Source organism: Podarcis cretensis (assembly GCF_951804945.1).
Source record: "Podarcis cretensis genome assembly, chromosome: 4".
In the NCBI taxonomy this organism is placed as follows: Eukaryota; Metazoa; Chordata; class Lepidosauria; order Squamata; family Lacertidae; genus Podarcis; species Podarcis cretensis.
In genome coordinates this window covers 80,957,691-81,070,004 of record NC_137173.1, presented here as the reverse complement: position 1 = coordinate 81,070,004, position 112,314 = coordinate 80,957,691, and the positions used below count along the sequence as shown (strand labels likewise).

The 112,314-nt window shown below is 41.5% G+C and overlaps 1 protein-coding gene across 3 annotated transcripts; it reads left to right on the top strand.

The window, feature by feature from the left end:
- The first annotated feature begins 609 nt into the window (after nt 1-609).
- On the top strand, nt 610-110,101 carry ATP11A (ATPase phospholipid transporting 11A). Of its 3 annotated transcripts, XM_079972506.1 has the most exons (30): nt 611-1,268; nt 52,124-52,246; nt 54,510-54,599; nt 55,833-55,913; nt 56,585-56,692; nt 58,430-58,558; nt 59,318-59,421; nt 61,209-61,259; nt 62,687-62,751; nt 63,584-63,665; nt 65,507-65,657; nt 66,814-67,011; nt 68,125-68,298; nt 69,912-70,075; nt 75,556-75,627; nt 75,936-76,009; nt 77,255-77,358; nt 77,900-78,081; nt 81,827-82,078; nt 83,089-83,263; nt 84,222-84,324; nt 84,956-85,101; nt 86,844-86,903; nt 88,745-88,872; nt 90,605-90,740; nt 95,429-95,494; nt 97,827-97,930; nt 98,882-99,047; nt 104,196-104,300; nt 105,649-105,787. In XM_079972506.1, the coding sequence occupies exons 1-29, from the start codon at nt 1,230-1,232 to the stop codon at nt 104,283-104,285; spliced, it is 3,417 nt and encodes a 1,138-aa protein (XP_079828632.1). In that variant the 5' UTR covers nt 611-1,229; the 3' UTR covers nt 104,286-104,300; nt 105,649-105,787. The 3 variants fall into 3 exon arrangements, with proteins under 3 accessions (XP_079828633.1, XP_079828632.1, XP_079828631.1); XM_079972507.1 differs by lacking the exons at nt 104,196-104,300; nt 105,649-105,787 and adding an exon at nt 102,438-102,526 and having other exon boundaries at nt 610-1,268; XM_079972505.1 differs by lacking the exon at nt 104,196-104,300 and having other exon boundaries at nt 613-1,268; nt 105,649-110,101.
- The last annotated feature ends 2,213 nt before the right edge of the window (nt 110,102-112,314 follow it).

Here is a 112,314-nt window from a genome sequence, read left to right as displayed (position 1 = left end):
CTAGCTACTGCTACCTTTGTGGGGGCGAGGGGAGTGATCTCAGGAAACAAACGGAAACGGCCTGTTGACAGCAGTTCCCCTTCTTTTTAGCCACGCTTCCCTGGCCATTTTCTCAGATCTGCAACACATGAAGCCTTTCTCGTCTTCTGTGCATAATTCCCCCTACCATCAGCGCATATACGTTCCTGGAGTGGCAGTTTGGACGGAAGTTGTTGCGGGGATTGTTTCTCGGCCCCCACTAAACGCCCCCACTGGCCAAGCCAACAAAACAAAAAGCAGCTCTCACAGCTTCCTTGTAGAAGACACAGGGCACAAAAAGGCTTTTGATGCTCTCCATTTATTGCAACACACACACACACACACACACCGGCGGATGTGGAACAGCTCATCCTTTCCTTCTCGCCTCTCCACCTTTTTTTAATTTTTGCTTGGCCGGGTGACTTCTGTAGGGAGCGAAGCCCAGGCTCAAGCTTCAGGTAATGCGCTCAACGTTGAGCGCGCCCGTGTGCAAAATACATATATGACAAAGAGAGAGGGGAGGGAGGCGTAAAGGGGTGTGTGTTGTTGTATTGGACAAGTTCGGAGCGCGCATGCTCGCCCGCACCGTATGACGTGAGCTGACTGGCTAAGCAAGGGAAAGATCAAAGCGCGAGTGAGAAGAACCCGAGGCTCTCGGGGAGCTCGCCACACGGAGAGCCATTGCGCGGGCAGCAGCAGCCGGGCTTAGGGGCCAAGTTTCCTGAAGCACTGAAGCGCGGGGGGGACCTGGCCTTGCCGCCCGGCTACCTGCGCAAGTCTCCGAGCAAAGTTGCCTTTTGTTCCCCCCCATAATCCTCCTCCTCCTCCTGCTGCTCCTCCTCCTCCTCCACCGCCGCCTTTTCGGAGCGAGCTGCCGGGGACGGCTGGCTGGCTGGCTGGCTAGCTGAGCGCACATGGGCAGAGGCAAGCGAGGCGCCCCAGCCTGGCGCACGCATGACTGAGCGGAAGAATCGCCCGCCAAGAATCCCCGGCAGGTCAAGGCAGGGCAGGGATGTGGCCGCGGCTGCCATGAGACAGAAACTCCGGCGTGGTGGTGGATGTAGGAAGTAGCAGAGCGGCGGCGACCGAGAGGCAGAGAGAGAAGCTCCCCCTGGCTGGAGTCTCCCGCCTGTAGCAGAAGGAGCAGGCGGCGGCGGCGGCGGCGCAGGAGGAGGCTGAGAGCCGCCTGAGCAGCTGCCCGTCGCCTCGCCATGGATTGCAGCCGCCTCAGGACTCTTATTAATAGATACGTGAGTATCCGGGCAGGGGTCGGCGCTGCCTGCCGTTGCCAAGGCGTCCTGCCGAGCGCGCCAAAGCAAAAAAGAAAAAAGGGGGAAATCTTGCCTGGCTTTTGCTCAGAGTGTGGAAGCGCTCCCTTGCGCGCAGGCATGGCGCGCTGGCAGCCGAGCCGAGCGAAGATGTCGCTTTCTTTAATTTCAGGGCATCGCAAAGCCCAGCGCGTCCCTCCTCGCTTCATCTTTCTGTCTGTGAAATGTTGATCCCCGGAGACAAATGATCCGCCGCTCCCCTTAGATTTTCCTAGAGATAAAAAGGAAGGGTTGAAGCCCTCGATGATGCGTCTCCTCCATCCCATTCATAGATGTTGTGCCTGACCTACGGTTGATAGTCCTATTACACTTGAGTGCAGTTTGCTTCTAAATAGGCGAATTTAGGAAATCGGCCTCCCACCTGCTTTTAAACACATTTACCTGGAAGGCTCAGTGGCGCTGGCTTACCTGCAGCCTGATGCTGGGCATGGCTTAAACCTAAATAAATGGGTTTGGGATCACTGTTTTGCAGCCTGGTTCTATGTGCAATTTTTTGGCAGTAAATCCCACTCCTTGCACTCCTTGCTTACTACCAAGTTACATGTAATAGGATTACTTTGTGCAGTGCTTTTTTCTGGGGGGACGCAGGGGTACACATACCCCTAAACATTTTGTGAATCTTAAGTTTGGCCTCATTGAGGGGAAGTATTTCAAAATGAGTAGGAAAATGAGAGTACCCCTAAACATTTTTTTTAGGGGAAAAGCACTGCTTTTGTGTAAACAAGCATAGGCACAACCATCATCTCTTTTTCAACTTTCTAATTTACTTTTTAAAAATTATGCTTTATACAACCTTATGATCTGAAAATAGAGATGCTGTATGTACTTTTGCAACCCAAGAAAATCTCTAATAAAAGCAATTTAAAAATATATATATTTCACTGCTGGCAGCACAGCTTCCTTCTCTTGGCAACTGGAGGCTGAAAACTATTTGGAACTGATCAAATAACATTAGATTACCCTTCTACTTGGCCGGGCAGAGTGTGGCCATGAACATTTCAGTCCAGCATATGATTTGCTTGCTGTAATTCATACTTGGAGAAAGCTAATAGGCCAGCAACACTCAAAATTAATTGACATGTGTTGCCAGTGCTTTCTTAAGCCTCTTTAAATCGAATTAAGAAAATGGTTCTCAACAGTTGCCTCTGAAGGTCAGCAACAGATGACAATTGGTTGGATAGCTGCACTAAACCATTGCACTAATCCTAAATAATACTTGCATCATATACTCCAGTGGAGTTTACTTTCAGAAAATTGTGTGAAGAATGAATGCCTACAGTAACTGAAGTTACTTCCAATTACCATATTTTTTCCGTTGTAAGACTAGGTTTCCCCCCTAAAAATTAATGTCAAAAATTAGGGGGCGTCTTATACACAGATAGTGCCGAGGGTGGATTTTCTTAAATCTGAGTTCCCAAAAATAGGGGGCGTCATACATGGGGGTATCTAATAGTCAGGAAAATATGGTAAATATGTTTGGTTTGAGGTGTGTATGGATGTAGTGGAAAATTATAAGCATTGTAGAACTGGGGTGCCAGTTTGTATTTGATCCTGTACTTCATTAGGAGTCCTGTGGAGAGAAAGGGAGAGAACCTCTTGCTACAGTTAAGGTTTTGAAAAACCACAATGTAAACAGATTGACAGATATGCACATTTTATGATGCTCCTGTATGTAATAAGGCTCTGGAGCTTGTCTGTTTACAAGCTCCCCTTCTTTCTGAAGTTTTCCAGTAAGTGATCCGTCATGAGTCTGATAGTCTCATGATTTGCGCTGAGGTCAGAACAAAAAGCCCTTGAGGCAAATTATACATTATTGTCTCCAGCAGGCAGCCATTGCTTAGTTGTCTGTGTTTTCCTGAGCATGCTGATACAATGCATGCTTTCTTATCTAAGAAAGTGGAGGGAAACCCTTCTAAAATAGTGTGTGTTGGTTGGTTTTAGTCCGCAATCCAATGCATGCTTACCTGGGGTATGAGCCCCATTGAGTGCAGTGGGTCTTCTGAGCACACATTTGCAGGACTGCTTTGTTAGTTACTTTGGAAATGCTGAAGAATGATAATGTGGTAGGTCAAGATGAGCATCGAATAGCTAATTGTATATTATTTAGGATTTTGTAAGGGCTGTGGTCGTATCAGTTGTTTCTTGAGTTGCTAGCCTATAGAGCAGGCAAAGTTGTGTGCATACTCCATTCTAAATAAATAAAGACACAGAAATTTTGTGCCAAGAAAGTCTTAAGTGTATAAACTACGGAAATGATGCCAATAAATATACTTGGAGAGGACCCATTAACATTAATAAAACTTGGTTAGTCATGCCTATTAACTTCAGTGGATCTATTCTGAGTAGGGCTAGCATTTGCTACAACCCATAATTTGTTAGTGTTTTGGGTAAATTTTATTCTAGTTTTACCACTTCCGTGACTGGTAAAAGGATTTCCCAACCATTGTAAATCTTATTCAGGCATTCTTTTGGCTTCTGGGTTGTCAGCACAGTGGTGAACTTCGGGCTCTCAAATTTCAGTGGTGTCCTATGCAAGACTAACATTTGGTGGCCTCTGCTTCTCGTGCTTCATTCCACAATCCACAGCGTTGTTCTGGTGCCCCCTGCAGTGCGGTACCCAGGGTGGCTGAAACGGTCTCGCTACCCTAAAATTGCCTCTGTTAAGCAGGTGCTGCCCATACACTGCCCAGTGTATCTTGACAACATAAGGGCCAGATATGAGATTATTGGGAAGCTGAGTTGTTCACCCATTACAGCATCTCTGCAGGCTGATCACTCCTGTAGATTTGCTGTAGCTCTGAATATGCGTTAATGCTCGCCAATTTGCCCTCTTCTTACAAAACAACCACTTCCACAATCCTCTGTCGTCACAGATAAGGATAATAACATGCTGCCATACCTATCTCCCACCCACAATCAGGCAAGTAGAAACGTTTTCTTGGTGGGCTAGCATCCACACACACACACACACACACACACATATCCTGCACACTTGAGTGCGAGGTGGAAATAAAAGAGACTTGCTGAACTCAACAAAGGGTATAATCTTAAAAGACATCATACACACGTTTTTAATAATAAACAGTGTAAGGTAGGGCTATGGTTTTCCCAGTAGTGATGTATGGAAGTGAGAGCTGGACCACAAAGAAGGCTGATCGCCGGAGAATTGATCCTTTTGAATTAGGGTGCTGGAGGAGACTCTTGAGAGTCCCATGGACTGCAAGAAGATCAAACCTATCCATTCTGAAGGAAATCAGCCCTGGGTGCTCACTGGAAGGACAGATCCTGAAGCTGAGGCTCCAGTACTTTGGCCACCTCATGAGAAGAGAAGACTCCCTGGAAAAGACCATGATGTTGGGAAAGATGGAGGGCACAAGGATAAGGGGACAACAGAGGACGAGATGGTTGGACAGTGTTCTTGAAGCTACTAACATGAGTTTGACCAAACTGCGGGAGGCAGTGGAAGACAGGAGAGCCTGGCATGCTCTGGTCCATGGGGTCACGAAGAGTCGGACATGACTAAATGACTAAACAACAACAACAACACACACACACATATGCATATGCATATACATATACACACACCAGGATCAATTCCCAGGCACTAGTGGGACACTCAGGCTTTCTTTGTTTCTGTGAAGATGCACAGTGCCATAGCCTTATCGTAAAGAAAAGCCTCTGATCCTCCATCTTAATGCGCGCACACACACAAACACTTTTCACCAGTAATCAAACACACTTCATTCAGTATACCAGGTATGTGTAAAACCTTTGCCCCCTCCCCCCGAATTTGCTGAGCTACAACTCCCACAATCCCTAGCCATAGGCCATGTTTGCTGGGGCTGATGGGAATTGTAGTTTATCAACATTCGGCAGGCCCAAGGCTCCTCAGCCCTGCTATGCAATGAGCTTCCAGGTGCTGTGGCCAAGCTTAACAATGCTGCAGGTTTTGTGGTGCAAGCTATGTACGTGAGTTCTTTTAATTTCCAAAGGATTTGCACCCTGTTCAGCCCCATCCTGTATTTGAGTGAATTGAAACGGGCTTAAAATCATATAAGCTGCCTAGAAGAGCAACCAAATAGAAACAAAAGCATTTAAAAAGGCTTGTGAAGAAATTTACAAGCTGGCGTTTAGACCTTTTAGATAGCTTTCCAAGTAAAAACTAGGATGAGGTAAATGGCATATTTATTGAGCCGATACACTGATGGGCCTGTGTAAATAATGTATGTGTATGTGTTGGCTTACCAAGTTACGTAGGAAAAAGTAGACAGATACAACCCTCCAAATATCTTACAATCCAATAGAGACAACTGGGAAGAGAACACAGGCAGGAAATAGAGAACTTTGTGGCTAGGTTGCTTGTGGGCAGAAGACTCCTGCCAGCATATATAACACCATGTTTGTGGGATTTGAACTGGCTACTGATCTGGGCCAAGTTCAAAGTTTTGGTGCTGTTAACGTTCTTATTTAATATAAGGCAGTCCTCCTCGGTTTGTAATCCCAGACAAAGGTAGTTTATTGATGAACACAGCTGCGTAGGACAATGAAAGTACAGTGGTACCTCGGGTTACATACGCTTCAGGTTACAGACTCCACTAACCCAGAAATAGTACTTCAGGTTAAGAACTTTGCTTCAGGATGAGAACAGAAATCGTGCTCCGGCGGTGCGGTGGCAGCAGGAGGCCCCATTAGCTAAAGTGGTGCTTCAGGTTAAGAACAGTTTCAGGTTAAGAACGAACCTCCGGAATGAATTAAGTACTTAACCCGAGGTACTGCTATAGCTGCAAGTACAAGCTAAAGGGTGGAGTCTTCACTACAGCCTATAATAACTGGAGACAGTGTTTAATTTTGTCATTAGTCATTACTACAGATACTAACTTATAAGGCCCTGTACAGCTCAGGCTTGAAAGATTGCCTTATCTCTTCTGCAGGAGTGTTACACCTTCAAGCCCTTAAAATATCAGAGGCCTGGTAACTCAGAGCAGGGCTTTCTTTCAGTGTGGCTGCCCATGTTTTGCGGATCAGTATCCCTGTGGAGATAATTCAGGCACCCCACTCTTTACATTTTCCAGAAACCACTGAAGACATTTTTTTTTTCACAAGCTTTTCCAATTGGATTAAAATGTATCCTCTGTTTTTAAACCCATCTTTAGTTTGTTTTTGTATTGTTTGTAAAACTATTTTTGGCTGTTTTTATGGAATGTATGTAAATTTCACTGAGATGGATATAAAAGGAAATTCATAAATAAGTAAATTATTTTAAAAACATGGGCTAATGCAGTGCACCACATTTAGCATTGTAATCTTACACTTATAGAATGCAGCAGTTTTATAACCTTGGTTGTAAAGCGTCAGTTCACTTGCTCCCTGTGCTTTAAGACTGAACAGGTATCTGCAAACACCAGTTTCACATTTAGTTTTTGAATCCCTGTGTTTGCTACTACGCCATTAGGGCGAACGTAATAGGATGATCTAAATTTACAACTGCTGGCTCCTATTTGTGTGTGCTTTGGAGAAACCAGAAATGCAAGGCTGAAGGCTTGGGACACTTCTGTAGATTCACAGGGACAGCGCTGTACCTGCTAGAAGCTATACATGTGATATGCAGTACATGCAACTACCTTGCTCTTGTGGCCTGTCCAAAGATGAACTTGAGATAGAATTGCCGTTGTAGTTACCATAATTGGTGTACATAGTGCCATAAAGCACAGGCAAAAAAGACATGTTTCTATTCCCTGCAAGGAGTGGGCAATATAAAGTTTGTTAGCTGGGGAAAGTAAATATCACAGAAACTTCTAAGACTTTGATGTGGGTAGGTTGTAGGGTGGGTGGCCAGAGGGCTGCAGGCACCTTTAGTTGTTGTGTGGAAGAGGGAATCTAACAGGTATTCCAGCAGGTATCTTCACACAACAATAGCAGGAGCCCTGCCTTCTTCTGCATCTCTGGCCATGTTTGCAGGATGAAAGGAGATGCTGTCAATAAAAATGGACATCCAGATCTCCATTAACATGAAATTGGGTGGGAGGTATAACAGGGAAGGTTTTTAGGAGACCTTGTGTCTTTAAAGATTAAAATCCAGTGCAGAATTTCTTAACTAGCTGTTCGTTTGTAAATAACCTCCTTGCTTTTCATTGTCTGCAGTTGGCTTGGAAAAAATGTGAATATGTTATACAGAATAAAGGAGGGACATGGGGAAGAGCTAATGGGGACTGTGGTGGGGGAAAGTTGTTGGCTAGGCTTATAAAACAAAAGGAGAAAAAACCCTTAAATTGAATATTAATTACATTGTTTGTTTCAGCCATTGGCCACAATAATACAGTGATTAACATAAGGACAATAGGCATAAGATAACATAGAAATAATTTTACAAGCATATAACCAGTCAGCTGAAGCATAAAACTGCTTAATTAAAACAGAATAACAGCTGAACAGATGAACTTCAGGAATGACGATTGCCGAGTCAGAAAACCAAACAAGCAACAAGAATAACAGTTGAGTATACAACTGAGATAGCAACGTTTTCTGGAATTGTCAGAAGGTGCAGTAGCGCTGATGTGAAACGCAGTTGGGTGCTCACCCCCCTCCTGTAACCAATTTATTGGAATTCTGATGTTTCTCATCAGAAGCTCCTTTCCTTCATCTGTTGCACTCACTGGAGCTCTCGTGATTGAAGCAACGCATGAGCAATATGAGATAAGAACAGTTGGTTATAGTCAATGCTAAAGTGAACATTCTGTCAGTGCAAGGATTTCTGCTTGTGCAGTGATATGTTCCCCTCCCCCTCTGATCCCCCCATGAACCCCCAAATCTGTTCCGGGGGTTGCACCCAATGCTCTGGAGCAGGTCTGTGGACAGCACATATATTCTTGATGAAAGATGCAATGGCAGGTTCAATGAGTGAAGAGTAAATTGAAATCCCTGCTTACAGGAGTTGCCGTTGTGTGTTGCATACATAAGCTTGCATGAATATAACACTCAGGTGAGCAGCTACTTGCACACAGTGGAACTACATCAGAACATGTGAATTTAGTCTCTGGTTTTTGGAGGATTATAAATAATAGAAGATCTTTATATTATGCATTATTCAGGTCATGGAGGTAAAGTATAAAATTACACAAGGAGGTCATGGGTCTTTGAAGTGTCCTTAAGATTTTGGTCTGAAACTGCTAGGGCATACTGAATTTAAAACATTTTTGTTTCCTTGTACTTAACTACGCTTGAAGTAATAAAAACAAACATTTGTTGTAGTTTCCTTGAAAATGTCTGTATTACGACACTGGAGGTGATAATGTTGTATTTAGCTACATTATTCACTTTTAACATTTTAAATTGAATTACAATAGGGTTATGGTTTTTTTTTTTAAAAAAAATAGCATATATTTATTATGTAATTTCCAATGGTTCTGCACAGTTACAATGCTCTTTGGAGCTCTTTATTATATGCTAAAGCCAGTTTTGTTTTGTATGTAATTTATCCCACAGTGAAACAGTCCAGGTGCAATTGCTGATTGCTTCTCAAATGCACAAAAGCAGCAGCACAGTTTTTTTTAAATGTGCAGCAGGAAGTATTCTGTCATTCTTAGACTTATTTGTAATTGTATTTAGCTGCAATTTTTTAATGACTAGCAGTCATTGCAGAACAATTTGATTTTGTATTGTCAGAATGACTTTGGCCTAGAAAAAAAAAATACTGTATGCCTATACCATTTAAGCTACTAAAAGTAACATAGACTTTCAGAATTCAAATTCACAGCTTCCCTTTCCACCCTGATGAGCTGCTCTAGTGTCAAAGAAGAGCTGACAAGATACATTTGTGAAACACATATGCAGAAATGGCCTGACTTAATCTCATTGGGCAATTTCTGTTTGTGGCAAGTTCCGTCCTGTAAAAAGAAGCAGTGGTTCTCAAGAATTGCATCCCTCTAAACATCAGGACTGGACGCAGGTGGCGCTGTGGGTTAAAGCCTCAGCGCCTAGGGCTTGCCGATCGAAAGGTCGGCGGTTCGAATCCCTGCGGCAGGGTGCGCTCCCGCTGCTCGGTCCCAGCGCCTGCCAACCTAGCAGTTCGAAAGCACCTCCGGGTGCAAGTAGATAAATAGGGACCGCTTACCAGCGGGAAGGTAAACGGCGTTTCCGTGTGCGGCTCTGGCTCGCCAGAGCAGCGATGTCACGCTGGCCACGTGACCTGGAAGTGTCTCCGGACAGCGCTGGCCCCTGGCCTCTTAAGTGAGATGGGCGCACAACCCCAGAGTCTGTCAAGACTGGCCCGTACGGGCAGGGGTACCTTTACCTTTACCTTTAAACATCAGGACTAAACATCTGACTAAACATCAGGAAAAACCTTCTCACAGTAAGAGCTGTTCAACAGTGGAACGGACTCCTTCGGGAGGTGGTGGACTCTCCTTCCTTGGCGGTTTTTAAGCAAAGGTTGGATGGCCCTCTGTCATGGATGCTTTAGCTGAGATTCCTCATTGCAGGGGGTTGGACTAGATGACCCTTGGTTCCCCTTCCAACTCTTGCAAATACTTATCTGAGTACATTGCCTTCTGCTTCAATAGACTACTTCCATGAAAGTCATGTGAGAATGGCAGGCAGATCTGTCTCAGTTTCAAACCCAAAGTGTTATAAAAATGTAGAAAACAGTACTGTTGATTTAAAGGGGACTGATCAAAACAGTTCTACTATACAAGATCTATATGGGATTGGGAAATATATGTCTTCAGTTACTTAAATACCAGATACAGGGCTTTTTTTGTTTTTGTTTTGGAGAATATGTTGTCTTCACTGCAACCTTTTGCTTTAATATATATGGAAATATTTATTCAGTGGGGATTGCAGCCTAAATTGACTTCCTTTTAATCATTTATAAAGTGCTTCACTGCTAATGTATTCTTGCTAAGCTGCACTTGATTTCAAAAGCAAAATATGCAAATACCGATATTTGTGGGGAAAATGACCTTTACTCAGAGCATAACTACTAATTTTATTTTATTTTTATTTTGTTGTTTTCATTATGCAGTTGGAAAATGGGCTTATGCAGCAATATATGGATGAGATTTTTGTTGTTGTTGGCCGTCAGCTTTTTGTGTTGGAGCAGCAGTGAAGTACACACTTTTTATTTCTGATAAGTAGATTCCACTTTAATTCAGTCAACAATAACCTGTTAGTATTGAGAACTGAGCACGAGAACTCCTACAGTCAATTTTGTTTGGTTTTCCAAATCTTAAGTGAAAACTTTTATCACGAACCTTTCCTTTTGTTCTGTTCTTTCATGGATAAGTTTGAGAGTCTTTAAGACTGGAAAGATACTTCAAAGTACTCCTTTAGTACTTAAATAAACAGTACTTGAACATTGCATGGGTGAGAACAAAAAAAATCTCTCCAGTTCACAATCAGGTCCATGGGTGCTACAGGTCAGTTTGAAAGATGGGTCTGAGTTGCTAGTTGCCTTGGGCATTTAATGACTTCTGCTCAGAAGGACCAAATCTCTACCTCCAAGCTGACATTTGGAAAATGTGCAAAATTGGATGGTCAATATTAGAATGCTCCTAGTATTGTTACTAATTCATATTGCCAGGAGGAATTTCTGATTAAATTTCATCAATAACTTTCCTTTTGTAGAAAGGGCTACTACTGTAACACTGAATATCTGCTTTGCATACAGTTTTAACAATGAAAAGTTCATTTATGGTAGGTCAGCTGCTTTTTGCTAATGTGCTGGGATTCCATCACACAGGGGGTAGTTAGTGATGAGTTAATATCCACATTTTGTTCCGGTTTTAAAATATAACTTGATATTTTCTGCCATAGATGTCAAAGACTGTATCCGTCTATAGTATAGTCTGTGACCAAACATTGTATGCGGAATATGGAGCAGTCTAAATATGAAGTTGTTTGCTGTTTCAGGCAGTCTGAAAGATATGTCCCTTGGAGCATGTGATGATTCCAGCATTAAGTGGTCACTAAACTCCTTTGCAGCCAGTGGCAATTGCCTGTTCTGCCTGAATAGGACAGCTGGCTCTTCTCTGTTTAGAATGACTTGGCAGTTGTAGACCTTTGACAAGTTCATGGCTTCTGAAGTGTTCTATGTCTTTTGGAGATATGTTCTGCTGACATACTGATGCTTTGTATTATTATGGGGCCAGGCATTCTGATCTCATGTGAGATCTGTTCCTTTTAAGAATTCATCAGTAACATGTGTTTAAAAATTGGTCTCTTGCTTTCCAATCTTAAACGCTAGCCTGCAAATGGTCCTTTTTTATTGTCAGTAGCATTTACTTCGAAATAAGCTTATTTGGGTGTGCGTCTGTTTGTTTTAAATGCACCCATATCCTACTTTGACCTAAAACTTCCCAGTGTCTGTTTGCTGGAATACTTTAAAATTTCAAGAAGGTAAAAAAAAAATTATAATAAGTGCATACTTATCTTCCCAGTACAGTAGAAGTGATTTGAAAACACAGCTATGAATGGGAAAGATGATAGGGATTGCTACAATAATGATTACAAAAGGAAATGTACATAAGCCTGAAATACTCGGTTTTTAAAATCTAGAATTAATTATGATTCCCTTTTGGGGTAGTTAAAGCCAATTATGAGCCAATTAAGTTTTTTCACATATTGCTTTAGGGAAAGTGCAGTTAACACCCCATCTGCTTGTCTCAAAAATAATACTTTTGCTTTCAAGGGTTTTGTTTGTTAACACTTAACTAGAAGAAAAAGAAAAACCATGACTAACTTACAATTGGTTAAGCAACAACTCCACAATTTGGGGTAATTCTTCTTGCCCAAGTGGATATTTATGCCCTGAGCTACCCCAGACTGTTCAGGAGGGTTTGTAGCTTCCAGAGAAGTTGTTACTGGTGGTGCAGAGGCTATAGCAGATATAGCACTGTGGCTGTAGTGCCATACAGTCCTATTGCTATTGGTTCCAAGATGCTGCTCTGCTGCATTTTGTCTTAAATATACTATAATGTTCAAACCTTTTTTTTAAAAAAAAGAGACATTCATTAGATCTAATTTTTAAGTTGCAAAACTGTTAACACAAAGCTTTTTTAAAAAAATAATTATGCGAACATGTTTACTCATAAGCACTAGATGATGTTATTCAGATGATGGGAGTTAGGAGTAAGTCTCTTTGTATTCAATAGGGCTTACTCTCAGGTAAGTTTGTACAGGTTTATAACCTAAGAACAAAAATTGGGGGGGGGGGCGTATTTCTGGAGCTGGAACATTATAGTGTTGCATTTGAGGTAAAAATATGTCCATGTCATTATTTTTCCTGCACCAGTAAGTTATACTTTGAAAGAAAGAAAGAAGATTTTGCTTTTATTCTAGTTATGCTATAGGTTTTATTTCTCTCTCTCTCTTGCAAGCATACACTCAAGAGATGCTGTGGACTAGCACATCAAATTAAAACAATTCAGAAATGCAAGAACTGCTAAAATGTCCTTAACTAGAATGAATATGATGAAAGTTTGAGGGAATTTTTGTGATAGTTATGGGGGGGTGGATGCTTCCTGCGTGTGTGTTTTACGAAAGAGCAGAACCATGTTGCAATCAACAGGAATGACTGAGAAAATAATGGCATTATATCTTATCATATTGACTTTAGCTCAAATATTATTGGTACTCTGAGCTGAGAGGTTAGCATATCTCCTCTGTCTTGGCTCAGCTGGTACCTGATTGGCTGAGCTGAGCCCTGCATATTTTAAGCCAGTATAATGAAAAAAGGGGAGTTCTGTCCAGTAGCTTTGCCAGGTCAGGAGCATGCCAGCTTCTGCGAGTTCAGGACCCAAACCTGAGATCTAAGAGCAGCCCTTGATGATGTCATAGGGAAGCACCTGTTGTTACGGCATTGGAGATGGAGGTTAATTGGGAGAGGGGAAGGGAGAAGGGCAGACAATGCTATAATTTGCAGCCAGCTCCTGCTGGGCTGAAGCTTGCATGCTCCATGTACAGTGTCCTTAATAATTTCAAGCATTATGATTAAAGGCACTCCCACCCATGTGGAGATTCAAGCTCTTTACCTGCCACACAAGAGCGCCAGACAAACCTGGAAACCCAGTGACCAGAGAGGGGGGACTTAGGTGGAATCCTAAACCCATGCAGCTTCATCACTTGACTAGGCAACCTGGTGTAAAATTTGTTGTTTAGTAGTGTCCAACTCTTCGTGACCCCATGGACCAGAGCACGCCAGGCACTCCTGTCTTCCACTGTCTCCCACAGTTTAGTCAAACTCATGCTGGTAGCTTCGAGAACACTGTCCAACCATCTCTTCCTCTGTTGTCCCCTTCTCCTTGTGCCCCCAATCTTTCCCAACATCAGGGTCTTTTCCAGAGAGTCTTCTCTTCTCATGAGGTGGCCAAAGTATTGGAGTCTCAGCTTCAGGATCTGTCCTTCCAGTGAGCACTCAGGGCTGATTTCCTTCAGAATAGATAAGTCTGATCTTCTTGCAGTCCATGGGACTCTCAAGAGTCTCCTCCAGCACCACAATTCAAAAGCATCAATTCTTCGGTGATCGGCTTTCTTTATGGTCCAGCTCTCACTTCCATGGATCACTACTGGGAAAACCATAGCTTTAACTATACGGACCTTTGTTGGCAAGGTGATGTCTCTGCTTTTTAAGATGCTGTCTAGGTTTGGGTGTAAAATAAGCCAGCAAAAAGAGTCAAAGACTATTTTAAAGGCTTGTTTTCCCATTGCCACGCTTAGGACATCTCAGCCAGCAGTAGGGCTGTAGCTGAGTAGAGTTTGTATCTGGTTTAACTTTAATTTGCACCAGCTACTTGTGTATAGGATTGCTCCCTAAGTCTTGTTGATTTCAGAGGCACCGACACCTGATTGCTGGTATATCAGCCTTGTACCTTTTACTCAATATTACTTTGTTGAAGTATTGCCTCTAATGATAAAGAAACAGGAAACTGTAATGTTTCTATTGTTATAATTGTCAAGTGAAAACTCAGCTGAAGTTCAGCCTGAAGGGAGAATAACACAACAATACAGTTATCTCTCCTGCTTTAATTGCCATGGCAACAAATTCAGCATAGATTAGATAAAAACAAAGGCTTTTTTCTCTTTAGACCGGCACAGACACCAGTTTCTTATCTTAATCTCGATTATCCAAGCTTTGATTTAGTGGTATAGCCTTCAAAGATTGTTAAAGAGCTTACCTTACAAGTGTGTTTGTGTGTTTATTTTAAGCTGCATACACATTTATTATCTGTATTTCTTTTCTTAGTTCTATCACAAAACATGAATGAATTTGCCTTGTCCTTAGTTTCACAAGATTGTATGCAGTGTTCTCTCTGTTAGGACTAGCTCTGCTGGCCATAGTATATTGCCTTGAAGCAGCGGATGTTGATCTAAGAAGACTGTACTGCCAGCATTGAGGTGTACGCATTAGCTTCTTCAAAGGGTATAAGTAATGCAGTTGCCTTTCCTCACTTGCAATTATCTAAATCTTATCCAAAGTCTATTGCCGGTTAACTTTGGATTTTTCACATTCTCGATAGCTGAGTAATTAAATCGCAAAGCAGTGGCGATTCTGTTGCCTGATGTCATTGAGTAATCTTCCTGCTTTGCTCAAAAGAGGATTTAATCTAACCTATTTTAACTAGAGGATTAAGGACAATTAGGTTCTTCCACTGCATTGTTGCTAAGATATGATGTTTTGAAATCCTCTGAAATGCACTTCTGCTAAAGCTCTAGAGATCTCTTAGTCAAATTAATTAGCAACATTTTCTTTAAAAAAAATTTTTTTTTAGAAGTTGCATAGTGACAAGATATATCCTAAATAGATAGAAAAGTCTTCTCTTCATGCTTTTTAAATATTATATTTGAATATAAACGCAGGAAAATAATTATGCATCATAAATGCATAATTTTATTGTTTCTGTGTAGAAAGCCAGTCTCATCGTAATAATCTCAAGCACTGTGTTAAATACCAGCTTCAAATGCAAGACTTGTGATCTTTTAAGGATAGCTTCCAGAATGTGGGAGGTGGCACAGATTTGTGGTAATAGCTATTTATTGCTTATGCCTCCTTAATGCTTTGTTCCTCTGTACACACTTGGCAAATGATGAAGTAGACAGTCCACAAAGGCTCAAGGCAGAACAAATCTATTAATTGTTAAGGTGCTGATAGATTGTTGTTTTTCTTGCAGCAGACAAAATCAAAGCTCAGCAATTGGTGTAACTGTTTTTTGGAATTCCTCTTTGTTACATCCTTGTTACCACTTAAGCAAAAAGTCAACTTATTTGCTGGCTAATGGTGGAAAAAGTGAAGATATAACTTAAAGCCTAGGCCCAAGTTCTGTTCCCTCAAATCCAAGGTGACCAATTCAGTTTTTGAAAAAAGCTCAGGTGCATTTTGGAAGTAGCTGTCTATAGGCTAAGCAACCATGTTTACTGAAAGTGGTGAAAGATTTGAGGGAACAGAACTTGGGCCTAGGCTTTAAGTTATATCTTCACTTTTTCCACCATTAGCCAGCAAATAAGTTGACTTTTTGCTTAAGTGGTAACAAGGGTGTAACAGAGGTATTACTCCTGTCTGCTCAAATCCCTAAATGCTGTTTGCTAGCACTCCAGATCATTAAACTGGTTTCTATTACTCCCCAAAACACAGGTGTTGTTTGTCTAATAATTGAAACAGCCAAATAGCTTCCCAAGCAGAACCAGCCAGAAAGCAGACTTTTTTGTGCAACCTAATGGCAGCACTAGCTAGTGTTTTCTTTCTGCTTGCCTCCCCCGCCCCCAATAATGGACTTAAGTACTTACACTGCAAGTATATCTGACCAGAATGGCACATGTGCTTTGGGAAACCGATGGCACATTATTTACAAATGAGATTAAATATACCAATCATTCATAGAAGAAATATTGCATATTGGGTGTGTTTTGAGTTTCCAGTCTTCTTCAAGTTCAGCGTTGTTGTAAATAAAAATATGCCCTTTTCCCTTATGGGGTATCCAAGAGCCCATATAGAGTCCTTACATAGGTTCCCTATTAGTAGGAGAAAATAACAGAGGCCAACCAGAGAATATTGAGAAGCAAAGCAGCTAGTAAGCTTGATCTTTATTGATCTGTTGCAACAGGGTGCTCCCCTCACATGCAGGAGAGGAAGAGGACCCCCAAAATTGTTGTGCAAGGGCTTATAAAGACTTTTGAAATTCCCATCCTGTAGATCAAGACCACCCCCAGAAACATTATGCATTCATCACAGAAGGGGTGTAACCTAAGACCACCCCTCAGATAAGGCAATCTAAAACAGAACATTTGCATGTTGTATTCTCCTGTCGCTTTGTTTATTTCCTGTCTGGCAGGTTACTTGATTGGATTTCTTGGGGAGCCTGGGCCAGAGCCTGGCCATTCTTTTGTAGTGGTAAAATACTTATTTCCTGGGCCAGGTCACAGGCTCACACCTTATTCATATCTTAATCCTGTCCTTAAGACAGGATTTGTGAGGAAAGAGACAATGGGGAGACTTTTCCAGTTTGACCTTGCAGAGAAAACATTTGGTCAGTTTAGGAATCAAATTGGTTCCAGGTTGGCCTTCCTGTGTTGATCTATGTATGTGCGGTTATAAACATTGCCATATATCCTATCACAGCGTCCTTTAGAGCCTTAAGGTGTGTGTGAGGGGGAGCTTCTCTTTAGCAATCTCAAATTTTTGGCGTTGCTTTTTTTTTGTTCTCCACTTTCTCATACTTCAGACAGCTCCCATGTCCTTTTGTTTTCTTTCCTTCTCCTCAACCTCGGTTGTCCCCTTTTAATGGCCTGTTTTTGTTTTTGCATCAGAGCCATTGAATGTCTCTGGTGCAAATCTTGCTCTCCTGTTTTGTTCATTATAAATTCATGCTTTCCTCCTACTCATCTGCCCTATTTTCTGCCAAGCAAGCTTTCGTATCTCATCTTACCCTTCTCGTATTCAATATCCATTTGCTACTTTTTTAAAAAACAAAACAAAACCCAACCCATCTTTCTTCAGTCCTCCTTCAATTTATTCAGATAGTATTGTCCCATATTTTGTTGATAAAATTTCTCCCTGTTCATTACTTCCTGCATTTTGATCTGTTTCTTCCTTCCTACCAAATCCTCTTACTTTTTATGTTCTTCCTCTCCCCTCGTTTTCTGCCTCTGACAGTTCTTCCCTTCTTTCTTCAGCTAAATCTACCATTTGGTCTCTTCATGTCATTTCCTCTTGCTTCTTAACAAATACGGTCCTGCTTTTTTCTTCCTCACTTGATCTTTGACATTGTGCACTCCTTTCTTACTTTAAACCTCCTCTCAGTCACTCCGGGTCCTGTGCCATCTGAAGGAAAGGAATTCCTGACTCACAGAGAGTGTACCCCTCTCCTCAGTCCACCCTTCCCCCTTAAACTACTTGCTGCCACCAGACAGGTAAAGGTAAAGGGACCCCTGACCATTAGGTCCAGTCGTGGCCGACTCTGGGGTTGCGAAGCTCATCTCGCTGTATAGGCCGAGGGAGCCGGCGTACAGCTTCCGGGTCATGTGGCCAGCATGACTAAGCCACTTCTGGCGAACCAGAGCTGCGCACGGAAACGCCGTTTATCTTCTCGCCGGAGCGGTACCTATTTATCTACTTGCACTTTGACGTGCTTTCAAACTGCTAGGTTGGCAGGAGCAGGGACCAAGCAACGGGAGCTCACCCTGTCGCGGGGATTCAAACCGCCGACCTTCTGATCGGCAAATCCTAGGCTCTGTGGTTTAACCCACAGCGCCAACCCACCTCCCTGCCACCAGACAAGGGGTTAATTATTTCCACAAAGCTTCCCCCTTGCTAGTCAGCCTACCAAGTTTCCCTGGGGGTCTCCCTGAAGCCTCTTAAAGAAGTGTGTTATTGTAGCTTCTGAAGTGTGAGGGTGTTATGCAGGTTTAAGAAACAAACAAAGAGTTTAATAAGATTGGGGGGGTGGAATAAAAAGAAATATATGCAGAGTATACAGAAATCCAATCTATCCCCACTGGAATAAAATAGAAAACTGAAGTAGGTTAAAACACCAGCCACTTTCACTGGACTAAACAGTCCCGAAACTCACCAGGATCTTACTCTTGAGAAGTAGCCCTTTGTTTGCCCATCTCCCAGACTTTCAGAGCTTTTCCTTATCACCCTCTATGCTTGGTACCCATTGATGTAGATTCTGTCTCTAAGTAGACTGAAACCTTTGAAACAGGAGACATGGGCCTTTCCTACATCTGCAATGGAATTTCACTGCCTCTGTCCTGGCTCCCACTCTCAGACACAGTACTTGGACTGTTCGGTGGAGAATTCCTGAAGGCTTATTCCAAAGAAGTCAGCTCACAGTTTAAGCATAGGCAGATACAGGTTACACAGTCAATAGTTTAGAAGCAGAGTTCTAATATACGGTCCAGGCTATGTCTGCTCAGCTGACTTACTATCCGACCAGGGTCACATGCTTCTTCAGCTGCTGAGACAACTTTGCTATCAGTAGGTGGGGTGATACCTGACTCACACGATACTGCCTTCTCTGCTGGGGCATCCAAAATAGCTGGCTGTGAAAGTCTCCTGGAGGGTTTCTCGAACCATCCCCACCTCACATTCATCCTCACCCTCTGACAGATCCTGCCAAGTCAGTTCCTCCTTGCTTGTTGCCATGGGGTGAGTCAGGGCAGTCTTGATAGTAGGGTATTTGCTAGGTTTCCAAGTTAACTCTGTAATCCCAAGTGGACAAACAAGAAAGATATGTAACATACAGTACAAGTAAAATATGCATTCCCACATACCATATGCAACAGTCTATACAAGTAGCCTGGGACAACCATAACCAATGCCTTCGCACTGCTATTGTTTTCCGATTTATTTTTTTAAAAGCTTCTTTGGATCCCTACCTCCTTTCCAAACCATCACACTTCTTTCTTTCACTTCATCTGTGTGAACAGTTTGTCTATCAATATGTCAGTTGTCTTGTTTTTTAATTCTTCTTTTGACCTCCTTCAGTCTCATTTTTTTAAGCTCCCCATGCTACTGAGACTGCTTTGTGTAAATGGTGTAATGGGTTTTTTTTTTACAGGCCAAGTCACAAGGGCTAAATTCATTCTTCATTTCCCTTGATCTTTCTTCAGTTTAGGATGCAGCTGGTCATTCTGGTTCTTGATTCTAATTCTTTGGGATTTTGTGGCATTTGCTGGTTGGTTTCACTCCTAACAAAGAGTTCTCTTAAAGTTTGTGTCAATGACTCTTTTTCTTCTTGGGACAAACCCACAGAATACTTTTAAAGTAAGCATCCACCCTCCTCCAAATCCAGGGAATTGTAAAGGGTGCTGGGAATTGTCGCTCTGTGAAGGGGAAACTATGGTTCCCAGAATGCTTTGGGGGAAAGTCATGTGTTTTAAATGTATGGTGCAGATCTGCTCAGAGTGGAAAAAAATAATGTCATTGTCAGAAAAACCCTGAAAGAACTCTTTGTAAGAGTGAAACCGAGGAATGTCACCAAATCCCAAATAGCGAGAATTGGGGCAGGCTGTCTTCTTCTCTTCCTCCCATGATGAGAAGGGCTACACCTGTTTTAGACAGAGGAGGGTTTTGTGACCATCTCCTGAGGAGCAATAACAGGCATAGGCAAACTCTGTCCTCCAGATGTTTTGGGACTACAACTCCCATCATCCCTGACCACTGGTCCTGTTAGCCAGGGATGATGGGAGTTGTAGTCCCAAAACATCTGGAGGGCTGAGTTTGTCTATGCCTGAGCAAAAAAACTTGGGAAAAGCTTGGAGGGGGCTGGAGCCAGCCATTTGTAACATTAGAGTGTACAGATTCCTATTTAATCCACTTCTTGCACTTTTCAGAAAGAGGCAAAGTGAAAATGTTTTGTTTTTTAAAAAGGTCCCCCCCAAGCTAAAATTAGCAATTTGGATTAGTATCCTATTATATTCCTAATTCTGTTGTTGTTGTTTTTAAATTGTTGCTGGAAGAGCCATTACTTTCAACGGAGGTAGGCTGTGAAAGCTATCGCATGTCAAACTGTCATTCAGTCTTAATGTGAAATGAGCCCCCATCCTCTAGAAAAATGCACTTTATTGGACATACAATACATAAATGGGAACAGAACTGCAAATCTAGAGATCTAAGATGTTTAATTTAATTATTCTCATAGTTTTAGCATTTTCAGTAGTAATATTATTATATTGCAGTTAGCAGTTTCAGGTCAGATTTAGGTCAACAGTTTGCTTTTCAGTAGAGCAGATAATGTAGACTGTTATGAGCTCATTTGGGTATAACCAGGTGACAGAATAGTGAAATAAAATGGCCTCCTTGCATATTAGAATGTTTTTCCTTTTTTTTTTTGTAACATTGCTACAAATTGCACAGATGTGTCAATCATTAAAAGGAAACCTGAACCAAATATTTTACGAATTTTCAGTTTTAGGGCTTGTTAAACCAAAAAATAGGGACGGAGGTGGCGCTGTGGGTTAAAGCCTTAGTGCCTAGGACTTGCCGATCGAAAGGTCGGCGGTTCGAATCCCTGCGGCGGGGTGTGCTCCCGCTGCTCGGTCCCAGCGCCTGCCAACCTAGCAGTTCGAAAGCACCTCCGGGTGCAAGTAGATAAATAGGGACCGCTTACCAGCGGGAAGGTAAACGGCGTTTCCGTGTGCGGCTCTGGCTCTGGCTCTGGCCAGAGCAGCGATGTCACGCTGGCCACGTGACCCGGAAGTGTCTCCGGACAGCGCTGGCCCCTGGCCTCTTAAGTGAGATGGGCGCACATCCCCAGAGTCTGTCAAGACTGGCCCGTACGGGCAGGGGTACCTTTACCTTTACCTTTAAACCAAAAATAATACTAAAATTTTGAGGTTCTTGTCCTGATTTGACCAAAGAACTCTGGATTGTTTTCATTGTTGCTGTTCTACTTGTGCGACAGAATTTCTCTTGAACCACAGAATTTCAGCCTCCTCTGCTTTCCCCTGCAGCTCCCCTCCATGCACCCTCAAAATCTTCTCCAGAGGGTTGGGGAATCCTCCAGAGCAGATTTTTTTTGAGGCATGTGAGGAGAAAGGTGGAGGGGCATTAGATGAGCAAAACGTCCAAGCACTCTTTAGATACAACGCTCTCTCAAAACTGGCTATGTCCTTAAACCTGCTCTCAGAGTTGAGTGCATATCAGTTGCATCTTTTTTAAACCTGAGTAGCTGGAGTGTGAGATTGTCCATTTTTAAAAGAAAAGGACAACTGATAGCTGGGGACATTTAAGGGAGACACACACACACACACACACACACACAGAGAGAGAGAGAGAGAGAGAGAGAAGGAACTAAACATGCAGAAATTCTATGTACTGAATAATGTTCCAAAACTTACATAGAGTTCCTGTAAAGCAGGAAGCAAGCGACGGATATGGGTTCTGGCCGTTTCCTCCAAACTTTTATTAAAAAGACAATGCTACATTATTTTTAGCTGCCAAAGTGGCCCATGGGAGGAGGGGATTGAACCCCTGGATTTGGCTGTTGTTTATACTGATGAGCACTAAAATAATATAGCAACAGAACACATACCATTCCTGCTCTCCCCTCCCTGCAATTTAACACATGGAGTGAAGAATGAAGTGCACACAATGGATAAAGTCTAGTGCAGCTTCAGATGAGCCTGGAAGAATACAAGATAAAAATTTAAGCTTTGCAGCACAAACTTCTAGCACATCTGCCATACACAACGTCTGGTGAAGAATCATCAGCCTGAATTGCAAACAAATCCACAGGTCTGTACATACCTGTGTGTCACACTGACATTTAAAGATAGAGACAAAGAACCTGTTCTTACCCAGTTTACAAAAATCTTCCCTATCTGGTCACCTAGCGTCAGTTCTCAGCAGATGCAAATAGGTGAGAATACAATTTGCATGGTTGGAATAAATGAGTGCAGCATCTAATTCCATTGCAATGAGACACGGATGTGTTGCAACTGAAGAGCGTGCATGGATATAAGCCAGATCTGTGGAGTGTATCCTTCACCTAGCGTCAGTTCTCAGCAGATGCAAATAGGTGAGAATACAATTTGCATGGTTGGAATAAATGAGTGCAGCATCTAATTCCATTGCAATGAGACACGGATGTGTTGCAACTGAAGAGCGTGCATGGATATAAGCCAGATCTGTGGAGTGTATCCTTCATTAAGTGCTTTTGGTCAAGTCTTTATGGCCCTCAAGTACCAAGCGCAAGAATAGATTGAACTTGAGAAAATAGATCAGCTCTTTAGGTGCTCAGCAGTTCCTCTTTCACATGCATTATATCATGTTTTATTGAGAGAGGGGGATTTCTACCAGTAGTGCATCAGGACTGTATTACCATCCATACTTTCAAAAAAGCGCTTTAGGTTCTTCCAACGGTTTCCTGGATAGTCACCAGGGACTTTGAAAAAAGATTTCTTTACTTTAATATTGATGCCAAATGCAAGAGGATCTAGCTGTGTAGCATCCAAATTACTCTCATATTGCATAGGAGTCTCTGACTGGCGTAGCTTAGGGAGTGGTGTGTGCTCTCCCCCCCCCCCCATTTGAGCTATGCCAGCTTGAGCAATGGACCCTGACCGATAAAACGATTTGTGTAAAATGCACAGAAAGAGGCCAAAATGTGAAGATCTCATAGAAGAACTTGAGGCCTGGTTTACATACGTTATTTCACAGTGAATCAGAATTAGTTTTCAGAACGTAGAAGGCACAGCTGGTAATCAATGTATGGCCATCAAGACCAGCTTATGAAGTGTGGTGACTTACCATGGTGCCCATACATTACCCTATCAGGTGTGGTAATGAAAACTTGTGCCCCAACGTCTCGATCAAGTACTGTACAGAAGTGTAACAAAATGTTGCTTGCTACTTGATTGACAGGCTTCCTTAAGTTGTTATATACATTCCATGGAAGAAGGTGGGGTTTTTTTGGATGCATTTCATTTGAATTGCACTTTTTTCTAGTACAGTGGTGCCTCGCAAGACGAAATTAATCCGTTCCGTGAGGCTCTTCGTATAGCCCATTGACAGTTTAGCAGATTAGCGCTATTAGCGGCATTTAGCGATCAGCTGTTAAGCGGCTTATCAGCGGATCAGCTGATAAGCGGCTTAGCGGCTTAGGAAAAGGGGGGAAAAAGGGGAAAAAACCCGCAGGAACTCGCAAGACATTTTCGTCTTGCGAAGCAAGCCCATAGGGAAATTCGTTTTGCGAAGCGCCTCCAAAACGGAAAACCCTTTCGTCTAGCGGGTTTTCCGTCTTGCGAGGCGTTCGTCTTGCGGGGCACCACTGTACCTTGATGTGGAACAATTACTACTGCCACTTCGGTGGAAGTGTAACTTCAATGGAAAACAAATCGGAAGTTGTCAAAAGTGTGAACAAGTGTGGGAGTATTATACCTGATCCCAGTCATTTCCTTCTAACATCAAATAACAGTAACAAAAATGCAACTTTTTTTTTATATGGGTGTACCCACCTTTAAAAAAAACAACAAAAAAACAGGTCTAAATCAACTTAGGGCTTTAGGGCCCTCGTATCTACGGGACCGCCTCTCCAGGTATGCCCTGCAAAGGACTTTGAATAACCATAGTTTAGAAGTCCCAGGCCCTAAGGAAGTCAGACTATCTTCCACCAGGGCCAGGGCCTTTTCAGTGATGGCTCCGACTTGGTGGAATGCTCTGTCCCATGAGACTAGGGCCCTTCAGGATTTAATCTCCTTCCGTCAGGCCTGTAAGACAGAGCTATTCCGCCTGGCCTTTAATTTGAATTCAGCCTGATCTTTTATTTCCCTTCCCTTCTCTTCCCTCCCCCTCCCCTTTTATGAAGATCACCCACTCTGAGACCCCACAGCTAATTCTCCCCTGACCTCCTTGCTGGCCCAAGTAGGACCAATTCAGCCAGCTAGCCCTGGGGATTATCTAATTGATTTTTTATTTTTTATTTTTATTGTTATTCATGTTTTTATACTGTATTTTATGCTTTTATAATTAAGTGTTTTAAAGTGTTTTAAATTTGTTGTTAGCCGCCCTGAGCCCGGTTTTTGAACCAGAAAGGGTGGGGTATAAATAATTTATTATTATTATTATTAACTTTCCCCCCAAAGGAACTTTTGTGAAAACACTTGCAATTAACAGAAAACAAACTAGTTCTTCCACTTCGCAGGTGTCGTAGTATTGTCTCAAATGATATGCATATGAAAGTTGGAAAAAGGCTTAACTAGTGATGATAACTTTCCTCTGACCATATTGGTTATAAGGTACTGAAGTCTGAACAGTGATTAAACTGTAGCATGAATAACCCATGATCAAGTCTTAAGTGCTCAGCAAAAGTTCCTGCTTCCCAATTCCTGTCACACATTCATGGCCTGTAAATTGCTAGTTGGGTTTGATCAGGGTTGGACAGTGTTTAGAGAAGGGGAGAAATATTGCCCATATGGATTTATTATGGTGGCAAGTTCTAGGACACGAGTGGGCAACTCACGGCCTACGATGTGGATTACAGAAGAAGAACAGGTAGCTAAAGACAACAACACCATGAACAAAATAGTCATTAAAATTAAAGTAGTATATCTAAACAGCAGGCAGCAGCAGCAGTCCCCCACAAAAGCTTGGGTTTTCAGCTGGCGTTAAAAAGTAGACCGTAACGGTTCCGGTTGTAACTTGTGTTGAAGCACAACCAGGATTCTACAGCCAAGAATGCCTAATGCCTGCACTGAGAAGGGTTTGTCCCAGACCACTGTAAAATGAGCTTGCCTTATTGCTGGGACCATCAGTTGGGTGTCTCGCACTGATTTCCATACACGAGCACGCTAATTCCTTTCAAGGATTCTGATTAATCTGAGCCACAATTATTCCCCATTTGCTTCTGTGGAAGGGGCTTATGCAAACTTCTGCACAGAACAAATGCCCATCAGTTGAAGTGAATGGGAAACCATGCCTGTGTAGGAGGTTTGGGTGTGCACCATAGCACAAACAGGGCTTTGCATTCTGGCAAATGGTCTAAAACAAGTTAAAGTTTTGCAGTAAAAGTGAAACATAACTGTGGCTGGCTTCTTTTCTGCAAGCTGGAATGTCCAGTGTTTGCGTGGCGTTGGCAGACAATAATTGATTCGCTAACAGTTTACTATCTAAATGTATTTTATTTTATTTTATTTCTAAAGTGTAACATTTGTACACTGTGTATTTTTTGCAAGGAAGTCAGAACAACAATATGGTAAATATTTAATAATTGTGGTAAAGACTCCTTGCTCTCAGCAGGCAAAGGTCCAGATCTAGAGAAGAGGAAATAGACTTTCTAAATTATTTATAAAATGCTGCATGTAACAAGATTTCTGACTTTATGACTTTCCTTTATGTAGAAACATAGTAAATCTATGTGCTCATTTGTGAGGGATGCTGTTGATGACACCACCTGAAGATGAATTAACAACGGTTGCAGAACAGCCCAATTTCAGGGTTTTGTATTGTTTTGTTTTGTTTACTCAAATGGGGAAAAAAGAGAGCTAGGGATTGGATTGGCTGATTCTGCATTGTAACGTGGTCCATTAAAAGTCCCTACCTAACAAAAGTCCTAGCTGTGCCCATGCACTTCCCAGTTTTTCCCCGACCTTCTTTTACAAGGAAGCTCTCTCCATGTTTTGTTTGAATGTGGTACCTTCCTCTTTTCTTTTCGGTGTCCAATTTTCTTTTCAGTGTACACTTTGCCTGAAGTGTTTGCTATGTAATGTAATGGGGCAGATCATAATCTAATAGCACACATCACGTGGCCTCAGTGTTATGTCAATATAGAATCCTTTACACTATGTCTAGCATGGTGTCTATGTATGTCTTCTTTTCCAGTGGATTTGTAACTCTAACCTGACAAAATAATTCCCTACACGTTTTCCAGGATAACCTTCACTACCGAATTTTTGTTAGGTTCCTCACTACTAATTAAAGGACTAGGTCTGGGAAGCAGTAAAGATAAGGTTATTATAGAGCAGTGTATCCATCTCTGGTGCAGATAAATGATAATCTTTCTGACAACCCTCTTTAATCTTCTTCTTCACCATCCATTGTGTCAAAGCAGAAAAGCAAGCAAGACAAAATGGTGGTAATAGTCTTTAGGCAGGCTGTATCTAAACCCATCAGTCACCTTCTCTAAATTCATTGCAAACAGAGATGACATGGTTTCAAATGTTATAGCTGGAAGACAGGCTGCTGAGAGTGACCGGCTGCTCTTAGATATCTTGTATTTCACGTTCTTTAAGAACACATGTAATCTGTGTTATCAGAGCAGATACCGTGGATCTGAAGCACTAAAATGCCTCAGTCTCCCACCGCATTGTAAGGCCAGTCCTACACATATTGTTATTGATATTATATATATACTGCCTTGCATTTCAAGAAGAAATGCTGAACAAACACCAACAGCAAAATAACAAAAAATAAAATCAATTATACCTGTAATTAAAATGCATTGTATTACAGCTACATTAAAGCACCCATAATTAAAATAAAAGAAACAGGCCCATAAAAATGGCATAACAGTTAAAATAACAATCAGAGCAGGAGATTTGTGCCAGGAGATCAGGGGCATGCTTGCCTAAATAGACGCATCTTCAGTTGCACCCTCCTCTGTCGTCATCTCTCCATCCTTACCTTAGAATTACCATTGTAATCTGCAGCCCACCCAGGGATCATAAATGAAGAGGGAGGAGCAAAGAGAATTCAGAATATTTGTGATTTACCTTGCCTCCAAGGGGTTAAGGTTAGATGAGATAGGTATAGGCACGTCCAACAGGTAGATCGTGATCTCCCAGTAGATCACCGGACTTCTGTGGTAGATCACTGGCTCCCCCCAGCAACTTTGACTCCCCTGAAAAAACGGGCCTTCCTCCTCCCCAAAAAAACTCAATAACTTTGACCTGAACCCCCAAAAAGGGGGATCACTGCCAGTTTTTAACTAGATCGCAGTCCTTTGGGAGTTGGCCACCCCAGGGCTATTCAATGGCCTCAGCTGAGAGACCATCTTTTTTTGACTTTCCCTCAACGGTTACCAAGGGACAGCCATTCCACCTTGCTATCTGAAGTGTTTCCATCCGCAACTGTGACTTTGAGAACTCCCCTTCTTCTTCTGTCTCGTTACTTTTAGGTTGTAAACCCAAGAGCAGGAACTTAATAAACTTCAATACACTGTTCTTGCAACAATCCTGTGGTGTAGGTTAGGCTGAGAAAATAATCACACCATTGCACTTGCACTTCATGGTTAAGCAGGGACTTAAACCCTGTTCTCTGTGGTCTAAGTCCAGCACGTCTCTTGTCTGCTAGATTTCAGAAGGGCTCAAGAAGGTAACTTGTAACGATGCCTGAAGTGAAAATCAATCCAGTGGAGCTGACAAATATGCCTGAGCATTAAGTCAGGCCAGAATTCTTCACAGGAGAGTGAATAATATTAATGTTTTCTTTTGACTGCTGCTCTATTATATCATGACAAACAGTCTGCAACCTTAGGTTTTATGGTGAGTTTTTATTGCTCTCCCCCCCCCCCATATGGTTCATTTTTATGTACTGTGCTTTGAAATGCTAATGATTAAGTGGAATATAAATGTCTTAAAAGAATAAATGAAACCTTTTAGTGTTTTATCTTAAAGTTAAGACACCATGGCGTGAAAAGAGGAATCTAAAAAATCCTTTCATCTCTCAGTAGATCTTACAATCCATTGACATTCTGTTTAATTTTCTATTTATTTTTAATTGTCCTTTAACATTCATACATATGTACATTCTTGCAGCTGTGCCATGTGGTAGATTGCACATATTGAATCCTCCCTAAATTTAAAACAAAACAAAACTGCTGCTGAGAAGATAGCATTTTGGGGAAAATATGGTATACAGTGGTACCTCGGGTTAAATACTTAATTCGTTCCGGAGGTCCGTACTTAACCTGAAACTGTTCTTAACCTGAAGCACCACTTTAGCTAATGGGGGCCTCCTGTTGCTGCCGCGCCGCCGGAGCACATTTTCTGTTCTCATCCTGAAGCAAAGTTCTTAACCTGAAGCAATATTTCTGGGTTAGCGGAGTCTGTAACCTGAAGCGTATGTAACCCGAGGTACCACTGTATATAAAAAGAATCTTCCTTTGTTTTTTAACTCAAGGCTGTTCAAACATCCATCCTACCCTCCCGGTTCTGAAGTGATACAGTCCTATTTTTAAAACATGTAGATCAGCTTGAACATACTACCATTTCAAGAAAGATTATTAAAGGATATGAGGCACTAGAATCATGCCCACTTGAAGGTCACATAGCATTATCATAAATGATGCTATCTCATCTGAGTCTCTCTTTACAGAAATTATAGCCTTCATTTCCTGAGCTTTGCTATAATCCCTGTGGCCTCTAGTGACAATAGGCATTTGATTGCATTAAATGGTATAATAGAAAAAACGTTGACTTGCATTGTTTCCTGTGGGTAGCATTGTTTGCTTTTCCCCATTACAACATTTCCTGAAATTACTGGACCTTCATGCTGCAGAGCATTCTGGATTTGGAACTGAAGTGCTACTCACTTAAATCTGCCATCTTAAATTAAATATATGAGCATCCAAATCTAGCTAAGGGATAGGTACATGCATAAATTGCTGGAGCAAGAGCTGAGGATCTAAACTGAATGTGTGTTTACTGTGGCTGCTTTGTGCATTCCATTCCGTGAGATGTACCTTCAAACGTACATTTCAAATGTGCATCCACATCCTGGTGCAACTATTTATTTAGAAAATTTATAAACCACTTGATCAAAAAATTATCCAAGCAGTGAACAGCTATGATTATGTATGAAACTTGGCTGAAATCCACGAGCCAATTAAAATCACGTATCCTTGCTAAAGCAAAGACGAAATTGATAAAACTTTTAAAACAAATGTAAGTAACTAAATTGTGTCCAGATAGTGGTAATGGGTGGGGTGGGGTGGGGTAGCAGCGCTCACCTGGCCTCCTGACAGCTTGTCCATTGCTGCTTATAGGGAGGGGTAGGGAGATAAGTAAGGTGTAAACACATAGTCAGAGCCAACCCAGTGCTCTTGCTGCTGTGTTTGCACCACAACAACCTCTCTGCTGCCGCACTTTCCCAAACAGAAAAGCTTTCGGCATGTGTCTGCAACAATATAGTGTGTGTGCCTTCCCAACTAGTCACACCTTTTAAAAGTGCAGCTGAATTTAGATTGAGATAAAGATGTGTTCACTCTATAACTGTGTAAAGGTAAAGGGACCCCTGACCATTAGGTCCAGTCGTGACCGACTCTGGGGCTGCGGCACTCATCTCGCTTTATTGGCCGAGGGAGCTGGCGTACAGCTTCCGGGTCATGTGGCCAGCATGACTAAGCTGCTTCTGGCGAACCAGAGCAGCACATGGAAACGCCGTTTACCTTCCCGTCGGAGCGGTACCTATTTATCTATTTGCACTTTGATGTGCTTTCGAACTGCTAGGTAGGCAGGAGCAGGGACCGAGCAACGGGAGCTCACCCCGTCGCGGGGATTCGAACCGCCGACCTTCTGAGCGGCAGGTCCTAGGCTCTGTGGTTTAACCCACAGCGCCACCCTCTATAACTGTGTACGTATATTAAATTTACTTCATTCAGGCTGTCTTTGCCCCCTAAACCCTTCTTGATTCCTAGAATATACTCCAAAGCAGTGAAGCTGCTTTTGTAAAATAGTTCTCAGTACGTGAACCAGTGCTAGAGACGACTGTTTTCCAAGGTGATTTGTGCACTAGTTGCAAGTTGCACCCCATTCATTCTATGTTAGAGCTATGCTGGGATCAGGTCAAGCAGGTAGCTCAGAATCCCCTTCCCACGGTGGCGAACCAGATGCCTTTGTGAAGTCCACGAGAAGGTCATGAGCAACATGGCACTCCCTAGCTCATGTTCCGCAGCATCTGATATTCAGAGGCATCTGCTTGTGTTAATCTTGATAACAGGATGGCATAGCCCCAGCGCTGAGCATGTCAGAGGCCTTTTTTCATCACTCTAATCAGCTTGCCTTTCACGTTGGAAGACTTGTCTTTAGCTGAGCCGCGATCATTTGGTGGTGCAGCGACCTGCTATAAATTTAAGGTATCAGATAAAAGGCTTATTGAATATTCTGCCTTGTGTGCAATCAGCTAGCCAGAGGTAACCTGAAATTTACCTGCATGCCAGACATATTTTCTCGCCTATTCTAGATTATGGACAACTGACTCATATGTGCTGCTTAATGCCTTTAACCTTTAAAACCTCCTTTAAAATGCGCTTTTAGCCTGCTTATAACCTCTGGGTGGTATCCAGCATTACTCATACGCAAAGTCAGGCTGCACAGAGCTTGTCTGAGCCCAGGGCGGGAGGCCCTGATCAGCTGGGAGGTCCAGGGTCTTATTGGCATGACAGTGTTAGTTCGGCAGGCCCCTGGCAGGGCTGCCTAGCCAGCTTAACTTTCCAAAACCCTGGGCAAGTGTACCTGGATGTCCCCTGTCTCTGCACGGGCCTGCTCAAAGTATACCCATTGAAATAACTGGTCAGTGTTGGTGCTGACCTTCAAAGCTCTAAACGGCCTCAGCCCAGTATACCTAAAGAAGTGTCTCCACCCCCAACGTTTTGCCCAGACACTGAGATTCAGCTCCAAGGGCCTTTTGGTGGCTCCCTAGCTGCGAGAAGTAAGGTTACAGGGAACCAGGCAGAGGGCCTTCTTGGTAGTGGCGTCCGCCCTGTGGAACGCCCTTCCACCAGATGTCAAGGAAATAAACAACTATCTGACTTTTAGAAGACATCTGAAGGCAGCCCTGTTTAGGGAAGTTTTTAATGGTTTATTTTGTTTTTAAATATTATTATTATTATTATTATTATTATTATTAAAGTGTACTAATTTCAGTGGATCTTCAGCTATCGTCGTCTAATTTTTTGCAGACAGAAGCACTGTGTTTAAACTTAATTTATTTTCACTACAAATCAAGACCTATCCGTTCCTATGAAAGTAAACTCTAGTTGGGTGGAGTGTCAGTATTAATTACCGGTATGTACCTCTCGGTATACCGGTAAGTACCGGTATGATAGCCAGTGTGGTGTAGTGGTTAAGAGCGGTAGTCTCGTAATCTGGGGAACCGGGTTTGCGTCTCCGCTCCTCCACATGCAGCTGCTTGGGCTAGTCACACTTCTCTGAAGTCTCTTAGCCCCACTCACCTCACAGAGTGTTTGTTGTGGGGGAGGAAGGGAAAGGAGAATGTTAGCCGCTTTGAGACTCCTTCAGGTCGTGATAAAGCGGGATATCAAATCCAGACTCTTCTTCTTCTTCTTCTTCTTCTTCTCCTCAGCTCTAGATATGAAGTAGACTACAAATCATTTTAAAGCCTCTTTTACACATGTATGATTCTAAAATAAAAACAAGCACACACAACTTCAGTTTGGAAAGGTTTACAAATTCACTCATGTACTAAAAAGCAAGGCGACTGAAAGGTAGAGTTCTTACTGTAACATCTGTGCCACGTAAACAGTAAACACATTCTGTGGTCTTACATGAATAGTAGATTTAGTAGTAATTGCCAGGTGTCATTTAGTTTGGTAAAGTAAAACACACAGTTGAGGCTATTTCTAGTCTTGGTAAGTTTGGAGCTAGCTCATCATATGCCTAATAGAAATTGAAAAACTAATAGTGTCTGATATAATTCCCGAAACCTGATGCTAGGAGCCATTAACCAATGAGAGTAATTTGTGATATATAGACTTGTGTTCACAGTAAATGTACCTATTTCACTAAGTAGAGTATCTCTTTGATAATTGTGTTGCATTTTAAGCCTTGGCAGAAAAAATGAACTTTTTTGAATGGGTTAATATGACTTGTGTAGGAGTTTCCGGTACTCTGTATTAAAAAACGAAAGGAAGCTTTGAGTGTCTGATTACTACAAAGTGGCTGAGGTTAACATTTAGAGTGCAAAGTTCCATGTATTTCTTTTCTCACTAGACCTATTGGCTGATCTTGTGTGCTAGAGTTCACATTTAATAATTGTGCTTTGACCCTTTTGCCTTCACGACCTAGACGTCTTCTTTATTGGGCATTCATCATGATTTGTGTTCATGATGTTAATTGGGATGGTTTCAGGGCCATTTGCATCTGCAGAAGATTTGGGGTGGTCATATAGCTTGCTTTGCAATAGGTTCATCTCCCATAGCCTTCTACTAAAATCCTTCAACCGTTCATGCCACAAATGTTCTGGGTGTGCGCGCGTGCGTGCATTAAGCTGCTTTTGTTGTGCTGTACCACAAAAGTTCCCCTCCAGAAGGTAATAACAAGGAGTGCAACTGCGCCAACTAGCCAAACCCTAGACACTTCACATGCTGGCTTGCCCCATCCCTGGGGTTCACAAATTCAGTGCAAATGTCTGCAGGCAGGAAGTCTTTGTATGTACTGCTATGTGTGCGAGGTTTCGTCCCTGCAGATTATTGTGCTGCATGCATGGGTACCAGTGTCTGGGCCAAGCTGGTGAAGAAGAAGAAGAGTTTGGATTTGATATCCTGCTTTATCACTATCCGAAGGAGTCTCAAAGCGGCTAACATTTTCCTTTCCCTTCCTCCCCCACAACAAACATTCTGTGAGGTGAGTGGGGCTGAGAGACTTCAGAGAAGTGTGACTAGCCCAAGGTCACCCAGCAGCTGCATGTGGAGGAGCGGAGACGCGAACCCGGTTCACCAGATTACGAGTCTACAGCTCTTAACCACTACACCACACTGGCTCTCATCTTTGGAATTAGGGCTTGCTTCCTGCAGTATTTACATATTGATTGAATGTGTGATTATTAGTTTTGGGTAGGACTTTATAGATGTAAAAAATAATGCTTTCTGGGTTACAAGTAAAGGCCAGTATTTTTCAAAATACTTTGATAAAGCATGTCTAACGGTAGACACACAAGGTGTGATCTTGGTGTTGTAAATGCAGCTGAAATTCATACAGATATAAAATAAATATGTCTTTCTCAGAGACTTGTTGTTGACATCCGTCTGTCTTGGGAGACAGTGGAAGAGTGTGCCTTCAGGGGTAGAGTCGACTATTGGAGAGTTAGTTTCTTCTGTGGCTGTAGAGGCTGATACTGGAGAGACATGTTTTATTGCAGGTGGGCAGATTTTGCTACTACAGGTGCGCCATGGTCTTCTCTCTGTGCTCCTCCCAGCAGTCATTCCTCCTCTGGCTACTGGAAAATATGATACAAGGAGCCAAGTAAAACACTTGAAATCTGCAGAATAGTAAACTGCTGCATTGGTGAGCAGTTTGATGGCATTTTTAACACTGCTTTTGGAGACTTACCAGTGTTTAATTCTTCTGACATTCTCTTTAATGCTGAACCTTTGGAGCAAATAATAATTTCCCTGTCTTCAACATAACTGAATGTGCTTGCTTGACCTCAAGGAAATGTTCCTTTTTTTCATGAAGGCCTTGTTAGCTTGTGAGCATTGGGCACTTGCAGAAATAGTTTATGACAGGATTAAGATTGCAGAGGGCAAGAACAGGTTTGCCTGTAGGGAATATCACTTATTAGGGTTGAAACAGATGTAGCACAGACCACAGGTTTAAAAAATGTCCATGCAGGCATACAGACACACACTGTAACATTTAAGTGCACTTATTGCATGTGACGGCCTGTTTGCATGTAGTCTTGCACACAAGTGTTTATGCTTGCCTACATGTCAGGGTTGAGTTCTCAGCAGTGGTCTGAGGTGATCCGGCAATGAGGAGCCGTGTCAGAAGGTCAGAGTCAAGGAAAGAAGCCAGAAATCAGGACCAAAGGACACACCACTTGTTCCTTGTGCCTCTCACTTGCACCAGGGGAGAAGCGAAGTGAAAGCAGTCGGGTAGTACATGTCAGCCAGAAAACTTGGCTTGTCATTAAATATGAACATGGCCTTTATCCCTTGTGAGGCTACAGATAATAGATAGTTCCAGCCTTGGGAACATCATTGAAATGCTTTATTCTGGACTTGTCTCTGGTATCTCATATCACCAGTGAAGGTTGCACTCTGGGCTTGCATGACTGGCTAGTTTGCTACAAGGCAGGTGTACTACAGAGAGGGAAAACATATTTTTTCAGAAGTGTGGCCAAACAACAAATGGGACTTTACAATGAGCCTGATTAGATGAATGATCCAATCCAATAGCCACCATCATTCACCTCCCCCATCTCCTTCAACTGCTTTGGCTATGGCAGGTGAGCATTAAACACAGACATAATTTCCAAAGACGGCATCTACTGTCATTTTGGCTTGTGGAGATGTTTAAGCAACAGCCTGATTCAGTCTCCAATATTCATACTTACTGACTTAAGAATACAGAAACTTTGTTCCGTTCAGTTGTTAAATGCTTATCTGCGCAACAGCCGAAGCATTGTTAACTTTGTCTGTTACTGTGCGGCTGTAGGAACACAAGGTTCAGCTTCCCTTCCCCATGCTTTGGGCTATTTATAGCAAATGTAATATCATAATCCTGTTACTAAGCATTGTGCTTGTTTGCTAAGCACTGAAAAAATCCCATGATGGATCAACTCTATGTTTTGAGGGGACAATCATGAGCTATATACTGTAATAATGGTGACTTAGGATCTTTCTGCTTGTTATTTAATTGAGGAGTTTTATTGCCATACAGGGAAGCATAGGAGATCACTGCCTTCTTCTCTTTCCTATGTTTTTATTCAAATCCCTATTTTCAGATAGATTTCATCTAGTTCATAAACTTGTGTCGGGTGCAGTACCAATTGCTGAAAACCTTAGGGACCCTTCCTGAGACATTTGCTGATTCTGCGCCATCAGTCTATTGTCCCTTATAGTCCGAGAAGGTTAGGAATATAGGTAGCTGCCTTACTTTGGGTCAGGCCATTGCTCCATCTAGCTCAGTATCATCTACATTGACTAGAAGCTGCTCTTCAAGGTTTCTTCAGGTGTTCTCCATCATTACCTAGAGAGGTCATAGGCTGAACATGGCACCTTTTTGAAGTAATGCAGAATATGGACTTTTAGAGTTTCCAAGTACCTGAGGAGACCCTCTAATGTGTGTGGGAAAGAGAAATGTTGTAGCTTGAGCTTCCATCTGTTTTCTGTTTGCACACCAGTTGCTGCTTCTCCTTTTATTCCCTCAAAAAAGGCGGGGGGGGGGGAGTTTCTTTCGAGGGAGGATGGAGAATCTGCTGCCCTCCAGATGTTATTGGTAGACAACTCCCACCACCCCTGATGCTTGCCCCTGCTGGCTGGGGCTGATGGGAGTCCAATACCACCTGGCAGACCACAGGCTCCCCACGCTCACAGAGACTTACGGAGTGACTTACAAGTGGTTCTCAGGTGGTCTCCCTAATGGAACAAAACCACAACTGAACAACAGCATCTCGTGACTTCAGAACATTCTATATCATGTGGCCTGCATGAAGCTTATTGCTTTATAAAGCAGTGATAATGTTAACCATCATGGCCTCCTTTCCCTTCTTCTCGCACACCCCCTGGCAGTAAATCAGAGCCCTGTAGTACACGCCACCTTGTGCACTGTTCTTGTTGAATAGAAAGCTGTGGTTTGAAAAGGTTAGGCAACCTTTCAATGTATCACTGAACAGCAGAGACATCTGGAAGTTGTGATTACCCTTATCTTCCCACCCAGAAGCAACTTAAGCAATTTCCCCATGGCATTTGCTATCAAGCTCAGCGCAGTACAGAATGCATTAATCTATTATAAAATACGTCCCCCTGCTTATTAACGTGAAAGAAAAATAATTCCACAAGAGTATCTCTGCTTACCTAGATCTAGGGTCATAGCAGAGGCTTTCAGCTATCAAATGTACTTGAAATGCAGACCTTTATTCTCTTTACCAGTAGGTAGATAATTTATAACATTATTTGCCTCAATTTATTTTTGGTACATCGTTTCTTGTTGGGCGAGGACGTGTCTCTTTTACCACCCAACTAAAAAGGTAGTTCCATAGTACTGACCTTTTGGATTTAAATTGCAAATAAAAATATAGGCAGCACCACTTTGGTGATGGGGTATTTGGTTAACCATGTAGAAAATTTCTTGATCAAACTCTTTTTCTTTCATTTATCTGTACTGTACTTCGATGAGTCTGGAGTTTTTATCATTGCGTTATTTATCTTTAATTTTATTATGTCTACTTGTTTTTAAGGGTTTGTTGATTGTATAGGTACCTTTAATGAAAATGCCATACTATTTTGTGCAGGCTGCATATATATAATTAAGTGGTCTATAAGTGATGTTAAATAAATAAAAATTAATTTTCTGCAATATCCCTGTGTGATACTATGTCAAGGATGTTCCAGAGCATTACAGTGGTACCTCGAGTTAAGAACTTAATTCGTTCTGGAGGTCCGTTCTTAACCTGAAACTGTTCTTAACTTGAGGTACCACTTTAGCTAATGGGGCCTCCCGCTGGTGCCACGCTGCCACCACGTGATTTCTGTTCTCATCCTGAAGCAAAGTTCTTAACCTGAGGAAATATTTCTGGGTTAGCGGAGTCTGTAACCTGAAGCGTCTGTAACCTGAAGCGTCTGTAACCTGAGGTACCACTGTATAGGAAGTTTTAAATGTGTGCTCCAAGGTGCCCAGTGTTCATCGGGGCTGTACTTTTGCTTCCCCTTTCCCATGGCAGGTAAGCTCACCAGGGCACAGTGTTTGAGGGGACCCATCAGAGAGCAGTATGCCGACATCCCCCCGTCAAACTGCAGTTGCTTCAGGCTTTCTGATAATCAAATCTTGCTTATGGCGCAGCATAACACTTCTTATTGAATTTGAGACTTGTGTGGTGTCACGTTTCATACGAAAGAAGTTCTGCAAGTAAAAGTTTTGCAATTCGAAATTGCTGTTCCCTGTGTCTTGCTTCCTTGTCCTTTTTACCAAGGGGACCCATTGTTCTTTCGGATTTGCACGAGCTCCTCAAGTGAGAGTCGTGGCTCATGAAGCAGATCGGAGCCTAATGGGGTTGCTGTCTGTATGTGATGAAAAGATATGGGTCACATGAAACACAAAAAATAATCCTGTTCAAGTACCTGTAATTAACTGAAACTAAACCCTTTTAGCCAGATGCTTCTAAAAAAAAGAAAGAAAGCCTTCCAGAAGAGTGAATTTATTACTTTTCAAGATATTTGCATGATTGGATGACCTTTTCCAGATATTAAATCTATACTGACTTTCTTCTGACCAGGCTTTCACGAAGGTTAAACCCACTGCTGAGCTTGATATTGGTTTAGTTACTTGCACTTTCATGAAGCTGTTTACAGTGGTACCTCGAGTTGAGTACTTAATTCGTTCCAGAGGTCCGTTCTTAACCTGAAACTTTTCTTAACCTGAAGCACCACTTTAGCTAATGCGGGCCTCCCGCTGCTGCTGTGCCGCCGAAGCATGATTTCTGTTCTCATCCTGAAGCAAAGTTCTTAACCCGAGGTACTATTTCTGGGTTAGCAGAGTCTGTAACCTGAAGTGTCTGTAACCCGAGGTACTACTGTAGTCAAAACACGTCGGGTGCAATGGCGGGCGAGATTTCCAGAGTCTTTTGTGTGTGTGTGTGGATGCCCACACCCTTTATTTATTTATTTATATCTTTTTGCCAAGTGCGTAAAGCTGAATATGCGCAAGTTAAATGTGTGTAAGTTGCTGGCTAGTTATATTACACTGATTATATGTGAGGAAGCAGTGGGAGATTGAGTTGATGAAATTATGGAATTAGGGGATAGGTTGTGAAATGATCCTGAGAGATAGAAAGGAGCAGGTGAATTCACTCGAAACACGGACTTAACCCTGAGTGGTGCAGCATCACTGTGGGAGGAGAACATCAGCTGCAGGCTTTGCTGTGGGAACTTTTTTCTCATTCACACCAAATCATGGTTTTGCTCAGCATTATGTGCTAACCAGGTCCCAGTCTTTTAATTTTCACGTAGTAGCTGTGAAGTTGTGCATTTGGGAAACAATTTCCATTTCTTTTTATAATCTTGCTGAGTGTTCCCTTTGAGGTCTTTAGCCATCATTGGGATAAGCTGTTATCCTCTGAAATAATATTTTTTATACATAACTTATTGTGCAATGTTTACTGTGCTATTTTGAAAAGGAAATAAGATTCCATAGATATTCAGGACACCAAGGGAGTTTCTGAAGATGGAGCAATACAATACATGTATTCCCTTGATTTTTGGGCAGGGGGAGAGACTTTCTTCCTCTTCCACACAATGCAACACTTAAGCAACAATTTGAAGACCAGTGTGTGGGGAGACAGTGTGTCTTAATACTTTCCTTTTGTGCTGTTTTCCCACTGAAAATTATCTCCCCTGCTCCAGCCGTCTTTTATGCCCGCCAGGTAGAAGATCCAGGTATTCAGAGAAATAAAAAACAGCTCTGTGTATGTATTAATTTCAGTGTAAAAATGATACAAAAGGGAAATGTTAAGAAGCCACTCCCTGCCGCCTCCGATTTACTTCAAATTGTAGCACAAATAACTACACTCTGTCCTTGTCATAGAAGCCTAGACGACCTTCAGGGTCCCTTCCCACTCCACAGTTCTATGATTCTAAGCCAGGTATACCTTATTTTACAAACAAACTGGTGGTTGCTTAGAATTCAGTCCCGTTCTCTGCTATGCTTATGCCACGAGAGCAGTGCATCCGGGCTAAGGGATTAAGTACATTATTCTTTCCTACTCCCCTTCCTGTTAGCCCCTGGTCAAACAAGTGTATTCATAGAATCTTAGGGTTGGAAGACTCTACAGTACGGGAATCTCAGCTAAATCATCCATCCAACCTCTGCCATCCAATCTCTGCTTAAAAACCTCCAAGGAAGGACAGACAGTCCAGCATCTCCTGAGGGAGCCTGTTCTACTTTTCTTAGTAATTCCCAGACCGCAGCCACTCTCACTAGTTCCTCAGAAGTTGTTTATTTATTATTACTTTTATCGTGTTCATATCCCATTTTTTTCTTCAAGAGGTAGGTTAGGCTGAGAGGCAATGGCTGGCCCCCAAGGTCACCCAGTGAACGTCCTGTCTGAGTGGGGATTTGAACCCTGGTCCTAGACCAACACTGTAACCACTACACTAAACCGCACCACCAAAATGCCTAAACTACTAACTAAAAGCACAACTGGTGCTGTTTCAATAAAAGTGTGCTATTGTTCTCACAGTCCTCTGTTGGTTACAGGCTATAAGATTACTGAAATGTTGTTTGCTCCAGAGATGGTGGTGGTGAGGCGAGCATTCTTTGTTTACATAATTGTGTTAATTATAGAATCATAGAATTGTAGAGTTGGAAGGGCAATCTAGTCCAACCCCTGCAATGCAGGAATCTTCTCCCATCCAATTTGAACCCCTACTGGACCCTGCTTAGCTTTGCAAATGTGCTGGCAGCTTTATTGCTGCACACGTTCTAATCTTTTCCACAGGAAAACATGTAAAATGATTCAGTTAGGTAGCCATGTTGGTCTGACGCAGTCGAAATAAATTAAAAAATTAAAAAATTGTCCAGTAGCACCTTAGAGACGAACTAATTTTGTTCTGGGTATAAGCTTTCGTGTGCATGCATATTGTGTGTTTCTGAAGAAGTGTGCATGCACACGAAAGCTTATACCCAGAACAAACTTAGCTGGTCTCTAAGGTGCAACTGGACAATATTTATTTATTTATTTATTTATTTAGACATGTAAAATGGTGTAAAGCAATGTCTTCATCATGTCAAGATTTTTTTTTTTAAAAAACTTTTGCATAATCTTGGCCCCCTTAGGAGTGATATTGATTAGACCAATATCCAATATATTAAGATAGCCAAGTCAAGTTTACTCCCCCATTGACTTCTGTGGAACTAATGGAAGGGACTGCTGCTTGGAATTATTGAAGAACAGGCAGCAGCTAGTCAGCCATTTCTCCAGTTCCAGTTTTTCTGCCATGGTGCTGCTAATACTGGATTAGGGATATTTCCATAGTAAAGCTAAGGGACAAGTGTTTCCCACCATGGGAGTGAAGTGGTGCAGTGGATTTTGTGCCTAAGACAGAATAATTAATTCTCTATTCCTCAGTGCAGGGAAACCTCCAGAAAAGTCAAATGCCGTTGCAGATTTAGCCTGAGACTTCTCCCAAGAATCAGACATTACAAAACCAAGGCTTTGGGATAAACAGCCTGGAGGTACAAGCTATTTCACTTTGGAGAAACATGAAGACATCACTTTCCAGGTTTCCATGGTTATGTGCACTTGCAGGCTCATCAGCGACCCAGTTAAACTAAAGTACTCACATTTAAGCTTATTTAGTTGCATGAGAGAGTCAGGGAGGCTAAGGTTCGCTTAAACCAAAGTACTTTGACTCCACTTAGCTGTGGAATGCCTTCGGAGCAATAAATGCAAATTAAATCCATCCTCACAATGGAGGTCTGAGGATTTTCAAGAATGCATACATAGAAAAAGAGTGAGTCAGAATGGCAGGGCAGCTCAGACCTATGGTCCCATTACAAGCTGTAGTCCTACACACACTTCCTTGGCTTTATTGATCCCCGTGGAACTTACTCCTTTGTAAACACACATAAGATAAACCTGGTGGTAGTTACTTTGGCTCTGCTTGTGATGGTTCAGCTGTACCCTGTTCCGCTCAGCTCTAACAACAGTGAAATGACAATAAGGAAACCTCCACTAGTGACAAGTTATTCTCATAGCAACAGCACAGCTACCCCAACCAATCTCATTGCCACGTGTGGACGACTCCCCTAGGACTTATGCATGGAAGAAACCAGTTGCTATGCAGCAATGTCATGACAGCGCAGTAGGAAAATATTAACCCGTTCCTTCTGGTCTCACCTGCTCTGTGGCTAGTGATATTTGCGGAGACAGAAGATAGCAGTTTTCTCTCTTGGAGAACCATAAACACTGATAACATACAGCAGTGGTTAGGAATGCTGCAGCATAAGTAACTGGGAGACTCGAGTTGTTTGCTTGCTTATGCAGCGTGATCAGTGTGCATGGCACCTCACAGAGTACAGCTTCCTGCTCGAAGGAGTGAGTTCAGATTCTGCTTCAGGTATATGGAAGATGGTGCTATTTTTCGTCTTTCATGTCTACAGTGGTGCCTCGCAAGACGAAATTAATTCGTTCGCGAGTCTCTTCGTCTTGCGTTTTTTTCGTCTTGCGAAGCACCCCTATTAGCGGCTTAGCGGATTAGCGCTCTTAGCGGCTTAGTGGCTAAGCGGCTTAGCGGCTTAGAAAAAGGGGGGGGGGAGGGAAAAAACTCGCAAGACTCGCAAGACGTTTTCGTCTTGCGAAGCAAGCCCATAGGGAAATTTGTCTTGCGAAGCACCTCGAAAAACGGAAAACCCTTTCGTCTAGCGAGTTCTCCGTCTTGCAAGGCATTCGTCTTGCGGGGCACCACTGTATCAGGTTTCTATGTCAGTACCTCTCTAGCTACATCTAGTCAGTACCCAATGTTGCATCACATTCCACATGACCCAGAAAGGGAACCTAAGTGTGGAGAGAGAGAGAGAACTTTTTCATTCTCAGTAGCCCCAAGGGCATGGACCAACCTTAATCTTCACCCAAATTCTTCTCCTACATGCACCCATTTACTCTCATCCTTTTAGGTAAGTGAATGATTGCCATTCATTTCTGAGTAAACAAGTTAAGAGCTCCAGGGGTGTACCTAGGGGGTTGGCTAGATCGGCCTCTGCCAAAGGTGCAGGCCCATGGAGGCACAAAAATTGCCCCTCTCCACTCTGGCTAGGAACCTGATCTCCCGTCCATGTGCTCAGGCAAATGGACCGATGGAAGAGGAGAAGGGGAGGCAGAGCAAAACAGACCCAACCGCAGTGGCTGTGGAGGAAGTCACTGGCAGAGTATGAAAGGCGCCGAAAAGCAAACTTTTTGAGTTTCTGGTCCATGGTCTCTCCTGGCTTCGGAGTCACTGCTACATCCCCTTGCCAAGGATGCAAGGGAGCCTAGGTATGCCTCTGAAGATCTGTACTTGGGGACACTGCTATAATGATGGGAAAGCTGCCCTCTCACTCCTGATACTTCAGAAATATGTAGAGCAAAAAAGAACCACACTTTCCCAAAGGCCCTTGCCACTTTCCAGCTCTCCTTAGATATACACCAACCATCATGATGAACGACACTTTGCTTAAAATAAAATTTAAAAAAAACTAATTTAGGTGTGAGTGTGTGTGTTTCACTAACACTGTAATGTTTGAGAAGGTGTCTATGAACATTTGTATAATATTTATTACAGTGATCAGCTCTGCAAACATTTGAGTTCCTTGCTGCTGTGCATCTTTCGTTTTGCTCCAAGAAATGCTCTTTTTACACACTTCAGTTTCACCTTTTGTTAAATTTTGAGTGCAGGAGGAGCCCAGCAGTCACGTTTTATATTTAAGTAAAAACACAGAGCAGCCAAATATTATGTGTCTCATGTATAGTTACGGCTTCTGCATGCCCTCTTCATGCCAGTCTGAATTCTCATGTATCTTGGCTGGGCTTCAAGATGACAAGTGATATATCATGGCAGCAACTTCTCCTTCTCTGCCAGGGGAAACAAACACCAGCGCTTTCTTTGCTTCTAGTAATCTGCCATAGTGGAAATATAAGACAGTTGAATAGTATGAGGCTAATACGATATATGTTTATTGAGGTGATGTTGAAAACGTGCATGCTTGGACTGCATGATTCTGCTGTGCTACTTAAAAAGTTATTTTGATGATTCTTTCCCTTATCCCTAGAAAAAATATTGTGGTGCACTGCATAGGGAGTCTTGTCTGGATGTGATGCATGATTGATGCAAAAACATGGTGTTTTTGATTCTGATTCTTTTATCTTATAAACTAGTTTGATGGCCTTTTGGACATAAAAGTGGCTAAAAACACGAAGACGACCAAGAACAAGGTTTCCTTTTTGTCCTTTTCATAAAATAATCCAAAACAGCAATTTTCCATGTTGCAAGTTAGTTTTGTTACAACCCTTTAATTTGTAGCATACATAAAGAAGCAGATTATGACTGATATGAATTTACGTTGTCTAAGGTGCCTAGAACTGTTAATATTAGGTGTTAAAATCCATGGATACTACACAAAATGCATTAGCTCTCATAGTTTTATTTATAATTGCATATAATAATTCAAACATTTCAGTGTTTGTTCGGCTTCTTCAACAGACACAGACACTCTCCAAATATCTGCTTTCCTATTTTTACACAGAACAGAAGTACAGTGGTACCTCGGTTTATGAACTTAATTTGTTCCAGAAGTCCATTCTTAAACCGAAACCGTTCTTAAACCAAGGCACACTTTCCCTAGAGGCCTCCCACCGCCAGTGCCCTTCCGCCATTCAGCTTCCGTTCATAGACCGGGGTAAAGTTCGCTAACCAGAACACTACTTCTGGTTTTACGGAGTTCGTATACCGATTAGTTCATAAACAGGGTTGTTCTTAAACTGAGGTACCACTGTAGCTGTTTCTTTTCTTTTCTTTTCCTTTACAGATTGATATAATAACTAGCATTGAATTAGTTGCACTTTTTTAATGAGCTGCGGTTACCTACGCTTGTAAGAATTCTCATTCAATTGTTGGTTTTGCTCTTAAAGCAAATATAAAAGTTCAGGAGCTAACAATTAATGCTTGCAAGGTGGGATGCGTAAAAGGCAGGGAAGAAAAAAAAGATAAGGAACATTACCATCTCCCAACAGAGCAGAATAGCTTTAAAGCTTAGATGCTAAACCTTTCAAGTGACAGACTTGCCGGTTCTAACCTGAGCAGTAACTAACCCCTGTGCACACGGTATGTAGCTGTTTCTGTCGAGACCTTAATATTTTTCCACTGCAGGACTCTTTTAAGGATCTATCTCCTTCACAGCTGTGCCCTTGTTAGCACTTGAGGAAGGGCCCTCACTCAGCTCCAGAGTGTGCAGAAATTCTCAGGTTCAGCCCCTAACATCTTCAGCTATAGCTGGGAAAAACACCTGCCTGAAACTCTGAGAGTGCCCTTGCCAGTAAGTGGAGACAGTTCTGAGTTTGATGAACCAGTTGTATGACTGTATAGGTGGATTCTAGTAAATCCCCTCCGCGCACCAGTGACAGTTCAATGCCCCTCGCGAGATGGATCCCTTAGAACTGTGTTTTCCAAACTTGGGCCTCCAGCTGTTTTTGGACTACAGTTCCCATCATCCCTGACCACTGGCCCTGCTAGCTAGGGATGATAGGATTTGTAGTCCAAAAACAGTTGGAGACCCAAGTATAAGAAACTCTGCCCTAGAAGCATAAAGGATCCCGGAAATAAATAGAAATCGGGGGCAGAGGGCACATGCTATCATTCCTCCAGTGGCAGCTGTTAGGCTGTAGAGTCAGCAAAAATTAAGTGTCCTGTCACCAGACAGAGTTAGTGCCTGCACTCTGCAGCCATGTTGCCAGGATTCCATAACAGCATATTGGGAGCTTGCATGTGCAGTCTCCTGCCTCCCTATTTTGCAGTGGAGGAGGCATTTGTCCCATTCTTGTGGCGAATTGAGAAACCACTGTGTTCCCCACCACCACCTGCATAATCTCCAGTTGTGCAGAAAGTTCTGTCTTTTTCTGAGCGCCCCCTTTTTGTTGCCTTGTAGGGAGGGGGGACACTGGCTGGAGGGGGGACCCCCACTTGGCTATTAGATGAAATAATTTGAAATTCCCTACGTACCTTTCTGTGTCTACGTACTGACAGGGATAAGCAACATTTGAATGGCTATAGGAATAGTTGTCGATCCTAAGTTCACCTAATCTGACTCCTGGAGACGCAATTGTCTCTCATCCTCAGCTAGCCTGTAAGCTTCACAGTTAAAACAATCAGAAGCCTAGCACGACGAGACAGGACAGCAGCACCTTATGGGTAAATGAGACGTCATTCTTTGAACATTAAATCAAAACAGGCCTCTTAGTTTCCTACACAGTGAGCTGCATCTGCTTTTAAGCGGTGAGTGTGCTCTCTTTGGTTGCAGATGAATCCGATGAGAACAAATGTAGAGGAGGGAGGAATGCTGTAGCATTCATAGCGAGGGCAATGTGTGATTTTCTACATTGGCTGTACGGATTTTAGAAGAGCAGGGGCTGCCAGTTTATTTCTGTGAAGTGACAGAACAACACCGTTTCAAGTGCAATCTGAAAAGCAGCGATAATTGCTTCATCAAGGTCAGAACTCTGCAGCATTTTTACAGAACTCCCATCATGTCTGCAAGCCAAGTGTTGTTATCTCATATCTGAGTATCTCAATGCATGGCATATCCTTGTGCCGGTCGCGTTGAATAGTAAACCGAGAGACGTTCATTCAGAGTGAGGCCAGGCACAGCTTTCAGTCAGCTTACCATCTGCCTATGTTCTTCCCTCTCCCCTTGAGCAAATGTTCAACAGTATAATGCAGGGTTATGCTGGTGAAAGGCTGGATTTCTAGGGTATCTGTTAGCATAGTGGCTGTGAGCCAGAAATTCTCTGGTTTAAAGCCATGAACTCATTGTATGGCAATAGTCAGGCTACTGTTCTCCAGTCGGTAAGATGATGCAGGAATACCTTTCCAAGCTGTATCGTGAAGCATTCAGAACACTCTCGATATATTCTTTAAAAATTATTATGGTCTTATTAACAATTTGGGAAAATACTCTCATTTTCAGATCTTAATCATAATTAACCCGATATTTGATTAGCTTGATCACATATCTTTGGCAATTTACAAAGCAGAATGCCTGATTTATGATTTTAAAAATTAATGGGAAGAAGATTTGCCTATTCAAGTTATTCGAATATTGCATTAAGGCAAATCTTCTTTCCATTAATTTTTAAAATCACAAATCAGGCATTCTGCTTTTTAAATTGCCAAAGATATGTGATCTTTGCAAAATCAGCAATTCACCCCCCCCACTAATGTGCGACATTATCCTGACAGATGAGAACAAGAGTGATATTTCAGTATCATATGGATGTGTGAGATGAAAATGGCATAATAATAACTGGCTCACTTTAGTGAGGCATAGATAGTGGCCCTGCTAGCACTTTGAAGGTTATAGTCTTTGTTAATTCTTTATTAGTGCATATATGGTATTCCAGACAAACCAACTGTAAGAGATCCTGTCCGGCACAGGAAAAGGGAGACCATTTTGGTGAGGCATGGTGCTCAGCTCCCACACTCATTGCAGCCATGGCTGATGGGAGAATGCTAGGCATTGCTGGGCAGAGGGCAGGTTCAGGCTCTCAGACCATATCTCAGTGGCTGAGAGGAGATAGAGAAGGATGGGAAGCCAACACCATCCTTTCATCCCTTGGAATATTGTCTGATGGTTGTTCAAAACCACCAGCTGTGCCTGAGGGCTAGACCAGAAATGATGAAACAAATGGCCAGCCAGATGATGCTGGACTCCCAACACCCATTAGCTCCAGCCTATACGGCCAATGGTTGGAGTTGGTTCCTCAATCTGTTTCCAGACATTAAGTCCACCTGGAAGAGATGTTCTCGCAGCCCAGTGCTGGACTCTGGGCTTCCATTGCCCGCGCATGCAGCATGCATGTAGCAGAGCCACAGGACTGCTGGATATCAGGTTGAGAATCATGCAGGAGCCATTCCCTGCTTCTGCACATGTGTGGTCTGCTGATTATATGATGGTCCATCTGTTGAGAATTCCATTCCTCCCATGCTGCAGATATGTGGGATTGTTACATGTCACATGCCTGTTTACATTCCAGCACTGATTATTGGAGCCTTGTGAGAGGAGATACGCTGTTTCCGCTCTGTATAGCTTTTGCAGTTCTTTCTCCGAGGAAGAAAGACAGAGAGAGAAGCCATGTTTTTCTTTGTTCTGTTACATTTGCTCTAATTTGCAATAAATAAGGCTTAGATATTACTCCTCAAGGCTAAGCTTCTGTTTGAACTCTGCTTGTCGTGTGCTCATGTCCCTAGACATGGGCCACATTAGCGTGATGGGAGACCAGCGTGATGAATCCTGGGCGATGCTGTGTTGGGGGAAGGCACCAGGCCTTGGCGTTATCACTCAACACCATCATATGATCTGATGGAAAACTCCATATATGTGTTGCTCATAAGGTTTTATATATGGGAACCAGCAGTTCCCTGTTCCCTGTATCTTTCCACATCATGCCATCCTCTTCCAAATGCATGACAAGATCATACTTTTATAGTGGTACCTCGGGTTAAGTACTTAATTCATTCCAGAGGTCCGTACTTAACCTGAAACTGTTCTTAACCTGAAGCACCACTTTAGCTAATGGGGCCTCCTGCTGCTGCCGCGCCGCCAGAGCACGATTTCTGTTCTCATCCTGAAGCAAAGTTCTTAACCTGAAGCACTATTTCTGTAACCTGTAACCTGAAGCATATGTAACCTGAAGTGCATGTAACCCGAGGTACCACTATAGTAACCCAGCAGAGTTAAGGCCATAGGCCATTGTTATCTCAGTACCATATTTTGATGGTCATTTAGCCGCTTTCCCCATCCCATCCATTTCATCACTTAAACGTAGCCGACACCATCCCATCTACTGCAGAGAGCAGAAACAATCAAAGCTTAGAAATATTTCTAGAACAGTTCATAAGATAAAAGCAAATGGGCTTTTCATGTTAACAGGCAAGGTGGAAAAAAATACCTGCAGTTTTATGCCAATCTTATCTGGAGGACAGCTGGGATATTTCTTGACCTAATGTAAGTTAAGCAACTAAGCAAAATTGTTTGAGCCCCTTCAGGCTTGTTTCCTTTTTTAAATAATTTTTTTTAGTACCTTGCCAGATAAACAATTGTGATTCAAGGGACAGAGTATGAGCCCTGAACGCTCATCCTAGCTCATGCATTGAGCAAGTTGTTATAAACTTCTCGGACTTGTTTCTCAGAATGTAAAATGGCAATACTTGTAACCTACCATATACAGGTTTTCCTGTGAGGATGCAAATGTGGACTTTGAATTCTGACAGCTGTAGCACCAGTGAGGTTAAATGTTAACAAATTTAGTGTACCATAAGATTGTGTAGACTTGCCCGTTAAAGTTTATGTCACAAAAGCCTTAAGGTATCACAGGGTTTCTCCCCTCCCCCCTTGTTTTTTCCTGTTTGGGCTACAGCAAATCAATGTAGCTCTTCCCTTTGAATGGGATAATGGGATAGTTATTCCATTGCTTGCATTTTCTTTTCTTTCCTTTTTTTTTAAAAAAAAGAAACATTATTATTCAGAAAACTGAATACTTCCCTGAGTTTGTTGTGAGTACTTCACCCCCATTTTATTTTTTAAAAGTTTTCTATTATGTTAAAAGTTTCATGACCTTAAACTGAGAAACAAAGTCGTACTTAAATCATCATTCAAGCTTGATGAAGCTAGGAGTCTTGAATATGTCCTTTTGTATTTATTCAATTTGTATACCGTTCTTTATCCAAAGGTCCCAGGGCAGTGTACAATATTAAAAACATATTTTACATAGCATAATAATAATAAATGATATAACAGTCACAGAAACAACAACAACAACAACAACAACAACAACAACAGGTCCACCACATTTAAAAGGTCATAGGTTGTTTAATGGCTAAAGACCTGGATAAAGAGGAATGTTTTCACCTGGCACCTAAAGGCATGAAATGATGGCTCCTGGCAAACTACTCTGAAGAGAACATTCCACAAATGGAAAGCCATCACAGAAAAGGCCTATTCTTGTGTTGTCGCCCTCCAAGGTTGAGCAACCTGATCTTCGAATTTTGCTTGAGCTGAAGTTTCTGAATCGTCTTCAGAGGCACCCCCATGTATAACACACTGAAGTAATCTAACCTAGAGATTACCAGATCGTAGGGCACAGAAGTGAGGCTATGTTTGTCTAGATAGCAGCATAGCTGGGCCACCAGCTGAAGCTAACAGAAGGCACTCTATGTCATCAATGCCACCTTTGCCTCCAGTGACAGCAATGGGTCCAGGAGCACCCTCAAGCTGCGTACCTGCTCCTTTAGAGGGAGTACAATCCCCTCAAGAGCAAGCAGTCTTCCATCCACCCAGTCTAGGGAACCACCCACTAACAGTGTCTCAGTCTTAACTGGATTGGCTCTCACGCAGTCCAGTACCAAGGCCAGACACCGGTTCAACACATCCACTTCCATACCTGTAGATGTAGATGTAAAGGAGAAATAGAGCTGTGTGTCATCAGCATATTGCTGACAACACACTCCTAAACTCCTGATGACCCCACTCAGCGACTTCATATAGATATTAAACAGCGTGGGGGGATATAATTGAACCCTGAGTGTCCCCACATTGAAGGCCCTATGGTGCTGAATAACATTCCCCAAGCATCACCCGTTGAAGACAGTCATCAAAGTAGGAACAGCATCCCTGCAAAGCAGTGCCCCTCACCCCCACCCACTTGGATAGGCTCCCCAGGAGGATACTGTGGTCAGTGGTATGTGAAGCAAAGACAGCATAATGGATCTTCCACCAGTTTTTGGCTTCTGCATTTGCTGACAGGGCTGAAGCAAGGAAAGCAATGCTTCATCATTGATGTGCCAGTGGAATAGGGTTTCGGTACATTGAGCTTTAAGTTATTATTAGAAACTCATAATGCTTAGGTTTATTTATGGTTTCTTGGATGTACCTTTTAATGGGCTTAAGTAATAGCATATAAAGCAGTGGATACACTTCACTGCTCTTCCTACTTCGCTGCAGTACTTTTTCCTTTCCTTGCAGGGATATCAGTGTCATTGTCCAAAGGAAATCTAATACAGAGTGGTAGTTTGATAGGGCGGCGGGGGGGGGGGGGAGTGCTGTCTTGGGGTGTTGTTGTTTTTTTGGTAGACACAATAGCTGTTCGTATATAGTATATTTTATATCAATTATTGGCAATAAGCAGTATAAGAAAGGCTTTTTGTTCTGCTGTCCTCTAAACTATGTAGTACCCTCATGAGAAGAATCAAGTTCTGTTGAATAATGGGTTTAATAACACATGCCTTCTTTCGTTATTCAGTATTACTTTTGTTGAGCAAGGCACAGGTTGCCTTTTCTGTTCTTGAGGATGTAGTGTAAATTACTTAAATCTGCATTTTGGAATACTTTGGGTCCCCCACCCAAATCGTTCTTCGTTCATGTTTTGTTATATTCTTATGATAAACTGTTCAGAACATGAAGTCTTAAGCAAAAAAAATTTCAACAGGCTTATATAATCTATTTTTCCTAATGTCTTCTTTGGCCATTAGCGATTGTCCCCTATGACATCATTGAGAGTTTGACATGGTCTGAACCCTGCCCTTACCTCTGTTCTGACCAGTTCACACCAGAAGGCAGGATGGTGGGTGCAGCACCTTGGAGAACTCCAGTTGAACAACTCATTCATACAAAGATGGACTGAGTTTTCAGGATGAGGCCCTCCCTCCAGCCTGCCGCTTCTCCACTCCTCTTTCTTAGAAATGTGAAATCTTAAAGGACCAAGTCCCTGGCTTTAAGGGGTGTGCTTTTTCTTTCTATGGCTTTCCATCTGGTGCAATCTCTGCAAGACTATTGGGAGCCAGAGTCAGAAGTAGGTCAGCAATAAAAAACACCAGTGTCAGTGAAGTTAACTATTCAAAGAAACCAAAACAGCACAGGCCTGGGGATCACAACAACTCTTCCCAGTAGGTCTTGCCCCAATGAGACAGTTGTGAGGACTGAAGTTCTCTGGCTCTCCTGGTTCCTTCCCCAGCAGCCTAAGGCTCCTTCACCTTGTATCTCATTCTGGGAAACCAGCGGGGAGAGGAGCTGGTCGCAGCAGAAATGGGAGAGCCTGGCTTCCTTATCAGCCCGATTTATTGCTGCCTCTTTGCCCCCTTCCACTCCTGCCTCCACTTCTGCCTTTGATTCTGGGCTGCTCTCTGCCCCAGCCTCTACCTGGTCACTAAACCTATCCTCTGAATCTTGAGTTTGAGGCTGGGGCCATTACAACTTCCTTTTTAAAAGAACACCATTTAAAATAAATTGAATATAAAGTCTTAACAACTCTTTTCTTAACAAGTCCTACTAATTCCATACATCCAAAATAATAATGCATAGAATCATGGATACTTCCGTACATATATATTTTAGAAGATTTCAGATAAAGGCCTTCTACCTTTTGTCGTCATATTAGGGTTCCCCATCCATACTTTATGGTTTTCATAATCTTTTGTGATCTGCCATGGCAGGTGTTTGCACCCCTCCCCCAAGAAAGGCGGCATATAAATCTTTTGAATAAATAAATGTGTTACACTCCCCAAGTAAGCAGGGCTTCATAGTCAATCCCTCTTTCTAGAAGCGGTGCTGCAACTATTTGTCGCATAGCTTCAAAACTTGGAAGAACTTCACAAGTGGCCCCTCAGCTTTGTAGTTTGCAGAGAAAACCCAAATATGTTCAAGCCCTGGCAGTCTCCTGAAATAGCTCCTTGGATTACAGTGCAAATGATTAGGGAAATATTCTCAATCTGTATTCAGAGAGCTGGGATGTGTCAGCGTGCATGCCTTTTCTTTTCTTTTTAGAGTAATACGAGGACAAAATATAAAACTCGCCATTTAGAGTAACAGATTTGAATTGTGTGGGTTTGCCTTTATTGCTCCAGGGGTAAGGGACTTACTGAATGCAATTAAAGGCAGGATTTTGACAGCTCACTCCTATGTGTCATCTAAGTATCGCTCAGGAGAAGATAGGCAAAGACTTTTGTGGGGGGGCGGGTTAAGATTTTGACAGCTATTAGAGAATGAAGGATCAACTGATGCCAAGAGACGGGGCTAGCCAGTTCAGTGTATGACTCATGTCTATGCAGAACTACTGACTGAATTAAAATGACACATTCTTTTTTCCACAGTGTGCTGGAGAAGAAAATTGGGTGGACAATCGGACTATTTATGTTGGGCATCGTGAACCCCCTGCAGGCACTGAAGCATACATTCCACAGAGGTATCCAGATAACAGAATAGTCTCCTCAAAGGTAGTGTGTGCGTTTGCATAATTTGCCTAATGCTTTTGACTCTGCTCTGTCAGCTTCCTTTTTCTTTTTTCCACCAACAATTTTATTTTTTGCTTCCTGAGCTACCTTTGTTTACCAGCAGCCGCTCGGAAAGGAACTATAATAAAAAGTAGATGTTGCTTCCCACCATTAAAATTTGCTTGCAGTCAAATTGTCACTTGTCTGTGCTCTTACAAGACGGTGCTGATCTGTTCTTATGATACACAGTCATAACAGGCATTTTTCAGAAATATCTAGCAGGGCAGTTTCCAAAGGACCAGAAGAACAATTTGCCGCTGGGCTGCTTTACCTGCGGCAAGTTGTAATTATCGCTGCGTGAACAGCTGAATGACAAATAACACCTTCCAGTCTCTTCTCTTCCTATCATAATCACAGCATTCTTAACCCAGTGTCAGGACCCTGTGGGGTCAGGCCTGCAAGCAGTCAGTGGGAAGTGCTGGGTGGCTTCAAATCAGTTAATTAAATCAAACAAGTCAGGATTGGGTACATCATCAGGTCAGGCAGAAGTCCAGAGCAGCAAATAGAAATCAAAAGGATGAGAGGTGGGTGGGTGCGGTCAAAGGGTCAAGCAAAAGTTGGGAATCCAGGGAAAGGAAAAGGAAGCAAGGGAAGGCACAGGAATGTGCATGTCTAATCTGTGATGAGTGACCTCTGGCAGGGTCCTAGATCCCTCCCACCTCCTGTCCAAAGGTTGGAACGTGCTAACAAGGCTTTGGGAAGGAGGTGAGAGGAATCTAGGACCTAATGTCTCCTTCTCATCTAGACCTCCTTCCCATCTAGACCTCATGCCTCCTTCCCAAATCCCAGTGCCTCACTTACCTTGCTTTGGGAAGGCAACAGCACCGCAAAGGCTGATCACCAGATGTTGTTGAGGGCCCATAAAAAAAGGCCTTGAGGACACACATTGGACTACCCTGTGCGAACACTGCCAGTTGAACCCATAAGAATAATAGACTTCCATGTTACATTTTATAGTTAATTTATCATTCTATCTGAATTTCCTATTAGCTATATTTAAAAGGACACTTTGCTTCACGGGCCATTCTCTGTATGTGTCGGAAGAGCTGTCTGATTGTGTTACTGACTTAATATTTAGCGGAAATGTCTCCTGCAGGTCATATTGGAGCTCACTTGCTCAGAGGCATGTCAGTAATGGCTAGCCAGCTGCAGATAGAATATTAATAATAGCTTTCTGGAATTTTGTTGCTAGCATTTGTGTGATATTGACAGATGTCACCCCCATTGTGAATCTTATCACTTAACCTGGTAGTTTGAAGCAGAGACATCTACTGCTGATGGAAGGTGAATGAAGAAGCAAGCATGAGTAGGAGGTATAGCAGGAATTGAGGATCGTGGGAAGGAAATATATTATCACCCAGGACCAATATGAGAAGAGAAGTCATTGGCCTATTCCTCTAGAATTAGACCTGACCAGAGGAGGACTAGCATGAAGTTCAGCAGATGGTTTCCCTTGATCCAGGCCTGGGTCTGCTGGAAAGCTCCCCGTCTCATAGGTAACCATCTCTAGAAAGAGTCACAGGTGAATTCCCCTTGAATTTCCAGCAGATTTTCTCAGCCTTCTCCTACAAGATGGCAGCTACACCTGTGAGCCATTCAACCATGTAAAAATTATGAAAGTATTAAATTCCCTACTCCAAACAGATATTCCTCCCCCAGCCAGGACATCTGTTATTTCCTTCTGGGTCCCATGCTCATTTGTGGTGTTAATTCTTGGTACATCATTTGCTGCTGGAGTAGACCATCCAAGTATGGCGTTCGTTCTTCTACACCTTCCGAAGTTGCTCCATGAATTCCTTCTAACACTCTGCCCCTGTTCCTCAAATAACTGTCAAATTCAAAAAGGTGAAGTTTGTCCCTTCTGAAAAGCTGGGATTTGATATGTCAGTCTGCTTAATAATGCCAACCGCTTGCCTCAAGTTATGCAATTTACTTAAATTCATAATAATATTACTTTGCAGATAGGTTTTGTGTTTACTTAGAGCAGTTAAGTTTATATATGCCATTGATCCAGGCAAAGTTAACTCTGCCAAAAGTTCTTTGTAAATCAAGATTTAAGCTTGATTAACTTTCTCAGAACTGGGATCTATATATAATTGATTCCCCCACCCTTTTAAAGCCATTAGTTCCTAATGTATACCATTTGATAAATTTGAAAGCACAGCATGTCATCAACAGTCCATTTCTGTCTCTCTTTTTCTCTTAGTACACTTTTTGGAACTTTGTCCCAAAGAATTTATTTGAGCAGTTCCGAAGAATAGCTAACTTTTATTTTCTCATCATTTTTCTTGTACAGGTAAGATATATACATTTCTTTCTTTAGTTCTTTCATTTAAAACAGGATATGCATATTTGATATGGATGTCCAAAATTAAATATTTTGAGGCTTCAGCTATGTTTTATTTTTATAGGGGTAGAAAGGGAATTTGTCATGAAGTGTTTTTGTCTTTACAATTACTTACACGTTTTATGTTGTGAACCACCCTGAGACTTGCAGGTATAGGGCAGTATACTACTACTAGTTGTAGTAGTGGTAATATCACCCTGCCTTTCAGGAATGTACATCCCATTAAACTTAGGCCATATCCTCAATGTGCATTTAAAGCGCTATTATACCACTTTAACAGTCATGGCTTCCTGCCAAAAACCCTGGGAACTGTAGTTAAGAGGGCTGAGAGTTGTTAGACTCTCACAGACTATTCCCCTCACTACAGTTTCCTGGGTGGTTTAACAACCAGGGAACTCTGGGAATGGAGCTCTGTGAAGAGGATAGGGAGGGTCTCATAACAACTCTTAACTACAGTTCCCAGGATTCTTTGGGGGAAGCCATGACTATTAAAGAGGTATAATAGCACTTAAAATATATGGTGTGGATGTGGGCTTAGCTATACATAGGTGAAATTAGAAAATGATAGGGGGGAGGGAACCATGTTACCTAATCAATGCAGCGTACAATGGACTATGTAAGATGCTTTTCCAGGAAGCTAAATGGTATTTCACCGCAAGTGGAAAATTGAATACTTAACATTCCCCTTTCCAGGTACTGTATATGGTTCTGCTTAAGCTGTGTTGGTATTCTTCGTGTTGCTGTGGCTCAAGGTCACTTTATACTCTGCTGTGTGTACAGCAAACATATGTTTGCAAACAATTGAATCGTGCAGGCTTATTGGAGGTCTGTGATTAATTTCAGATCCCTGTCGAGTGTACACTCAGTGGTAAGCAAGATTTGCCTCTGCATAATAAGTGCAGTAGCCGCTAGTACCGTGCTTTCTGATAAGTTAATTAAGTTGAATTAGTCAGCGTGGCCAAACTCTTCTAAGATGTTATGGAAGTGATGTATAAATCACTGGTTATCATCTTAATGTTCAGATGGTTCAGTTTTAATGATTGCAGAGTACTTTATCAAAGTTTTAATGATTGCAGAGTACTTTATCAAAGGCTGCTAATAAAAACGTTGTAAGACAATTTTTAAAAAACAACAACAGTGCTGTTCTTTAGAAAATGTATGCTAATTCTTTTCTCCTCCTAGTTAATTATTGACACACCAACTAGCCCAGTGACAAGCGGGCTTCCACTTTTCTTTGTCATCACTGTAACAGCTATTAAACAGGTAAGAGCATTGTCTGTTAAAAGTGAAGATAGTATAAATTCTGCATGGTTGTGTTGTTGTTTTTTTAAAAAATTAAATTCATTTCCTGAGATATTGTTTTTCTGGATACCAGAAGTGTGAGTGTGACCCCAACCATGCCACCATCAGCAGTGTGATAATTTTGAACCTAATACACCATGGGTAGGCAAACTAAGGCCCGGGAGCCGGAGCCGGCCAAGTCGCCTCCTAAATCCAGCCCGTGGATGGTCCAGGAATCAGCGTGTTTTTACATGAGTAGAATGTGTGCTTTTATTTAAAATGCATCTCTGGGTTATTTGTGGGGCATAGGAATTTGTTCATTTCCCCCCTTCAAAATATAGTCCAGCCCCCCACAAAGTCTGAGGAACAGTGGACCAGCCCTCTGCTGAAAAGGTTTGCTGACCCCTGTGATACACCATTATGATCAGGAGTGTATGCGAATTGAGTTGGAGTCATGTCATTTTTTTAAAAAAGACGTCAGCAAGCAATCATCATAATTTTCAAACTCCTGCTCTGTTCCCCACCTCCGCCTCTTCCCCACCTTACACTTTTGAAATTATAGTTTCTTCAACAATGTTTTACAAGTCTAATACAAATGGTAAACGGTTACCTTTCTGGGGAATTATAAATATTTAATTGGCTATTCCATTTAGGGCTATGAAGATTGGCTTCGTCACAAAGCCGACAATGCAATGAACCAGTGTCCTGTTCATTTCATTCGACATGGCAAACTGGTTAGAAAGCAGAGCCGCAAACTCAGAGTGAGTCCCATGTATTATTCAATATATTTCTTGGATGGAGATTACTTGGTGTGTCAGAAAGAGAGAAAGTTGGATACAACTCTCCATGATATATACTCCATGAGTATAACTTTCTTCAGTTTATAAATATTGCTTCTGCCTGCCTTTAAAAGAAAAATTAGTCCCATGTATCAGGTGGGCTACGCTAGAACACAGCAGAACCTTTTATGAACTGGGGTGAAGACTTTGCTTCAAAAAGAGGATCAGGATGCAAATAGAGAAGTAGTTATTTTGGGATCCTCATCTGTCACTAAAAATATGCAACAGTGGTGGCAGAAGCTAGATGACCCATAAGAGGGAAGCATCACTTGTGGCCTTTTAGTGGTTGATGTTAAGTACTGAGCACACAGGTTTATACCTTTAAAATTGGTTACTAAAAATCCAGCAGTGGCAGTGGCATGAGTGATAACCACCTTGGAAATGGCATCTCATGTAGAGTGCCACAACTGCTGTTGGCAAAGTTTAGTCAGAGGTTAGTCCTTCTTTAAATGGGGGAGGGACACTGAACAAATCTTAAGCTATCAAGCTTAATTGTATTAAGAAGTATAGGGTGTTCCATAGGTTTAAAAAATTACATCATAGAAGCCACTTCCACATAGGAAATTCTGCCTTTCATTTCTGTAATTCAGAAATTGTCAGGAAACCCAAAGCAGAAAACGACAGCAACCCTAAAATAGCTCATTGAGTACTGAGCATGCTTAGTGAGCATGCAATGTTAACTAACTGTTGGAGTGGGGAAAATGAAAAACAAGGGCTGAGCAGGGACTAAAATTCAGTTTTCTAGATGAATGCATAGCTTGATGGCTGCCTGAAACACTTGTTTTATTTTAGTTCATGAAAGCACAGCATTCCCCTGTTGTTTCTCCTTAATATCTAGTATTTTGAGGTATACTGCTTCCAAACATGCGTGCTCTAGTTAGTTGCCACGGCTAGGAAAAGAATTGATCACATCTTTGTAAATTATGCTATTTAAAATTCTTTGAAAGGTTATTTTGTTTGCCAAGTAGGTCAATGAGAAGTCTGTGCCAGATGATTCTGTCTCATTCCTCTGGAGAGAGAGAGAGGGGGGGGGAGTTAGTTTTGCATATTATTTTACTCCAAGAAGAACATGAAAAATGACTGTATTTTTGGTAGAAATGTGCTCACATTTTTCATCCTGCTCTAGTTTAAGCAGAGCATAAACACACACACAAACCCCGCATAGAAGTGCCTTGTTCTGAAATAATGCAATAGGATAATTTTGGACATTTGGTTGTTGTTGGGGTTTTTTTTAAAAAAGCTACCTTTTCTTTTCTTTTTGCAGTCCTAAAAATGATAGTTGGCTGAAAGGTTACCTATGTTCATATAATCCACAGAAGGGTATACTAATTATGTTACAGCATGGATAACTTCTTACGCATTTGTAATTAATAGCTGTTGTTAACTCCCTTTTAACCTCTGCAGGTAGACTTGATAGCCATAGCCATAGTAGGAACTGGCAGTGAACGTTTACTTGGAAGCAAGTCTTACCGCATCAAAGAGCACTTATTCTCATACAAGATGTATGGGATTGCTGCCTCAGTCCCTGAAGCACAGGCAACTGCAAGAAAGGCAGGGACAACACAGGGACAACCGTGGATTTTCGTTTTTTAAGACACTTGGGATTGACAATTTAAAATTCTTGCTTAAACATTGACTGATTATACTCTTCTCTTCCAGGTTGGAGATATTGTAATGGTAAAAGAAGACGAAACATTCCCTTGTGACTTAATATTTTTGTCCAGTAGTCGGGCAGATGGAACATGTTTTGTTACGACAGCAAGTTTGGATGGTGAATCCAGTCATAAGGTGAACAGCATTTGATGAAATGTCAATATAAGGGTTAAAGATAGGCACTGAAGGCTTCTGCACTAAATGATGTACATATGACTATTAGAGTGAATAGCTTAAACTTGTTATCCTTATACTGTTGTACCTTGGATCTCAAATGCCTGAACGAATCGGCTCCCGAACGATCGAAATCCAGAAGTGAGTGATCCGGTTTTTGAATGATTTTCGGAAGCAGAACATCCGACGCGACTTCCAATTGGCTGCAGGACCTTCCTGCAGCCAATCAGAAGCCATGCTTTAGTTTCCGAACATTTTGGAAGTCTTAACAGACTTCCAGAACGGATTCTATTTGACTTCCAAGGTACGACTAGTGAATTTTATTTTGTAGGGTTGTAGATTTTGTCATTGTAAAAGAATATAAAACATTCCCCTGTGGCTTTACAGTTTTATCAAGGGCAAATAGAATATATTCTGTTAATAAACAAAACAATCAAATTTGGGAACACGCTTGAAAAATTTGATTGCTCCTGTTTGTAAATATGGGCTGCTGCAACAGTTTAAAACTTGGTAATTGTAGTTTTCTATTAATATTTGACTTACTTTGCAACGTGCTATGGAAACCTCGTAATAAATTAGAATTGCAGAATTTTACAATAGTTGACCATTGCACTCATGACAGAAGTTGGTTTGTATCCCCCCCTTCATTTTCAAAATTCTCACTTCAGTTTCATAAACACCTTGACTTGATACTGAACTACACTTTCTTGTCCTTTCTAGACGTATTATGCTGTCCAAGATACAAAAGCCTTTCAAAGCGAACAGGATATCGACACATTGCATGCTACCATTGAATGTGAACAACCTCAGCCTGATCTTTATAAGTAAGAACATGTGGTAATTATTTTCCTGAATTGTCAATTGTCCCATAATTATGTATACTGTGTTATTTATATGATGTTAGCCGCTCTGAGCCCGGCTCTCGCCGGGGAGGGCGGGGTACAAAGAAAATTTGTTGTTGTTGTTGTTGTTGTTGTTGTTGTTGTTATCTAAGCAGCATATTTAGTACAGTTGAGTTGGTTCCTGTCTTTTTCCTTCTCTCTCTTCCTTTGGAGAACTGTGTGTGTGTGTGTGTGTGTGTGTGTGTGTGTGTGTGTGTGTGTCCTGACTCCCAGCTTAGTGCTGGCAGGCATAAAGAAAACACCTTAATTCTCGCAGGTGAATGCGTGTCTATAACTGATAATTAGGTGAGAATGCTTTGAGTGACATTGTAATTGAGATAGATTGAGCAGAGGTGTGTAGAGGCAGGAACATCAACAACTACTTGCAGCTACCAGTTTTACCAGATGCCAGCTAGAGAAAGAAACAGGAAGTGACTGCTTGCAGGCTGAAGCTGCTGCTTTTGTTGTATGGTTGCTGCTGTCTCTCTGATACTCCATTTGATCAGCAGCGGGGTGGCGTTTGGAATCAGCAGAATGGTTGTTGTTGTTGTTTAAATAGTAATACAGTCATACCTCGGGTTGAAGTAGCTTCGGGATAAGTATTTTCGGGTTGCGTGCTGCGCCGACCCGGAAGTAATGGAGCACGTTACTTCCGGGTTTTGCCACTCGTTCATGCGCAGACGGTCAAAATGACGTCATGCGCAGAAGCGGTAAATCGCAACCCGCGCAGACGTGGGTTGCTTTCACTTCTGGATGCGAACGGGGCTCCGGAACGGATCCTGTTTGCATCCAGAGGTACCACTGTAATATTTTCGAGCAAAAAGGGGGATACAGTGGTACTTCGGGTTACAAACATTTCGGGTTACAGACTCTGCTAACCTGGAAGTAATGCCTCGGGTTAAGAACTTTACCTCAGGATGAGAACAGAAATCGTGCGGCGGTGGCGTGGCGGCAGCGGTAGGCCCCATTAGCTAAAGTGGTACCTCAGGTTAAGAATGGACCTCCAGAACGAATTAAGTTCTTAACCCAAGGTACCAACCACTGTATATAAAATTCATAATGAAGAAATATTCCCATATAATTGCAGGTGTTAGGTTGAATCAGATGACAAGGCCTCAGCAATCTCTGAGGGGGAAACCCTACCTGGAAGCAGTCATAGGAACTCAGGCTTACCTTTCTCCTAGCATCTCTCTCCAGAATCTTACTCCATTGTCCCTGCGTAATGTCAGTGCACCCCTAGAGATAATCTCCATTCACCATCCTGAAATTTGGATTTTCAACATCTTGTCACAGTATGTGGAATTAGAAGTCAGGATATGAATACAATTCTCCAAATGAAAGAAAACCCCTACTTTGACTGTAATCTTATAAACTGCTTTGAGGTTTTCTACAATCAAGCGGTATATAAATGCTATGAAGTAAACAAATATATGATGAAACGAGGGAAATAAGTTTTGGGTGAAAGGTCAAGTTTATTTATTGTGGTGTTCCGTTTTGCATTTGCATTGAGGCATCTAGGGACAGCTAAGGATACAAGCTGTAGAAGTTTTCCATTGAAGCAGGGATTGGAATGCAATGCGTTTCAAAGGTGCATTTGTGATTCATCTCCCTAGAGGCAATAGCTGAACTTATTTGCATGCAAGGCTGTACAATTACGGGAATACTCTTCTCTGCATTCCTACAGGCATAATGATATTGAGGTATTTCCTAATCTGTTTTTCCTCTTGCAGATTTGTTGGTCGGATAAATGTTTACCATGACAGAGATGAGCCTGTTGCAAGGTAGGACTTAAAACATGTAATGCCTGGGTTATTCAATCCTTACCATAAGCAAATACTATCAGACAACCCGCCAGGCAGTTTTTTCCCTCCACCCTTAAAAAGTTTTAAAGACCTGATGGTGTTTGTTTTTATCGCTTAATTTGTGCTGCAATATATTGCATTTTAAGAATTTTATCAGCGTCACCCAAAGAACTTTGGTATTGGGCTTGCGTAGAAATATTGTTTTAAAAAAATCAGTGCATGCATGTGCACTGTCAGGGCTAGTTAAATTTGGAATATATGCAACGAAAAAGTGAAACCGTGGCACGTTGTAGCAGAGAAAAGCAGGAAGACTATCAGGGGCATTGAGTTTTCTTTGAGATGGTGGTTTCATTATCCTGAAAAAGCTGGGCCAAGAGCCTGATGCGAATCCCTTTCTGCCCACCTGTTTTTTACTTTGTTCATCAGTATCAGGGAGCAGATGATCAGGGAATGAAAGGCACATAGTTGAACATGACACAAAAAGGACTTGATTATGTATGGCTGGGCACTGTGTATGGGGACAAAACTCTATGCGGCTTCCATTGAAGCTGCCAGTGGAGGAACAGATGCTAAAATTTTGGCAGCTAAATACAAAGTTAGATGATAGGATTGGTGAATACCCTTGTCTTGCTTTTACCAGAATGAAATTGTGGCTAATAATCTGCCCCCACCCTACTCCAACCCTCAAGTGCAACCAACCATAAAAATGAGTATACTCTAAGTGAGTCCTTTTTAAAAAGCCTTTAATGTGCTGTTCTTAGAATGCGCAGAACTTCTTTTTTAGCTGGTTAACCGCACTACTTGAGTTTATAGAACATTTTGGTTTTTAAAGCACTGATGGTCTTAGATTAAAATCTTCTGCTAAGGTTGCCAGTGCTTAAGTGCTGAAATGCTAAAGAAAGATTAATGCCATCCATATTGAGTTCAAGTGGCATTTCCTTTTAATATTTTATGGGTTTATACGCTGGTTGTAGTCTTTCTACTGATGTCATGCTGTTTTATTATGCGTTTGTATGCTTTTTTAAAATGCCACCCTGAACAATTTTTATTAAAATACAGCTAATAAGGCTTGTACATAAAAATAAGTATATTTTTTAAAAGCCCTGACTTGAATCCTCACATTTATGAGTAAAGCTCTTATCCTACTTTACTGGAAAGGACTTTTTAATAAGAAGTTTCGGGTTTGTACCAGTTGCATGACCTGCTTTTAGCATTGAAGAAAACATATAACTTCCGTACAGGTGAATCAGGATGAATACTCAATATAAATGTCATCTGGAGGTGCCCGCCATTTCAGAAATGTGAACTTATTTTCTTTTCTAAACTTAACCTTATTTATTTTGTGTTTAAAACACTGCCTTTATGCTGCCACTTCAGACAGTTAATTAATATTATTACCTTTGTAGGCCATTGGGATCTGAAAATGTGCTTCTTAGAGGAGCTACGTTGAAGAACACAGAGAAAATATTTGGTAAATTACTATAAAAGCAATAACAGTCCTAATTCAGAGATATAAATGAGAAGATTTAAGTTTCAGCAGCATCTTCTGATGTCGTACAGAGGATATTCTGCTAAAAAAATAAGAAGTGGGGAAAAACAACCCATTGAAAAGGACTGTTATCTGTTTTGATGGTGGTGGTGATGGTTTAATTTCTATAACACTTAATATATTAATATATATTATATTTGGGGGCTGAAAATAGTGTTCTTGAAATCAAATCATTCCTGAATAACCACTTAATTCTGCAAATATTCACTGCTTATTGTTGTTCTTTCCCTGCTTTTTTAGTCTGTTGCCATTATTCTGGGTTGTCTTTCCCCCAGATTTCGTCACGCTGGCCATCTCATCAAATTGGGAGATGTCATACAGTAATTATGGCATTGCATTATGTAGCCAATCCGATTTGGTAATATGATTATGGAGGGAAAACAGATGATTCCTGCATCAGCATTTCCCTCAGTCTGAATGGATGAACATTTTTTGTGCCCTTCTGGAATAAATCTGCTAAAATGCTAGATGTGTTTTATTGCCCTAACCCCCCCCCCCTAAAAACTTGAACAAATATTATCCCACCACTTCCAGTTTCAGCTGAGCCCCGCAGCTGAATGTATGCAGTTGTTAATGCATCCATTAACAGACTCACTAAATCAGGCCCACAGCTGTGTCTCCTACACAATCCTATCCTTTTTAATAGAATTTGTAATTAGCTGCATTAGCTAGCCGTTGTGTGTAATATTACATAATATGCACATTCACCCACATCCTTTTTTTTTTTATGAAATAGTATTTCTGTTTGTTTCAGGTGTTGCTATCTACACTGGCATGGAAACAAAAATGGCATTGAACTACCAATCAAAATCTCAGAAACGATCTGCTGTGGAAAAGTAAAGCTATGAGTGCTTCTTATATGCAAATATGTGTGGGCAAGATCAGTGGGAAGCAGGAAAGGAAAGGAAATGTCTGCATGATGTGAAGCAGCAAAAACCCCCTATCAGTGTTTGTTTGCTTTGGAAATAACTAATCGTGTCGTAAGCCTGCTATGAAGGTTTTGTTCTTCTGTTGTTTGTTCGTACACATTGGGATACAGTCATCACTTGATTGCCAGTTTAAAACTGCTAGCTTTGAAAAGGTTCTGATCCGTGCTGTTTTTCTAGAAAAAGAGATGCCGGAACTCACCTTCCTTGTTCTCTTATGATGGCAATGGCACCAAACTGAGAGGTGCCGGAACGCAGTTCCAGCGAGTTCTAGCTGGGGAAAAAAGCCCTGCTTCTGATGCCATTCCTGTTTGTACTTGTCTTGCTCTTTTAGACAAGCATGAGTTTGTTTCATACATTATACTGGGAAATATTTGGGCTTATTTCTGAACCAGTCAAAATTGGATCCACTTCATATCCACCAATCCCCACAAACCCCTTCCCTTAAACCAGGGGTGCCCCAACTTTTTTCAAAGAGGGCCAGATTTGATGAAGTGAACCGACCTTTTTTTACGATTTTACCCCAAAGTTTTTGTTTTTTTTAAGGATTTGACCCCAGTTAATAAACTGCCACAGGAGGGGCCAGATAAAACCGTCTGGGGTGCTGAATTAGGCCCCCCAAAAGGACTTTGGACTTGCCTGTCTTAAACCTTACTTAATAGGGTACTGGCACAGCCAATGGCAGCAATAAGCTATAGGGAGAAGAAAAGGAGGGGCATTCCGCTCTTGGGTGGTCTGCCATGCTGCAGTGTAGCACATGCCATCCTTCAAAGCCTCTAATATCCCATAGAATGCACAGTTTCCCCATAGGTGCTGTATTGCAGCATACCAGTCTGTTAGAGAAGGGAGTGGGGAGGGAGAGTCCTTTCCCAGTGACTTACCGTCTGCAAGGAAACTACCACTGCATCTGAGCTGCAGAAGAATTGGGGGAACAAAATGCTTGCTTCGTCTTCATAGCAGTCACAATTTCCCGTCATTGGAGTACAAGTTTGGTGGCACCTCTAACTATGCCGGGTGATCAATGCTTGCCATTAATCACACAGTGGTTTATGCAAAATGCATGTAATATGACACAGCTCTGAAAGGCCCATCAGTTCCTCCTTCAATGGTTTGCTTCTGGAAACAGCCAAATGCAAAAATTTAAAACACCTTTCTGGATTGTTAGATCTGGACCGGGGAAATCAGATTATCGTTCTGACTTGCAGCATGTTGCATATTCATTTATGTACTTCCCACTTAACCTCACCTGTAGGTTTGTTGTGAGAATGAGAAGAAAAGTGGGAGTGTGAATTCTTTGGAAATGCCTTTGCATGCACATGTTAGTACTGTTCAGACAAAGATAATGGTTTTGGCCATGGCAATTTCGCAACTAGCGCTAGCCCTGTCATTCCAGAAGAATGAGCTGATCATAGCTGTTCTTGAACCGAGGATGTAGTAAGTTTGGTTTATAGTGCATAGCCTGAGGGATATTTGCCCATTTGTCCACCTATCGAAACCAAAATAATACATGTGGGTTATGATTCATCAAAAGCACTGATAACCTTTGTAATATGCACTGTGCAATCCTTTGTTCCCTGTTATGAATTGCAAATGCCTTTTCTGGAAAGGTCTTTTGCTGCATTTGTTAGATATGTCAAATTTACATGGAGGGTGGGGAAAGCTTAAACAAAATCAAAAGCATGCTAACATATATATTAAAAAATATCTCTTTTTTACTTATGCTAAAAAGCTTTTCCTCTCATTTGTTTCAGATCCATGAATGTATTTCTTATTGTATACCTCTGTATTCTGATCAGTAAATCACTAATAAATACTGTCCTGAAATACGTGTGGCAAAGTGAGCAGTTTCGCGATGAGCCTTGGTATAATGAGAAAACAGAACTGGAACGGAAAAGAAATGTGGTATGTGAATAACTTGAGGTTTAATAAAAGATTTAAGGGCTTTGCGCAATAGTGTCACTACAGCTGATGATAAGGTTTCTGTCAGCAGAATGGGAAAAGAAGTGATTTTCAGTTATTTCCCCCTCCTTCAGTGCCTCCCTAAATTTGCTCTGAAGATTTCCCATACCCTCTAAGGAGGAGGGAGGAATTGCTGAAAATGGCTTTTCTCCCTGTTCCATTGATGGAAGCCTTACTGTCACCTATGTGGCAGTGCTGGATGCAACTTATGGCAGATGATGATGATGATGATGATGATGATGATGCAGTTTTGCTATATTTCTGCCCTTACATATCTCCAATAACTACATTGCTTGGTAATGCCTTCAAGAGTGTTCTTCCTTTGCAAATAAAATGCAACATTCTTTGCTCCGCCACCCTTCCAATCCTACAGGATAATCTGAATAAAGAAGCTTTTTCTTTCTGTGTATCTTCTTTGGGGCTTCTGTTAGTTAAAAGCAAGTACTGGCAAAGTGCATGTGAATTGGGCTGCTCAAAAAACCACAGTTTTTGTAGCACATGAACAAGGGATGAACTGGAAAGAAGGAAATGCTCAAACCAGTTTCCTGCTTGGGATGTTGTGGAAAACTAGTTTAAGAAACATAGAAGTCATGTCTGCAGCTCTCTGCACAAAGGAACAGAAGGCTAGGCAAGGAGGAGAATGTGCTTGAACTTGTCAATTCTTCATGCACCAACAAGCAGTAGTTTATTAGAGTAAGCCCATTATGGCTGTACTGGGCCTAAGCTAACTACTTGATTTTTCTTCATGATACACCTATAGTTTAAAAATATGTATTTTAGAATATAAACAATATAATAAATCTAAAGATTGTTTTTGCAGAGCAGATCAGTGACTATTTTGGATGAGGCAGAATTTTATGCTGGGATGAAAAGAGAGGGAGTAAAGTTATATATCTCAAATGTCTAACAGTGCAGTCATTAATAAGACTTATTCTGCAGTAAATGTACTTAAGATTGCAACCTAAGAGTGCAATTCCTATGCATGCTTGATAGAAGTTGATCCAGCTGCTTGATTGCACCTAAGATTCTTGCTGTTACTGTATATCCAAATAAATTCTTTGCTTTTGTCCCCCCAACCCCAACCCCGCCGCCTTGGCAGTTTATTACAGCATTTACAGATTTCCTTGCCTTCATGGTTCTTTTCAACTACATCATTCCTGTATCCATGTACGTCACAGTAGAAATGCAGAAGTTTCTTGGTTCTTATTTTCTTACCTGGGATGAAGAAATGTTTGATGAAGAAACAGGTGAAGGGCCGCTGGTGAATACGTCTGACCTCAATGAAGAGTTGGGGCAGGTAACAAGTCACGTACAATTTATCCTACAAATCTTGCAGCTGTTTCTGATACTTAGATTCCTGCAGATATTGAACAGACCATTCTACTTGGAAATAGCTCTTCCTGCATGGCCAGCTCTCTGTACAATGGGACAAGAAAGGGCAGTGTGTCATAGAATCATAGAACTGTAGAATTGGAAGGGACCCCGGAGGTCATATCAACAAAAGCATCCGTGACAGATGACCACCCCAGTGTGGTGTAGTGGTTAAGAGTGGTAGACTCATAATCTGGGGAACCGGGTTCGCGTCTCTGCTCCTCCACATGCAGCTGCTGGGTGACCTTGGGCTAGTCACACTTCTCTGAAGTCTCTCAGCCCCACTCACCTCACAGAGTGTTTGTTGTGGGGGAGGAAGGGAAAGGAGAATGTTAGCTGCTTTGAGACTCCTTTGGGGTAGTGATAAAGCGGGATATCAAATCCAAACTACTACTCTTCTTCTTCTTCTTCTTCTTCTTCTTCTTCTTCTCTGCTTAAAAACCTCCAAGGAAGGAGAGTCCACAACTTCCTGAGGGAGTCTGTTCCAATGTCGAGCAGCTCTTACTGTCAGAAAGTTATCCCTGATGTTTAGTCAGAATCTCCTTTCTTGTAACGTGAATCCATTGGAGTAGGAGAAGACAAGCTGGCTCCATCTTCCATGTGACAGCCATCTGAAGACGGCTATTATATCTCTCAAATTCTTCTTTCCCAGGCTAAGCATTCCCAACTCCCTCAACCGTTCCTCATAAGGCATGGTTTCCAGACCCTTGGCCATCTTGGTCGCCCTCCTCTGCACATTTTCCAGCTTGTCAATCTCCTCCTTAAGTGGTGGTGCCCAGAACTGGACATATTTCAGTGTCATATGGATAATGCTGAGAATTGAAGAAAGAGTTCTGGTGAACCAGGTTAAGCCCATGGGCTGGAGGTTCCTATGCCTCAACTGGAAAAGACAAGTACTGCATGCTTTTTCAAGGACAGAGGACAAAAAAAGTATCACATAAAACCTTCATCTATTGAAATATCTGACTTCCCCTGCCTTGCCCCCCCAGCTCTGTTCTTCTTGTTTCAATTCTTAATTGTTATACCTGTTTCTCTTCAGGTTGAATATGTCTTCACAGATAAAACAGGGACCTTAACAGAGAACAATATGGAGTTCATAGAATGCTGCATTGAGGGCCATGTGTATGTTCCTCATGTCATCTGTAATGGCCAAATTCTCCCGGATTCTGCTGGTATTGATATGATTGATTCTTCCCCAGGAGGAAGTAGCAAAGTACGAAGATTTTTATTATTATTATTATTAAATACCGAAAACATGACACTTGGGGGGCTCAGTTAAATAAAGTAGCTTTTTGTCAGGTAGGAGTTTTGCTTTCAGAATGTCCCATTCCCCCCCCCCCTTTGTAATATGACATTCCTGCTTTGCTATAACTCAAGAGCTGTTGCCCATAATATTTACAGATAATCGTTTGCAAAGCTGAAGGATACCCTTGCTCCATACAAGCTAGCAAAGACAAAAACACAAAGCAAACTGGGTGTCTCCCTCATCCATGAGTGAGATATTTGTGGACGTTTGAGGAGAACCCAAAGAGTTTTGATAAGACCAACAACCAGGGACAGCACCAAAGTTCAGGTGGCCCTTGGCATAGGGCCTAGGTCATCCAAACCTTACCATGTGGCCACACTGTTGTTTTCCTGATGCTGGAAGAAACATCAAGAATATTTATATCCAGAATTATATGTTCATGCTATGGCTCTATGAAATAAATAAGCAGCAATAAATGTCTCAAGAGTTAGATGGGTGCTTATTTCAGGAGTGGCTTACAGCAAATTAAAGTGGCTTACAGCAAATTTATCTAGTCAGTATGCTAAATCCTTTGCAACCCTTTTCTATTCCAATGATAGCGTCTTAATAAAGTCACTGTTGTTCCAAGATGAACTAGTCTGAAACATAAATGAGAGTCCAGAGATAGGGAGGACTCTAGGGGGAACAACAGCATCCCGCATTGCTTAGAAGGGTCCCACTTAGTCCGTAAAGGTAAAGGGTAAAGGGATCCCTGACCATTAGGTCCAGTTGTGACTGACTCTGGGGTTGCGGCGCTCATCTCGCTTTACTGGCCGAGGGAGCCGGTGTACAGCTTCCGGGTCATGTGGCCAGCATGACTAAGCCACTTCTGGTGATCCAGAGCAGCGCACGGAAACACCATTTACCTTCCCGCCGGGGCGGTACCTATTTATCTACTTGCACTTTGATGTGCTTTCGAACTGCTAGGTTGGCGGGAGCAGAGACTGAGCAACGGGAGCTCACCCCGTCACGGGGATTCGAACCACCGACCTTCTGATCGGCAAGTCCTAGGCTCTGTGGTTTAACCCACAGCGCCACCCGCGTCCCTAACTTAGTCCGTAGAGGTAGAGGCCTTTAAAGCATCTCAGGTGACGCCAGAGTGTAGGATGGGCAACTTTCCTCCCACAAACAACCTTTAATTTACCAAAAGAATTTAGTGTGTGAACTTAAATAATGCATGACAATCTAGTCTGTTCAGCTGCTACTGTTACATGTGCAAAGTATTAAATTTTGTTGCTAATTCCCTCGGAGTTGAAAATCTGTATTAGCAGGATTCTTCCTGGGAGCCCGTGTGGTGTAGTGGTTAAGAGCGGTAGACTCGTAATCTGGTGAACCGGGTTCGCTTCCCCGCTCCTCCACATGCCGCTGCTGGGTGACCTTGGGCCAGTCACACTTCTCTGAAGTCTCTCAGCCCCACTCACCTCACAGAGTGTTTGTTGTGGGGGAGGAAGGGAAAGGAGATTGTTAGCCACCTTGAGACTCCGTAAGGGAAGTGAAAGGCGGGATATCAAGTCCAAACTCCTCCTCTTCTTCTTTATTAGGACAGAGAAGAACTCTTTTTCCGTGCTCTGTGCCTTTGTCACACCGTTCAAGTGAAGGAAGATGACAACGTGGATGGGTTGAAGAAAGCACAGCTGTCAGGGAGGTCTGCCGTGTATATTTCATCGTCCCCTGATGAAGTTGCTTTAGTTGAAGGGATTCAGAGGTATGGACCATAATGCCTTTTTTTCAGTTTGTGTAAGAGCTGAGACTGTCGCGAAGTTCCTTGCGGCGCTTTCAGCAGAAACGCTAAGAGTCCCAGGTTTTTCCCAGTGCAGTCTTTTAATGTGAGGTATATACAGGTATTTACAAAAGAGACAGTCCATACAGAGTACTTACAAACGAATACTCTCCACCACAGCACCACCACACTACAGCACAACCACCACAGCAACCACACCACTGTTAAACAGGCTTTTCTTTTTAAAACAGGTGATAGCCAATCACATTAATCACACTCCTGCTGAGTCACTCTGACTCAGCACTTCACAGAGTATTGCATCATCCTGTTGAAGCCTGCAGACTTATTCAGTATCCTGCGAATCCCAACACTCCTCCTTAAGTCAAAGGCTTGAGACCTAATAATTCTCTTAAGTCTCGAAATTTAGGAGCATCCAAACATTTTGTATACAAATCTGCCACATTACATTTTGTATTACAGTGCTGTACCTTTAACACATTTCTTTCCAAAGCATTTTTCACATTTCCGTATCTTATAGCTATGTGTTTACTTTTGCTTTTAAAGTTCTGTTGGTTAGCAAGCTGTTGTGCAGCCATGTTGTCACTTAGCACAGTGATTGGCATTTCAGAAGGTATTCCAAGTTCTTTTGTTAGACAAGCAAACCACTCTATTTGTGACACACATTCGCTTATGGCTGAGTACTCTGCTTCACAAGTACTTGTGGCAACAAATGTTTGTTTCTGGGATTTCCACTGAACCAGGGCATTTCCAATATATATGGCATATCCAGTGGTAGACTTTCCATTTTCTCTGTCCCCCCAACTGGCATCAGCGTATACATACACTTGCTGATCATATCCTGTATCCAGCACCAGTTTGTAATCTTTTGTGCCTTTCAGATACCTTAGGATTCTTTTAAGTGCTACCCAATCTCTCTGAGCCGGGTCTGCACTTCTTTGGCTTAACATGTGCACTGCCAATGTTATGTCGGGTCTTGTCCAACAACTTAAATATAACAGAGAACCCAACAGAGAATGAAAGGCTGCTGCATTCTCACATTTTTGCCCTTCTGGTTCATTTCTGTACTGGGTAGTTATGGGAGTGTCAACCTCATTTGCCCTCTCCATTCCATATGTCTTCAGTAACTTTTCAATTTTTTCCTTCTGACTCAGAGAGTAGACGCCCTCTTCATTTCTCTGAACCTCTACTCCTAAGTAATTCTGAATCTCTCCCAAATACTTCAGTTTGTATTTGTTACCTAGGCTGTTTATAAACCAAGACACTTGCTTTTGTGCAGTTGTTATTAGACAGATATCGTCAACATACAAAAGTAAATAACAAACACTTCCTTGCACCATTGCTGAATATAAACAGGAATCAGCCAGGCTTTGTTTGAATCCCATCTTTTTCAAAGTTGTGTCTATGCATTCATGCCATAGACGTGCACTTTGGTGTAAACCGTATAGTGCCCTTTGCAGTTTTAACACCATGCTGTCTTTTTCCAGCTCATAACCTGGTATTTGCTGTAAATACACCTCAGCGTCAATAGGAGCATTTAAATATGCTGAGGCAACATCAAAATGATTAACTTTTAACCCTCTCAGACTTGCCATTGCTAAAACTGATTTTACTGTTTCAGCCTTTGCTGTTGGGGCAAACACTTCATCATAATGTATCATTTTTCTTTGTGTAAAGCCCCTTGCAACCAACCTGGCTTTCCTCTGACAACTACCATCAGCCAGCTTTTTCACTTTAAAAACCCACTTACAGCTTATGGGCTTTTTACCTTCAGGCAATTCTGTAGGTACAAACACATTGTTGTTTAGCAGAGAGTTATACTCTGCCTGCATTGCCTTTAACCACGCCTCTTTCTCTAGAGTAGGTAACTCTTGCACTTCTTCAAAATTTTCTGGCTCAGTTACACAAACCTGGTTTATGGTGGCTGGGAACCCATAACGGTCTGGAGGTTGACCTTTATTACTTCTTGAAGACCTCCTTGGTTGATTAACCTCACCCCCTGGGCTACCTTCAGGACTGCTTTTGGGGTGGATTGACTCTGGAGATTTATCTCCTCCTGTCCCTGTTGCACCTTCTTCTCTCCCCTGCTCCATGCTAGCAGTTGGAGAAAAATGCTCAACCTTTACCTCCTCCCTTTCAGTTTCTCTGGGAGAGCTGCCAATTCTTAGCTTTGTTTCAACTGCCTTATCAGGTACGCTCGGCAGTAAAACTTTTTCTGGCAGTAGGTTTGCATGTATCTTGGGCCAATTTCTTTGCTCATTAAAGCTGGCTGATCGACTATAACTCAAAAGATTTTTATCATCTTCAAACCTGTAAGCTTTCGTACCACTTTCATACCCAAGAAATAGCAACTGCTGTGCCCTTTTCCCACCTTTTCTTCGGTTCTTTACAGGTATGTCAACCCACGCCTTTGTCCCAAAGATTCTCAAATGTTGCAAGCTGGGACTTTTGTTATAGAGAATCTTATAGGGTATGTCATCTAGTACCCTTGACCACAAGCGATTCCCAATATAATTTGCGGTCTTAATACTCTCAGCCCAGTACTTAACTGGAAGATTTGCATCTGCTAACAATGCTTTCATTTGTGTCTGCAAGACACCTCCCCTTCGCTCTGCTACTCCGTTCTCCTGAGGCGTTGCCACATTGGTAAGTCTATGTTTAATCCCTTGGGAACGCAACCAGTTTCTTAGAGAGCTTGCCATAAACTCTCCTCCCCTGTCTGTCTGAATAGAGCACACCTTTTCGCCAAGTTGCCTTTCTACCCTTCTTACCCAGAACTTCAAAGTTTGGGCAACATCAGACTTTTGCTTCAATGGATAGACCCAGCCAAATCTAGAATAGTCATCCACTAGAATCAAACAGTACTTGTTATGGGAGACACTTGGTGGAAAAGGACCAGTTACATCAGCATGAATCAACTCCAGTGGTTTTTCGGTTTCTCTCTGGCTTGCTCTTGCTACTGGGCAAGCCCTGCTTTTAACCTCCTTGCAGACATTACAGTCTAAGTAATTATCACAACTTTTAATGTTTTTCATTCCCCCACACAACTCCAGTGTTTTGTTTAGCACCTTATAGCTAGCATGAGCCAGACGCCTGTGCAGGAGATGAATACACATATCATGGGTTGGGACATTTTGCACATTAGCAACCTTAGACTCACACTGCAGTACATACATATTAGTTCTAAGGTTAGCATTTGCCAACACTGCCCCATTTTGCTTTATCTGGCACTGATCTCCCACAAAGTTTACTTCAAAGCCTGCTTTTGCCAAGTCAGGAATGCTCAGGAGATTGTTTTGCAAACTAGGCACACACAACACATTCCTGAATGTGTGTCCCAGTTGTGGGAACACAACCTCCCCCTCACAAACCACATTAGCTTTCTGGCCCGTAGCAAGACTTACATGTTTTTTGTTTGAGGCCCTAGCATCAGTTAGCAATCCTTTTCTTTTACAAAAGGTTTGAGAAGCTCCACTGTCCAGAACCCACAGCTCTTCATTTTCTTGACCATCTGCAGACACCCAAGCAGTAGACTCTCTCTGCTGCCTCCTGTGCTTCTGCTCTTTTTGTTGTTTTCTCGAGCAGTCCCGCAGCAGATGTCCACTGGACTTGCAGCAAAAACACCTTTTTACTTCGTTGACCACCGGCTGGTCTGCAGCAGCTCCTCCTGGCTGTTTCTCCGGCTCCCGACACCTCTGGTCTTCCCGGCTGTTGTTCCCTCTGGGATGCTCCAACAGCTGGGCTGAGGTCATCTTTCGCTCTGCACGCCTGTCCTCCTCTGCATACAACCGGCCAGTTATGTATTCCAGAGTCAGCTTATCAGTCTCTACAGACTCGAGGGAATTGACCAGCATATCATAGCTGTCATCAAGGGAACTCAGGACTATAAAGACTTTGTCCTCTTCCCCCACAGGCCTCCCTCTTAAGGCTAGCTCCTGGAAACAGCCTGTTAGGAATTTTAGGTGGTTCACCAGGGAGTCCCCCGGTTTCTTCCGACACCGGTACAGTCTCCTGGTCAGTGTTATCAGTGAGCCAGCTGTCTCTCGCACATGGACAGCCTTGAGTGCATTCCACGCCTCACTTGCCGTCACCTTATCAGCTACGTAGACTAGCTGGCTGTCGTCCACTCCAAGGATGATCGTAGCCAAAGCTTTCTCATCCTTTTCAAGCTGGGCCTCTGCTAGTGCCAGCTTTTCATCGTCGTCCTCATCCTCCTCAGGGGGCTGTGGTGGAGTTTCCACCACTTTCCACAGGCCCTCACGTTTGAGGAAGTGTTGCATGCGGACCGACCAGATGCTGTAGTTCGTGGCCGTCAGCTTCTCCAGCAGCACGCCACTTCTGGACTGCTCCATCCCTGCAGCTCACCTCCAGCACCCACGGCTAGATAACTGCCACCTGTACTCTTGCACAGCGGAAGCGTGCTGGGCCCATAACCCTGTCGCGAAGTTCCTTGCGGCGCTTTCAGCAGAAACGCTAAGAGTCCCAGGTTTTTCCCAGTGCAGTCTTTTAATGTGAGGTATATACAGGTATTTACAAAAGAGACAGTCCATACAGAGTACTTACAAACGAATACTCTCCACCACAGCACCACCACACTACAGCACAACCACCACAGCAACCACACCACTGTTAAACAGGCTTTTCTTTTTAAAACAGGTGATAGCCAATCACATTAATCACACTCCTGCTGAGTCACTCTGACTCAGCACTTCACAGAGTATTGCATCATCCTGTTGAAGCCTGCAGACTTATTCAGTATCCTGCGAATCCCAACAGAGACTCGTTTCCTTTGATAGTAACTCCAAAGGCAGCCGTTGGGGAGAAATATCTTTGTGAAGGTGCTGAAGTGAGAGACGTGCTGAGGGTAAAATGAAAGTAAGGAGGACACAGGAAATGGAGAGAGGGGGAGAGGTCAGGCCTTGCTGTGTGGGAGGTGTTGTTTGAATGTCTCTGTTAAAAAATAAACTTGTTATGAAGCAGGCTCTAATCAGGTCCAGGTGTCTGTAGGTCTAGGTACTTCTGTGCCCATATCTTTTGGGGAGGAAAAGATTAATACCATCCTCATCGTATACTTACTTGATTGTTGTCATTTGGATGTGGTGAACATGCCACAGATGAGATACTTAGGTGTGTCTGTGTGTCCATGCAAGAGTACAGGGGGAGCCAAAAGTACAGTGTTTTTGGAAAGTGGTGGAAAGTAATGGTCCTGAACTGTGGGAGCAGCTTATGTGGTAGGATTGTTCTCAAAACATTGAAATGAGAAACAAAACCACAGAGAAATCTTGAGCCAGCTTGAGCAAATAATAACTTGTGTGATCTGTAAATGAAATTTAGAGAAGTTTGTTTCTAGTAATACACAACCCGCCACACAGTTCAGTCTACTGTAAACTTGGTGGCATACAGTTAGTTGTTGTAACTTCTGATGTGTATCTACGGTTGAATTTCAGGCTTGGTTACACCTATTTAAGACTGAAGGACAATTTTATGGAAATCTTGAATCGAGAAAATGATATTGAAAGGTAAGTTGTGCACTGTTGTCCTGTACATAAGTATGTTTTGTCTTTAATGGCCTTTTAAGAAGTTAACTTTGAGAAAAACACTTTGTTTAGGCGATTGTATGGTTTATTACGGGGGTGATTTGCAAGTCTGTCAGTTTGGATTTTAAGCCAAGGGTATGGAGTTTAATGAAATGCTATGTTTATCTCACAGGGACCATGGATTTACATCTGTTTTACTCCGTGTGTGTGTGTGTGTGTGTGTGTGTGTGTGTGTGTATGTGTATAAAAACGTACGTTATTACAACATTTCCTTGTTTTTCCCCCTTTAGGTTTGAACTATTGGAAATCCTTAGTTTTGATTCTGTAAGGAGACGAATGAGTGTGATAGTTAAATCGGCAAAAGGTACTTAAAGAAAAGGAAAAAAGTATAGTCCCTAAGCTCTTGGGAACTTGGTTTAAGTCTGAAATCTAATGCTTATTTATTAAATTTATATACTGCCCTTCATCCGAAGATCACAGGGCGCTTTATCACATAAAAATACAAAATGAAAACACAAAATACCTATCATAAGGACAACAACAACAACAACAACTAATACCACCCCCCTCCCACAGACACATTTAAACAGCCATAGACTGTTTAATCAGACAAAGGCCTGGTTGCAGAGGAACGTTTTTGCTCCTCACATAAAGATATGTAGTGAAGGCGCTAGGCAAACCTCCCTGGGGAGAGCATTCCACAAACGGGGAGCCATTGCAGAAAAGGCCCCATTCTCACCCTCCAGACCTATTGTGGAAGGGAGCACATGAAGAAGGGCCTCAGATTATCACAGATCTTTTGCTCTTTAGCCTGTCTTGATTTTTGCCGCTTTCTACTGTTCCGTCATATTTTCGAATACAGTCGTACCTTGGAAGTGGAACGGAATCCTTTCCGCAAGTCCGTTCGACTTCCAAAACATTTGGAAACCAAAGCATGGCTTATGATTGGCTGCAGGAAGCTCCTGCAGCCAATGGGAAGCTGCAGAAGCCCCGTCAGACGTTCGGCTTCCAAAAATAGTTCGCAAACTGGAACAGTCACTTCTGGGTTTGCAGTGTTCGGGAGCCAAAACTAAGCTGTTCGAAAACCAAGGTACGACTGTAGTATGCTTGTAATTTTGACTCGGTTTAATTTGAGTCCATTTAATATAGAGTGTGATAATTTCAAAAAGCTGTTTCATAAGAAGACTTTTAAAAATATTTTGGCGGCAAGGGTTCTGAAACATAGGCCCAAAGGGGAGGGATCATGGGAGTGGTTGAGTGCAAGGATACCAAAGAGTGATCAGTTCTAGGTGTTTTTTTTATTAAGGAAGGCTTACAGCAAAGCAGCCTGCTAGGTCTCCTAGCCTTTGCAGACCCGGGGCAGACAAGCCATCTCCTTGCTGCATTGTCTGTCCTGCGTCTGCAGAGGCTAGGAGACCTGCCAGGCTACTTTGCTGAAAGTCTTTTAATAATACTAGAGCTAATCACACTGGTGTTTTTGACATCCTTCTTTGATATCCCTGTACCCAGCCACTCCCCTGTGCTATCCTTTGAACCTGTGGTTTAGAACAGCAAGGGCTTTATCTGCATTTAACCCACTTTTAAAATTTTGTTTTGCTTACATTTCCAGGAGAAATATTTCTGTTTTGTAAAGGAGCAGATTCGTCTATTTTCCCCAGAGTTGCAGAAGGCAAAATAGACCAGATTAGATCAAGAGTTGAGCGCAATGCAGTGGTAAGATCCAGCATTTGGCATTTATTATGTGCAAATTGTGTGCATTCAAGGCAGAAAGCTGCAAAAGTCAGTTTGTAAGGGCAAACACGTCTAAATAAGGGAATGATGGCAAAGTGTAGATGAGGAAGTCATCGTTGTGTTGACTTCCATTCTCCTTCAGTGCACTTTTTGTGAGAGGCCACACACATAGCATAAATTTTTAGAGATACCCAAGAATCTTGTAGTTCTGCTTGTCACATATGGGTTTTTGATGGAAGACATAGTTGGTTTGCCCTCCTCTATCAGCAGTATTTTCTTTCTTTCTTTTCCCAAAACTGTAGAGAAGTTGGGTTTCCAGCTTTCTCATAGCCTTCTCCAGAGGCAATGTTCAAGTTAACCAAATTGTTGCCTTGCTCAAGGCAGTCGATAAACTTGCATTCTAAGCTCAAGTCAATTAAAGCACTACACGAGGCAGAAACCTAAATTATAACCTGCAGAACTGAAAATCTCCAGAAGACTTTCACTGAACACGTCTCTGTGCTTTTAAAATAATTTCCTTTAGGAGGGCCTGCGAACGCTATGTGTAGCGTATAAGAAATTCACCTGTGAAGAGTACGAGAATGTGCAGAAGCATTTGCAGGAGGCCAAACTGGCTCTTCGGGATAGGGAGAAGAAACTGGCTGAGGCATACGAGCAGATAGAAAAGGGACTTATCCTGCTTGGTGCTACAGCAGTTGAAGACCGGTTAGTGCACTTTTTTTAATTTAAAACATTTTTTATAAATATAAATATATATATTATATTTCCATTTGAACAATCCAATAAAAACCACATTAAAACATTCCAAATTATAATGCAATCAAAAAAGAAAAATATTCGATGCCAAATTATATATCTTTGGTTTGGTTGCACATGCGTTGACTAATAAGCCAATATGTTTATAATCCTTCTTCCCTGCACATGCAGCCCCTTCCCTCCTCTCTTCGTGGTATGCCTCTTTCCCCTCTATGTGCCTCCTAAATCTGTTCTGCGGTTTCCCCCTACCCTCCGGATCAGATTTGGGGATAGCACGAGGGTAGGAAAGACAGGGAAGTCCCCTGATGTTAGCTCAAAAATGTATTTGAATACCTCCCTATCTAATAAACTATAGTTTCCCATTTTTTTCTCTGACCAAGAAAACGGTGGTTACTATCTTCAGACCACACCGGGATCATGAACATACTGTACTTTTTGCTCTATTAGACGTACCGGACCATAAGACGCACCTAGTTTTTAGGGCAGTAAAACAAGAAATAAGAAAGCAACGTAAAGCATCCTGAGCAAAGAGGGAGAGCTCCTCCATCTTCGTTCAGGAGGCTTTGCGCACCGATCCCTCTTGCCCTCCTGGTTCCAGCGAAAGCAAGCCTACTGGCTTTCCCCCCACCTCCCGCAAGAGCCGTGCGCTCTTTAAAGGGAGCACGGCTCTTGGGGGCTTTTCTGGGAGGTGGGGGAACGGACAGAGCTCTGTCCCTTCCCCCACCTCCCAGAAAAGCCAGGGATAGCTACGCGAAGCCTCCGCAGGGCAGCGGGATGAAGGCTCCCCGTGGCTAAGCCAGAAGCTAGAACAGCCAGCAGGATCGCAGCACAGCTGTCCTGGCTTCTTGCTTGGCCGCGCGCAGCCTCTCCCGGGCAAGGGGAGCCTTCATCCCCTGCCCAGGAGAGGCTGCGCGCGGCTAAGGCTCCCCCAAGAGCCGCGCTCCCTTTAAAGAGCGCGCAGGGTGTGTGTGTGTGCGGCTCTTTAAAGGGAGCGCTGAGCAGAGCCTCCCGCCTGCATTCACTCCATAAGACACACACACATTTCCCCTTCCTTTTTAGGAGGTGAAAAGTGTGTCTTATAGAGCGAAAAATACGGTCGTTTGAAAACTCGTTTAAGGTCCTGGTTTCCTCAGAATCTGTTAACCACAGTTTTCTGATTTGAACGATACAAACTTCCTTATCAAGGCAATGAGAGCTGCATGCAAGGGCAAAAGGCTCATACGTGTCTCAGTGAGACACAGTTGTCTGTAGAGAGCCCAATTTATTTATTGTTTGTTTGTTTAGATTTATGTTCTGTGCTTCTACCACAACAGCGGTCAAACCGACATGCCGCCAATACACAATAATGTAAACATTTCCTAAAATAGATTTAAAACCAGTTAACAAACCAGAATTTGGAATCAAAGGGGTGGTACAGAGCTGAAAGAAAAGAAACCCTGTTCTTGTCTAATCCTTCTTAATGGATCTTTGCAAGTGTCCTTTCTCCCCCTCTCCTAATGGGGGAGCATCCTTTCTGCCCCACCCCCCACTGTCCTGCCAGACCCATTAATCTCTTCTTAGCACATCTGACTCAATAACGGTCTTGTGGAAGCGTTTAGAAGCAGTATTATAACAATTAGTAGTTTACAATGTGGCCACACAGTAATTAGCAGCACTACGAGCTGTTTCCACAACAGAATCTAATTGTACTGTGAAATGACAAAAACCTCAGAATGCGTTGCACTGGGATAAAAGAATCTCTAAACATTATTATAATTATAATTATAATATATGCATATTTATTTAATACCCTGCCTTTTCCCTGACAGCAAGTTTTCTGGTCCCAGTTATTAAAAATAACAACCTACTCCCAACTCAATAAAAATGAAAGCAGGAAAATAAAAGACTATCCTGCGCAAACTGGGCAAGGCTTCCCACTCGTACATTGCATCAAAATGTTCCCACTTCCACCATGTGTATTTGCCTCAATAAAATACCAGGGCCCAGATGTTATTACACACTGTAAAAGAAACAAGGATGCATTGATAATAGGTAGCCCCACTGTCTCTCTGGCATTTAACCTTCACTAAAAATGGGGGGTCGTTAAAGTCCATTTCCATTGCTCTCCTGTGGCCACACAAACTTTGGTTGAGCTTCCTAAGAATACTTGTAATGTGCACTCAGTTTCTGAGTCAAACTGTGTCCACGTATCACTACTGCTGCCTGCTGCGTGGCGTAAAGACAGGAAGTCAAGTCCATGGTTAGTATTTGTAGGAGCAAGGGAGAGTCGTTATTGATATCACTCCTCCTTCTGCTTCTTCATAGTTGCAGCCACTGCCATCATCGTTACTGAGCGGTCTCAATACACATTGTGATTTACAGAGCTCTGTAAGCAGTAAAGGTCCTGTTATGTACTGAAGTTCTCACCCTGGGCCAGCAGGGGGATACTGTAGATAGTTTTCACTCAGGTCCACATATGCAAATAAGGGATTGAAAGTGACGTTCAGTGATTGGATAGTTACAGAAAATGGTTACTGTTGCATTCTAGTGGAGCTCTATATAAGCAGGCTGGCTGAACCCTTCAGTTCAGTTCTGTTCTGGCCTGTGAATAAACAAGAGCTGTTTGAAGAATCGCTGCATTGTCTGATATGTTCACCCACATCTTAACAGGTTCCTGACCTGAAAAGCTTGCAGTCTAAATTTGAATGGGAAAGGAAAGAGAAGGCTACAAAAGGATGATTACGAACAAGTGCAGTTGTTGTGTTTGCTCAGGTTTTGTTTTGTAGACCAGCCCTTAGTACGAAGTTCCTTTTCATTGTTTCAGGCCTCTTTTGCTGTAGTCAAGCTAAACTCAGCCTAATGGGAATAGAAACATATTGTTCAACCTGGAATGTATAGATTTAGCTTGCTTTCTATCTCTCTTCCTCACCCCCCCCCCTTTCTTAGACTGGTCCTAATTTTTATATTTCTGGAGCCACCAGGTTTGAACCCGGGAATATACTGATTAGCTGAAAACTGCAACAAGACATGGGTTCTTTCTTACCAATTACCTTGCTATCAGTGCAGCTAGAAGTGTAGAAAAAAAAATTATTTATGGTCATGTGTGGGGTTCAGGAAATGCCCACAAATACTTTTCAGTGGAGAAGACAACCAATTTTTATTATTTGCCTACCTAAGCTTTGTATATTTTTAATTATTTTACTGGAAAAGCAGATGAAAAACAAGTTTTTCCGTTTTTTGTTGAGTTACTACAGAGACCAAATTAAAGCCAGTATGACATAGACAGTGTTAGTATCTGTTGGTTTGAATTCTAAAAGATTAAGATTCTAACAAAAAAAATAATTCATTTTCAAACTGCACAAAATGAGACTAGTTGTGAGCAATTCAAAGGTTTGCTGTATCTTGCCAGTTTAACTAAAAATGGCGTAAATTGCTGTGAAGCATGATTATACAGTATGTGCTTTAAAACAGACAGGTAAAAGGCACTAAAATACACTGCAGCTCCTCTGGACTGCAGCATCTGAACCCTTTAAATCAACGGAGAGAAAACTATTGAGTAAATAAATAAATAAAATATTGCATGACAGCAAAGGCTTCTTAAGTCCAAACTCCTTTTTACCGCCATGTTTTCCAATATGATAGAAACCTTTTAGTAAGTGCCCTAAATTTTTAATTTAAAGTTTGTCAATAATTATTTGTGATTGGTATCTCGAAGATTACAGGAAAAGGCTGCTGATACAATCGAATCCCTGCAAAAAGCTGGCATTAAGGTTTGGGTTCTGACGGGAGACAAAATGGAGACTGCCGCAGCTGCCTGCTACGCCTGCAAACTGTTCAGAAGAAATACTCAAATACTTGAGTTAACTACCAAGAAAATAGAGGAACAGAGCTTGCACGATGTGTTGTTTGATTTAAGCAAGACTGTCCTAAGGCACAGCGGCAGCTTAACAAGGGACACCTTCTCAGGGTATGTATAAAGTACAAATTCAACCAAAATCAAAGTTTGCATCCTTTTTTTGGCATTGGTTCAGTGGCAGAATTGGAAACAGCTTTTAAAAAAACATATATAGATATACCATACTTTCCCATGTATAAGACGCCCCCTATTTTGGGGGCCGGCTCCCTTGGCCAATAAAGCGAGATGAGCGCCGCAACCCCAGAGTCGGCTAAGACTGGACCTAATGGTCAGGGGTCCCTTTACCTTTACCTTTTATCCTGTGCAACAAAATTGGAAATTGAGGGAATAGATTTCTTGCGAGAGTATCCTAGTGCGTAGAAGGAACAAAAACCTGGTGGTGGGGTTTCTCCTCTCCACGGTGGTAATTGGAGGCAAAAACAAGATTGCTGTATCAAGTTAAGGTAAAAGGTAAAGGTAAAGGTACCCCTGCCCGTACGGGCCAGTCTTGACAGACTCTGGGGTTGTGCACCCATCTCACTTAAGAGGCCAGGGGCCAGCGCTGTCCGGAGACACTTCCGGGTCACGTGGCCAGCGTGACATCGCTGCTCTGGCCAGAGCCAGAGCCAGAGCCAGAGCCGCACACAGAAACGCCGTTTACCTTCCCGCTGGTAAGCGGTCCCTATTTATCTACATGTATCAAGTTAGTTACTTCAAATGGCAAGAAATCTAAAAGACAGTATTCAACCAAATTATCCTGTCAGCACAAGGAATGGGACTTTCTCCCCTCTCCTCCCCCTGCATGCCTCCCTCCTCTGTCCCCAGATCTTCTCCGGAGGGTTGGGCTAACAGAGAGAAGAGAATTAGGATGCACAAGAGGGGAGAAAAGAGGAAGAATGTTCCACTGCACACTGATAAATCCTTGAGCTTAAGGAACCTTAGCCTTACCCTATGTTACATGCAACCCGAAATACCATGAGTGTGCCGCATTTCAGCATGTCTTTTGAAGCGACTGCTGTATAAAACACGGTTGGTTAAACTGCAAAACCAGCATTAATTTGTGTATTTTTGTCACTCAATAGGCTTTCAGCTGAAATGCAAGATTATGGTTTAATTATTGATGGAGCAGCATTATCATTAATAATGAAACCACGGGAAGATGGGAGCTCTGGTAACTACAGAGAGATCTTCCTTGAAATCTGTAGGAACTGCAGCGCGGTTCTATGCTGCCGCATGGCTCCTTTGCAAAAAGCACAGGTTTGTGTTTCGCGTCTTCAATTACATGACAAATGTATATTTATATAAATATTGAAAATCTCCGTGTAATGTGTTGTGTTTAAATACCCACCTTCCAGTGATTGATAATGGAAGCAAAAAATGAAAAAAAAACAAGGAGAAATGAGTGAAAGAATTTCTGAAAGAAAGCAATTAGTTAATGGTACATTAAAATGGCACCCTGCTGTGCCACTGATTTATGTATGTTTCAAGCAGATTTCAGGGATTGACATGCTACTTGGAAAAGAGCTCATTTAACTAAGGAAAAGTGCTGTATTTTCAGCTGATGCTACATTGTGAGGCTACACATTAACCTCACATGGAAAGCTGTGATTTCTATTTCCTTGTGTTTTTGTGTTTAGGAAATAAGAATAGGTGTGTGTTGGAAATTCTTTTGATTAGGCTTTTATCAGAAGATAATTGGAATAACACTGGATAAAGATATAAGGATGACAGAAAGAAAACTAGGCCCATCTTGGGGCCTGTTCAGCCGTTACTTTCCTGTAGAAAAGCGAAATCTGCCTCTTCCTCTTGCTGTGGAAAAGAAGTATTAAGTGAACTGGGTTATGTTGCCAAATGAAATATTTCACTGACTGCCTAATTTTTTATCAGAAAGAATAGAGATTTTCTGCCAAGTAGCTGTGGAGATTATCTGTTCAAATAAACATCATACAGTTATATCTTTGGTTGTTATTTTCTCTCCATGGTCAAGGAAGGGGAATTCTGAGTTTCCTTAGAAAGTAATATGTGAACAGGCCCAAATGCCGGCCTGTCTGTTTCACTACTGCCTGGAAAATAGAAGATTCCGTGAAGTGAATGTCCTTTCTTCTTACTTGGTTCAGTTTCCACCACCGCCGAAATATCTAGCAAGTGGAACATTGAGCATAATGGTGCAGTTTAAAAACATGTATGTAACATTTGCACCTTTTCCCCCTTCCAGATTGTAAAATTAATTAAATGGTCAAAGGAGCATCCAATCACGTTAGCAATTGGTGATGGAGCAAATGATGTCAGTATGATCTTAGAAGCACACGTTGGCATTGGTAAGTGGATTGTTATGGTCAAGTTTAAAGTCATCATAATGTAATATTGTCACTGGTTATTATGGTCCTAGTACTTTGTATCATTGCCATTGTTTCCTTCAATCTATTGTGGAGGAGTATATACCGTATTTTTTGCCCAAAAGACTCACCTTTTCCCTCCTAAAAAGTAAGGGGAAATGTGTGTGCGTCTTATGGAGCGAATGCAGGCTGCACAGTTATCCCAGGAGCCAGAACAGCAAGAGGGATTGCTGCTTTCACTGTGTAGTGATCCCTCCTGCTGTTCTGGCTTCTGAGATTCAGAATATTTTTTTTCTTGTTTTCCTCCTCCAAAAACTAGGTGCGTCTTATGGTCTGGTGCGTCTTATAGAGCGAAAAATATGGTATTCTTCCCATCAGTAGCTAAGTCCCCATTTCACTGTTGGGTGGAAGATACTTTGTGAGCAGCAGAAACATCCTAAACATTAGGAGCAAATGATTCTTCCTCTGTTTATGATGATGGAGAGAGAAGATACTTGCTTGTTCTGAACCTGCTAACCATAGTTTCCCAGTTCAAACGAAATCTAATGATAAGTATCACCAGTTCAGTTTCACTGCATCGTTTCACTTTTTGCCATTTTGTTTTTCCTTCCAGGCCTTATTGGGAAAGAAGGCCGCCAAGCTGCAAGAAACAGCGACTATGCAATACCCAAATTTAAACATTTGAAAAAAATGTTGCTTGTTCATGGGCATTTTTATTATGTCAGGATATCTGAACTTGTGCAATACTTCTTTTATAAGGTATATTGGGGCTTTTGTATTATGGTTGTTAACAGTTTAGACAGAGGCAGATTATTTTGAAGCTTGTTGTCTTGGATTCCACTGTGTGACCATTGTCCTTCCAGACCTCCATTCTTCCAGTTTAACTTTAGATTCCTCCTACTCTGCTTCCTAGATATGGGGAAAACCTGTTTTCCTAAAACCACTTACTTCCAGAATGTCCAGTAATGTAGTAAGTAAAAGAGCAAGTGGTTTGATGGCTTCAAATGTGAATCAGCTTCTAATTTCAGTTGACCAAGCTGAATGGAAGAATGATGGGGTTGTTTTTATGTTTACACTGATAGCCGGATCATATTATTGATAACTTTCGCCAGTGTATGCTTACAACAACAGAGTCGCTTGTGTTGTAAATCTAAAATGCCAACCTCAGGTCTTTTATAACAACAGATCAGCACATTAGGCATATGTATTTTGTTTCCTTCGGGGAGTAGCTCATCTCAGCACTACAGTAAGCCAAATCCTGATTATTTCACTTTTTTGTCGCTTTGATATACTATTCGATGCACCAATTCACTGGTAAAATAAGATAGCCAAATTCACCAAGGAAATCTAGCATCAATACCCCATAGGGCATAATAAGTATTACAAAGACATATAAATGTGGACCAATGTGAAGGATTTATTTCTGCCATGGGAACATGTTTACGTTCCACTGCTAGCACAGTGTTGAATAACCATTTGAACTAGCCTAAACTCTGCAGCAATGCACTGCTCTCATAACATCAAGGCTTAGCGCAACACTCGTCTGTAAATAATCTGATGAGTAAACTCAAATGTAGCAATAACACTTATAAACTATTTAAATCTCTTAGTCCGAAGCTTATACTCTACTATGTAGGAAAAGAAAGAGCGGGGAGTAGCAGTATGTGTATGTGTTCCTGGTTCTGAGCCAGTTTATTTGTGTATCAGTGTCTCCACGTTTCCTCCATTGTATCATTAATATGTACAAGTGTAGAGAGACAGGTACACAGCATTTCAGGAATTCATGCCATTGCAGCGTCACTTCTTGGACCTGAAGTAATCTCAGGGCTCAGCCTAGAAAGCATGGGTCCGAGCAGTTTTCCCTTTGCCCTGCCACTTTCCTCTGGAAAACCTGCTCTTTATAGGGATAAATCGGAGCAAACGTATTTCTGGAGAAACCCAATTGATAAATTTGCTGTGATTCAGTGGTAAAGATATGGCAGGACAAGGGGAAGTCTGGATGAGCTCTCGGTGACTGCAGTTCGTTTCTTCAACCATCCAGTACTGCTTCTGCCTCCTCTTCCTGAGGACTACATCGTTTGCCTTCTTTTTTGTGCTTGCTTCCGTATCACCAACAGCCATTTCTGTGACTGTTGTCCAAATCCTCCTCGCCTTCCTTTTCCAGACTGTACTTTATGTTCCCCAGACGTTACCTTTAGACATATATTTCCCTAGAACTCTTTTTGCTCTTATCTCCATTTCCAGGGTGTGGGCAAGAATGTACAAACAAAAATCAAAGCATCAATATGTTTTAATTGCTTGCCACTTTTAAAAAAACAGCTTTTCTACACTACCATAATCAATGTAGTCCTGAAGGAGTTGCCCTTTTATCAAGTTTTGTATTTTCAAAAGCTAAATTCTCTGTTCAGTTGAACTTAAATATGTGTTTGAATTTGTGTAGCTGCCAGTTCATTTATATACTATGATAATGTCATGCAATATATCTTGCTTTTGTCTTCCAGAATGTCTGTTTCATTTTTCCTCAGTTTTTATACCAGTTCTTCTGTGGGTTTTCACAGCAGGTATCTCAGAAAACTTTTCCCCCTTTATCATTAAACCAAGTTAATATTTTGAAACATGTTCTTTATTGGTCCAGTAGAATTTTAAATGTATCTTGATCAATTTATCTTGGTTTGCATGGTGTTGAATGAAAAAGTATAGCATTTTCTGGTTTATTGGAAGCACAGATAATGAGATATGCTCCCTGAAGCATGCAGATTTTAAGTATAACCCACAGTTGCAGTTAGCTTACAATTCAGCATAAAAACACACACAGCTGTGAGTAAGTGACATGACCCTAAAATCTTTAAAATTCATTGCCCTTGTGAGTAAGGTTATAAGCAGTGTTAGCTTAAAGAGCACCTGAGGGGACAGGTCTTATTTCAACCAGCTGACCGCTGTCTCTTGTGCTCTTTTATTTACCTTAGATGACAGACAGTGACCCATAATGACTCATCGTGTGATATTTGACTTATAACAATTTCATGTTTTGAGGTTATCAAGTAACAAGACGTAGTTGTTGAACCTGTGAACTTGCCCTCAAGAGCTGACTTCATCCAGCCAAAGCTAACCTAAGCACTTCTACATCCCGTGGGATTCAATGGAAGAGGGAAGCAGGTTCTTAAACTTTCCCACTGGGAAATCAGTGTGGAACTAAGAACACTTACTATTGGTTGGATTGTGTCCTTCTGGTCTAGAACAATGTGCAGAGGCGGAGGAAGACGCCCGGGCACCTGGGGTGGTGTGCCATGGGGCAGGGTTCACTGTGGGGCCTCCAGAGTCTGCCTGCCTCCTCCCACTGAGCCGCCCTACAGCTGGGGGGGAGGCAGTGGGCGGAGCGTTTGGGCAGCACAGAGCCTGCGCACGTCCAAGCCACTGCGTCTCTCCCCGGAGAGACATGTGGCTTGGGTGCGCGGCAGGCCCCACGGTGAGTGCCGCCCGGCATTTTGTCACCCCCCTCAGTGGTGACACCCGGGCCGGCCCGCATCCACCGCGCCCCCTTCCTCCGCCCCTGACAATATGACCAGTGTCCTTTTCACAAAATTTGCTAATTTGATGTTTTATCACTGGACACGCTGTTCTCCTTGAGGTGCTACATCAGGGTTTCCCAAACTTGGGTCTTCAGCAGTGTCAGATTACCAAAAGGCAGTGTAGGCACTGGCCTATGCGACCAATGCCTTTTGGGGCCCTGCAACAACGGATCAAAATAATATTGATTTGATCTTGAAAGGAAAGGTCAAAGAAAAATGTATTAGGAGATAATTTGTGAGCCCCCTCCCCCTGATTTCAACTGCAAAGGGGCCTCCATGGGGTTTAATCCAGCACTGGTCTCCAGCTATTTCTGGACTGCAATTCCCATCATCCCTGGCCACTGGTCCTGCTAGCTAGGGATGATAGGCGTTGTATCCCATTATTACATATTTTTACATGGCTGTTTATTTGTATATATTTTAAAATTTTACATATGGATGTTTTATGATGTTTTGTAATGTCTAATAAAGATTTGGCAAAGTAAGCAGTAAATATTCCAGAAACAGCTGGATACCAAAATTTAGGAAACCCTGTGTTAACGTGAATAGGGGAGTGTGCAGTCACAGTGAATTTGGATAGCTGGGAAATACATACAGGACAGTGGACATGGCATTACAGTGGTGCGCTAATCCGCTAAGCCGCTAATAGCCGTGCTTCGCAAGACGAAAAAACCGCAAGACGAAGAGACTCACGGAACGGATTAATTTCGTCTTGCGAGGCACCACTGTAAATAGGGTTACTTGCTTATTTCCCTACTTTAAATCTTTGCTATTACAGTATTGTAAAATTAAATTATAGCCGGTTAATATTATCTGTTTTTTTCCATCTGCAGCCTTTATATGATACTGCGTATCTTACCCTGTACAATATCAGCTTCACTTCACTTCCTATCCTGCTGTATAGTCTCATGGAGCAACATGTCAGTTCAGATACACTCAAGAGAGACCCTACACTGTACAGGTTAGAGTTCATAACATTCTTTGAATAGACAGTGGTGACCAGTTAGTGCCACTCTGCTCAACTTCCCTCTTCAGGGCATGGGGAAACAATGAGATGCTGAAGTAGGTCAGAGATGGGGGGAACCTTTTTCATTCCAAATACTGCATTATCAGTCAGGCAAAAGAAGCTGTGGGGCAGCGGGGGTGGGGGTGGGGAGAGGCTGGGGAGACTCCTGAGGACGAGTGAGAAATACAGTGGTACCTCAGGTTAAGAACTTAATTCATTCTGGAGGTCCGTTCTTAACCTGAAAGTATTCTTAACCTGAGGTACGACTTTAGCTAATGGGGCCTCCTGCTGCTGCTGCACGATTTCTGTTCTCATCCTGAAACAAAGTTCTTAACCTGAGGTAATATTTCTGGGTTAGCGGAGTCTGTAACCTGAAGCGTATGTAACCTGAAGCGTGTGTAACCCAAGGTACCACCGTACCTTGAACAGGGCTTTTGTAGTGGGGTGTTTTGTAATCAGGAACATTTTCTTTGGTCTTTTAAGAAACAAGGGGAACGTACCGTGTATTTTCAGTGAAAAATTATCTCGAATAGTAAAATAAATGTACCAACACCAAAATAACATTAATACAGTGGTACCTCGGGTTACAGACACTTCAGGTTACAGACGCTTCAGGTTACAGACTCCACTAACCCAGAAATAGTACCTCGGGTTAAGAACTCTGCTTCAGGATGAGAACAGAAATCGCGCAGCAGCAGCAGCGGGAGGCTCCATTAGCTAAAGTGGTACCTCAGGTTAAGAACAGTTTCAGGTTAAGAACGGACCTCCAGAACGAATTAAGTTCTTAACCCGAGGTACCACTGTACATTTGAGCAGATTCACACATTGGTTTCTTTGTGACAAAGTGCATGAAGCAGTTTTTTTTATTTTCTGCCACCACTACCTTTCGATGTAGTAAGTTGTGTTCCGCAGGTAACCAAGAAAGGCAGCAAGGATTCGATACCTGCATCTGTTCAACAGTCACAATAGCAATGCCTTCCTACATTTCCTCATTAAGGGGTTACTGCGTGAATCTGCTTTAAATGTCTTGTGGGAAGACATTTCTACAAAGGGACTTTTTATGGAAGTTGCCAACTTGCGTGTATGCAAAAATTGTAGCAATACCATTATATATAAAAGAGAAAATGTAAGTTAGTAGTTAATGTGTCAGATTAGGACCAGGAACACCTGGGTTCAAAAAACTGTTCAGCCACAAGGTTATCTAGGGCCTATATCACTATATCTCAGCCTAACTTTCCTCACAGGGTTGAACCCAACAAGATCACTAATGAGTAAATGACCTCAGTAACGTAACTGATGCATGTCTCCTCAGGTTCAATGCTAATTGTAAAAGTAGTGCGTTTTTTAAAAATGCCAACAACGTGAAGCTTATTTCAGTTTACAAAGACCAGTCTCTTGAAACGAAAGCTAATCTTCTGGAGACCTCTAGTGTTACGTTTTGTTATTTAAAATGAGGTCAACATTCGTGACAATATTGATTCTTCCCGTCTAAAAGGACTTGGGATTATAATTGAAGAGCTTTATGGTACCCCTAAGTATTGGACATCCGTTTAGGAATGCAGAGAGATGCATTATTGACAGGTCACCTTTAAACACTAGAACATTCCTGTCACTTAAAAAAGCATTGTGCAGGTTCACATTTCTCTTATTTTAACATGTCAGAATTAATAATTTTGTCGTTATTCAGGGACGTTGCCAAGAATGCTCACCTGCGCTGGCGTGTATTCATTTACTGGACATTCTTGGGAGTATTTGATGCTGTCGTTTTTTTCTTTGGTGCCTATTTCCTGTTTGACAGCTCAACTGTGACCAGCAATGGACAGGTGAGTATCTCGTTTGATTAAAGCTGCTCTGCTAACATCAAGAAATGGTGTGTCAATAATCTTAAGTGTTGCTTATGCCCTTCCCCCCTTTCACTAAGTATGATCCAGTATTTCATAACCTAGCTCCCATTAAAATGGTTATTTAGAAACAGGAAAGGTTTGTGGTTCTTATGGGGTGTTTGACAGGAAAATCTAATTCTGAATGTCAAGAAGCTGTAGTAAGTTGTTATGGTACCATTAAGTAGAAAAAGTTTCTTTTATGAACCATTATATTATTAATGTGGTTCATTTTGCCATTGATGCATATTTTATATTTTGGAATTGCTTGATTTATTCATGACTTCCATTTTAAGAAATGTGCATTCAGATATCATAGTAATAAACACCACGGTTAATTTGAAAAGAACAACATACATCCATTCAAAGCATTTCTCTTTGTACTTGTTAAGTGACATTAGATATAATTTTAAGGTCCTTCTGCTTTTTATTTGCATGTTGACATTTATGTGGTCTATTTGTGTCTTGCTTTTTTTCCTTTTTTGCTACTTGCTTCTCTTCCTATCCTCAGCTAATGACAGCCAACACCCACATGGTAAGACTACTGTAGTTTTGTCATGATGTGAGTTTTCCTTTTTCCCTATCCAACTTCAGTACAGATCAGATATTTCTGTTTAAAACCCAAAGTTTGAAATTTCTGTTTATTCCCTTCCTCCTGTGCTGAAATCATAAAAAAGCAGCTTTTAATTTGCATTTTAAGAGTAAAGAACTTTAGGCTACAGGTTTTTAATAATATACATATCTTGCTTCTTATAAGTGTGTACCTGCTTTTCTAGTTACTTTCTCTTCCTGCGCAGCTAATTCTTTATGCTTATTTAATTTTACACAAATTATATAATTTCTGGATGGCCTTTTTTTAAAGTTCGGTGTTCAGAAATAAACAAACAAATGTACTGTTTATCTGAAGTCAGCTTCGGAAAATAAATCACGGGAATGAGGTAGGTAGCAGGAAGAATATCAGAGAAGAGGAGAGGCGATGGGAAGGCAGATATCTGAGGCTTATTCCAGCTCATTCAAACTTGTACAAATTAGGGTAGACACGATTTAGTGCAGAGGTGGTGAACTGGCAGTCTGTGGACCAATTCTGGCCCATGGGATGTCCCATGCAGCTTTTAGGTGATGGGAATCCCCTCTCCATGTGCTGCAGCCCCACACCCTACAAAGCACAGCTCCTTGTACTGCAATTTGGCTTGAAAACAGACTCCTATTGGTTGGGAAAGGACTACAGCACAGTGATACAGCATCTACACACTGCAAAGAAAGTCCAACCCCTGGAATCTCCAGGTCGGGACAGCAATGTCTCCTCTTATCCTTCTTTTTTCCAGGCTACCCCATCTCCTCTTAGCTTCCTTGCGAGATGGGATAACTTCCACATGCACCTGAAATAATTCTCTGTTCTTGTTTACCTGAATGTAAAGGCAGGGAGACCAAAGACATAAGCTTGGTTTGCTACATAGTCATTGCAGAATATATTCTTCATTGCATATATTTTTTTTCTTGCTGTAATTGTCATGGGCACAGATTGTTACAGCTGCAGAATCATCCTCATGCTACAAGCTCTTGTGAGGCAAGGTCATGCTAGATTATAAATAATTGGCAACCACAGGGGAGCTTAGTTTGTTTGTGGTGATGCAGGAAAAAGCAGTTCAAGACTTGAGATGTTTGCATACTCTTTACAGATGCTTATCTATTTAAATAATTATAAAAGGTTTATCAGCTAATATGCTTCTCTTTAGGAAACGTAGGAATACAGAATATTTTCTCATAGTAGCACACCTAGACTACGAAAGGAGTGGGGTTAGTAATAAATTCAAGACCCATCAGTATTCTTACATTTCAAAGCCTAAAGGAGTTTTCAGCTGACCGCTGATAGTTTCAGATGGCTGTGGTTCCTAATATTATAATAAAAGCAATAAAAGGCAAATAACAATGGAACTGTCATCTTTAAGTTGTTGTTTTTTCAAGTTTTTCCAAGTAACTAAATATGTTAACTAGAAAGTCAAATTTTAATCTTTGTTTACAGTTATAATGGATAGTATTATATTAACTGACAACAGTTTGGAGCCCTAACTTATAAATAATAATACATATAATGTGATGGAACAATTTACAATGGTTAATTAAATAACTGAACAGTTTGTCTACAAGATTCAGGATCATCTTTATACTTCTTCCATCAGCACTTAATAATATGACTTTTTCCCCCAACAGTGAAGGTCATGGAAAGAAGTAATAAGCTTTAACTTCTAAGCAGTCAGTTAATTTTCATGTCAATCAATATGAATTACATATAATTCATTTTCCTAAATGGAGTGAATGGCAACTAGCTGGCGAATGTCTGTTGTGGAATAATTTATCCCAAATGTGTAGAACTTTCAGCCATCAAAAATATTGTTACAGACTATAAAAAGACTGGACTCTCCCTACCTTGGTTCTACCCTAGCAAATATGTGTTCTTACTGATTTCAAAGCTTTCAAAGCTCTTTCTATATGTTACAGCAACCCTTTAAGGCTGGACTGTATGATTGTCCCTGTGTTACAAATATTTTTGCGTTATTTTTTGAAGTTAGCATCAGGGGTACACCCTGGCCTAGTTGTCCTAGAATGTTCTATAGCAGGCATCAAGTTATCTTGATAAGATAGTTGTTGTTGTTTAGTGGATTAGCCAGGCACTCCTGTCTCCCACTGTCTCTCGCAGTTTGGTCAAACTCATGTTAGTAGCTTCAAGAACACTGTCCAGCCATCTCATCCTCTGTCGTCCCCTTCTCCTTGTGCCCTCAATCTTTCCCAACATCAGGGTCTTTTCCAGGGAGTCTTCTCTTCTCATGAGGTGGCCAAAGTACTGGAGCTTCAACTGCAGGATCTGTCCTTCCAGTGAGCACTCAGGGTTGATTTCCTTCAGAATGGATAGGTTTGTTCTTCTTGCAGTCCATGGGACTCTCAAGAGTCTCTTCCAGCACTATAATTCAAAAGCATCAATTCTTCGGCGATCAGCCTTCTTTATGGTCCAGCTCTCACTTCCATAGTAGTTCTCTGTAAAAGTGGGAAGGGGGGAGGGAAGATCAGCTTGTGTGATGGAGTCTGATTTTGTTAGTCCTGTTTTCATGGCTTTTTACAAAACTGGAATGTCTCATAGTTTTATGGTCAAGAAGGATGTACACCCACAAAATAGCATTTTTCTTGTCCCTAGCATTAAAATACCTACACAATGATAAATACTGCATTTTTGTTTGTTTTTATTATAACACTTTTACCTTGTGAGATCTGTGTTATCTTTAAATTTAGTTTTCTCTAATATAGAAATCAGACTAATTTTATTTTGATTCATTACACAAAACACCAGCTTTGTTAGCCTTAACTTGTTGTGAAGATAGGATTTTGAACAATAAGGCATGATTTTGTGGCTTATATTCACTTTTAAAATGTTGACTTGTCATTATCAGCCACCAACCTCTTGATAACACCATGAAAAATAGAAGTAACTGAACTTAAATGATTGCCTTTTGCTTAGCAGAATGCTTTGGCTTATTCAGTAAACAGAAATTTCCTGAGATTTCATCCTGCACCCTTGTCCATTTCTAATTTCAGTTTCTAATTATTTCCACTTTTTGATGCTAATAGTACTATGGATATTTTCTGGAAAAGACAGGGTTGTGGAAGATCAAATGTGAAAAAGATGCCCAATTACTCCCAATTTTTACCTTCTCACTTTGGCCCCCATACTACATCCTAGGGGGACCCGTGGCCCTCAGGTGGAGTAGAGGGAGCTCTTACATGAGTGTAATTCCACTTGTGGTTTCTGGATCCAACTCTGTGGTTGAACAAAAGAGGTGTTGGAATTGGCGGCCCATGAAATTGTATGAAAAGGGTTAGCCACAGGTATACATTGCAGTCTAAACTTTTCCCCATTTTTTGCTTATTTGTTGAAAGTATTTTTTATTGAATTTTATCCATACAACCCAGAGAACAAAAGAGAACCTCACGAGGCAAGCACATCATGACTATACAATAAAAATGTCCATTGCTCCCCTTTGTTGTTATAGCAGAATGATTGCTCTCTTCATCTCATTTTTTTAAAAAGTCTGTAGTTTTTAAGATGCTTTCAGCAAGAGATCTAGTGGAGAGCAAATGGTAAGAGTATTCTGAAGGTGATGAAGGTGCAAGGGAGAATATATTAGTGGCACATTCACTATGCTTATGTATCTTGCTATTTGAAAAAAAATGGGACCTCTGGCAAACAGGTTGCAGTGTGGAGCGTTCCTCTTCAGGTTTCCCCTTCCATTCTCCTTCCATGTGGTTTTCTGCCCCCTCCCTGCAGTCAATCGGCATTCTGTATCCACTAAGTATACTCAGTACCCATCATCCTCTCCACCCAATGTTAGGATTCCTGCCCCCTCCCCATTTTTTATGTCTACAAACCTCAGAGTTTCTGTGAGCCTATGACTCCCTCTGTATTGTGCATAGATGAGGCCATTTTGGCTACCTGAAAATCTCCCCTTGAATAATTCCCAGGAAAGTTTTAAATGTGTACACTTCCACATTTTTCGTGCATTGCACAATACTAAACGAAACTCGCTATACTAGACTGTATAACCTGAAACTTCTTTTTCTTGTGAATGTTTTCCTCATAGATGTTTGGAAACTGGACCTTTGGGACACTGGTATTCACTGTGCTGGTATTCACTGTTACCTTGAAGGTATGATCTCCTACATGTGTGTTGAAACCAAACTGGCACCACTTCCTGAAGCATGTTCCAATATGGAGGAAGGCTAAAAAAAAATTGGGGCTTCCTCATTCCTAAATGGCCTCGGTCCAGTATACCTGAAGGAGCATCTCCACCCCCATTGTTCTGCCTGGACACTGAGGTTCAGCACTGAGGGCCTTCTGGCGGTTCCCTCGCTGCGAGAAGCCAAGTTACAGGGAACCAGGCAGAGGGCCTTCCCGGTAGTGGCACCCGCCCTGTGGAACACCCTCCCACCAGATGTCAAAGAGAAAAACATCTACCAAACTTTTAGAAGACATCTGAAGGCAGCCCTGTTTAGGGAAGCTTTTAATGTTTAATAGGCTATTGTATTTTAATATTTTGTTGGAAGCCGCCCAGAGTGGCTGGGGAAACCCAATCAGATGGTCATGGTATTATTATTATTATTATTATTATTATTTCAGAAAAAGACGGAAGTTTATAAGCTTATGGATTATATGGAAAACTGAATAGAGAAAGGTTCTTTCCCCTTCCTTCTCTTATAATAGCGGAATTTGAAAATATCCAGTGAAATATATTGGCAGTCAATTCAGGACAAAAACAAATATGGGTGAATGAATGGGAAAAGCCCATCAAAACAAAAATGTTTTCAGTTGTTTTCACAGAGTACAAGTAGTGGTTGCTTGTCATTCTGTGAGAGAAATGCTTTTCCATAGAACAGGGGCAGCCACACAGAAAGCCCTGCTCTGCACTAGTGTGGAGCAGGCTTCTGATATTTTAGAGAATTGGAAAAAACCCCTCTCCTGCTGAATGCACTGACATAGTGAGTAAATAAGGGATAAGGTGGTCTCTCAAGTAATCTGGTCCAGGGCTGTATAGGGCCTGATATGTTAGCACCAAAACTTTAATCTTGTCCTGGTAGCAGATTGGCAGTAGTCTTCCCTCACAAGCGTTCTAGCCACCATGTTCTGTACTAGCTGCAGCCTCCAGACCAACTCCAAAGGTAGCCCCACAAAGTGTGTGTTGCAGAAATCCAACCTTGAAGTTACCAATATGTGGGAAACTGTTGTGAAGCCACCCTGATCCAGGAACAGCTGCCATTGTTTTCCAGCTGAAGCTGGTAGAAAGCTTTCCTAGCCATTGAAGTCTACTGCATCTCCAGTGACTGAGCTGGGTCTGGGAGCCCTCCCAGACTTTGTGCCTTCTCTATCAGGCAGAGTGTGACACCATGCAATTAATGATACTAAGGAACTTGGTGGACTTATGGGCTGGAGATGTGTCTGTTCTGTCCTATTCCCTTGTATAAGGATGGTTTGGAACCTTTACAGTAGCTAGTGCAGAATGTGGTCCCCACCTATTGACAGGTGTGGACCAGATTTTGTGTATCTCCCCTGTACTTCAAAGCCCTAAACAGAAGGAGAGAGCTTTCTGTTTGCGTTTGGCTGGGTCACTGCAGAAAGCAGAATTCTGGATTAGACATTTGGACTGATCTAGCAGTGCTCTTCTTATGTTCCCCTGTCCCTGTTTCTCAGAAATATCTTCTCTCCACAGAGAATCTCGATAAAAGCAGCCACCTGCCTTAACCCATCTACTTGAATAGCTTGTGGTGCACTTTTAGTTACTGTTGAATAAAGAACCAGCAATACTGCCCCTTGGGACTTGTTACTTATTGCACAAGAAACAGTCAATGTGTATTTCTACCAGGGCTTGATTTGAGGCAAGGTTCAGCCTCTGGCCTGCTTTTCATTCATATGAACTACATGTGAAAACAAAAACACCTCTTAGCATTTGTTCTTACCAGCTTCTATGCATATATAGTTAAAGAGTAGAACTATCTGGCCAAAGCATTATTGTGTAGTTTCCAGGCAAACTTAATTCTGGCACATTTTGATACTTCTCTCAATGGATGGATTATGGTCCCAAAATTGTTTTACGTAAGTGACACTTGAGAATTGAATTAAAGAAGAGCCATAGTTCAGTGGTAGAACATCAGCTTTGCTTGCATAAAAGCCCTGATTCAGTCTTTGGAATAGCCAGGTAGGGCTAAGAATGTCTCTGTCTGAAACCCTGGAGAGCCTTACGTAGAACGCCGTGAAAGGAAGGCTGTTCCTAGCATATAAAGGAGATTGTCAGCTTTGTTGACTTGTTTAAGAGTTAATTTTCAGTGGTTGTCCATCACATTTGTTTTGTAAGTTTAAAGGTTATAGGAGGTACATGTCATGTTGAGTCCAGCATGTTAAATGTATGGGTGAAACTGAATACTCACATATTCACATTGCCATCTATCCTCAGGCGATGATCTAAATATATATATACATTTTTACAGCTTGCACTGGATACACACTACTGGACTTGGATCAATCACTTTGTGATCTGGGGATCACTGCTTTTCTACATTGTCTTTTCCCTTCTCTGGGGAGGGATCATCTGGTAAGAAACACCTGTGAAGCATAACTGAAAATGCCACTTCTGGAATCGCATACAAGGGATGGCAGACTATTTATTTATGTTAAAATATTAATAACCCACACTTCCCAAGCCACAATGCCTCTAATCTGCCTCTGCTGTCTGAGACAATATACTTCTTAATTCCAGTTGCTGAGAATCACAAGGGGGCAGAGGGCTGTTGGACTTAGGTTCTGCTTTCGGGTGACCAGGCCGGCCACTGAGAACAGCAGGCTGGACTAGCTAGGCTTGACCCAGAAGGCTCTTCTCTTAATGCAAAGAGAAATTTTATGAAACACTAATACCTTGAACCTAGCCACAATTTGACAGTGAGGTAATAATAAGAATAAGAATGGCCGCCGAGACCATATAACACCGGTCCTGAAAGACCTACATTGGCTCCCAGTACATTTCTGAGCACAATTCAAAGTGTTGGTGCTGACCTTTAAAGCCCTAAATGGCCTCGGCTCAGTATACCTGAAGGAGCGTCTCCACCCCCATCGTTCAGCCCGGACACTGAGTTCCAGCTCCGAGGCCCTTCTGGTGGTCCTCTCACTGCGACAAGTGAAGTTACAGGGAACCAGGCAGAGAGCCTTCTCGGTGGTGGTGCCCGCCCTGTGGAACGCCCTCCCATCAGATGTCAAGGAAATAAACAACTCTCTGACTTTTAGAAGACATCTGAAGGCAGCCCTGTTTAGGGAAGTTTTTAATGTTTGATGTTTTATCGTGGTTTTTAATATTCTGCTGAGTGCCGCCCAGAGTAGCTGGCGAAACCCAACCAGATGAGTGGGGTATAAATAAATAAACATTATTATTATTATTATTATTATTATTATTATTATTATTATTATTATTATATGCTGAAACCATCTGTATTTTGAGTTCGACTTCATTTATCCACCATGGTTGTGTTCTGTTTTTCTTCTGCCCAATTAGGCCTTTTCTCAATTACCAGAGGATGTACTATGTGTTCATGCAAATGCTGTCTAGCGGTCCTGCATGGCTGGGTATTATTATGCTCATAACGGTGAGCCTTCTTCCAGATGTTCTGAAGAAAATTTTATGCAGGCAATTATGGCCTACAGCAACAGAAAGAATCCAGGTAAACATCCCTTAGTCTTGATAATTGATGATGGATGCCTAATCTTAGATTTATAACCCAGTCTCAGAGAAGTCTGCTCAGTTCCACCGAGGTCAAATGGGACTTATTTTTACAAACAAATGTGGCTGGATTTGCATGCTTAAGGTTAGTACTAGTGCCCTGCTAAAAACCTGCCCTCTGAGTCTCTTTTCCTCACCACCAAAGTGGCTTCCATTTTTCTCTTGCGTTTTCAGAATTATTTCTAATTTCAGTGAGTTCTGGTGTGAGCATACCTGATGGTTGTGAGGTTTGCTTTCCAATAAATTTGTATTTATTTATTTTACTCAGTTTATATCCTGCCCCCCCCCCAAAAAAAAACCCATTTCGCGAGCACCCTGCAGCATGCTTCCAGATATGAAACAGCCCCAAGATACGAGTTAATACAGACATTTAAAACTCACATAACCTCCGTTCTAAAACAGCTGCACTGGTTTGTTTCTAGTCTGAATTTAAGGTGCTCACATTAGTGTTTAAAAGCCCTAAATGTCTTAGCTTTCAAATGTCTGAAAGACAATCTCCTTCTCTACAGATGCCCTATTCAGATTAGCAGAGGTGCGGGCCACATGACAGTGAGAGAGGTCTTTTCCCTGTAGCAGCCTCAAAGCTGTGCTATTCCCACCCCCCACAAACACATAGAGGTGCACCTAACACTATGCAGGCACCCTAATTTTCTGATTGTAAATTGCTTAACTGATTTTATTGTATTTTCATATTGTTGTAACCCTCCTTGGATAGGTGGATAAGAAAGTATAATAATTTAAGTATCTGGGAAAAGTGCAAGTTCAAACAGATGCAGGGCTGATATCTGTTATTTTTTTAATAACCTCCCCCCCCCAAAAAAAAGTCCCCTTACTGTTACTTTCAGTGGCACAAAACAACATGAAACTGTTCAGCAGCCTGTTTTAAACTTGGTTAACTTATAATGGTAACCTATGCAAATTAGCATTGATAGCTTCAGCTCCCTCCTTCCAAACAACTCCGCTAAGTTTTATATCCTACATTTATGTATCACTTTATTGCCCATTGTATTTGAAGAAGCTTTCAATCTAGAATACTGGCTCAGAATATAATAAACATGATTAAAAAATGAGAGGAAGCAAATTCAGGTATGCAAAGTATTTTTAGTCAAAATAAAAAAAAAATCATTCATTAAGGATAATAACTGGAACCATCAGTACAATTTAGTACGTTGTCAATTTAGAAATTATAGTGAACTTTGAATGATAACGTGTGTTGCATGTTTAACTAGAACACTGAAGCTGCATGTTTTTGGGGCCTAGTTTCTAGAAAGATTGTCCTGAAATTTCAACAGATGCTTTTTGTATTAAAGACATTGTTTAATGAAAACTGCATCATATTTCTGTTAGCAATATTTCATCTCCTTCATTAATCTGTTGTTTCTTTAATTCCCTCTGTTTGATGAATAGCTAAAAATATTCTTGAATTTCAAATATCTGTGTAGATACATGATGAAGCGTCAAATTAGTTTCATACACCTGTGGCTTCTCTTCTTGTGTCGATAATTTGAAAATGAAAATCTACCTGGGTTGGGCACTATTCTCACTTACCACTTCCTTATGTGCTGTGGGAGAAAATAAGATCACTCACCAAGTGCTCCTGTTCTAGCAGAATTTAGATACCCCTTTCCTGAATAAACTGTAGCCCTTGAGTAGGATGTACACATGTAAAATCCAACTTGCATGATCCTAAATCAAGCAGATAATTCCTGGGCTTTTGAAGAGGAAATCAATTGCACAATTTGCATTTATATACATTGGGTTTGCCTGTGTATAGCCTATTCAATTTGCATGGATCTCTAGTGGTGTTGGAGGCAAGGCAGACATACCTGACTGCTGGGTTAGGGTTGAAAGATGCAATTCCATTCCTCTGCTGTGTTTAAAGAGAGGTAGGAAAGAATTTCATCTGGACTAGGCCAATTAATTGTTCGCAAAGAATTGAAGATACAAAGCTTTTGCAGCACTGAAACAAACACTGCCAACAGTTAGCCGGTGGTTATACATAGTAAATAAATTGCAAGCCAGGATGTTTAAGATTAGTAGGCTTGCCATACGTCAGGAAAATTCCTGACATGTCCTTTATGGAAAAAGAAACAGCTCTGAAAGCTAAAAATCACTAGCTCAACAACTTTGTGGGTGTCAGAAATTTTACTTTTTGAAATATGGCGACCCTAAGATCAGAGTTCTTAGCCAGATTAAAATACCAGTATTTGGAGAGGGTTTGGGGGGCAAGGGAAGGTATTCTGATATCAAAATTTGGGATAAATGTTTCCATGCTATTCAGTAGTAGCAGACAACATGGTGGACCACAGCCACTCGCTTGGACTTCAATCATCTGTGTCACTGCTACTTACCAACACAATACGAACACACTGGTGGTGTAAATCTGCCACTCCCACTGGTGTATTTGCACCACTGGCCTTGCCCCTTCCCCTCCTGAATATCATTGCATTTCTCCAAAGCAGCCTGACTTTCAAGGCAAAAACCTGACACTGGAATTTAAGCAAAAATGTAATTCCAGATATAGTTGCAAGTTGAACCATGGTTGTTCAGCAGAAGCCACTGGATCAGTCTATGTGTTACTTTACACGTTCACCAAATTTGCCCTGCCAAAATCATCCCCACCCAGTATTGAATGCCTTGAGTGAGTTGCCTTCTTGTTAATCCCCAGCTGATGATTTTAGAGAGATCATCAATATTTAGATATTATGTAAAAGAAGTATTATGCTCGCCTGTATAATCCACATCGTACTGACTCTTATGTAATAATCTGAATGACCTAATTTTTAGTAATCATAACTGGACCATGGGAATAGCTTGAAGTTCAAAGCGAAGAACCAAATTAGCGTACTGTAGCCTGTAAAAAAATTACAGGAATAGTATGGAAATAATTCAGTACGATTAGGACGCTGAACAATCCCTTAGCATTTTGACAGTTGCCCTTAGAGTTATGGTAGTCACCTAACAGAAGCTGGTAAAAACTATTAACACACTGGATGTCTGTCTACTTGAGCAAGACATCTAGAAAAGGGCATAGTAAGAGAACTATGTGCTGTGATTTTAAGCAGTCTGGTATTGCAAGTTTTAAGTGACAACTCTAATGGGTGGAGTAAGAACTGTCTAGTATTTCCTTCCTAGGCAACTTATTGCTTGTATTTGTAATATGCACTAGAAAGCCTTTAGCATTTAATCAGATTTATTCCTTGTGTTTCTTCTCTTCCCTCTCCCAATACGCTCCTGTCTTCCAACCTCCTTTTCCTAAATCACTGCTACCTTGCTTTAAACTGTAAATGATGTACACGGGTACTTTCTTCAACCTTCTGGGGGAAATCAGACTAAACATCAGTGCCTTTCTGTTGAGCAGTCCACCATCTTTATGCTTTCTCAGACTTCAAGCAGTCTAAGTTTCTAATGGAGCAAAAGGTGATTTTCCCCCCTGCCTTTCTGCATGCTTGGCCATTTCGTTCAGAGGACTTTAGAAAGTGTGTCCACAGTTCATATGATGTTAGTCATACTTCATATCCAAACTGTACGTTAAACCTCTTGGTACTTACAACATGTTCTGTCGACATCCCCTCTCTTCGCTTTTCTAAAAGTATCTGTATACCATAAATAGTTATGTGCACTTAACTTGTCATTCTTTGTATGTGAATAGCATAATATGCATTGCAGGAACTGTCCATTTTAAGTAATGGTGGTTCTTGATAGATCAATGCACATTGTGTTTGCATTGTGAGTTGCAATCACCTCAGTGGACTGTTTGTCAGACACAAGTGTGATGGGAGCTCCTGAGCAATTGGGTAGTTCAGATGTACACAAGTCTGGTTAGATCTTGAGGCTTGTGCACACCATCCTTACACATGTCATTTTGCTGTTTTATTTCCTGGTCTGAGGCAAACCAAAGTTTGGGGCTTCATTCACACCTGCAAACTATGGTTTGTGCTTTTCCTGCAAACCCAGACCAGAAACCAGGGTAGTTTGTACATGACCTGGTTTGAACTTAGAAATTTAACTGTATTCTTCAGCTTTTCTCTTTCCATTTTAACAGTCTCCCAATTCATTGTGTTTCTTGCTTTATATTCAGCTGTCACCTCTGTATGTGGTGAGCAAGATCACTGTTTCATGACTCTTCAGGGTGTTTTTTTTATTAAAAAAACCCCTGACTTTTTAAAGTCTTCTTTTGCTGTTGGTGTTTTCAGAATGTTTAATATTGATATTTGTGCAAACTGCTTTGGGATATTATAATCAATGAATCTGCAAAAGCTTTGGAGGAATCTGTCTCTTTTGGTAAACTACAAGCCAAATCTTGTTTCTGTTTTCTGTTTCAAGAGTCATGACCCCAGTCACAATATTCATCTAATTTGAATATTTAGCTGGTGATATGGCGGGCATTCTTTCATTCCAGCGTATGCCTACTATACATAATTATCTTTATTTTGAATTACAGATTTGTTTTTATGTGTTAACTTTTCTGCTTAATTCTTCTTTCCTCCTTTTTAACATTAAGACTCTTAGTGTAAACTTAATGCCAGTTTCAAACTTTCATACTTGAAGAACACTGAATTGCTATACAATTTCCTCATTTACATGAATCTGCTAAAAACCTCAAAACGTTTTCCTTTAATTAAAATGTCAAGCAGTAAATAAGAAACAATGTGATAAGAGTTTAAATCCTGTGATGGTGGTAGTTAAATGATACATATAGGGTGACCTTCATATTGGCCTTTACATGGACATATTAGAAGATTACCTCCTACTTAAGAAGTTAACTTCTCCAGAAGTAGAAAGGGACAGTCCATTTGCAACTGGGACAAATGTTGTAGCACTTTAAGGCTGTTGCAAACAATAATCTCAAATGCACTTTCCCCCCATTTCCACTGTAAATAGGACACGGAGGGTCTGAAATAATATACATCTGCTAGTAAACTCTAATACAATAACTGCTTCTTGTTCGTTTGTTCATTTCTTATTAACAGTGTTGATGATTTGGCATATGTTAGCCATCCTAACACTGCAGTTGTTATTTTCCTCTCCAATACCGCGAGATGTCCATATTGAGCAATAGTCTCAGTGTTTTTCCTCATCCTTGCAGAAGAGTACGAAACATAAAACTGCCCTTAATGCACTGGCGAACAACGATGGGCCACTCCTTGAAGGACCCCTTTCTGCTTCCGAGGCATAATTAGATCATTGATAGGTAACAGTATTGCACGTGTTACCGTTTGGTAATTTCTGTTGGTGTGCTGTGGTGTTTTCAAAGAGAAAACTTCTTCCTCCAGAGTTTTTGCTGTGCCTTATCAAATTAAATGTAATCTCTGCAGTTTTTGATATCGCAGTCTGTTCTCAATGCATTTCAGAGCACAGGTAAGTTTTGGGTTTTTTTGTGTAGTATTTTGGGTGTGTCTTCTGGGAAGGTTGAGATTTAGAAGCTGCATGTTTTGTTCTGATTTTTTTTTACTCTGATTCTAATAGGATTTATGTGCATGGTTGCAGCTTTAATTAAATATGAATTGTAAGCTATTTTGTGTCAATCGCTATTCTTCAAATGAGATTCAGTGACTAAGCATAAGCCACAAGTATTTGGATTCAGATTAAATTAGTAACATTGGTTTGAGCAGAATTCAGAATCCCATTTGCCCCCCTCAAATATATCTGCATAATCCATGATATCTGCATAATCTGCATGAATCCATGATATTGGGTCCTGCCTTCTCAGTGCCCTGTGGAAATATGATAAAGCAAAATTTCAAAAGGCACCAGCTTTTAGCCTGGCTAAACAAATATAAGGCAAAGGCTACAGACTCCCAAGAACTGGGGGAAAGCAGATGCACAAGGGCACATATATCTGCTAGAGTCTTCATATCTCTCCACAAGGAACATTTGCAACTTGGTTTTTTACAAGTCACAAGTATTAGCAAGAAGCAAAAGCATTTCATCTCAGCCACACATTTATTCAAAGATAAAAACAGCCCTCAGAAAAGGAAGTGCTTTAATTTCCAAAGTGACACAAATGCCCAGATGATTGGGATTCCTAAAATAGCTTCCATAAAGCAACACGCTCCATGGAGATCAAGAGAGTGTATTCAAATTCTCATCTGTTCTGGTGCAGAATAGCCTAGACTCTTGGACATTTCCTAAATACAGGCTAGGACGGTATAAATTAACTTATCAGTTAAATTTATCTGCTAGCTACTGAGGAAAATATCAACCATATCAATCATTCCAAATATCAAAAGATTATCAGACATCCAAAAGGCAGGATAAAAAGTGGTTCATATCTGAGTATCTTATTCCTCCTAAGCAAAATGTTAACAAAAAGTTGTTCTCTATGTAAAAGAAGACAAAATTGTGAATTAAAATAAATTGAAATTACTCCTCTGTTGAGACTGTGTCTGCATTTTTAAATGATCCAAACAGTGGCACTCTATTGGCAATTTATATGTCTCCATCTGGCCATATTGCCCCTATGCTAGGTACCACCTTAAAGCCTTTCAGTTAATTACTATGATGACAGCTTCATAACCTATTGCTTGTTTTCTTGGCAGAATAAATCAAGCCATGGTCGGGACCATTTTTCAGAATTCACACCTCTTGCCTCTCTGAAGAGTCCAAGATACAGGAGCAATGACTGCAAAAATACCCCAGCAAGAAGGTCTAGTTCTCATTCTAAAAAAACAATGTTTACACATTGGAGAAACTATGATTATTCAGTACTCCCTTCCATCTTTGGCTATTCCAATCATAAGCGTTGTGATTCCAGTGCCAGGTACTACCACAGGGGTTCAGGTCTGGAAACATCCCTATGAGAGATCACCAACTCAAGCCTTTAAGAACTAGCAGCTATTCCTCCCTCTCATTCCAACCCCCGCTCCTACTACATCTGCAAATGACCATTTAACAGCACTGATTGAAATTTTGCTGGCTTTAACTGTCTGATATAATAGTCTGACAAACTGGATCAAAGAGCATGGAGTACAAATCTTTCCCAGGAGTCTTTCCCTTCCTTATTATGTTTTAAACTGTTGAAGCAATGGATTTTTCTACACAGTCTGGCACTGTGAGGATGAACAGCACTGTAATTTCACTCCATCCTGTCAAAAGCCTTTGTATGTTTATTGACTCCCATCATCTCTTTTCCTTTATTACTTGAAAGAGTCCTGCTTTAGTCAAACATCCTCTTCTGAGATCAGTGGTTAAAATTTTGTCAGCCCTCTAACTAAGCAACGGTCTCAGACCCCCCAGTGAAAGTCGCTGAGAACATATTTCATAGGTGCTGTTTCTGACTGGTGTTTGTCTTTTCTTTGCTCTCTCTGTAGAACAAACTGGTGTTTCCTCTGTGCAAATCTGCTTTCAAGAAACACTCTTTAATATCCATTTTATTGTAAGTCACCAAGTAGGACGTCTATGTGTGATTTTAAGACCCAACACCCTTCCCCACACTTTAGACCAATACATTTTTACTTAGACTGCCTACAGACCTTTGGGAAGTCAAGCTGGCTAGCAAACGAGTGAAGTGGCCACTGTAGGTATTGAGTTGAAAATAATTACTGAATTTAAGAATTTAGTCTTAGAAATTTAAAGAACGAACAAGTATTCTACCATTTTGCTACCTCTAAAGTAGAGTATGGATGTATTAGGAAGTGCTTTGCTACCTGAAGTTTTTTTCCCCCCCTGTTGTGGAAAGGAAGTAATTGCTTCCATAACAGCTCAACTAGATAATACTGTATTTTAAATGCTGGTTTTTAATTTTTGATTTGAACTCTGAAAGGGAGAGGGAGACAGAATTTTTAACAGAATGTCTACTTAGTGACTACTTATATTCAGTAATGACCACTAGGTTAAGTTTCCCCCTTCCTCCTCTTTGAATGTGAATTCAACTATTCTTCAGAAAAGAAAAAATATGTGCATGATTATGCAAACGCTTTATCTGTCATTTTAAATCATTACAGCCAGCTTGTACTTCGGCTCTATTCGTGGCTCTAGTTTTGCTGTGTACTGGTTTTGATAATAGCATACACAGATCAGTTCTGTTTCTTTTCTCCCAGTGTTTTATTTAGGGTGTCAACTTTGCCGAAGGATTACTTTATAGGGAAAAAGAAAGTTTGTGTGTGGAAGAATATGCACAGGTTCTTTCTCTCGCCTTCCATGAACAGAGATTTGGGGGAGATGGGAACATAATGCTTTGAAAGGCAAATTGTGAACATTTTATTATACCAAAGATTACAGAGACAGAGAATCTGATGGTAGTTCAAGTCTCACCCCCCTCATAACGCACAACATCTCAGCGTTTGTCATTTAAAATGAAGCACTTTCCATTTCCAGTGTTGTTCACATACTGATAGTAATATACCGGAAGTTAATATTTATTTGACATTACATACTTGAATGTCCAGTAGAAATGTCCCCTACATAAAACACTGGTTACAAATATATATTTTTAAAAAATTAACTTGATGTGAGTATTGATTTTATACCTGTAGTAGTGACAAATCTCCTGTTCGGGTGTAGTTAACAAAATTATTTTTAATGGGTTTTTTAGAAATCTTAAAATTGCCTTTGCACTGAAATATTTTTCAATACTGTAGCTATTTATATATCTGTTATATGCATACATTTGTTAACACAACATTTCTATTGTTTTTTAACTGTATGTTTTAGAGAGGGTTTTTTTATACCTATGAGTTTTGGATCAGAGTTTAGCTTATAGTGGAATTGTGGTTGAATGTTGAAATTCTGATGAATGTTAAAATTAGAAATAGGTTTGTTGTTTCAGAATCATCCAAAGCTACTGATTTTTTTTTATTAAAAATTTGCTTTTTTGCTTTTGCTTGTGAATAATAGCTTTTAACGTGATTCATTCTGCTTACAACTAGCTGCTGCTATCTACTATTCTTACATTTTTATTCCATGAAGCTTTCTACCAGTTCCTTGTTTTTGTTTTGTTCATTTCCATCTTTTTAGCCTTAAGTAAGAAGACCCTTTGCTTGATGATTTGAAAATGCTGCATTGCTGCTCTGCCTACTAACAAAAATGGTTTACTGCAATATTCTTGCATCTCAACTTTTTCCTAAAAAGTGAATGATCTTTCAACAGGCTGAAATATTTAATGGTAGTTGTTGTTTTTTAAGAAAACAAATACTTATGATTGATTGTATTGCATTAGAAGGAGAAATCATAGAAACATAGAATTGTACAGTTGGAAGGGACCCTAAGGCTTGTCTAGCCCAACCCCTTGCAATGCAGGAATCTCGACACCCATCCAGTTTGAAACCACACCAGACCCTGCTTAGCTCTGCAAATGTGCTAGCAGTTTTATTGCTGCACCACTAGGAGGATATTTTTGAATTTAAAGGAGGAATTCTGCTTCCATTAAGCAATCAGAGCTTTAAAAATACACTGTTTAAATGGGGGGAAAGGAAAGGCTCTATAGGCCTTCATTTTCTTTCTGCAATAGATGTACAGGTGTAATACAGAAGCCAAACTAGTAGGCCTTAGATATTCTTGTGCATAGCAATTTGGTGCAGACATGCTGCAAAAGGATGAGAAAACCTAGGACCTTCCAGATGTTGCTGGAACGCAACTTCCGTTATTCCTGAACATTGGCTATGCTCATTGGGGCTGATGGGAGCTGGAGTCTCAACCACATCCGAAGGGCCACAGGCTGGTCACTCCTGTTCTACACATGAGGATCTGCCCAGCTGAATAAATGAATGATGCTGTCAGTGTTGAGGCATAACCTAGATTTACGTCATTACCCTTGGAAGATCAGAGTGTCTGAACTGTCAGAATTTGATCATCTGTTCAGCAATGTGCTTGTGTCACAGTTGGTGATGGATGCAGAGGATTTTTCATGTGCATTTGGGGACCAAGTGAGAGAGGAGGAAATAATTCTAGAAGGGTGATCAATGTACAGAAACATATTTCCATGCACCCAGCTGGATTAGGAGAATAAGTCAGGCACAACAACCAACGATCAATAGTAGGGTTGCGACCCGAGTCAAAAATGTAAAATTGATAGAAATTTATATGAAGTGAAAAACTCCATTCCGTGTCACACAAATGGCCTTGTCTGAATTGTTGAACCTCTAATGTGAAAACCTTTCAAATGCTTTCATAAATGTGTTGGAACTGGAGGGCATCAACCAAATATTCATTAAGACTAAAACATATACATCCATTGAAACTACTTATTCTTTAGAGTAGCTAGCAGTAATATTCAGATAGTTTTGATGGCCCTCAGTAATTATTAATTTATTCAGCTCTTTAATATACAGTATACCATTCATTCACTTGCTTGCATCAGCCTATTTATTCCACTGTAATGCAAGTATCAAACGAAGGAAACTGCACTTGTTGGTGATATCAGTGAGATCATGTTGAGAAGCTTTAATGGAATTCTGTCAAAGTATTATAAGAGAGAAATATGTACATGATTGTACGTTGCACAATTGCACACATCAGTTTATACAGCTTTACCTTTGTCGAAAGAAGTACAGAATTTTAATTGTACATTGTGTCTGAACAAAATTCTGTCTTGTATGCACTATCAATATTCTTTCAGTCTGTAGTGTGTAATTGGCAAAAACAAACAAACAGCTTTTTGGGAATGGTGGATCATAGTTATCAGTGCATTAATCATTAAAATATCTTTACTCATCAGCACCAAATACTGACATGTATTTTAAATGGTATAATGATAGGTGCACTTATCTGATGATAATTCAGCCTTCAAAACTACTGTTTAGACTAAGCTATAACACTTCATTAACTGGATCAAAGCAGTCTCAAATACTAAGAATATAAATAAATATAAATATATATGATATACATGTGCATTACTGTAAAGTTTATTTTCAGTGCTGTTTTTAAACTTTCATTTCCGTAAATACCTAAACATGAATTCTTTATATTAATATTTTTGAACTTTCTGTAGATTGTATAAAGCAGTAGATGTTTAAATCTGCTTGCAATAAAATAAAATTTGCATATTTGTTTTGGGGTGTGTGCTTGTTTTTACTGAGCAAGGTAAGTCATTTAGAGAAGAGGGAAATATATTCAATTCAAAATGAAAATGTTGCATTCAACAGACATTTCGATTTCTAATGGAATGGCAGTTTTGCCCATTTGTTTATACGCTGCAGGCATTTACTAGTTCCACATAGAGAGTTTCCGTTAGTGCACCAACTGTGGAAGCTTTCAGGTAGTCACATTAAATCTCAAAACGGTGTGTACAGTGCTAGATTATTTTAATTCCCCATGGTGGTTGCTTTTTAACCAGTGAAGATATGAGAATGCTAATTCCTGCACAGGGCAAGCTTTCTTATACAGCCTCACACATTATAGTAGGATTTTCAGGACTCAAAATCAGCCCTAACTTTGGATGAAGAAACCCAGAGAGAAGATGTAGGTGTTATGAACAGACTGAAAGAAGAACTACTTTAAGCTTCATATATAGAAACACTTCTGTTGTCATAACAGAATGAAATTTAGTTCCCCTTGATGTTCTTGTGTGGACTAAAATCATAGCGTGTCAAGAAAACAGCCCACCGCCGTATGTTAGATTGTGATACCTTAAAATCTAGCCACTTGGGGGGGGGGAGGGATTTGTGTTTTTTTATCTGTGACATGACAGGGAGTGGCTGCCTCCATTTAAAGAATGGCAATTTGTATTAAGAACAGGAACAATGTAAAGAGCAGAAACCCTCTGAAAAAATTCAGTGAACAAAGCAAGGTGAACAATGCACAATGAAAGCATCCTCTGCAAGAGCCCCAAAAGGCTGCTCACTCAAAACGTTCCCTTTGTGAGGGTGGGTTTTTCATGATCATGATCACCCAATAACTGATGCTGAAAAAACAACCATCTGTAACACCTCCACCATTCTGCCCGGACACTGAGGTCCAGCGCCGAGGGCCTTCTGGCGGTTCCCTCGCTGCGAGAAGCCAAGTTACAGGGAACCAGGCAGAGGGCCTTCTCGGTAGTGGCACCAGCCCTGTGCAACGCCCTCCCACCAGATGTCAAAGAGAAAAATAACTACCAAACTTTTAGAAGATATCTGAAGGCAGCCCTGTTTAGGGAAGCTTTTAATGTTTAATAGGTTATTGTATTTTAGTGTTTTGTTGGAAGCTGCCCAGAGTGGCTGGGGAAACCCAGCCAGATGGGCGGGGTATAAATAATAAGTTGTTGTTGTTGTTATATAACCTTTGAAGAGGTAGAATTTTGTATTATCGTCTGGAGTTAAGACTCCATGCCTTGAACTTTCCTTTGTTCTGCTTTTCAGTATCAGTTGTACTCTACGCAGCCAGCAATAAAGAAGCATGTTGGTTTGTCTGAAGTGAGAAGTAAGAATTAATTCATTCTGCAGTTGTGATTAGCAGAGCAGGATTGGGTGCTTATTGCTGAAAGGTGAAATAAAGCGATAACTTAAAGTGATCTGAAAAAATATTTACCATGTTACCCTTTATTCTTTTACATTACTCACATAGTGGCTCTCCCCCCCCCCTTTATTTTTCATGAGTATTTGATGGCAAAGGATGAAAACAGCCCTAGAGGAACAGAAACACTGCTTCGTGTACACTACAGATCACTGTTTGGTTCGCCATCTAGCCTGTAACTCTGGTCTAATTTCTGATTTTATCAGTGTGCGCGGCTCAGCATGAAGCCTTTTCAGGTTTTCTGGGCAGAAAAATCAAACCAGCAACCAGTAAAAAAATTTTCCCAAATGCTTTCCACAATTCGTTTCCAGATGCTTCTATATCAACCAGTTAAAAAGCTTTCCATTGGTTGTCAAACAGGAAGTAAAATCTAAAGGTCAGACACAAGACTAGCAAGAGGGTCCTTCAAGGATGAGTTAACAAACACACCCTAAAGTATTTATTTTCTCTCTTCCCTACTTTTAGGGGACAAGAAAGCTTGCTTTGTTCTGCATATAGTTCTCAGCACCACTTCTCCTAAACACTTGACTATAGTCACATTGTCATCTGTTCCTACTCTGTATCTAACCCTTATTTCCCCCCAAATCTATGGTGTCAATGATACATGGGTAAAACAGACTTTTGAGAAAGCAAGCTCTGCACTAGTTTTTAACTAGTGTAAACTGTTTTATTTGTTCACATCCGCTTGTGCACTGTATCCTTATTCTTTTTTCCTGGCGTTCACACTATTTTTGTTGTTGTTAATTTGACCTTTATATAGCTCATTATGTACATTAACA

Excerpts from the sequence above, each read along its gene's own strand:
- ATP11A (XM_079972505.1), top strand. The coding sequence starts at position 1,230 with ATGGATTGCAGCCGCCTCAGGACTCTTATTAATAGATAC. Across the intron at positions 54,600-55,832 it reads TCATCATTTTTCTTGTACAG|TTAATTATTGACACACCAAC; the intron begins GTAAGATATATA and ends TTCTCCTCCTAG. Across the intron at positions 97,931-98,881 it reads CTCTGGGGAGGGATCATCTG|GCCTTTTCTCAATTACCAGA; the intron begins GTAAGAAACACC and ends CTGCCCAATTAG.